Source organism: Schistocerca piceifrons, chromosome X (genome assembly GCF_021461385.2).
Source record: "Schistocerca piceifrons isolate TAMUIC-IGC-003096 chromosome X, iqSchPice1.1, whole genome shotgun sequence".
In the NCBI taxonomy this organism is placed as follows: domain Eukaryota; kingdom Metazoa; phylum Arthropoda; class Insecta; order Orthoptera; family Acrididae; genus Schistocerca; species Schistocerca piceifrons.
The window spans coordinates 989,482,180-989,626,358 of NC_060149.1; positions in this window are offsets into that span (position 1 = coordinate 989,482,180).

Sequence of the window (144,179 nt, forward strand, 5' to 3'; positions counted from 1 at the left end):
ATAGACAGTAAGAAGAGCCAGTCTTCTTGTACTTGAGTCGGCATTGTGCCTTTTGTATTTAATTCCGATGAATTTTCTGTGTTTGATCGTCAATAAGAAGGTCAGGGGGATACAGTAAACTTGAAGTGAAGTATCGGAATCTATAACTAGTGTAACAGGAATGGATCAAACCATTGACAGTAAGATGAGTTAGTGTTCTTGTACTGAAGTCGGCATTGTGCCTTTTGTACACAATTCCGATGCAATTTCTGTGTTTCATCGTCAATAAGGTCAGCTGGATACAGTTACCTGAAGTGAATCATCGGAATCTATAACTAATGTCACCGGAATGGTAGAAAACATTGACACTAAGAAGAGTCAGTCTTCTTGTTCTTATTTCGGCATTGTGCCTTTTGTATTTAATTAAGATGCAATTTCTGTGTTTCATCGTCAATAGGAAGGTGAAAGGGATATTGTAAACCTGAAGTGAAGCATCGGAATCTATAACTAGAGTTACAGGAATGGTTCAAAACATAGACAGTAAGAAGAGTCATTCTTCTTGTACTTAAGTCGGCATTGTGCCATTTGTATTTAATTCCGATGCAATTTCTGTGTTTCATCGTCAATACGAAGGTCAGAGGGATACAGTGAACCTGAAGTGAAACATCGGAATCAATAACTAGTGTCACAGGAATGGTTCAAAACAAAGACAGTAGGATGGGTCAGTCTTCTTGTTCTTAAGTCGGCATTTTGCCTTTTGTATTTAATTCCGATGCAATATCTGTGTTTCTTCGTCAATAAGAAGGTCAGAGGGATACACTAAACCTGAAGTGAAGAATCGGAATCTATAACTAGTGTCACAGAAATGGTTTAAATCATAGACAGTAAGAAGAGCCAGTCTTCTTGTACTTGAGTCGGCATTGTGCCTTTTATATTTAATTCCGATGCAATTTATGTGTATCTTTGTCTATAAGTAGGTCAGAGGGATTCAGTAAACCTAAAGTCAAGCATCGGAATCTATAACTAGTGTCACAGGAATGGTTCAAAACATAGACAGTAAGAAGAGTCAGTCTTTTTGTACTTAAGACGGCATTATGCCTTTTGTATTTAATTCCGATGCAATTTCTGTGTTTCATGGTCAATACGAAGGTCAGAGGGATACAGTAAACCTGAAGTGAAGCATCGGTATCTATAACTAGTGTCACAGGAATGGTTCAAAACATAGACAGTAAGAAGAGCCAGTCTTCTTGTACTTGAGTCGGCATTGTGCCTTTTGTATTAAATTCCGATGCAAATTCTGTGTTTCATCGTCAATAAGAAGGTCAGAGGGATACAGTAAACCTGAAGTGAGGCATCGGAATCTATAACTACTGTCACAGGAATGGTTCAAAGCATAGACAGTAAGAAGGGTCAGTCTTCTTGTACTTAAGTCGGCATTGTGCCTTTTGTATTTAATTTCGATGCAATATCTGTGTTTCTTCGTCATTAAGATGGTCAGAGGGATACAGTAAAACTGAAGTGAAACATCGGAATCTATAACTAGTGTCACAGAAATGGTTCAAAACATAGACAGTAAGAAGACCCATTCTTCTTGTACTTAAGTCGGCATTGTGCCTTTTGTATTTAATTCCGATCCAATTAACGTGTTTCATCGTCAATAAGAAGGTCAGAGGGATACAGTAAACCCGAAACGAAGCATCGGAATCTATAACAAGTGTCACAAGAATGGTTCAAAACATAGACAGTAAGAAGAGTCAGTTTTCTTGTACATAAGTCGGTATTGTGCCTTTTGTATTTAATTCCGATGCAATTTCTGTGTTTCATCGTCAATAAGAAGGTCACAGGGATACAGTAAACCTGAAGTGAAGTATCGGAATCTATAACTAGTGTCACAGGAATGGTTCACAACATAGACAGTAAGAAGAGTCAGTCTTCTTGTACTTAAGTCGGCATTGTGCCTTTTGTATTTAATTAAGATGCTATTTCTGTGTTTCATCGTCAATAAGAAGGTCAGAGGGATACAGTAAACCTGAAGTGAAGCATCGGAATCTATAACTAGTGTCACAGGAATGGTTCACAACATAGACAGTAAGAAGAGTCAGCCTTCTTGTACTTATGTCGGCATTGTGCCTTTTGTATATAATTACGATGCAATTTGTGTGTTTCATCGTCAATAAGAAGGGCAGCTGGATACAGTTACCTGAAGTGAATCATCGGAATCCATAACTAATGTCACCGGAATGGTAGAAAACATTGACAGTAAGATGAGTCAGTCTTCTTGTACTTAAGTCGGCACTGTGACTTTTGTATTCAATTAAGATGCAATTTCTGTGTTTCATAGTCAATAAAGAGGTCAGAGGGATACAGAAAACCTGAAGTGAAGCATCGGAATCTAAAACTAGTGTCACAGGATTGGTTCAAAACATAGACAGTAAGAAGAGTCAGTCTTCTTGTACTTAAGTCGGCATTTTGCCTTTTGTATTTAATTCCGATGCAATTTCTGTGCTTCATCGTCAATAAGAAGGTCAGCTGGATACAGTAAACCTGAAGTGAAGCATCGGAATCTATAACTAGTGTCACAGGAATGGTTCAAAACATAGACAGTAAGAAGAGCCAGTCTTCTTGTACTTGAGTCGGCATTGTGCCTTTTGTATTTAATTCCGATGAATTTTCTGTGTTTTATCGTCAATAAGAAGGTCAGAGGGATACAGTAAACCTGAAGTAAAGCATCGGAAACTATAACTAGTGTCACAGGAATGGTTCAAAACATTGACAGTAAGAAGAGTCAGTCTTCTTGTACTTAAGTCGGCATTGTGCCTTTTGTATTAAATTCCGATGCAATTTCTGTGTTTCATCGTCAATAAGAAGGTCACAGGGATACAGTAAACCTGAAGTGAAGTATCGGAATCTATAACTAGTGTAACAGGAATGGTTCAAACCATTGACAGTAAGATGAGTTAGTGTTCTTGTACTGAAGTCGGCATTGTGCCTTTTGTAGTTAATTAAGATGCTATTTCTGTGTTTCATCGTCAATAAGAAGGTCAGATGGATACAGTAAACCTGAAGTGAAGCATCGGAATCCATAACTAGTGTCACAGGAATGGTTCAAAGCATAGACAGTAAGAAGAGTCAGTCTTCTTGTACTTAAGTCGGCATTGTGCCTTTTGTATATAATTACGATGCAATTTCTGTGTTTCATCGTCAATAAGAAGGGCAGCTGGATACAGTTACCTGAAGTGAATCATCGGAATCTATAACTAATGTCACCGGAATGGTAGAAAACATTGACAGTAAGATGAGTCAGTCTTCTTGTACTTAAGTCGGCATTGTGCCTTTTGTATTTAATTAAGATGCAATTTCTGTGTTTCATCGTCAATAAAGAGGTCAGAGGGATACAGAAAACCTGAAGTGAAGCATCGGAATCTAAAACTAGTGTCACAGGATTGGTTCAAAACATAGACATTAGAAAGAGTCAGTCTTCTTGTACTTATGTCAGCATTGTGCCTTTTGTATTTAATTCCGATGCAATTTCTGTGTTTCATCGTCAATAAGAAGGTCAGAGGGATACAGTAAAACTGAAGTGAAGCATGGGAACCTATAACTAGTGTCACAGGAATGGTTCAAAACAAAGACACTAGGATGGGTCAGTCTTCTTGTACTTAAGTCGGCATTGTGCCTTTTGTATTTAATTCCGATGCAATATCTGTGTTTCTTCGTCAATAAAAAGGTCAGAGGGATACAGTAAACCTGAAGTGAAGCATCGGAATCTATAACTAGTGTCACAGAAATGGTTTAAATCATAGACAGTAAGAAGAGCCTGTCTTCTTGTACTTAAGTCGGCATTGTGCCTTTTGTATTTAATTCCGATGCAATATCTGTGTTACTTCGTCAATAAGAAGGTCAGAGGGATACAGTAATCATAAAGGCAAGCATCGGAATCTATAACTAGTGTCACAGAAATGGTTCAAAACATAGACAGTAAAAAGACCCAGTCTTCTTGTACTTGAGTCGGCATTGTGCCTTTTGTATTAAATTCCGATGCAACTTCTGTGTTTCATCGTCAATAAGAAGGTCAGAGCGATACAGTAAACCCAAAGTGAAGCATCGGAATCTATAACTAGTGTCACAGGAATGGTTCTAAACATGGACAGTAAGAAGAGTCAGTATTCTTGTACATAAGTCGGCATTGTGCCTTTTGTATTTAATTTCGATGCAATTTCTGTGTTTCATCGTCAATAAGAAGGTCACAGGGATACAGTAAACCTGAAGTGAAGTATCGGAATCTATAACTATTGTCAAAAGAATGGTTAAAAACATAGAGAGTAAGAAGAGTCAGTGTTCTTGTACTTAAGTCGGCATTGGGCCTTTTGAATATAATTACGATGCAATTTCTGTGTTTCTTCGTCAATAAGGTCTGAGAGATACACTTACCCTGAAGGGAAGCATCGGAATCTATAACTAGTGTCACAGGAATGGTTCAAAACATAGACAATAGGAAGAGTCATCCTTCTTGTACTTATTTCGGCATTGTGCCTTTTGTATTTAATCAAGATTTAATTTCTGTGTTTCATCGTCAGTAATAAGGTCAGAGGGATACAGTAAACCTGAAGTGAAGCATCGGAATCTATAACTAGTGTCACAGGAATGTTTCAAATCATAGACAGTAAGAAGAGTCAATCTTCTTGTACTTAAGTCGGCATTGTGCCTTTTGTTTTTAATTAAGATGCAATTTCTGTGTTTCATCGTCAATAGGAAGGTGAAAGGGATACAGGAAACCTGAAGTGAAGCATCGGAATCTATAACTAGTGTCACAGGAATGGTTCAAAACATAGACAGTAAGAAGAGTCAGTCTTCTTGTACTTAAATCGGCATTTTGCCTTTTGTATATTATTCCGATGCAATTTACGTGTTTCATCGTCAGTAAGAAGGTCAGAGGGATACAGTAAACCCGAAGTGAAGCATCGGAATAAATAACCAGTGTCACAGGAATGGTTCAAAACATAGACAGTAAGAAGAGTCAGTTTTCTTGTACATAAGTCGGCATTGTGCCTTTTGTATTTAATTCCGATGCAATTTCTGTTTTTCATCGTCACTAAGATGGTCACAGGGAACAGTAAACCTGAAGTGAAGTATCGGAATCTATACCTAGTGTCAAAGGAAAGGTTAAAAACATAGACAGTAACAAGAGTCAATTTTCTGGTACTTAAGTCGGCATTGGGCTTTTTGAATATAATTACGATGCAATTTCCGTGTTTCTTCGTCAATAAGAAGGTCTGAGGGATACAGTAAACCTGAAGGGAAGCATCGGAATCCATAACTAGTGTCACAGAAATGGTTTAAAACATAGTCAGTAAGAAGAGCCAGTCTTCTTGTACTTGTGTCGGCATTGTGCCTTTTGTATTTAATTAGGATGCAATTTCTGTGTTTCATCGTCAATAAGAAGGTCAGAGGGATACAGTAAACCTGAAGTGAAGCATCGGAATCTATAACTAGTGTCACAGAAATGGTTTAAAACACAGTCAGTAAGAAGAGCCAGTCTTCTTGTACTTGTGTCGGCATTGTGCATTTTGTATTTAATTCCGATGCAATTTATGTGTTTCTTCGTCAGTAAGAAAGTCAGAGGGACACAGTAAACCTGAAGTGAAGCATCGGAATCTATAACTAGTGTCACAGGAATGGTTAAAAACGTAGACAGTAGGAAGAGTCAGTCTTCTTGTACTTATTTCGGCATTGTGCCTTTTGTATTTATTTAAGATTTAATTTCTGTGTTTCATCGGCAATAGTAAGGTCAGTGGGATACAGTAAACCTGAAATGAAGCATCGGAATCTATAACTAGTATCACAGGAATGTTTCAAAACATAGACAGTAAGAAGAGTCAATCTTCTTGTACTTAAGTCGGCTTTGTGCCTTTTGTATTTAATTAAGATGCAATTTCTGTGTTTCATTGTCAACAGGAAGGTGAAAGGGATACAGTAAACCTGAAGTGAAGCATCGGAATCTATAACTAGTGTCACAGGAATGGTTCAAAGCATAGATAGTAAGAAGACCCATTCTTCTTGTACTTAAGTCGGCATTGTGCCTTTTGTATTTAATTCCGATGCAATTTACGTGTTTCATCGTCAATAAGAAGGTCTGAGCGATACAGTAAACCCGGAGTGAAGCATCGGAATCTATAACTAGTGTCACAGGAATGGTTCAAAACATTGACAGTAAGAAGAGTCAGTTTTCTTGTACATAAGTCGGCATTGTGCCTTTTGTATTTAATTCCGATGCAATTTCTGTGTTTCATCGTCAATAAGAAGGTCCTAGGGATCCAGTAAACCTGAAGTGAAGTATCGGAATCTATAACTAGTGTCAAAGGAATGGTTAAAAACATAGACGGTAAGAAGAGTCAATTTTCTTGTACTTAAGTCGGCATTGGGCCTTTTGAATATAATTACGATCCAATTTCTGTGTTTCTTCGTCAATAAGAAGGTCTGAGGGATACAGTAAACCTGAAGAGAAGCATCGGAAGCTATAACTAGTGACACAGAAATGGTTTAAAACATAGTTAGCAAGAAGAGCCGGCCTTCTTGTACTTGCGTCGGCATTGTGCCTTTTGTATTTAATTAGGATGCAATATTTGTGTTTCATCGTCAATAAAAAGGTCAGAGGGATACAGTAAACCTGAAGTGAAGCATCGGAATTTATAACTAGTGTCACAGGAATGGTTCAAGCATAGACAGTAAGAAGACCCATTCTTCTTGTACTTAAGTCGGCATTGTGCCTTTTGTATTTAATTCCGATGCAATTTACGTGTTTCATCGTCTATAAGAAGGTCAGAGGGATACAGTAAAACCTGAAGTGAAGCATCGAAATCTATAACTAGTGTCAAAGGAATGATTAAAAACCTAGACAGTAAGAAGAGTCAGTTTACTTGTACTTAAGTCGGCATTGGGCCTTTTGAATATAATTACGATGCAATTTCTGTGTTTCTTCGTCAATAAGAAGGTCTGAGGGATACAGTAAGACTGAAGGGAAGCATCGGAATCTATAACTAGTGTCACAGAAATGGTTTAAAACATAGTCAGTAAGAAGAGCCAGTCTTCTTGTACTTGTGTCGGCATTGTGCGTTTTGTATTTAATTCGGATGCTATTTATGTGTTTCTTCGTCAATAAGAAGGTCAGAGGGACACAGTAACCCTGAAGTGAAGCATCGGAATCTATAACTAGTGTCACAGGAATGGTTCAAAACATAGACAGTAAGAGGAGCCAGCCTTCTTGTACTTGGGACGACATTGTGCCTTTTGTATTTAATTCGGATGCAACTTCTGTGTTTCATCGTCAATTAGAGCGTCAGACGGATGCAGTAAACCTGAAGTAAAGCATCGGAATCCATAACTAGTATCACAGGAATGGTTCAAAACATAGACAGTAGGAAGAGTCAGTTTTTTTGTACATAAGTCACCAATGTGCCTTTTGTATTTAATTCCGATGCAATTTCTGTGTTTTATCGTCAATAAGAAGGTCACAGGGATACAGTAAACCTGAAGTGAGGTATCGGAATCTATAACTAGTGTCACAGGAATGGTTCAAACCATAGACAGTATGATGAGTTAGTGTTCTTGTACTGAAGACGGCATTGTGCCTTTTGTATTTAATTAAGATGCTATTTCTGTGTTTCATCGTCTATAGGAAGGTCAGAGGGATACAGTAAACCTGAAGTGAAGCATCGGAATCTAAAACTAGTGTCACAGGAATGGTTCAAACCATAGACAGTAAGAAGAGTCAGCGTTCCTGTACTGAAGTCGGCATTGTGCCTTTTGTATTTAATTATGATGCAAATTATGTGTTTCATCGTCAATAATAAGGTCAGAGGGATACAGTAAACCTGAAGTGAAGCATCGGAATCTATAACTAGTGTCACAGAAATGGTTTAAATCATAGACAGTAAGAAGAGCCAATCTTCTTGTACTTGAGTCGGCATTGTGCCTTTTGTATTTAATTCCGATGCAATTTATGTGTTTCTTTGTTAATAAGAAGGTCAGAGGGATTCAGTAAACCTAAAGTCAACCATCGGAATCTATAACTAGTGTAACAGGAATGGTTCAAACATAGACAGTAAGAAGAGTCAGTCTTTTTGTACTTAAGTCGGCATTGTGACATTTGTATTTAATTACGATGCAATATCTGTGTTTCTTCGTCATTACGAATGTCAGAGGGATACAGTAAAACTGAAGTGAAGCATCGGAATCTATAACTAGTGTCACAGGAATTGTTCAAAACATAGACAGTTAGAAGACCCATTCTTCTTGTATTTAAGTCGGCATTGTGCCTTTTTTATTTAAGTCCGATGCAATTTCTGTGTTTCATCGTCAATAAGGAGGTCACAGGAATACAATAAACCCGAAGTGAAGCATCGGAATCTATAACTAGTGTCACAGGAATGGTTCAAAAGATAGGCAGTAGGAAGAGTCAGTCTTCGTGTACTTAATTCGGCATTGTGCCTTTTGTATTTAATTAAGATGCAATTTCCTTGTTTCATCGTCAATAGGAAGGTGAAAGGCATACAGTAAACCTGAAGTTAAGCATCGGAATCCATAACTAGTGTCACAGGAATAGTTCAAAACATAGACAGTAAGAAGAGTCAGTCTTTTTGTACTGAAGTCGGCATTGTGCCTTTTGTATTTAATTAAGATGCAATTTATGTGTTTCATCGTCAATAATAAGGTCAGAGGGATACAGTAAACCTGAAGTGAAGCATCGGAATCTATAACTAGTGTCACAGAAATGGTTTAAATCATAGACAGTAAGAAGAGCCAGTCTTCTTGTACTTGAGTCGGCATTGTGCCTTTTGTATTTAATTCCGATGCAATTTATGTGTTTCTTTGTTAATACGAAGGTCAGAGGGATTCAGTTCCTAAAGTCAAGCATCGGAATCTATAACTAGTGTAACAGGAATGGTTCAAACATAGACAGTAAGAAGAGTCAGTCTTTTTGTACTTAAGTCGGCATTGTGACATTTGTATTTAATTCCGATGCAATTTCTGTGTTTCATCGTCAATACGCAGGTCAGAGGGATACAGTAAACCTGAAGTGAAGCATCGGAATCTATAACGTGTCACAGAAATGATTCAAAACATAGACAGTAAGAAGGGTCAGTCTTCTTGTACTTAAGTCGGCATTGTGCCTTTTGTATTTAATTACGATGCAATATCTGTGTTTCTTCGTCATTACGAATGTCAGAGGGATACAGTAAAACTGAAGTGAAGCATCGGAATCTATAACTAGTGTCACAGAAATGGTTCAAAACATAGACAGTAAGAAGAGCCAGTCTTCTTGTACTTGAGTCAGCATTGTGCCTTTTGTATTTAATTAGGATGCAATTTCTGTGTTTCATCGTCAATAGGAAGGTCAGAGGGATACAGTAAACCTGAAGTGAAGCATCGAAATCTATAACTAGTGTCACAGGAATGGTTCAAAACATAGACAGTAAGAAGACCCATTCTTCTTGTACTTAAGTCGGCATTGTGCCTTTTGTATTTAATTCCGATGCAATTTACGTGTTTCATCGTGAATAAGAAGGTCAGAGGGATACAGTAAACCTGAAGTGAAGCATCGGAATCCATAACTAGTGTCACAGGAATGGTTCAAAACATAGACAGTAAGAAGAGTCAGTTTTCTTGTACATAAGTCGGCATTGTGCCTTTTGTATTTAAGTCCCATGCAATTTCTGTGTTTCATCGTCAATAAGGAGGTCACAGGGATACAATAAACCCGAAGTGAAGCATCGGAATCTATAACTAGTGTCACAGGAATGGTTCAAATGATAGACAGTAGGAAGAGTCAGTCTTCGTGTACTTAATTCGGCATTGTGCCTTTTGTATTTAATTCCGATGCAATTTCTGTGTTTCATCGTCAATAGGAAGGTGAAAGGCATACAGTAAACCTGAAGTGAAGCATCGGAATCCATAACTAGTGTCACAGGAATGGTTCAAAACATAGACAGTAAGAAGAGTCAGTCTTTTTGTACTTAAGTCGGCATTGTGCCTTTTGTATATAATTCCGATGCAATTTCTGTGTTTCATCGTCAATAAGAAGCTCAAAGGGATACAGTAAACCTGAAGTGAAACATCGGAATCATTAGGTAGTGTCACAGGTATGGTTCAAATCATAGCCAGTTCGAAGAGTTAGTTTTCTTGTACCTAAGTCGGCATTGTGCCTTATGTATTTAATTCCGATGCAATTTCTGTGTGTCATCGTCAATAAGAAGGTCACAGGGATACAGTAAACCTGAAATGAAGCATCAGAATCTATAACTAGTGTCACAGGAATGGTTCAAAACATAAACAGTAAAACGAGTCAGCTTTCTTGTACTTAGGTCGGCATTGTGCCTTTTGTATTTAATTTCCATATAATTTACGTAATTCATCGTCAATAAGTAGGTCAGAGGGATACAGTAAACCTGAAGTGTGGCATCGGAATCTATAACTAGTGTCACAGGAATGGTTCAAACCATAGACAGTAAGATGAGTTAGTGTTCTTGTACTGAAGACGGCATTGTGCCTTTTGTATTTAATTCCGATGCAATTTCTGTGTTTCATCGTCAACAAGAAGGTCAGAGGGATACAGTAAACCTGAAGTGAAGCATCGGAATCTATAACCAGTGTCACAGGAATGGTTCAAAACATAGACAGTAAGAGAATCAGTCTTCTTGTACTTAAGTCGGCATTGTGCCTTTTGTATATATTTCCGATGCAATTTCTGTGTTTCATCGTCAATAAGAAGGTCAGCTGGACACAGTTACCTGAAGTGAATGATCAGAATCTATAACTAATGTCACCGGAATGGTAGAAAACATTGACAGTACGAAGAGTCAGTCTTCTTGTACTTAAGTCGGCATTGTGCCTTTTGTATTTAATTAAGATGCAATTTCTGTGTTTCATCGTCAATAAGGAGGTCAGAGGGATACAGTAAACCTGAAGTGAAGCATCGGAATCTATAACTAGTGTCACAGGAATGTTTCAAATCATAGACAGTAAGAAGAGTCAATCTTCTTGTACTTAAGTCGGCATTGTGCCTTTTGTTTTTAATTAAGATGCAATTTCTGTGTTTCATCATCAATAGGAAGGTGAAAGGGATACAGGAAACCTGAAGTGAAGCATCGGAATCTATAACTAGTGTCACAGGAATGGTTCAAAACATAGACAGTAAGAAGAGTCAGTCTCCTTGTACTTAAGTCGGCATTTTGCCTTTTGTATATAATTCCGATGCAATTTACGTGTTTCATCGTCAGTAAGAAGGTCAGAGGGATACAGTAAACCCGAAGGGAAGCATCGGAATAAATAACCAGTGTCACAGGAATGGTTCAAAACATAGACAGTAAGAAGAGTCAGTTTTCTTGTACATAAGTCGGCATTGTGCCTTTTGTATTTAATTCCGATGCAATTTCTGTTTTTCATCGTCACTAAGATGGTCACAGGGAACAGTAAACCTGAAGTGAAGTATCGGAATCTATACCTAGTGTCAAAGGAAAGGTTAAAAACATAGACAGTAACAAGAGTCAATTTTCTGGTACTTAAGTCGGCATTGGGCTTTTTGAATATAATTACGATGCAATTTCCGTGTTTCTTCGTACAGAAATGGTTTAAAACATAGTCAGTAAGAAGAGCCAGTCTTCTTGTACTTGTGTCGGCATTGTGCCTTTTGTATTTAATTAGGATGCAATTTCTGTGTTTCATCGTCAACAAGAAGGTCAGAGGGATACAGTAAACCTGAAGTGAAGCATCGGAATCTATAACTAGTGTCACAGAAATGGTTTAAAACACAGTCAGTAAGAAGAGCCAGTCTTCTTGTACTTGTGTCGGCATTGTGCCTTTTGTATTTAATTCCGATGCAATTTATGTGTTTCTTCGTCAGTAAGAAAGTCAGAGGGACACAGTAAACCTGAAGTGAAGCATCGGAATCTATAACTAGTGTCACAGGAATGGTTAAAAACGTAGACAGTAGGAAGAGTCAGTCTTCTTGTACTTATTTCGGCATTGTGCCTTTTGTATTTATTTAAGATTTAATTTCTGTGTTTCATCGGCAATAGTAAGGTCAGTGGGATACAGTAAACCTGAAATGAAGCATCGGAATCTATAACTAGTATCACAGGAATGTTTCAAAACATAGACAGTAAGAAGAGTCAATCTTCTTGTACTTAAGTCGGCTTTGTGCCTTTTGTATTTAATTAAGATGCAATTTCTGTGTTTCATTGTCAACAGGAAGGTGAAAGGGATACAGTAAACCTGAAGTGAAGCATCGGAATCTATAACTAGTGTCACAGGAATGGTTCAAAGCATAGATAGTAAGAAGACCCATTCTTCTTGTACTTAAGTCGGCATTGTGCCTTTTGTATTTAATACCGATGCAATTTACGTGTTTCATCGTCAATAAGAAGGTCTGAGCGATACAGTAAACCCGGAGTGAAGCATCGGAATCTATAACTAGTGTCACAGGAATGGTTCAAAACATTGACAGTAAGAAGAGTCAGTTTTCTTGTACATAAGTCGGCATTGTGCCTTTTGTATTTAATTCCGATGCAATTTCTGTGTTTCATCGTCAATAAGAAGGTCACAGGGATCCAGTAAACCTGAAGTGAAGTATCGGAATCTATAACTAGTGTCAAAGGAATGGTTAAAAACATAGACGGTAAGAAGAGTCAATTTTCTTGTACTTAAGTCGGCATTGGGTCTTTTGAATATAATTACGATCCAATTTCTGTGTTTCTTCGTCAATAAGAAGCTCTGAGGGATACAGTAAACCTGAAGAGAAGCATCGGAAGCTATAACTAGTGTCACAGAAATGGTTTAAAACATAGTTAGCAAGAAGAGCCAGCCTTCTTGTACTTGTGTCGGCATTGTGCCTTTTGTATTTAATTAGGATGCAATATTTGTGTTTCATCGTCAATAAAAAGGTCAGAGGGATACAGTAAACCTGAAGTGAAGCATCGGAATCTATAACTAGTGTCACAGGAATGGTTCAAACATAGACAGTAAGAAGACCCATTCTTCTTGTACTTAAGTCGGCATTGTGCCTTTTGTATTTAATTCCGATGCAATTTACGTGTTTCATCGTCTATAAGAAGGTCAGAGGGATACAGTAAAACCTGAAGTGAAGCATCGAAATCTATAACTAGTGTCAAAGGAATGATTAAAAACCTAGACAGTAAGAAGAGTCAGTTTACTTGTACTTAAGTCGGCATTGGGCCTTTTGAATATAATTACGATGCAATTTCTGTGTTTCTTCGTCAATAAGAAGGTCTGAGGGATACAGTAAGACTGAAGGGAAGCATCGGAATCTATAACTAGTGTCACAGAAATGGTTTAAAACATAGTCAGTAAGAAGAGCCAGTCTTCTTGTACTTGTGTCGGCATTGTGCCTTTTGTATTTAATTCCGGTGCTATTTATGTGTTTCTTCGTCAATAAGAAGGTCAGAGGGACACAGTAACCCTGAAGTGAAGCATCGGAATCTATAACTAGTGTCACAGGAATGGTTCAAAACATAGACAGTAAGAAGAGCCAGCCTTCTTGTACTTGGGTCGACATTGTGCCTTTTGTATTTAATTCGGATGCAACTTCTGTGTTTCATCGTCAATTAGAGCGTCAGACGGATGCAGTAAACCTGAAGTAAAGCATCGGAATCCATAACTAGTGTCACAGGAATGGTTCAAAACATAGACAGTAGGAAGAGTCAGTTTTTTTGTACATAAGTCACCAATGTGCCTTTTGTATTTAATTCCGATGCAATTTCTGTGTTTTATCGTCAATAAGAAGGTCACAGGGATACAGTAAACCTGAAGTGAGGTATCGGAATCTATAACTAGTGTCACAGGAATGGTTCAAACCATAGACAGTATGATGAGTTAGTGTTCTTGTACTGAAGACGGCATTGTGCCTTTTGTATTTAATTAAGATGCTATTTCTGTGTTTCATCGTCTATAGGAAGGTCAGAGGGATACAGTAAACCTGAAGTGAAGCATCGGAATCTATAACTAGTGTCACAGGAATGGTTCAAACCATAGACAGTAAGAAGAGTCAGTGTTCCTGTACTGAAGTCGGCATTGTGCCTTTTGTATTTAATTAGGATGCAATTTATGTGTTTCATCGTCAATAATAAGGTCAGAGGGATACAGTAAACCTGAAGTGAAGCATCGGAATCTATAACTAGGGTCACAGAAATGGTTTAAATCATAGACAGTAAGAAGAGCCAACCTTCTTGTACTTGAGTCGGCATTGTGCCTTTTGTATTTAATTCCGACGCAATTTATGTGTTTCTTTGTTAATAAGAAGGTCAGAGGGATTCAGTAAACCTAAAGCCAACCATCGGAATCTATAACTAGTGTAACAGGAATGGTTCAAACATAGACAGTAAGAAGAGTCAGTCTTTTTGTACTTAAGTCGGCATTGTGACATTTGTATTTAATTACGATGCAATATCTGTGTTTCTGCGTCATTACGAATGTCAGAGGGATACAGTAAAACTGAAGTGAAGCATCGGAATCTATAACTAGTGTCACAGGAATTGTTCAAAACATAGACAGTTAGAAGACCCATTCTTCTTGTACTTAAGTCGGCATTGTGCCTTTTTTATTTAAGTCCGATGCAATTTCTGTGTTTCATCGTCAATAAGGAGGTCACAGGAATACAATAAACCCGAAGTGAAGCATCGGAATCTATAACTAGTGTCACAGGAATGGTTCAAAAGATAGGCAGTAGGAAGAGTCAGTCTTCGTGTACTTAATTCGGCATTGTGCCTTTTGTATTTAATTAAGATGCAATTTCCTTGTTTCATCGTCAATAGGAAGGTGAAAGGCATACAGTAAACCTGAAGTGAAGCATCGGAATCCATAACTAGTGTCACAGGAATAGTTCAAAACATAGACAGTAAGAAGAGTCAGTCTTTTTGTACTTAAGTCGGCATTGTGCCTTTTGTATATAATTCCGATGCAATTTCTGTTTTTCATCGTCAATAAGAAGCTCAGAGGGATACAGTAAACCTGAAGTGAAACATCGGAATCATTAGGTAGTGTCACAGGTATGGTTCAAATCTTAGCCAGTTCGAAGAGTTAGTTTTCTTGTACTTAAGTCGGCATTGTGCCTTATGTATTTAATTCCGATGCAATTCCTATGTTTCATCGTCAATACGAAGGTCAGAGGGATACAGTAAACCTGAAGTGAAGCATCGGAATCTATAACTAGTGTCACAGGAATGGTTCAAACCATAGACAGTAAGATGAGTTAGTGTTCTTGTACTGAAGTCGGCATTGTGCCTTTTGTATTTAATTAAGATGCTATTTCTGTGTTTCATCGTCTATAGGAAGGTCAGAGGGATACAGTAAACCTGAAGTGAAGCATCGGAATCTATAACTAGTGTCACAGGAATGGTTCAAACCATAGACAGTAAGGAGAGTCAGTGTTCCTGTACTGAAGTCGGCATTGTGCCTTTTGTATTTAATTAAGATGCAATTTATGTGTATCATCGTCAATAATAAGGTCAGAGGGATACAGTAAACCTGAAGTGAAGCATCGGAATCTATAACTAGTGTCACAGAAATGGTTTAAATCATAGACAGTAAGAAGAGCCAGTCTTCTTGTACTTGAGTCGGCATTGTGCCTTTTGTATTTAATTCCGATGCAATTTATGTGTTTCTTTGTTAATACGAAGGTCAGAGGGATTCAGTAAACCTAAAGTCAAGCATCGGAATCTATAACTAGTGTAACAGGAATGGTTCAAACATAGACAGTAAGAAGAGTCAGTCTTTTTGTACTTAAGTCGGCATTGTGACATTTGTATTTAATTCCGATGCAATTTCTGTGTTTCATCGTCAATACGCAGGTCAGAGGGATACAGTAAACCTGAAGTGAAGCATCGGAATCTATAACGTGTCACAGAAATGATTCAAAACATAGACAGTAAGAAGGGTCAGTCTTCTTGTACTTAAGTCGGCATTGTGCCTTTTGTATTTAATTACGATGCAATATCTGTGTTTCTTCGTCATTACGAATGTCAGAGGGATACAGTAAAACTGAAGTGAAGCATCGGAATCTATAACTAGTGTCACAGAAATGGTTCAAAACATAGACAGTAAGAAGAGCCAGTCTTCTTGTACTTGAGTCAGCATTGTGCCTTTTGTATTTAATTAGGATGCAATTTCTGTGTTTCATCGTCAATAGGAAGGTCAGAGGGATACAGTAAACCTGAAGTGAAGCATCGAAATCTATAACTAGTGTCACAGGAATGGTTCAAAACATAGACAGTAAGAAGACCCATTCTTCTTGTACTTAAGTCGGCATTGTGCCTTTTGTATTTAATTCCGATGCAATTTACGAGTTTCATCGTGAATAAGAAGGTCAGAGGGATACAGTAAACCTGAAGTGAAGCATCGGAATCCATAACTAGTGTCACAGGAATGGTTCAATACATAGACAGTAAGAAGAGTCAGTTTTCTTGTACATAAGTCGGCATTGTGCCTTTTGTATTTAAGTCCCATGCAATTTCTGTGTTTCATCGTCAATAAGGAGGTCACAGGGATACAATAAACCCGAAGTGAAGCATCGGAATCTATAACTAGTGTCACAGGAATGGTTCAAAAGATAGACAGTAGGAAGAGTCAGTCTTCGTGTACTTAATTCGGCATTGTGCCTTTTGTATTTAATTCCGATGCAATTTCTGTGTTTCATCGTCAATAGGAAGGTGAAGGGCATACAGTAAACCTGAAGTGAAGCATCGGAATCCATAACTAGTGTCACAGGAATGGTTCAAAACATAGACAGTAAGAAGAGTCAGTCTTTTTGTACTTAAGTCGGCATTGTGCCTTTTGTATATAATTCCGATGCAATTTCTGTGTTTCATCGTCAATAAGAAGCTCAGAGGGATACAGTAAACCTGAAGTGAAACATCGGAATCAATAGGTAGTGTCACAGGTATGTTTCAAATCATAGCCAGTTCGAAGAGTTAGTTTTCTTGTACCTAAGTCGGCATTGTGCCTTATGTATTTAATTCCGATGCAATTTCTGTGTGTCATCGTCAATAAGAAGGTCACAGGGATACAGTAAACCTGAAATGAAGCATCAGAATTTATAACTAGTGTCACAGGAATGGTTCAAAACATAAACAGTAAAACGAGTCAGCTTTCTTGTACTTAGGTCGGCATTGTGCCTTTTGTATTTAATTTCCATATAATTTACGTAATTCATCGTCAATAAGTAGGTCAGAGGGATACAGTAAACCTGAAGTGTGGCATCGGAATCTCTAACTAGTGTCACAGGAATGGTTCAAACCATAGACAGTAAGATGAGTTAGTGTTCTTGTACTGAAGACGGCATTGTGCCTTTTGTATTTAATTCCGATGCAATTTCTGTGTTTCATCGTCAACAAGAAGGTCAGAGGGATACAGTAAACCTGAAGTGAAGCATCGGAATCTATAACCAGTGTCACAGGAATGGTTCAAAACATAGACAGTAAGAGAATCAGTCTTCTTGTATTTAAGTCGGCATTGTGCCTTTTGTATATAATTCCGATGCAATTTCTGTGTTTCATCGTCAATAAGAAGGTCAGCTGGACACAGTTACCTGAAGTGAATGATCAGAATCTATAACTAATGTCACCGGAATGGTAGAAAACATTGACAGTAAGAAGAGTCAGTCTTCTTGTACTTAAGTCGGCATTGTACCTTTTGTATTTAATTAAGATGCAATTTCTGTGTTTCATCGTCAATAAGGAGGTCAGAGGGATACAGAAAACCTGAAGTGAAGCATCGGAATCTAAAACTAGTGTCACAGGAATGGTTCAAAGCAAAGACATTTGGAAGAGTCAGTCTTCTTATTCTTATGTCGGCATTGTGCCTTTTGTATTTAATTCCGATGCAATTTCTGTGCTTCATCGTCAATAAGAAAGTCAGAGAGATACAGTGAAACTGAAGTGAAGCATGGGAGCCTATAACTAGTGTCACAGGAATGGTGCAAATCATAGACAGCAAGAAGAGTCAGTCTTCTTGTACTTAAGTCGGCATTGTACCTTTTGTATTTAATTAAGATTTAATTTCTGTGTTTCATCGTCAATAATAAGGTCAGAGGGATACAGTAAACCTGAAGTGAAGCATCGGAATCTATAACTAGTGTCACAGGAATTGTTCAAAAATATAGACAGTAAGAAGAGTCTATCTTCTTGTACTTAAGTCGGCATTGTGCATTTTGTATTTAATTAAGATGCAATTTCTGTGTTTCATCGTCAATAGGAAGGTGAAAGGGATACAGTAAACCTGAAGTGAAGCATCGGAATCTATAACTAGTGTCACAGGAATGGTTCAAAACATAGACAGTAAGAAGAGACACTCTTTTTGTACTTAAGTCGGCATTGTGCCTTTTGTATTTAATTCCGATGCAATTTCTGTGTTTCATCGTCAATACGAAGGTCAGAGGGATACAGTAAACCTGAAGTGAAGCATCGGAATCTATAACTAGTGTCACAGGAGTGGTTCAAAACATAGACTGTAAGAAGAGTCAGTGTTTTTGTACTGAAGTCAGCATTGCGCATTTTGTATTTAATTCCGATCCAATTTCTGTGTTTCATCGTCAATACGAAGGTCAGAGGGATACAGTAAAGCTGAAGTGAAGCTTCGGAATCTATAACAAGTGTCACAGGAGTGGTTCAAAACATAGACAGTAAGAAGAGGCATTCTTCTTGTACTTATGTCGCCATTGTGCCTTTTGTATTTAAATAAGATTTAACTTCTGTGTTTCTTCGTCAATAAGAAGCTCAGAGGGATACAGTAAACCAGAAGTGAAGCTTCGGAATCTATAACTAGTGTCACAGAAATGGTTCCCAACATAAGACAGTAAGAAGAGCCAGTCTTCTTGTACTTGAGTCGGCATTGTGCCTTTTGTATTTAATTCCGATGCAATTTCTGTGTTTTATCGTCAATAAGAAGCTCACAGGGATACAGTAAACCTGAAGTGAAGCGTCGGAATCTATAACTAGTGTCACAGGAATGGTTCAAAACATAGACAGTAAGAAGGGTCTGTCTTCTTGTACTTAAGTCGGCACTGTGCTATTTGTATTTAATTCCGTTGCAATATCAGTGTTTCATCGTCATTACGAAGGTCAGAGGGATACAGTAAAACTGAAGTGAAGCATCGGAATCTATAACTAGTGTCAAAGGAATGGTTCGAAACATAGACAGTAAGAAGAGTCAGTCTTCTTATACTTAAGTCGGCATTGTGCCTTTTCTATTTAATTCCGATGCAAATTTCTGTCCTTCATCGTCAATAAGAAGGTCAGAGGGATACAGTAAACCTGAAGTGAAGCATCGGTATCTATCACTAGTGTCACAGGAATGGTTCAAAACATAGACAGTAGGAAGAGTTAGTCTCCTTGTACTTAAGTCGGCATTGTGCCTTTTCTATTTAATTCCGATGCAATTTCTGTGTTTCATCGTCAATAAGAAATACGAGGGATACAGTAAACCAGAAGTGGGGCATCGGAATCTATAACTAGTGTCACAGGAATGGTTCAAAACATAGAAAGTAGGAAGAGTCAGTCTTCTTATACTTTACTCGGCATTGTGCATTTTCTATTTAATTCCGTTGCACTTTCTGTGTTTCATCGTCAATAAGAAGGTCCAAGGGATACAGTAATCCTGAAATGAAGCATCGCAATCTGTAACTAGTGTCACAGGAATGGTTCAAAACACAGACAATAAGAAGAGTCAGTCTTCTTGTACTGGAGTCGGCATTGTGCATTTTGTATTTAATTCCGATGCAATTTCTTTGTTTCATCGTCAATATAAGGGTCGGAGGGATACAGTAAACCTGAAGTGAAGCATCGGAATCTATAACTAGTGTCAAAGGAATGGTTCGAAACATAGACAGTAAGAAGAGTCAGTCTTATTGTACTTATGTCGGCATTGTGCTTTTCTATTTCATTCCGTTGCAATTTCTGTGTTTCATAGTCAATAAGAAGGTCAGAGAGATACAGTAAACCTGAGGTGAAACATCGGAATCTATAACTAGTGTCACAGGAATGGTTCAAAACATAGTCAGTAGGAAGAGTCAGTCTTCTTATTCTTAAGTCGGCATTGTGCCTTTTCTATTTAATTCCGATGCAAATTTCTGTCTTTCATCGTCAATAAGAACGTCAGAGGGATACAGTAAACCTGAAGTGAAGCATCGGAATCTATCACTAGTGTCACAGGAATGGTTCAAAACATAGACAGTAGGAAGAGTTAGTCTCCTTGTACTTAAGTCGGCATTGTGCCTTTTCTATTTAATTCCGATGCAATTTCTGTGTTTCATCGTCAATAAGAAATACGAGGGATACAGTAAACCTGAAGTGAGGCATCGGAATCTATAACTAGTGTCACGGGAATGGTTCAAAACATAGAAAGTAGGAAGAGGCAGTCTTCTTGTACTTTACTCGGCATTGTGCATTTTCTATTTAATTCCGTTGCACTTTCTGTGTTTCATCGTCAATAAGAAGGTCCTAGGGATACAGTAATCCTGAAATGAAGCATCGCAATCTGTAACTAGTGTCACAGGAATGGTTCAAAACACAGACAATAAGAAGAGTCAGTCTTCTTGTACTTAAGTCGGCATTGTGCCTTTTGTATTTAATTCCGATGCAATTTCAGTCTTTCATCGACATCAAGAAAGTCAGATCGATACAGTAAACCTGAAGTGAAGCATCGGAATCCATAACTAGTGTCACAGGAATGGTTCAAAGTATAGACAGTAGTAAGAGTCAGTCTTCTGGTACTTAAGTCGGCATTGTGCTTTTGTATTTAATTCCGATACAACTTCTGTGTTTCATCGTCAATAAGAAGGTCAGAGGGATACAGTAAACGTGAAGTGAAGAATTGGATTCTATAACTAGTGTCACAGGAATGGTTCAAAAGCATAGAAAGTAGGAACAGTGAGTCTTCTTGTACTTAAGTCGGCATTGTGCCTTTTCTATTTTATTCCGATGCAATTACTGTGTTTCATCGTCAATAAGAAAGTCAGAGGGATACAGTAAACCTGAAGTAAGGCATCGGAATCTATAACTAGTGTCACAGGAATGGTTCAAAACATAGACAGTAGGAGGAGTCAGTCTTCTTGTACTTAACTCGGCATTGTGCCTTTTCTATTTAATTCTGTTGCACTTTCTGTGTTTCATCGTCAATAAGAAGGTCCAAGGGATACAGTAATCCTGAAATGAAGCATCGGATTCCATAACTAGTGTCACAGGAATGGTTCAAAGCATACACAGTAGGAAGAATCAGTTTACATGTACTTAAGTCGGCATTGTGCCTTTTGTATTTAATTCCGATGCAATTTCTTTGGTTCATCGTCAATAAGAAGGTCAGAGGGATACAGTAAACCTTAAGTCAAGCATCGGAATCTATAACTATTGTCACAGGAATGGCTCAAAACATAGTCAGTAATAAGAGTCAGTCTTCTTGTACTTAAGTCGATATTGTGCCTTTTCTATTTAATTCCCATGCAATTTCTGTGTCTCACCGTCATTAAGATGGTTAGAGGGATACAGTAAAGCTGAAGGGAAGCATCGTAATTTGTAAATAGCGTCACAGGCATGGGTCAAAACATAGACAGTAAGAAGAGTCAGTCTTCTTGTACTTAAGTCGGCATTGTGCCTTTTGTATTTTATACCGATGCAATTTCTGTGTTTCATCGTCAATACGAAGGTCCAAGGGATACAGTTAACCTGAAAGGAAGCATCGGAATCTATAACTAAGGTCGCAGGAATGTTTCAAAACATAGACAGTAGGAAGAATCAGCCTACATGTACTTAAGTCGGCATTGTGCCTTTTGTATTTAATACCGATGCAATTTCTGTGTTTCATCGTCAATAAGAAGGTTAGAGGGATACCGTAAACCTGAAGTGAAGCATCGGAATCTGTAAATAGCGTCACAGGCATGGTTCAAAACATAGACAGTAGGAAGAGGCAGTCTTCTTGTACTTAAGTCTGCATTGTGCCTTTTGTACTTAATTCCGATGCAATTTCTGTGTTTCATCTTCAATAACAAAGTCCAAGGGATACAGTAAAACTTAAGTGAAGTATCGGAATCTATAACTAGTGTCACAGGAATGGTTCAAATCATAGACAGTAAGATGAGTCAGTCATCGAGTATTTAATTCCGATGCTATTTCTGTGTTTCATCGTCAAAAAGAAGGTCAGAGGGATACAGTAAACCTGACGTGAAGCATCGGAATCTATAACTAGTGTCACAGGAATGGTTCCAATCATAGTCGGTAAGAAGAGCCAGTCTTCTTGTACTTAAGTCGGCATTGTGCATTTTCTATTTAATTCCGATGAAATTTCTTAGTTTCATCGTCAATAAGAAGGTCCAAGGGATGCAGTAAACCTGAAGTGAAGCATCGGAATCTGTAACTAGCGTCACAGGAATGGTTCAAAACACAGACAATAAGAAGAGTCAGTCTTCTTGTCCTTAAGTCGGCTTTGTGCCTTTTGTATTTAATTCCGATGCAATTTCTGTCTTTTATCGACAACAAGACAGTCAGATCGATACAGTAAACCTGAAGAGAAGCATCAGAATCTATAACTAGTGTCACAGGAATGGTTCAAACCATAGTCAGTAAGAAGAGTCAGTCTACTTGTACTTAAGTCGGCATTGTGCCTTTTGTATTTAATTCCGATGCAATTTCTGTGTTTCATCTTCAATAACAAAGTCCAAGGGATACAGTACAACTGAAGTAAAGTTTCGGAATCTATAACTAGTGTCACAGGAATGGTTTAAATCATAGACAGTAAGATGAGTCAGTCTTCTAGTACTTAATTCAGCATTGTGCCTTTTCTATTTAATTCCGATGCAATTTCTGATTTCATCTTCAAAAAGAAGGTCAGAGGGATACAGTAAACCTGAAGTTAAGCAGCGGATTCTATAACTAATGTCACAGGATTGGTTCAAAACATAGACAGTAGGAAGAGTCAGTCTCCTTGTACTTGAGTCGGCGTTGTGCCTTTTGTATTTAATTACGATGCAATTTCTGTGTTTCATCGTCAATAAGAAGATCAGAGGGATACAGTAAACCTGAAGTTAAGCATCGGAATCTATAACTAGTTTCACAGGAATGGTTCAAAACATAGACAGGAGGAAGAGTCAGGCTTCTTGTACTTAAGTCGGCATTGTGCCTTTTCCATTTAATTCCGATGCAATTTCTGTGTTTAATCGTCAACAAGAAGGTCAGAGGGATACAGTAAACCTGAAGTGAGCCATCGGAATCTATAACTAGTCACAGGAATGTTTCAAAACATAGACAGTAAGTAGAGTCAGTCTTCTTGTATTTGAGTTGGCATTGTGCCTTTTGTATTTAATTCCGATGCAATTTCTGTGTTTCATCGTCAATAATAAGGTCAGAGGGATACAGTAAACCTGAAGTGAAGCATCGGATTCTATAACTAGTCTCACAGGAATGGTTCAAAAGCATAGAAAGTAGGAAGAGTTAGTCTCCTTGTACTTAAGTCCGCATTGTGCCTTTTCTATTTAATTCCGATGCAATTTCTGTGATTCATCGTCAATAAGAAATCAGAGGGATACAGTAAACCTTAAGTGAGGCATCGGAATCTATATCTAGTGTCACAGGAATGGTTCAAAACATAGAAAGTAGGAAGAGTCAGTCTTCTTGTACTTAAGTCGGCATTGTGCCTTTTGTATTTAATTCCGATGCAATTTCTGTGTTTCATCGTCAATAAGAAGGTCAGAGTGATGCAGTAAACCTGAAGTGAAGCATCGGAATCTGTAACTAGCGTCACAGGAATGGGTCAAAACACAGACAATAAGAAGAGACAGTCTTCTTGTACTTAAGTCAGCATTGTGCCTTTTGTATTTAATTCCGATGCAATTTCTGCCTTTCATTGACAACAGGAAGGTCAGAGGGATGCAGTAATCGTGAAATGAAGCATCGGAATCTGTAACTAGCGTCACAGGAGTGGTTCAAAACACAGTCAATAAGAAGAGTCAGTCTTCTTGTACTTAAGTCGATATTGTATCTTTTCTATTTAATTCCGATGCAATTTCTGTGTTTCATCGTCAATAGGAAGGTCAGAGGGTAGCAGTAAACCTGAAGTGAAGCATCGGAATCTGTAAGTAGCGTCACAGGAATGGTACAAAACACAGACAATAAGAAGAGTCAGTCTTCTTGTACTTAAGTCGGCATTGTGCATTTTGTATTTAATTCTGATGCAATTTCTGTCTTTCATCGACAACAAGATGGTCAAATCGATACAGTAAACCTGAAGTGAAGCATCGGAATCTATAACTAGTGTCACAGCAATGGTTCAAAGCATAGACAGTAGTAAGAGTCAGTCTTCTTGTACTTAAGTCGGCACTGTGCCTTTTCTATTTATTTCCGATGCAATTTCTGTGTTTCATCGTCATTAAGATGGTTAGAGGGATACAGTAAAGCTGAAGTGAAGCATCGGAATTTGTAAATAGCGTCACAGGCATTGGTCAAAACATAGACAGTAAGAAGAGTCAGTCTTCTTGTGCTTAAGTCGGCATTGTGCCTTTTGTATTTAATTCCGATGATATTTCTGTGTTTTATCGTCAATAAGAAGATCAGAGGGATACAGTAAACCTGAAGTCAAGCATCGGAATCTATAACTAGTGTCACAGGAATGGTTCAAAACATAGACAGTAAGACGGGTCAGTCTTCTTGTACTTAAGTCGGCATTGTGCCTTTTGTATTTTATACCGATGCAATTTCTGTGTTTCATCGTCAATAAGAAGGTCAGAGGGATACAGTAAACCTGAAGTGAAGCATCGGAATCTATAACTAGTGTCACAGGAATGGTTCAAAACATAGACAGTAAGGAGAGTCAGTCTTCTTGTACTTAATTCGGCATTGTGCCATTTGTATATAATTCCGATGCAATTTCTGTGTTTCATCGTCAATAAGAAGGTCAGAGGGATACAGTAAACCTGAAGTAAAGCATCGGAATCTATAACTAGTGTCACAGGAATGGTTCAAAACAGTTAGTAAGAAGAGTCAGTCTTCTTGTACTTAAGTCGGCATTGTGCCTTTTCTATTTAATTCAGATGCAATTTCTGTGATTCTTCGTAAATAAGAACGTCCGAGGGATACAGTAAACCTGCAGTGAAACGTCGGAATCTATAATTAGTGTCACAGGAATGATTCAAAACATAGGCAGTAGGAAGAGCCAGTCTTCTTGTACTTAAGTGGGCATTGTGTCATTTTTATTTAATTCCGATGCACTTTCTGTGTTTCATCGTCAATAAGAAGGTCCAAGGGATACAGTTAACCTGAAAGGAAGCATCGGAATCTATTACTAAGGTCACAGGAATGTTTCAAAACATAGACAGTCGGAAGAATCAGTCTACATGTACTTAAGTCGGCATTGTGCCTTTTGTATTAAGTTCCGATGCAATTTCTGTCTTTCATCGACAACAAGAAGGTCAGAGGGATGCAGTAATCCTGAAATGAAGCATCGGAATCTGTAACTAGCGTCACAGGAGTGGTTCAAAACACAGTCAATAAGAAGAGTAAGTCTTCTTGTACTTAAGTCGGCATTGTGCCTTTTGTATTTAATTCCGATGCAATATCTGTCTTTCATCGACAACAAGAAGGTCAGATCGATACAGTAAACCTGAAGTGAAACATCGGAATCTATAACTAGTGTCACAGGAATGGTTCAAAGCATAGACAGGAGGAGGAGTCAGGCTTCTTGTACTTAAGTGGGCATTGTGCCTTTTCTGTGCAATTTCTGTGTTTAATCGTCAATAAGAAGGTCAGAGGGATACAGTAAACCTGAAGTGAGGCATCGGAATCTATAACTAGTGTCACAGGTACGGTTCAAAACATAGACAGTAAGTAGAGTCAGTCTTCTTGTACTTAAGTCGGCACTGTGCCTTTTCTATTTATTTCCGATGCAATTTCTGTGTTTCATCGTCATTAAGATGGTTAGAGGGATACAGTAAAGCTGAAGTGAAGCATCGGAATTTGTAAATAGCGTCACAGGCATGGGTGAAAACATAGACAGTAAGAAGAGTCAGTCTTCTTGTACGTAAGTCGGCATTGTGCCTTTTCTACTTAATTCCGATGCAATTTCTGTGTTTCATCAATAAGAAGGTCCAAATCATACAGTAAACCTGAAGTGAAGCATCGGAATCTATAACTAGTGTCACTGGAATGTTTCAAACCATAGACAGTAAGAAGAGTCAGTCTTCTTGTACTTAAGTCGGCATTGTGCCTTTTGTATTTAATTCCGATGATATTTCTGTGTTATATCGTCAATAAGAAGATCAGAGGGATACAGTAAACCTGAAGTCAAGCATCGGAATCTATAACTAGTGTCACAGGAATGGTTCAAACATGGACAGTAAGACGGGTCAGTCTTCTTGTACTTAAATCGGCATTGTGCCTTTTGTATTTTATACCGATGCAATTTCTGTGTTTCATCGTCAATAAGAAGGTCAGAGGGATACAGTAAACCTGAAGTGAAGCATCGGAATCTATAACTAGTGTCACAGGAATGGTTCAAAACATAGACAGTAAGGAGAGTCAGTGTTCTTGTACTTAATTCGGCATTGTGCCATTTGTATATAATTCCGATGCAATTTCTGTGTTTCATCGTCAATAAGAAGGTCAGAGGGATACAGTAAACTTGAAGTAAAGCATCGGAATCTATAACTAGTGTCACAGGAATGGTTCAAAACATAGACAGAAGGAAGAGTCAGTCTTCTTGTACTTAAGTCGGCATTGTGCCTTTTCTATTTAATTCCGTTGCACTTTCTGTGTTTCATCGTCAATAAGAAGGTCCAAGGGATACAGTAATCCTGAAATGAAGCATCGTATTCTATAACTAGTGTCACAGGAGTGTTTCAAAGCATAGACAGTAGGAAGAGTCAGTCTACATGTACTTAAGTCGGCATTGTGCCTTTTGTATTTAATTCCGATGCAATTTCTGTGTTTCGTCGTCAATAAGAAGGTTTAAGGGATACAGTAAACCTGAAGTGAATCATCGGAATCAATAACTAGTGTCACAGGAAGGGTTCAAAACATAGTCAGTAATAAGAGTCAGTCTTCTTGTACTTAAGTCGAAATTGTGCCTTTTCTATTTAATTCCGATGCAATTTCTGTGTTTCATCGTCAATAAGAAGGTCAGAGGGATGCAGTAAACCTGAAGTGAAGCATCGGAATCTGTAACTAGCGTCACAGGAATCGTTCAAAACACAGACAATAAGAAGAATCAGTCTTCTTGTACTTAAGTCGGCATTGTGCCTTTTGTATTTAATTCCGATGCAATTTCTGTCTATCATCGACAACGAGAAGGTCAGATCGATACAGTAAACCTGAAGTGAAGCATCGGAATCTATAACTAGTGTCACAGGAATGGTTCAAAGCATAGACAGTAGTAAGAGTCAGTCTTCTTGTACTGATGTCGGCACTGTGCTTTTTCTATTTAATTCCGATACAATTTTAGTGTTTCATCGTCAATAAGAACGTCCAAGGGATACAGTAAACCTGAAGTGAGGCATCGGAATCTATAACTAGTGTCACAGAAATGGTTCAAAACATAGACAGTAAGTAGAGTCAGTCTTCTTGTACTTGAGTCAGCATTGTGCCTTTTGTATTTAATTGCGATGCAATTTCTGTGTTTCATCGTCAATAAGAAGCTTCGGAATCTATAAGTGGTGTCACAGGAATGGTTCAAATCATAGTCAGTAAGAAGAGTCAGTCATCTTGTACTTAAGTCGGCACTGTGCTTTTTCTATTTAATTCCGATACAATTTCAGTGTTCCATCGTCAATAAGAACGTCCAAGAGATACAGTAAACCTGAAGTGAAGCATTGGAATCTATAACTAGTGTCACAGGAATGGTTCAAAACATAGACAGGAGGAAGAGTCAGTCTTCTTGTACTTTAGTCCTCATCGTGCCATTTCTCTTTCATTCTGATGCAATTTCTGTGTTTCATCGTCATTAAGAAGGTCAGAGGGATACAGAAAACCTGAAGTGAAGCATGGGAATCTGTAACTAGCGTCACAGGAATGGTTCAAAACATAGACAGTAAGAAGAGTCACTTTACTTGTACTGTAGTCGGCATTGTGCTTCTTCTATTTAATTCCGATGCAATATCTGTGTTTCATCGTCTATGAGAAGGTCAGAGGGATACAGTGAACCTGAAGTGATGCATCGGAATCTATAACTAGCGTCACCGGAATGGTTCAAACATAGACAGTAAGGAGAGTCAGTCTTCTTGTACTTAAGTCGGCATTGTGCCTTTTGTATTTCATTCCTTCGCAATATCTGTGTTTCATCGTCAATAAGAAGGTCCGATGGATACAGTAAACCTGAAGTGAAGCATCGGAATCTATAACTAGTGTCACAGGAATGATTCAAAGCATAGACAGTCTTCTTGTACTTAAGTCGGCATTGTGCCTTTTCTATTTAATTCCGATGCACTTTCTGTGTTTCATCGTCAATAAGAATCTCCATGGGATACAGTAAACCTGAAGAGAAGCATCGGAATCTATAACTAGTGTCACAGGAATGGTTCAAAACATAGTAAGTAGGGTCAGTCTTCTTGTACTTAAGTCGGCATTTTGCCTTTTCTAATTAATTCCGATGCAATTTCTGTATTTCGTCGCCAATAAGGTGGTCCAAAGGATACAGTATACCTGAAGTGAAGCATCGGAATCCATAACTAAAGTCACAGGAATCGTTCAAAACATAGACAGTAGCAAGAGCCAGTCTTCTTGTACTTAAGTCGGCATTGTGCCTTTTGTATTTAGTTCCGTTGCAATATCTGTGTTTCATCGTCAATATGAAGGTCCTAGGGATAGAGTAAACCTGATGTGAAGCATCAGAATCTATAACTAGTGTCACAGGAATGGTTCAAAATGCAGTCAATAAGAAGAGTCAGCTTTCTTGTACTTAAGTCGGCATTGTGCCTTTTGTATATAATTCCGATGCAATTTCTGTGTTTCATCGTCAATACGAAGGTCCAAGGGAGACAGTAGACCTGAAATGAAGCATCGGAATCTATAACTAGTGTCATAGGAATGGTTCAAAACATAGTCAGTAAGAAGAGTCAGTCTTCTTGTACTTAAGTTGGCATTGTGCCCTTTGTATTTAACTCCGATGCAAATTCTGCGTTTCATCGTCAATACGTAGGTCAGAGGGATACAGTAAACCGGAAGTGAAGCATCGGAATCTATAACTAGTGTCACAGGACTGGTTCAATACAGTCAGTAAGAAGAGTCTGTCTTCTTGTACTTAAGTCGGCATTGTGCCTTTTCTATTTAATTCCGATGCAATTTCTGTGTTTCATCGTCAATAAGAAGGTCCAAAGGATACAGTAAACCTGAAGTGAAGCATCGGAATCTATAACTAGTGTCACAGGAATGGTTCAAAACATAGACAGTAAGAAGAGTCAGTCTTCTTGTACTTAAGGAAGCATCGTGCTTTTTGTATTTAGTTCCGATGCAATTTCTGTGATTCATCGTCAATAAGAAAGTCCTAGGCATAGGGTAAACCTGAAGCATCGGAATCTATAACTAGTGTCACAGGAATGGTTCAAAACATAGACAGTAGGAAGAGTCAGTCTTCTTGTACTTAAGTCGGCATTGTGCCTTTTGTATTTAATTCCGATGCAATTTCTGTGTTTCATCGTCAATACGAAGGTCCAAGGGATACAGTAAACCTGAAGTGAAGCATCGGAATCTATAACTAGTGTCACAGGAATGGTTCAAAACGTAGTCAGTAAGAAGAGTCACTTTTCTTGTACTTAAGTTGGCACTGTGCCTTTTGTATGTACTTCCGATGCAAATTCTGTGTTTCATCGTCAATAAGAAGGTCAGAGGGATACAGTAAACCGGAAGTGAAGCATCGGAATCTATAACTAGTGTCACAGGAATGTTTCAAAGCAGTCAGTAAGAAGCGTCAGTCTTCTTGTACTTAAGTCGGCATTGTGCCTTTTCTATTTAAATCCGATGCAATTTCTGTGTTTCATCTTCAATAACAAGGTCAAAGGGAAGCAGTAAACCTGAAGTGAAGCATCGGAATCTATAACTAGTGTCACAGGAATGGTTCAAACAATGACAGTAAGAAGAGTCAGTCTTCTTGTACTTAAGTCGGCATTGTGCCTTTTCTATTTAATTCCGATGCAATTTCTGTGTTTCATCGTCAATAAGAAGGGCAGATTAATACAGTAACCCTGATGTGAAGCATCGGAATCTGTAACTAGCGTCACAGGAATGGTTCAAAACATAGACAGTAACAAGAGTCGATCTTCTTGTACTTAAGTCGGCATTGTGCCTCTTCTATTTAATTCCGATGCAATTTCTGTGTTTCATCGTCAGCAAGAAGGTCCAAGGGATACAGTAAACCTGAAGTGAAGCATCGGAATCTATAACTAGTGTCACAGGAATGGTTCAAAACATAGACAGTAGTAAGGGTCAGTCTTCTTGTACTTAAGTCGTCATTGTGCCTTCTCTATTTAATTCCGATGCAATTTCTGTGTTTCATCGTCAATAAGAAGGTCAGAGGGATACAGTAAACCAGAAGTGAAGCATCGGAATATATAACTAGTGTCACAGGAATGGTACAAAACGTAGTCAGTAAAAGAGTCAGACTTCTTGTACTTAAGTCGGCATTGTGCAGTATCAATTTAATTCCAATGCAATTACTGTGTTTCATCGTCAATGAGAAGGTCAGAGAGATACAGAAAACCTGAAGTGAAGCATCGGAATCTGTAACTAGCGTCACAGGAATGGTTCAAAACATAGACAGTACGAAGAGTCAGTCTTCTTGTACTTAAGTCGGCATTGTGCTTCTTCTATTTAATTCCGATACAATTTTAGTGTTTCATCGTCAATAAGAACGTCCAACGGATACAGTAAACCTGAAGTGAGGCATCGGAATCTATAACTAGTGTCACAGGAATGGTTCAAAACATAGACAGTAAGAAGAGTCCGTCTTCTTGTACTTAAGTCGGCATTGTGCCTTTTGTATTTAATTCCAATGCAATATCTGTGTTTCATCGTCAATAAGAAGGTCAGAGGGATACAGTAAACCTGAAGTGAAGCATCGGAATCTATAACTAGTGTCACAGGAATGGTTCAAAACATAGACAGTAAGGAGAGTCAGTCTTCTTGTACTTAATTCGGCATTGTGCCATTTGTATATAATTCCGATGCAATTTCTGTGTTTCATCGTCAATAAGAAGGTCAGAGGGATACAGTAAACCTGAAGTAAAGCATCGGAATCTATAACTAGTGTCACAGGAATGGTTCAAAACAGTTAGTAAGAAGAGTCAGTCTTCTTGTACTTAAGTCGGCATTGTGCCTTTTCTATTTAATTCAGATGCAATTTCTGTGATTCTTCGTAAATAAGAACGTCCGAGGGATACAGTAAACCTGCAGTGAAACGTCGGAATCTATAATTAGTGTCACAGGAATGATTCAAAACATAGGCAGTAGGAAGAGCCAGTCTTCTTGTACTTAAGTGGGCATTGTGTCATTTTTATTTAATTCCGATGCACTTTCTGTGTTTCATCGTCAATAAGAAGGTCCAAGGGATACAGTTAACCTGAAAGGAAGCATCGGAATCTATTACTAAGGTCACAGGAATGTTTCAAAACATAGACAGTCGGAAGAATCAGTCTACATGTACTTAAGTCGGCATTGTGCCTTTTGTATTAAGTTCCGATGCAATTTCTGTCTTTCATCGACAACAAGAAGGTCAGAGGGATGCAGTAATCCTGAAATGAAGCATCGGAATCTGTAACTAGCGTCACAGGAGTGGTTCAAAACACAGTCAATAAGAAGAGTAAGTCTTCTTGTACTTAAGTCGGCATTGTGCCTTTTGTATTTAATTCCGATGCAATATCTGTCTTTCATCGACAACAAGAAGGTCAGATCGATACAGTAAACCTGAAGTGAAACATCGGAATCTATAACTAGTGTCACAGGAATGGTTCAAAGCATAGACAGGAGGAGGAGTCAGGCTTCTTGTACTTAAGTGGGCATTGTGCCTTTTCTGTGCAATTTCTGTGTTTAATCGTCAATAAGAAGGTCAGAGGGATACAGTAAACCTGAAGTGAGGCATCGGAATCTATAACTAGTGTCACAGGTACGGTTCAAAACATAGACAGTAAGTAGAGTCAGTCTTCTTGTACTTAAGTCGGCACTGTGCCTTTTCTATTTATTTCCGATGCAATTTCTGTGTTTCATCGTCATTAAGATGGTTAGAGGGATACAGTAAAGCTGAAGTGAAGCATCGGAATTTGTAAATAGCGTCACAGGCATGGGTGAAAACATAGACAGTAAGAAGAGTCAGTCTTCTTGTACGTAAGTCGGCATTGTGCCTTTTCTACTTAATTCCGATGCAATTTCTGTGTTTCATCAATAAGAAGGTCCAAATCATACAGTAAACCTGAAGTGAAGCATCGGAATCTATAACTAGTGTCACTGGAATGTTTCAAACCATAGACAGTAAGAAGAGTCAGTCTTCTTGTACTTAAGTCGGCATTGTGCCTTTTGTATTTAATTCCGATGATATTTCTGTGTTATATCGTCAATAAGAAGATCAGAGGGATACAGTAAACCTGAAGTCAAGCATCGGAATCTATAACTAGTGTCACAGGAATGGTTCAAACATGGACAGTAAGACGGGTCAGTCTTCTTGTACTTAAATCGGCATTGTGCCTTTTGTATTTTATACCGATGCAATTTCTGTGTTTCATCGTCAATAAGAAGGTCAGAGGGATACAGTAAACCTGAAGTGAAGCATCGGAATCTATAACTAGTGTCACAGGAATGGTTCAAAACATAGACAGTAAGGAGAGTCAGTGTTCTTGTACTTAATTCGGCATTGTGCCATTTGTATATAATTCCGATGCAATTTCTGTGTTTCATCGTCAATAAGAAGGTCAGAGGGATACAGTAAACTTGAAGTAAAGCATCGGAATCTATAACTAGTGTCACAGGAATGGTTCAAAACATAGACAGAAGGAAGAGTCAGTCTTCTTGTACTTAAGTCGGCATTGTGCCTTTTCTATTTAATTCCGTTGCACTTTCTGTGTTTCATCGTCAATAAGAAGGTCCAAGGGATACAGTAATCCTGAAATGAAGCATCGTATTCTATAACTAGTGTCACAGGAGTGTTTCAAAGCATAGACAGTAGGAAGAGTCAGTCTACATGTACTTAAGTCGGCATTGTGCCTTTTGTATTTAATTCCGATGCAATTTCTGTGTTTCGTCGTCAATAAGAAGGTTTAAGGGATACAGTAAACCTGAAGTGAATCATCGGAATCAATAACTAGTGTCACAGGAAGGGTTCAAAACATAGTCAGTAATAAGAGTCAGTCTTCTTGTACTTAAGTCGAAATTGTGCCTTTTCTATTTAATTCCGATGCAATTTCTGTGTTTCATCGTCAATAAGAAGGTCAGAGGGATGCAGTAAACCTGAAGTGAAGCATCGGAATCTGTAACTAGCGTCACAGGAATCGTTCAAAACACAGACAATAAGAAGAATCAGTCTTCTTGTACTTAAGTCGGCATTGTGCCTTTTGTATTTAATTCCGATGCAATTTCTGTCTATCATCGACAACGAGAAGGTCAGATCGATACAGTAAACCTGAAGTGAAGCATCGGAATCTATAACTAGTGTCACAGGAATGGTTCAAAGCATAGACAGTAGTAAGAGTCAGTCTTCTTGTACTGATGTCGGCACTGTGCTTTTTCTATTTAATTCCGATACAATTTTAGTGTTTCATCGTCAATAAGAACGTCCAAGGGATACAGTAAACCTGAAGTGAGGCATCGGAATCTATAACTAGTGTCACAGAAATGGTTCAAAACATAGACAGTAAGTAGAGTCAGTCTTCTTGTACTTGAGTCAGCATTGTGCCTTTTGTATTTAATTGCGATGCAATTTCTGTGTTTCATCGTCAATAAGAAGCTTCGGAATCTATAAGTGGTGTCACAGGAATGGTTCAAATCATAGTCAGTAAGAAGAGTCAGTCATCTTGTACTTAAGTCGGCACTGTGCTTTTTCTATTTAATTCCGATACAATTTCAGTGTTCCATCGTCAATAAGAACGTCCAAGAGATACAGTAAACCTGAAGTGAAGCATTGGAATCTATAACTAGTGTCACAGGAATGGTTCAAAACATAGACAGGAGGAAGAGTCAGTCTTCTTGTACTTTAGTCCTCATCGTGCCATTTCTCTTTCATTCTGATGCAATTTCTGTGTTTCATCGTCATTAAGAAGGTCAGAGGGATACAGAAAACCTGAAGTGAAGCATGGGAATCTGTAACTAGCGTCACAGGAATGGTTCAAAACATAGACAGTAAGAAGAGTCACTTTACTTGTACTGTAGTCGGCATTGTGCTTCTTCTATTTAATTCCGATGCAATATCTGTGTTTCATCGTCTATGAGAAGGTCAGAGGGATACAGTGAACCTGAAGTGATGCATCGGAATCTATAACTAGCGTCACCGGAATGGTTCAAACATAGACAGTAAGGAGAGTCAGTCTTCTTGTACTTAAGTCGGCATTGTGCCTTTTGTATTTCATTCCTTCGCAATATCTGTGTTTCATCGTCAATAAGAAGGTCCGATGGATACAGTAAACCTGAAGTGAAGCATCGGAATCTATAACTAGTGTCACAGGAATGATTCAAAGCATAGACAGTCTTCTTGTACTTAAGTCGGCATTGTGCCTTTTCTATTTAATTCCGATGCACTTTCTGTGTTTCATCGTCAATAAGAATCTCCATGGGATACAGTAAACCTGAAGAGAAGCATCGGAATCTATAACTAGTGTCACAGGAATGGTTCAAAACATAGTAAGTAGGGTCAGTCTTCTTGTACTTAAGTCGGCATTTTGCCTTTTCTAATTAATTCCGATGCAATTTCTGTATTTCGTCGCCAATAAGGTGGTCCAAAGGATACAGTATACCTGAAGTGAAGCATCGGAATCCATAACTAAAGTCACAGGAATCGTTCAAAACATAGACAGTAGCAAGAGCCAGTCTTCTTGTACTTAAGTCGGCATTGTGCCTTTTGTATTTAGTTCCGTTGCAATATCTGTGTTTCATCGTCAATATGAAGGTCCTAGGGATAGAGTAAACCTGATGTGAAGCATCAGAATCTATAACTAGTGTCACAGGAATGGTTCAAAATGCAGTCAATAAGAAGAGTCAGCTTTCTTGTACTTAAGTCGGCATTGTGCCTTTTGTATATAATTCCGATGCAATTTCTGTGTTTCATCGTCAATACGAAGGTCCAAGGGAGACAGTAGACCTGAAATGAAGCATCGGAATCTATAACTAGTGTCATAGGAATGGTTCAAAACATAGTCAGTAAGAAGAGTCAGTCTTCTTGTACTTAAGTTGGCATTGTGCCCTTTGTATTTAACTCCGATGCAAATTCTGCGTTTCATCGTCAATACGTAGGTCAGAGGGATACAGTAAACCGGAAGTGAAGCATCGGAATCTATAACTAGTGTCACAGGACTGGTTCAATACAGTCAGTAAGAAGAGTCTGTCTTCTTGTACTTAAGTCGGCATTGTGCCTTTTCTATTTAATTCCGATGCAATTTCTGTGTTTCATCGTCAATAAGAAGGTCCAAAGGATACAGTAAACCTGAAGTGAAGCATCGGAATCTATAACTAGTGTCACAGGAATGGTTCAAAACATAGACAGTAAGAAGAGTCAGTCTTCTTGTACTTAAGGAAGCATCGTGCTTTTTGTATTTAGTTCCGATGCAATTTCTGTGATTCATCGTCAATAAGAAAGTCCTAGGCATAGGGTAAACCTGAAGCATCGGAATCTATAACTAGTGTCACAGGAATGGTTCAAAACATAGACAGTAGGAAGAGTCAGTCTTCTTGTACTTAAGTCGGCATTGTGCCTTTTGTATTTAATTCCGATGCAATTTCTGTGTTTCATCGTCAATACGAAGGTCCAAGGGATACAGTAAACCTGAAGTGAAGCATCGGAATCTATAACTAGTGTCACAGGAATGGTTCAAAACGTAGTCAGTAAGAAGAGTCACTTTTCTTGTACTTAAGTTGGCACTGTGCCTTTTGTATGTACTTCCGATGCAAATTCTGTGTTTCATCGTCAATAAGAAGGTCAGAGGGATACAGTAAACCGGAAGTGAAGCATCGGAATCTATAACTAGTGTCACAGGAATGGTTCAAAGCAGTCAGTAAGAAGCGTCAGTCTTCTTGTACTTAAGTCGGCATTGTGCCTTTTCTATTTAAATCCGATGCAATTTCTGTGTTTCATCTTCAATAACAAGGTCAAAGGGAAGCAGTAAACCTGAAGTGAAGCATCGGAATCTATAACTAGTGTCACAGGAATGGTTCAAACAATGACAGTAAGAAGAGTCAGTCTTCTTGTACTTAAGTCGGCATTGTGCCTTTTCTATTTAATTCCGATGCAATTTCTGTGTTTCATCGTCAATAAGAAGGGCAGATTAATACAGTAACCCTGATGTGAAGCATCGGAATCTGTAACTAGCGTCACAGGAATGGTTCAAAACATAGACAGTAACAAGAGTCGATCTTCTTGTACTTAAGTCGGCATTGTGCCTCTTCTATTTAATTCCGATGCAATTTCTGTGTTTCATCGTCAGCAAGAAGGTCCAAGGGATACAGTAAACCTGAAGTGAAGCATCGGAATCTATAACTAGTGTCACAGGAATGGTTCAAAACATAGACAGTAGTAAGGGTCAGTCTTCTTGTACTTAAGTCGTCATTGTGCCTTCTCTATTTAATTCCGATGCAATTTCTGTGTTTCATCGTCAATAAGAAGGTCAGAGGGATACAGTAAACCAGAAGTGAAGCATCGGAATATATAACTAGTGTCACAGGAATGGTACAAAACGTAGTCAGTAAAAGAGTCAGACTTCTTGTACTTAAGTCGGCATTGTGCAGTATCAATTTAATTCCAATGCAATTACTGTGTTTCATCGTCAATGAGAAGGTCAGAGAGATACAGAAAACCTGAAGTGAAGCATCGGAATCTGTAACTAGCGTCACAGGAATGGTTCAAAACATAGACAGTACGAAGAGTCAGTCTTCTTGTACTTAAGTCGGCATTGTGCTTCTTCTATTTAATTCCGATACAATTTTAGTGTTTCATCGTCAATAAGAACGTCCAACGGATACAGTAAACCTGAAGTGAGGCATCGGAATCTATAACTAGTGTCACAGGAATGGTTCAAAACATAGACAGTAAGAAGAGTCCGTCTTCTTGTACTTAAGTCGGCATTGTGCCTTTTGTATTTAATTCCAATGCAATATCTGTGTTTCATCGTCAATAAGAAGGTCAGAGGGATACAGTAAACCTGAAGTGAAGCATCGGAATCTATAACTAGTGTCACAGGAATGGTTCAAAACATAGACAGTAAGGAGAGTCAGTCTTCTTGTACTTAATTCGGCATTGTGCCATTTGTATATAATTCCGATGCAATTTCTGTGTTTCATCGTCAATAAGAAGGTCAGAGGGATACAGTAAACCTGAAGTAAAGCATCGGAATCTATAACTAGTGTCACAGGAATGGTTCAAAACAGTTAGTAAGAAGAGTCAGTCTTCTTGTACTTAAGTCGGCATTGTGCCTTTTCTATTTAATTCAGATGCAATTTCTGTGATTCTTCGTAAATAAGAACGTCCGAGGGATACAGTAAACCTGCAGTGAAACGTCGGAATCTATAATTAGTGTCACAGGAATGATTCAAAACATAGGCAGTAGGAAGAGCCAGTCTTCTTGTACTTAAGTGGGCATTGTGTCATTTTTATTTAATTCCGATGCACTTTCTGTGTTTCATCGTCAATAAGAAGGTCCAAGGGATACAGTTAACCTGAAAGGAAGCATCGGAATCTATTACTAAGGTCACAGGAATGTTTCAAAACATAGACAGTCGGAAGAATCAGTCTACATGTACTTAAGTCGGCATTGTGCCTTTTGTATTAAGTTCCGATGCAATTTCTGTCTTTCATCGACAACAAGAAGGTCAGAGGGATGCAGTAATCCTGAAATGAAGCATCGGAATCTGTAACTAGCGTCACAGGAGTGGTTCAAAACACAGTCAATAAGAAGAGTAAGTCTTCTTGTACTTAAGTCGGCATTGTGCCTTTTGTATTTAATTCCGATGCAATATCTGTCTTTCATCGACAACAAGAAGGTCAGATCGATACAGTAAACCTGAAGTGAAACATCGGAATCTATAACTAGTGTCACAGGAATGGTTCAAAGCATAGACAGGAGGAGGAGTCAGGCTTCTTGTACTTAAGTGGGCATTGTGCCTTTTCTGTGCAATTTCTGTGTTTAATCGTCAATAAGAAGGTCAGAGGGATACAGTAAACCTGAAGTGAGGCATCGGAATCTATAACTAGTGTCACAGGTACGGTTCAAAACATAGACAGTAAGTAGAGTCAGTCTTCTTGTACTTAAGTCGGCACTGTGCCTTTTCTATTTATTTCCGATGCAATTTCTGTGTTTCATCGTCATTAAGATGGTTAGAGGGATACAGTAAAGCTGAAGTGAAGCATCGGAATTTGTAAATAGCGTCACAGGCATGGGTGAAAACATAGACAGTAAGAAGAGTCAGTCTTCTTGTACGTAAGTCGGCATTGTGCCTTTTCTACTTAATTCCGATGCAATTTCTGTGTTTCATCAATAAGAAGGTCCAAATCATACAGTAAACCTGAAGTGAAGCATCGGAATCTATAACTAGTGTCACTGGAATGTTTCAAACCATAGACAGTAAGAAGAGTCAGTCTTCTTGTACTTAAGTCGGCATTGTGCCTTTTGTATTTAATTCCGATGATATTTCTGTGTTATATCGTCAATAAGAAGATCAGAGGGATACAGTAAACCTGAAGTCAAGCATCGGAATCTATAACTAGTGTCACAGGAATGGTTCAAACATGGACAGTAAGACGGGTCAGTCTTCTTGTACTTAAATCGGCATTGTGCCTTTTGTATTTTATACCGATGCAATTTCTGTGTTTCATCGTCAATAAGAAGGTCAGAGGGATACAGTAAACCTGAAGTGAAGCATCGGAATCTATAACTAGTGTCACAGGAATGGTTCAAAACATAGACAGTAAGGAGAGTCAGTGTTCTTGTACTTAATTCGGCATTGTGCCATTTGTATATAATTCCGATGCAATTTCTGTGTTTCATCGTCAATAAGAAGGTCAGAGGGATACAGTAAACTTGAAGTAAAGCATCGGAATCTATAACTAGTGTCACAGGAATGGTTCAAAACATAGACAGAAGGAAGAGTCAGTCTTCTTGTACTTAAGTCGGCATTGTGCCTTTTCTATTTAATTCCGTTGCACTTTCTGTGTTTCATCGTCAATAAGAAGGTCCAAGGGATACAGTAATCCTGAAATGAAGCATCGTATTCTATAACTAGTGTCACAGGAGTGTTTCAAAGCATAGACAGTAGGAAGAGTCAGTCTACATGTACTTAAGTCGGCATTGTGCCTTTTGTATTTAATTCCGATGCAATTTCTGTGTTTCGTCGTCAATAAGAAGGTTTAAGGGATACAGTAAACCTGAAGTGAATCATCGGAATCAATAACTAGTGTCACAGGAAGGGTTCAAAACATAGTCAGTAATAAGAGTCAGTCTTCTTGTACTTAAGTCGAAATTGTGCCTTTTCTATTTAATTCCGATGCAATTTCTGTGTTTCATCGTCAATAAGAAGGTCAGAGGGATGCAGTAAACCTGAAGTGAAGCATCGGAATCTGTAACTAGCGTCACAGGAATCGTTCAAAACACAGACAATAAGAAGAATCAGTCTTCTTGTACTTAAGTCGGCATTGTGCCTTTTGTATTTAATTCCGATGCAATTTCTGTCTATCATCGACAACGAGAAGGTCAGATCGATACAGTAAACCTGAAGTGAAGCATCGGAATCTATAACTAGTGTCACAGGAATGGTTCAAAGCATAGACAGTAGTAAGAGTCAGTCTTCTTGTACTGATGTCGGCACTGTGCTTTTTCTATTTAATTCCGATACAATTTTAGTGTTTCATCGTCAATAAGAACGTCCAAGGGATACAGTAAACCTGAAGTGAGGCATCGGAATCTATAACTAGTGTCACAGAAATGGTTCAAAACATAGACAGTAAGTAGAGTCAGTCTTCTTGTACTTGAGTCAGCATTGTGCCTTTTGTATTTAATTGCGATGCAATTTCTGTGTTTCATCGTCAATAAGAAGCTTCGGAATCTATAAGTGGTGTCACAGGAATGGTTCAAATCATAGTCAGTAAGAAGAGTCAGTCATCTTGTACTTAAGTCGGCACTGTGCTTTTTCTATTTAATTCCGATACAATTTCAGTGTTCCATCGTCAATAAGAACGTCCAAGAGATACAGTAAACCTGAAGTGAAGCATTGGAATCTATAACTAGTGTCACAGGAATGGTTCAAAACATAGACAGGAGGAAGAGTCAGTCTTCTTGTACTTTAGTCCTCATCGTGCCATTTCTCTTTCATTCTGATGCAATTTCTGTGTTTCATCGTCATTAAGAAGGTCAGAGGGATACAGAAAACCTGAAGTGAAGCATGGGAATCTGTAACTAGCGTCACAGGAATGGTTCAAAACATAGACAGTAAGAAGAGTCACTTTACTTGTACTGTAGTCGGCATTGTGCTTCTTCTATTTAATTCCGATGCAATATCTGTGTTTCATCGTCTATGAGAAGGTCAGAGGGATACAGTGAACCTGAAGTGATGCATCGGAATCTATAACTAGCGTCACCGGAATGGTTCAAACATAGACAGTAAGGAGAGTCAGTCTTCTTGTACTTAAGTCGGCATTGTGCCTTTTGTATTTCATTCCTTCGCAATATCTGTGTTTCATCGTCAATAAGAAGGTCCGATGGATACAGTAAACCTGAAGTGAAGCATCGGAATCTATAACTAGTGTCACAGGAATGATTCAAAGCATAGACAGTCTTCTTGTACTTAAGTCGGCATTGTGCCTTTTCTATTTAATTCCGATGCACTTTCTGTGTTTCATCGTCAATAAGAATCTCCATGGGATACAGTAAACCTGAAGAGAAGCATCGGAATCTATAACTAGTGTCACAGGAATGGTTCAAAACATAGTAAGTAGGGTCAGTCTTCTTGTACTTAAGTCGGCATTTTGCCTTTTCTAATTAATTCCGATGCAATTTCTGTATTTCGTCGCCAATAAGGTGGTCCAAAGGATACAGTATACCTGAAGTGAAGCATCGGAATCCATAACTAAAGTCACAGGAATCGTTCAAAACATAGACAGTAGCAAGAGCCAGTCTTCTTGTACTTAAGTCGGCATTGTGCCTTTTGTATTTAGTTCCGTTGCAATATCTGTGTTTCATCGTCAATATGAAGGTCCTAGGGATAGAGTAAACCTGATGTGAAGCATCAGAATCTATAACTAGTGTCACAGGAATGGTTCAAAATGCAGTCAATAAGAAGAGTCAGCTTTCTTGTACTTAAGTCGGCATTGTGCCTTTTGTATATAATTCCGATGCAATTTCTGTGTTTCATCGTCAATACGAAGGTCCAAGGGAGACAGTAGACCTGAAATGAAGCATCGGAATCTATAACTAGTGTCATAGGAATGGTTCAAAACATAGTCAGTAAGAAGAGTCAGTCTTCTTGTACTTAAGTTGGCATTGTGCCCTTTGTATTTAACTCCGATGCAAATTCTGCGTTTCATCGTCAATACGTAGGTCAGAGGGATACAGTAAACCGGAAGTGAAGCATCGGAATCTATAACTAGTGTCACAGGACTGGTTCAATACAGTCAGTAAGAAGAGTCTGTCTTCTTGTACTTAAGTCGGCATTGTGCCTTTTCTATTTAATTCCGATGCAATTTCTGTGTTTCATCGTCAATAAGAAGGTCCAAAGGATACAGTAAACCTGAAGTGAAGCATCGGAATCTATAACTAGTGTCACAGGAATGGTTCAAAACATAGACAGTAAGAAGAGTCAGTCTTCTTGTACTTAAGGAAGCATCGTGCTTTTTGTATTTAGTTCCGATGCAATTTCTGTGATTCATCGTCAATAAGAAAGTCCTAGGCATAGGGTAAACCTGAAGCATCGGAATCTATAACTAGTGTCACAGGAATGGTTCAAAACATAGACAGTAGGAAGAGTCAGTCTTCTTGTACTTAAGTCGGCATTGTGCCTTTTGTATTTAATTCCGATGCAATTTCTGTGTTTCATCGTCAATACGAAGGTCCAAGGGATACAGTAAACCTGAAGTGAAGCATCGGAATCTATAACTAGTGTCACAGGAATGGTTCAAAACGTAGTCAGTAAGAAGAGTCACTTTTCTTGTACTTAAGTTGGCACTGTGCCTTTTGTATGTACTTCCGATGCAAATTCTGTGTTTCATCGTCAATAAGAAGGTCAGAGGGATACAGTAAACCGGAAGTGAAGCATCGGAATCTATAACTAGTGTCACAGGAATGGTTCAAAGCAGTCAGTAAGAAGCGTCAGTCTTCTTGTACTTAAGTCGGCATTGTGCCTTTTCTATTTAAATCCGATGCAATTTCTGTGTTTCATCTTCAATAACAAGGTCAAAGGGAAGCAGTAAACCTGAAGTGAAGCATCGGAATCTATAACTAGTGTCACAGGAATGGTTCAAACAATGACAGTAAGAAGAGTCAGTCTTCTTGTACTTAAGTCGGCATTGTGCCTTTTCTATTTAATTCCGATGCAATTTCTGTGTTTCATCGTCAATAAGAAGGGCAGATTAATACAGTAACCCTGATGTGAAGCATCGGAATCTGTAACTAGCGTCACAGGAATGGTTCAAAACATAGACAGTAACAAGAGTCGATCTTCTTGTACTTAAGTCGGCATTGTGCCTCTTCTATTTAATTCCGATGCAATTTCTGTGTTTCATCGTCAGCAAGAAGGTCCAAGGGATACAGTAAACCTGAAGTGAAGCATCGGAATCTATAACTAGTGTCACAGGAATGGTTCAAAACATAGACAGTAGTAAGGGTCAGTCTTCTTGTACTTAAGTCGTCATTGTGCCTTCTCTATTTAATTCCGATGCAATTTCTGTGTTTCATCGTCAATAAGAAGGTCAGAGGGATACAGTAAACCAGAAGTGAAGCATCGGAATATATAACTAGTGTCACAGGAATGGTACAAAACGTAGTCAGTAAAAGAGTCAGACTTCTTGTACTTAAGTCGGCATTGTGCAGTATCAATTTAATTCCAATGCAATTACTGTGTTTCATCGTCAATGAGAAGGTCAGAGAGATACAGAAAACCTGAAGTGAAGCATCGGAATCTGTAACTAGCGTCACAGGAATGGTTCAAAACATAGACAGTACGAAGAGTCAGTCTTCTTGTACTTAAGTCGGCATTGTGCTTCTTCTATTTAATTCCGATACAATTTTAGTGTTTCATCGTCAATAAGAACGTCCAACGGATACAGTAAACCTGAAGTGAGGCATCGGAATCTATAACTAGTGTCACAGGAATGGTTCAAAACATAGACAGTAAGAAGAGTCCGTCTTCTTGTACTTAAGTCGGCATTGTGCCTTTTGTATTTAATTCCAATGCAATATCTGTGTTTCATCGTCAATAAGATAGTCAGAGGGATACAGTAAACCAGAAGTGAAGCATCGGAATCTATAACTAGAGTCACAGGAACGGTTCAAAACAGTTAGTAAGAAGAGTCAGTCTTCTTGTATTTAAGTCGGCATTGTGCCTTTTGTATTTAATTCCAATGCATTTGCTGTGTTTCATCGTCAATGAGAAGGTCCAAGGGATAATGTAGACCTGAAGTGAAGCATCGGAATCTATAACTAGTGTCACAGGAATGGTTCAAAACATAGTAAGTAGGGTCAGTCTTCTTGTACTTAAGTCGGCATTTTGCCTTTTCTAATTAATTCCGATGCAATTTCTGTATTTCGTCGCCAATAAGGTGGTCCAAAGGATACAGTATACCTGAAGTGAAGCATCGGAATCCATAACTAAAGTCACAGGAATCGTTCAAAACATAGACAGTAGCAAGAGCCAGTCTTCTTGTACTTAAGTCGGCATTGTGCCTTTTGTATTTAGTTCCGTTGCAATATCTGTGTTTCATCGTCAATATGAAGGTCCTAGGGATAGAGTAAACCTGATGTGAAGCATCAGAATCTATAACTAGTGTCACAGGAATGGTTCAAAATGCAGTCAATAAGAAGAGTCAGCTTTCTTGTACTTAAGTCGGCATTGTGCCTTTTGTATATAATTCCGATGCAATTTCTGTGTTTCATCGTCAATACGAAGGTCCAAGGGAGACAGTAGACCTGAAATGAAGCATCGGAATCTATAACTAGTGTCATAGGAATGGTTCAAAACATAGTCAGTAAGAAGAGTCAGTCTTCTTGTACTTAAGTTGGCATTGTGCCCTTTGTATTTAACTCCGATGCAAATTCTGCGTTTCATCGTCAATAAGTAGGTCAGAGGGATACAGTAAACCGGAAGTGAAGCATCGGAATCTATAACTAGTGTCACAGGACTGGTTCAATACAGTCAGTAAGAAGAGTCAGTCTTCTTGTACTTAAGTCGGCATTGTGCCTTTTCTATTTAATTCCGATGCAATTTCTGTGTTTCATCGTCAATAAGAAGGTCCAAAGGATACAGTAAACCTGAAGTGAAGCATCGGAATCTATAACTAGTGTCACAGGAATGGTTCAAAACATAGACAGTAAGAAGAGTCAGTCTTCTTGTACTTAAGGAAGCATCGTGCTTTTTGTATTTAGTTCCGATGCAATTTCTGTGATTCATCGTCAATAAGAAAGTCCTAGGCATAGGGTAAACCTGAAGCATCGGAATCTGTAACTAGTGTCACAGGAATGGTTCAAAACATAGACAGTAGGAAGAGTCAGTCTTCTTGTACTTAAGTCGGCATTGTGCCTTTTGTATTTAATTCCGATGCAATTTCTGTGTTTCATCGTCAATACGAAGGTCCAAGGGATACAGTAAACCTGAAGTGAAGCATCGGAATCTATAACTAGTGTCACAGGAATGGTTCAAAACGTAGTCAGTAAGAAGAGTCACTTTTCTTGTACTTAAGTTGGCACTGTGCCTTTTGTATGTACTTCCGATGCAAATTCTGTGTTTCATCGTCAATAAGAAGGTCAGAGGGATACAGTAAACCGGAAGTGAAGCATCGGAATCTATAACTAGTGTCACAGGAATGGTTCAAAGCAGTCAGTAAGAAGCGTCAGTCTTCTTGTACTTAAGTCGGCATTGTGCCTTTTCTATTTAATTCCGTTGCAATTTCTGTGTTTCATCTTCAATAACAAGGTCAAAGGGAAGCAGTAAACCTGAAGTGAAGCATCGGAATCTATAACTAGTGTCACAGGAATGGTTCAAACAATGACAGTAAGAAGAGTCAGTCTTCTTTTACTTAAGTCGGCATTGTGCCTTTTGTATTTAGTTCCGTTGCAATTTCTGTGCTTCATCGTCAATAAGAAGGTCCTAGGGATATGGTAAACCTGAAGTGAAGCATCGGAATCTATAACTAGTGTCACAGGAATGGTTCAAAACATAGACAGTAGGAAGAGTCAGTCTTCTTGTACTTAAGTCGGCATTGTGCCTTTTCTATTTAATTCCGATGCAATTTCTGTGTTTCATCGTCAATAAGAAGGGCAGATTAATACAGTAACCCTGATGTGAAGCATCGGAATCTGTAACTAGCGTCACAGGAATGGTTCAAAACATAGACAGTAACAAGAGTCGATCTTCTTGTACTTAAGTCGGCATTGTGCCTCTTCTATTTAATTCCGATGCAATTTCTGTGTTTCATCGTCAGCAAGAAGGTCCAAGGGATACAGTAAACCTGAAGTGAAGCATCGGAATCTATAACTAGTGTCACAGGAATGGTTCAAAACATAGACAGTAGTAAGGGTCAGTCTTCTTGTACTTAAGTCGTCATTGTGCCTTCTCTATTTAATTCCGATGCAATTTCTGTGTTTCATCGTCAATAAGAAGGTCAGAGGGATACAGTAAACCAGAAGTGAAGCATCGGAATATATAACTAGTGTCACAGGAATGGTACAAAACGTAGTCAGTAAAAGAGTCAGACTTCTTGTACTTAAGCGGCATTGTGCCTTTTCAATTTACTTCCGATGCAATATCTGTGTTTCATCGTCATGAAGAAGGTCAGAGGGATACGGTAAACCTGAAGTGAAGCATCGGAATCTATAACTAGTGTCACAGGAATGGTTCAAAACATAGACAGTAGGAAGAGTCAGTCTTCTTGTACTTAAGTCGGCATTGTGCCTTTTCTATTTAATTCCGATGCAATTTCTGTGTTTCATCGTCAATAAGAAGGTCCAAGGGATACAGTAATCCTGAAATGAAGCATCGTATTCTATAACTAGTGTCACAGGAGTGTTTCAAAGCATAGACAGTAGGAAGAGTCAGTCTACATGTACTTAAGTCGGCATTGTGCCTTTTCTATTTAATTCCGATGCAATTTCTGTGTTTCGTCGTCAATAAGAAGGTTTAAGGGATACAGTAAACCTGAAGTGAGTCATCGGAATCAATAACTAGTGTCACAGGAAGAGTTCAAAACATAGTCAGTAATAAGAGTCAGTCTTCTTGTACTTAAGTCGATATTGTGCCTTTTCTATTTAATTCCGATGCAATTTCTGTGTTTCATCGTCAATAAGAAGGTCAGAGGGATGCAGTAAACCTGAAGTGAAGCATCGGAATCTGTAACTAGCGTCACAGGAATGGTTCAAAACACAGACAATAAGAAGAGTCAGTCTTCTTGTACTTAAGTCGGCATTGTGCCTTTTGTATTTAATTCCGATGCAATTTCAGTCTATCATCGACAACAAGAAGGTCAGATCGATACAGTAAACCTGAAGTGAAGCATCGGAATCTATAACTAGTGTCACAGGAATGGTTCAAAGCATAGACAGTAGTAAGAGTCAGTCTTCTTGTACTGATGTCGGCACTGTGCTTTTTCTATTTAATTCCGATACAATTTCAGTGTTCCATCGTCAATAAGAACGTCCAAGGGATACAGTAAACCTGAAGTGAAGCATCGGAATCTATAACTAGTGTTACAGGAATGATTCAAAACATAGACAGTCTTCTTGTACTTAAGTCGGCATTGTGCCTTTTCTATTTAATTCCGATGCACTTTCTGTGTTTCATCGTCAATAAGAATCTCCATGGGATACAGTAAACCTGAAGAGAAGCATCGGAATCTATAACTAGTGACACAGGAATGCTTCAAAACATAGACAGTAAGAAGAGTCAGTCTTCTTGTACTTAAGTCGGCATTGTGCAGTATCAATTTAATTCCAATGCAATTACTGTGTTTCATCGTCAATGAGAAGGTCAGAGAGATACAGTAAACCTGAAGTGAAGCATCGGAATCTGTAACTAGCGTCACAGGAATGGTTCAAAACATAGACAGTACGAAGAGTCAGTCTTCTTGTACTTAAGTCGGCATTGTGCTTCTTCTATTTAATTCCGATACAATTTTAGTGTTTCATCGTCAATAAGAACGTCCAACGGATACAGTAAACCTGAAGTGAGGCATCGGAATCTATAACTAGTGACACAGGAATGCTTCAAAACATAGACAGTAAGTAGAGTCAGTCTTCTTGTACTTGAGTCAGCATTGTGCCTTTTGTATTTAATTCCGATGCAATTTCAGTGCTTCATCGTCAATAAGAAGGTCAGCTGGATACAGTAAACCTGAAGTGAAGCATCGGAATCTATAACTAGAGTCACAGGAACGGTTCAAAACAGTTAGTAAGAAGAGTCAGTCTTCTTGTATTTAAGTCGGCATTGTGCCTTTTGTATTTAATTCCGATGCAATTTCTGTGTTTCATCGACAATAAGAAGGTCAGAGGGATACAGTAAAACTGAAGTGAAGCATGGGAACCTATAACTAGTGTCACAGGAATGGTTCAAATCATAGACAGTAAGAAGAGTCAGTCTTCTTGTACTTAAGTCTGCATTTTGCCTTTTGTATTTAATTCCGATGCAATTTCTGTGCTTCATCGTCAATAAGAAGGTCAGCTGGATACAGTAAACCTGAAGTGAAGCATCGGAATCTATAACTAGTGTCACAGGAATGGTTCTTCAAAACGTAGTCAGTAGGAAGAGTCAGTTATCTTGTACTAAAGTCGACATTGTGCCTTTTGTATTTAATTAAGATGCAATTTCTGTGTTTCTTCGTCAATAGAAAGGTGAAAGGGATACAGTAAACCTGAAGTGAAGCAATGGAATCTATAACTAGTGTCACAGGAATGGTTCAAATCATAGACAGTAGGAAGAGTCAGTCTTCTTCTACTTAAGTCGGCATCGTGCCTTTTGTATTTAATTCCGATGAATTTTCTGTGTTTGATCGTCAATAAGAAGGTCAGAGGGATATAGTAAACCTGAAGTAAACCATCGGAATCTATAACTAGTGTCACAGGAATGGTTCAAAACTTAGACAGTAAGAAGGGTCAGTCTTCTTGTAGTGAAGTCCTCATTGTGCCTTTTGTATTTAATTCCGATGCAATTTCTGTGTTTCATCGTCAATAAGAAGGTCAGAGGGATACAGTAAACCTGAAGTGAAGCATCGGAATCTATAACTAGTGTCACAGGAATGGTTGAAAACATAGACAGTACGAAGGGTCAGTCTTCTTGTAGTGAAGTCCTCATTGTGCCTTTTGTATTTAATTCCGATGCAATATCTGTTTTTCTTCGTCATTAAGAAGGTCAGAGTTATACAGTAAAACTGAAGTGAAGCATCGGTATCTATAACTAGTGTCACAGAAATGGTTCAAAACGTAGTCAGTAGGAAGAGTCAGTTATCTTGTACTTAAGTCGGCATTGTGCCTTTTGTATTTAATTAAAATGCAATTTCTGTGTTTCATCGTCAATAGGAAGGTCAGCTGGATACAGTAAACCTGAAGTGAAGCATCGGAATCTATAACTAGTGTCACAGGAATGGTTCAAATCATAGACAGTAGGAAGAGTCAGTCTTCTTCTACTTAAGTCGGCATTGTGCCTTTTGTATTTAATTCCGATGCAATTTCTGTGTTTCATCGTCAATAAGAAGGTCAGAGGGATACAGTAAAACTGAAGTGAAGCATGGGAACCTGTAACTAGTGTCACAGGAATGGTTCAAATCATAGACAGTAAGAAGAGTCAGTCTTCTTATACTTAAGTCGGCATTTTGCCTTTTGTATTTAATTCCGATGCAATTTCAGTGCTTCATCGTCAATAAGAAGGTCAGCTGGATACAGTAAACCTGAAGTGAAGCATCGGAATCTATAACTAGTGTCACAGGAATGGCTCAAAACATAGACAGTAAGAAGAGCCAGTCGTCTTGTACTTGAGTCGGCATTGTGCCTTTTGTATTTAATTCCGATCCAATTTCTGTGTTTCATCGTCAATAAGAAGCTCACAGGGATACAGTAAACCTGAAGTGAAGCATCGGAATCTATAACTAGTGTCACAGGAATGGTTCAAATCATAGACAGTAAGAAGAGTCACTCTTTTTGTACTTAAGTCGGCATTTTGCCATTTGTATTTAATTCCGATGCAATTTCTGTGTTTGATCGTCAATACGAAGGTCAGAGGGATACAGTGAACCTGAACTGAAGCATCGGAATCTATAACAAGTGTCACAGGAATGGTTCAAAACAAAGACAGTGGGATGGGTCAGTCTTCTTGTACTTAAGTCGTCATTGTGCCTTTTGTATTTAATTCCGATGCAATATCTGTGTTTCTACGTCAATAAGAAGGTCAGAGGCATACAGTAAACCTGAAGTGAAGCATCGGAATCTATAACTAGTGTCACAGAAATGGTTTAAATCATAGACAGTAAGAAGAGCCAGTCTTTTTGTACTTGAGTCGGCATTGTGCCTTTTGTATTTAATTCCGATGCAAGTTATGTGTTTCTTTGTCTATAAGACGGTCAGAGGGAATCAATAAACCTAAAGTCAAGCATCGGAATCTATAACTAGTGTCACAGGAAAGGTTCGAAACATAGACAGTAAGAAGAGTCAGTCTTTTTGTACTTAAGATGGCATTGTGCCTTTTGTATTTAATTCCGATGCAATTTCTGTGTTTCATCGTCAATACGAAGGTCAGAGGGATACAGTAAACCTGAAGTGAAGCATCGGTATCTATAAATAGTGTCACAGGAATGGTTCAAGACTTAGACAGTAAGAAGAGCCAGTCTTCTTGTACTTGAGTCGGCATTGTGCCTTTTGTATTAAATTCCGATGCAATTTCTGTGTTTCATCGTCAATAAGAAGGTCAGAGGGATACAGTAAACCTGAAGTGAAGCATCGGAATCTATAACTAGTGTCACAGGAATGGTTCAAATCATAGACAGTAAGAAGGGTCAGTCTTCTTGTACTGAAGTCGGCATTGTGCCTTTTGTATTTAATTCCGATGCAATATCTGTGTTTCTTCGTCATTAAGAAGGTCAGAGTTATACAGTAAAACTGATGTGAAGCATCGGAATCTATAACTAGTGTCACAGAAATGGTTCAAAACATAGACAGTAAGAAGAGCCAGTCTGCTTGTATTTGAGTCGGCATTGTGCCTTTTGTATTTAATTAGGATGCAATTTCTGTGTTTCATTGTCAATAAGAAGGTCAGAGGGATACAGTAAACCTGAAGTGAAGCATCGGAATCTATGACTAGTGTCACAGGAATGGTTCAAAACATAGACAGTAAGAAGACCCATTCTTTTTGTACTTAAGTCGGCATTGTGCATTTTGTATTTAATTCCGATGCAATTTACGTGTTTCATCGTCAATAAGAAGGTCAGCTGGATACAGTAAACCTGAAGTGAAGCATCGGAATCTATAACTAGTGTCACAGGAATGGTTCAAAACAAAGACAGTGGGATGGGTCAGTCTTCTTGTACTTCAGTCGTCATTGTGCCTTTTGTATTTAATTCCGATGCAATATCTGTGTCTCTACGTCAATACGAAGGTCAGAGGGATACAGTAAACCTGAAGTGAAGCAACGGAATCTATAACTAGTGTCACAGAAATGGTTTAAATCATAGACAGTAAGAAGAGCCAGTCTTCTTGTACTTTAGTCGGCATTGTGCCTTTTGTATTTAATTCCGATGCAATTTATGTGTTTCTTTGTCTATAAGAAGGTCAGAGGGAATCAGTAAACCTAAAGTCAAGCATCGGAATCTATAACTAGTGTCACAGGAAAGGTTCGAAACATAGACAGTAAGAAGAGTCAGTCTTTTTGTACTTAAGATGGCATTGTCCCTTTTGTATTTAATTCCGATGCAATTTCTGTGTTTCATCGTCAATACGAAGGTCAGAGGGATACAGTAAACCTGAAGTGAAGCATCGGTATCTATAACTAGTGTCACAGGAATGGTTCAAAACGTAGACAGTAAGAAGGGTCAGTCTTCTTGTATTTAAGTCGGCATTGTGCCTTTTGTATTTAATTCCGATGCAATATCTGTGTTTCTTCGTCATTAAGAAGGTCAGAGTTATACACTAAAAGTGAAGTGAAGCATCGGAATCTATAACTAGTGTCACAGAAATGGTTCAAAACATAGACAGTAAGAAGAGCCAGTCTTCTTGTACTTGAGTCGGCATTGTGCCTTTTGCATTTAATTAGGATGCAATTTCTGTGTTTCATTGTCAATAAGAAGGTCAGAGGGATACAGTAAACCTGAAGTGAAGCATCGGAATCTATAACTAGTGTCACAGGAATGGTTCAAATCATAGACAGTAAGAAGACCCATTCTTTTTGTACTTAAGTCGGCATTGTGCACTTTGTATTTAATTCCGATGCAATTTACGTGTTTCATCGTCAACAAGAAGGTCAGAGGGATACAGTAAACCCGAGGTGAAGCATCGGAATCTATAACTAGTGTAACAGGAATGGTTCAAACCATTGACTGTCAGATGAGTTAGTGTTCTTGTACTGAAGTCGGCATTGTGCCTTTTGTATTTAATTAAGATGCTATTTCTGTGTTTCATCGTCAATAAGAAGGTCAGAGGGATACTGTAAACCTGAAGTGAAGCATCGGAATCTATAACTAGTGTCACAGGAATGGTTCAAAACATATACACTAAGAAGAGTCAGTCTTCTTGTACTTAAGTCGGCATTGTGCCTTTTGTATATAATTACAATGCAATTTCTGTGTTTCGTCGTCAATAAAGAGGTCAGAGGGATAAATTAAAACTGAAGTGAAGCATGGGAACCTATAACTAGTGTCACAGGAATGGTTCACATCATAGACAGTAAGAAGAGTCAGTCTTCTTGTTCTTAAGTCGGCATTTTGCCTTTTGTATTTAATTCCGATGCAATTTCTGTGCTTCATCGTCAATAAGAAGGTCAGCTGGATACAATAAACCTGAAGTGAAGCATCGGAATCTATAACTAGTGTCACAGGACTGGTTCAAAACATAGTCATTAGGAAGAGGCAGTTATTTTGTACTTAAGTCGGCATTGTGCCATTTGTATTTAATTAAGATGCAATTTCTGTCTTTCATCGTCAATAGGAATGTGAGAGGGATAAAGTAAACCTGAAGTGAAGCATCGGAATCTATAACTAGTGTCATGGGAATGGTTCAAAACTTAGACAGTAAGAAGGGTCAGTCTTCTTGTAGTGAAGTCCTCATTGTGCCTTTTGTATTTAATTCCGATGCAATTTCTGTGTTTCATCGTCAATAAGAAGGTCAGCTGGATACAGTAAACCTGAAGTGAAGCATCGGAATCTATAACTAGTGTCACAGGAATGGTTCTTCAAAACGTAGTCAGTAGGAAGAGTCAGTTATCTTGTACTAAAGTCGACATTGTGCCTTTTGTATTTAATTAAGATGCAATTTCTGTGTTTCTTCGTCAATAGAAAGGTGAAAGGGATACAGTAAACCTGAAGTGAAGCAATGGAATCTATAACTAGTGTCACAGGAATGGTTCAAATCATAGACAGTAGGAAGAGTCATTCTTCTTCTACTTAAGTCGGCATTGTGCCTTTTGTATTTAATTCCGATGCAATTTCTGTGTTTCATCGTCAATAAGAAGGTCAGAGGGATACAGTAAAACTGAAGTGAAGCATGGGAACCTGTAACTAGTGTCACAGGAATGGTTCAAATCATAGACAGTAAGAAGAGTCAGTCTTCTTATACTTAAGTCGGCATTTTGCCTTTTGTATTTAATTCCGATGCAATTTCAGTGCTTCATCGTCAATAAGAAGGTCAGCTGGATACAGTAAACCTGAAGTGAAGCATCGGAATCTATAACTAGTGTCACAGGAATGGCTCAAAACATAGACAGTAAGAAGAGCCAGTCGTCTTGTACTTGAGTCGGCATTGTGCCTTTTGTATTTAATTCCGATCCAATTTCTGTGTTTCATCGTCAATAAGAAGCTCACAGGGATACAGTAAACCTGAAGTGAAGCATCGGAATCTATAACTAGTGTCACAGGAATGGTTCAAATCATAGACAGTAAGAAGAGTCACTCTTTTTGTACTTAAGTCGGCATTTTGCCATTTGTATTTAATTCCTATGCAATTTCTGTGTTTCATCGTCAATACGAAGGTCAGAGGGATACAGTGAACCTGAACTGAAGCATCGGAATCTATAACTAGTGTCACAGGAATGGTTCAAAACAAAGACAGTGGGATGGGTCAGTCTTCTTGTACTTAAGTCGTCATTGTGCCTTTTGTATTTAATTCCGATGCAATATCTGTGTTTCTACGTCAATAAGAAGGTCAGAGGGATACAGTAAACCTGAAGTGAAGCATCGGAATCTATAACTAGTGTCACAGAAATGGTTTAAATCATAGACAGTAAGAAGAGCCAGTCTTCTTGTACTTGAGTCGGCATTGTGCCTTTTGTATTTAATTCCGATGCAATTTATGTGTTTCTTTGTCTATAAGACGGTCAGAGGGAATCAATAAACCTAAAGTCAAGCATCGGAATCTATAACTAGTGTCACAGGAAAGGTTCGAAACATAGACAGTAAGAAGAGTCAGTCTTTTTGTACTTAAGATGGCATTGTGCCTTTTGTATTTAATTCCGATGCAATTTCTGTGTTTCATCGTCAATACGAAGGTCAGAGGGATACAGTAAACCTGAAGTGAAGCATCGGTATCTATAAATAGTGTCACAGGAATGGTTCAAGACTTAGACAGTAAGAAGGGTCAGTCTTCTTGTACTTAAGTCGGCATTGTGCCTTTTGTATTTAATTCCGATGCAATATCTGTGTTTCTTCGTCAATAAGAAGGTCAGAGGGATATAGTAATCCTGAAGGGATGCATCGGAATCTATAACTAGTGTCACAGAAATGGTTCAAAACATAGACAGTAAGAAGAGCCAGTCTTCTTGTACTTGAGTCGGCATTGTGCCTTTTGTATTAAATTCCGATGCAATTTCTGTGTTTCATCGTCAATAAGAAGGTCAGAGGGATACAGTAAACCTGAAGTGAAGCATCGGAATCTATAACTAGTGTCACAGGAATGGTTCAAAACATAGACAGTAAGAAGGGTCAGTCTTCTTGTACTGAAGTCGGCATTGTGCCTTTTGTATTTAATTCCGATGCAATATCTGTGTTTCTTCGTCATTAAGAAGGTCAGAGTTATACAGTAAAACTGAAGTGAAGCATCGGAATCTATAACTAGTGTCACAGAAATGGTTCAAAACATAGACAGTAAGAAGAGCCAGTCTGCTTGTATTTGAGTCGGCATTGTGCCTTTTGTATTTAATTAGGATGCAATTTCTGTGTTTCATTGTCAATAAGAAGGTCAGAGGGATACAGTAAAACTGAAGTGAAGCATGGGAACCTGTAACTAATGTCACAGGAATGGTTCAAATCATAGACAGTTAGAAGAGTCACTCTTTTTGTACTTAAGTCGGCATTTTGCCATTTGTATTTAATTCCGATGCAATTTCTGTGTTTCATCGTCAATACGAAGGTCAGAGGGATACAGTGAACCTGAAGTGAAGCATCGGTATCTATAACTAGTGTCACAGGAATGGTTCAAAACAAAGACAGTGGGATGGGTCAGTCTTCTTGTACTTCAGTCGTCATTGTGCCTTTTGTATTTAATTCCGATGCAATATCTGTGTCTCTACGTCAATAAGAAGGTCAGAGGGATACAGTAAACCTGAAGTGAAGCAACGGAATCTATAACTAGTGTCACAGAAATGGTTTAAATCATAGACAGTAAGAAGAGCCAGTCTTCTTGTACTTGAGTCGGCATTGTGCCTTTTGTATTTAATTCCGATGCAATTTATGTGTTTCTTTGTCTATAAGAAGGTCAGAGGGAATCAGTAAACCTAAAGTCAAGCATCGGAATCTATAACTAGTGTCACAGGAAATGTTCGAAACATAGACAGTAAGAAGAGTCAGTCTTTTTGTACTTAAGATGGCATTGTGCCTTTTGTATTTAATTCCGATGCAATTTCTGTGTTTCATCGTCAATACGAAGGTCAGAGGGATACAGTAAACCTGAAGTGAAGCATCGGTATCTATAACTAGTGTCACAGGAATGGTTCAAAACGTAGACAGTAAGAAGGGTCAGTCTTCTTGTATTTAAGTCGGCATTGTGCCTTTTGTATTTAATTCCGATGCAATATCTGTGTTTCTTCGTCATTAAGAAGGTCAGAGTTATACAGTAAAACTGAAGTGAAGCATCGGAATCTATAACTAGTGTCACAGAAATGGTTCAAAACTTAGACAGTAAGAAGAGCCAGTCTTCTTGTACTTGAGTCGGCATTGTGCCTTTTGCATTTAATTAGGATGCAATTTCTGTGTTTCATTGTCAATAAGAAGGTCAGAGGGATACAGTAAACCTGAAGTGAAGCATCGGAATCTATAACTAGTGTCACAGGAATGGTTCAAAACATAGACAGTAAGAAGACCCATTCTTTTTGTACTTAAGTCGGCATTGTGCACTTTGTATTTAATTCCGATGCAATTTACGTGTTTCATCGTCAACAAGAAGGTCAGAGGGATACAGTAAACCCGAGGTGAAGCATCGGAATCTATAACTAGTGTAACAGGAATGGTTCAAACCATTGACTGTCAGATGAGTTAGTGTTCTTGTACTGAAGTCGGCATTGTGCCTTTTGTATTTAATTAAGATGCTATTTCTGTGTTTCATCGTCAATAAGAAGGTCAGAGGGATACAGTAAACCTGAAGTGAAGCATCGGAATCTATAACTAGTGTCACAGGAATGGTTCAAAACATATACACTAAGAAGAGTCAGTCTTCTTGTACTTAAGTCGGCATTGTGCCTTTTGTATATGATTACAATGCAATTTCTGTGTTTCGTCGTCAATAAGAAGGTCAGCTGGATACAGTTACCTGAAGTGAATCATCGGAATCCATAACTAATGTCACCGGAATGGTAGAAAACATTGACAATAAGAAGAGTCAGTCTTCTTGTACTTAAGTCGGCATTGTGCCCTTTGTATTTAATTAAGATGCAATTTCTGTGTTTCATCGTCGATAAAGAGGTCAGAGGGATAAATTAAAACTGAAGTGAAGCATGGGAACCTATAACTAGTGTCACAGGAATGGTTCAAATCATAGACAGTAAGAAGAGTCAGTCTTCTTGTACTTAAGTCGGCATTTTGCCTTTTGTATTTAATTCCGATGCAATTTCTGTGCTTCATCGTCAATAAGAAGGTCAGCTGGATACAATAAACCTGAAGTGAAGCATCGGAATCTATAACTAGTGTCACAGGACTGGTTCAAAACATAGTCATTAAGAAGAGGCAGTTATTTTGTACTTAAGTCGGCATTGTGCCATTTGTATTTAATTAAGATGCAATTTCTGTCTTTCATCGTCAATAGGAATGTGAGAGGGATAAAGTAAACCTGAAGTGAAGCATCGGAATCTATAACTAGTGTCATGGATATGGTTCGAAACATAGACAGTAGGAAGAGTCAGTCTTCTTGTACTTAAGTAGGCATTGTGCCTTTTGTATTTAATTCCAATGCAATTTCTGTGTTTCATCGTCAATAAGAAGGTCAGAGGGATACAGTGAACCTGAAGTGAAGCATTGGAATCTATAACAAGTGTCACAGGAATGGTTCAAAACAAAGACAGTAGGATGGGTCAGTCTTCTTGTACTTAAGTCGGCATTGTGCCTTTTGTATTTAACTCCGATGCAATATGTGTGTTTCTTCGTCAATAAGAAGGTCAGAGGGATACAGTAAACCTGAAGTGAAGCATAGGAATCTATAACTAGTGTCACAGAAATGGTTTAAATCATAGACAGTAAGAAGAGCCAGTCTTCTTGTACTTGAGTCGGCATTGTGCCTTTTGTATTTAATTCCGATGAATTTTCTGTGTTTGATCGTCAATAAGAAGGTCGGAGGGATATAGTAAACCTGAAGTAAACCATCGGAATCTATAACTAGTGTCACAGGAATGGTTCAAAACATAGACAGTAGGAAGGGTCAGTCTTCTTGTACTTAAGTCGGCATTGTGCCTTTTGTATTTAATTCCAATGCAATTTCTGTGTTTCATCGTCAATAAGAAGGTCACAGGCATACAGTAAAACTGAAGTGAAGCATGGGAACCTATAACTAGTGTCACAGGAATGGTTCAAATCATAGACAGTAAGAAGAGTCAGTCTTCTTGTACTTAAGTCGGCATTTTGCCTTTTGTATTTAATTCCGATGCAATTTCTGTGCTTCATCGTCAATAAGAAGGTCAGCTGGATACAGTAAACCTGAAGTGAAGCATCGGAATCTATAACTAGTGTCACAGGAATGGCTCAATACATAGACAGTAAGAAGAGCCAGTCTTCTTGTACTTGAGTCGGCATTGTGCCTTTTGTATTTAATTCCGATGAATTTTCTGTGTTTCATCGTCAATAAGAAGCTCACAGGGATACAGTAAACCTGAAGTGAAGCATCGGAATCTATAACTAGTGTCATGGGAATGGTTCAAAACATAGACAGTAGGAAGAGTCAGTCTTCTTGTACTTAAGTCGGCATTGTGCCTTTTGTATTTAATTCCAATGCAATTTCTGTGTTTCATCGTCAATAAGAAGGTCAGAGGGATACAGTAAAACTGAAGTGAACCATGCGAACCTATAACTAGTGTCACAGGAATGGTTCAAATCATAGACAGTAAGAAGAGTCAGTCTTCTTGTACTCAAGTCGGCATTTTGCCTTTTGTATTTAATTCCGATGCAATTTCTGTGTTTCATCGTCAATACGAAGGTCAGAGGGATACAGTGAACCTGAAGTGAAGCATCGGAATCTATAACAAGTGTCACAGGAATGGTTCAAAACAAAGACAGTAGGATGTGTCAGTCTTCTTGTACTTAAGTCGGCATTGTGCCTTTTGTATTTAACTCCGATGCAATATCTGTGTAGCTTCGTCAATAAGAAGGTCAGAGGGATACAGTAAACCTGAAGTGAAGCATCGGAATCTATAACTAGTGTCACAGAAATGTTTTAAATCATAGACAGAAAGAAGAGCAAGTCTTCTTGTACTTGAGTCGGCATTGTGCCTTTTGTATTTAATTCAGATGCAATTTATGTGTTTCTTTGTCTATAAGAAGGTCAGAGGGATTCAGTAAACCTAAAGTCAAGCATCGGAATCTATAACTAGTGTCACAGGAATGGTTCAAAACATAGACTGTAAGAAGAGTCAGTGTTTTTGTACTTAAGACGGCATTGTACCTTTTGTATTTAATTCCGATGCAATTTCTGTGTTTCATCATCAATACGAAGGTCAGAGGGATACAGTAAACCAAAAGTGAAGCATCGGTATCTATAACTAGTGTCACAGGAATGGTTCAAAACTTAGACAGTAAGAAGGGTCAGTCTTCTTGTACATAAGTCGGCATTGTGCCTTTTGTATTTAATTCCGATGCAATAATTGTTTTTCTTCGTCATTAAGAAGTTCAGAGGGATAGAGTAAAACTGAAGTGAAGCATCGGAATCTATAACTAGTGTCACAGAAATGGTTCAAAACATAGACAGTAAGAAGAGCCAATCTTCTTGTACTTGAGTCGGCATTGTGCCTTTTGTATTTAATTAGGATGCAATTTCTGTGTTTCATTGTCAATAAGAAGGTCAGAGGGATACAGTAAACCTGAAGTGAAGCATCGGAATCTAAAACTACTGTCACAGGAATGGTTCAAAACATAGACAGTAAGAAGACCCATTCTTTTAGTACTTAAGTCGGCATTGTGCATTTTGTATTTAATTCCGATGCAATTTACGTGTTTCATCGTCAATAAGAAGGTCAGAGGGATACAGTAAACCCGAAGTGAAGCATCGGAATCTACAACTAGTGTCACAGGAATGGTTCAAAACATAGTCAGTAGGAAGATACAGTTATTTTGTTCTTAAGTCGGCTTTGTGCCATTTGTATTTAATTAAGATGCTATTTCTGTGCTTCATCGTCAATAGGAAGGTGAAAGGGATACAGTAAACCTGAAGTGAAGCATCGGAATCTATAACTAGTGTCACAGGAATGGTTCAAAACATAGACAGTAGGAAGAGTCAGTCTTCTTGTACTTAAGTCGGCATTGTGCCTTTTGCATTTAATTCCAATGCAATTTCTGTGTTTCATCGTCAATAAGAAGGTCACAGGGATACAGTAAAACTGAAGTGAAGCATGGGATCCTATAACTAGTGTCACAGGAATGGTTCAAATCATAGACAGTAAGAAGAGTCAGTCTTCTTGTACTTAAGTCGGCATTTTGCCTTTTGTATTTAATTCCGATGCAATTTCTGTGCTTCATCGTCAATAAGAAGGTCAGCTGGATACAGTAAACCTGAAGTGAAGCATCGGAATCTATAACTAGTGTCACAGGAATGGCTCAAAACATAGACAGTAAGAAGAGCCAGTCTTCTTGTACTTGAGTCGGCACTGTGCCTTTTGTATTTAATTCCGATGAATTTTCTGTGTTTCATCGTCAATAAGAAGCTCACAGGGATACAGTAAACCTGAAGTGAAGCATCGGAATCTATAACTAGTGTCACAGGAGTGGTTCAAAACATAGTCAGTAAGAAGAGTCACTCTTTTTGTTCTTAAGTCGGCATTGTGCCATTTGTATTTAATTCCGATGCAATTTCTGTGTTTCATCGTCAATACGAAGGTCAGAGGGATACAGTGAACCTGAAGTGAAGCATTGGAATCTATAACAAGTGTCACAGGAATGGTTCAAAACAAAGACAGTAGGATGGGTCAGTCTTCTTGTACTTCAGTCGGCATTGTGCCTTTTGTATTTAACTCCGATGCAATATGTGTGTTTCTTCGTCAATAAGAAGGTCAGAGGGATACAGTAAACCTGAAGTGAAGCATAGGAATCTATAACTAGTGTCACAGAAATGGTTTAAATCATAGACAGTAAGAAGAGCCAGTCTTCTTGTACTTGAGTCGGCATTGTGCCTTTTGTATTTAATTCCGATGAATTTTCTGTGTTTGATCGTCAATAAGAAGGTCGGAGGGATATAGTAAACCTGAAGTAAACCATCGGAATCTATAACTAGTGTCACAGGAATGGTTCAAAACATAGACAGTAGGAAGGGTCAGTCTTCTTGTACTTAAGTCGGCATTGTGCCTTTTGTATTTAATTTCAATGCAATTTCTGTGTTTCATCGTCAATAAGAAGGTCACAGGCATACAGTAAAACTGAAGTGAAGCATGGGAACCTATAACTAGTGTCACAGGAATGGTTCAAATCATAGACAGTAAGAAGAGTCAGTCTTCTTGTACTTAAGTCGGCATTTTGCCTTTTGTATTTAATTCCGATGCAATTTCTGTGCTTCATCGTCAATAAGAAGGTCAGCTGGATACAGTAAACCTGAAGTGAAGCATCGGAATCCATAACTAGTGTCACAGGAATGGCTCAATTCATAGACAGTAAGAAGAGCCAGTCTTCTTGTACTTGAGTCGGCATTGTGCCTTTTGTATTTAATTCCGATGAATTTTCTGTGTTTCATCGTCAATAAGAAGCTCACAGGGATACAGTAAACCTGAAGTGAAGCATCCGAATCTATAACTAGTGTCACAGGAATGGTTCAAATCATAGACAGTAAGAAGAGTCACTCTTTTTGTACTTAAGTCGGCATTTTGCCATTTGTATTTAATTCCGATGCAATTTCTGTGTTTCATCGTCAATACGAAGGTCAGAGGGATACAGTGAACCTGAAGTGAAGCATCGGAATCTATAACTAGTGTCACAGAAATGGTTTAAATCATAGACAGTAAGAAGAGCCAGTCTTCTTGTACTTGAGTCGGCATTGTGCCTTTTGTATTTATTTCCGATGCAATTTATGTGTTTCTTTGTCTATAAGAAGGTCAGAGGGAATCAGTAACCTTAAAGTCAAGCATCGGAATCTATAACTAGTGTCACAGGAAAGATTCGAAACATAGACAGTAACCAGAGTCAGTCTTTTTGTACTTAAGATGGCATTGTGCCTTTTGTATTTAATTCCGATGCAATTTCTGTGTTTCATCGTCAATACGAAGGTCAGAGGGATACAGTAAACCTGAAGTGAAGCATCGGTATCTATAACTAGTGTCACAGGAATGGTTCAAAACTTAGACAGTAAGAAGGGTCAGTCTTCTTGTACTTAAGTCGGCATTGTGCCTTTTGTATTTAATTCCGATGCAATATCTGTGTTTCTTCGTCAATAAGAAGGTCAGAGGGATATAGTAATCCTGAAGGGATGCATCGGAATCTATAACTAGTGTCACAGAAATGGTTCAAAACATAGACAGTAAGAAGAGCCAGTCTTCTTGTACTTGAGTCGGCATTGTGCCTTTTGTATTAAATTCCGATACAATTTCTGTGTTTCATCGTCAATAAGAAGGTCAGTGGGATACAGTAAACCTGAAGTGAAGCATCGGAATCTATAACTAGTGTCACAGGAATGGTTCAAAACATAGACAGTAAGAAGGGTCAGTCTTCTTGTACTGAAGTCGGCATTGTGCCTTTTGTATTTAATTAGGATGCAATTTCTGTGTTTCATTGTCAATAAGAAGGTCAGAGGGATACAGTAAACCTGAAGTGAAGCATCGGAATCTATAGCTAGTGTCACAGGAATGGCTCAAAACATAGACAGTAAGAAGAGCCAGTCGTCTTGTACTTGGGTCGGCATTGTGCCTTTTGTATTTAATTCCGATGAATTTTCTGTGTTTGATCGTCAATAAGAAGGTCAGAGGGATATAGTGAACCTGAAGTAAACCATCGGAATCTATAACTAGTGTCACAGGAATGGTTCAAAACATTGACAGTAAGAAGAGTCAGTCTTCTTGTAATTAAGTCGGCATTGTGCCTTTTGTATATAATTCCGATGCAATTTCTGTGTTTCATCGTCAATAAGAAGCTCTCAGGGATACAGTAAACCTGATGTGAAGCATCGGAATCTATAACTAGTGTCACAGGAATGGTTCAAATTATAGACACTAAGAAGAGTCACTCTTTTTGCACTTAAGTCGGCATTTTGCCTTTTGTATTTAATTCCGATGCAATTTCTGTGTTTCATCGTCAATACGAAGGTCAGAGGGATACAGTGAACCTGAAGTGAAGCATCGGAATCTATAACTAGTGTCACAGGAATGGTTCAAAACAAAGACAGGGGGATGGGTCAGTCGTCTTGTACTTAAGTCGTCATTGTGCCTTTTGTATTTAATTCTGATGCAATATCTGTGTTTCTACGTCAATAAGAAGGTCAGAGGGATACAGTAAACCTGAAGTGAAGCATCGGAATCTATAACTAGTGTCACAGAAATGGTTTAAATCATAGACAGTAAGAAGAGCCAGTCTTCTTGTACTTGAGTCGGCATTGTGCCTTTTGTATTTATTTCCGATGCAATTTATGTGTTTCTTTGTCTATAAGTAGGTCAGAGGGAATCAGTAAACCTAAAGTCAAGCATCGGAATCTATAACTAGTGTCACAGGAAAGGTTCGAAACATAGACAGTAACCAGAGTCAGTCTTTTTGTACTTAAGATGGCATTGTGCCTTTTGTATTTAATTCCGATGCAATTTCTGTGTTTCATCGTCAATAAGAAAGGTCAGAGGGATACAGTAAACCTGAAGTGAAGCATCGGTATCTATAACTAGTGTCACAGGAATGGTTCAAAACTTAGACAGTAAGAAGAGCCAGTCTTCTTGTACTTGAGTCGGCATTGTGCCTTTTGTATTAAATTCCGATGCAATTTCTGTGTTTCATCGTCAATAAGATGGTCAGTGGGATACAGTAAACCTGAAGTGAAGCATCGGAATCTATAACTAGTGTCACAGGAATGGTTCAAAACATAGACAGTAAGAAGGGTCAGTCTTCTTGTACTGAAGTCGGCATTGTGCCTTTTGTATTTAATTCCGATGCAATATCTGTGTTTCTTCGTCATTAAGAAGGTCAGAGTTATACAGTAAAACTGAAGTGAAGCAACGGAATCTATAACTAGTGTCACAGAAATGGTTGAAAACGTAGACAGTAAGAAGAGCCATCTTCTTGTATTTGAGTCGGCATTGTGCCTTTTGTATTTAATTAGGATGCAATTTACGTGTTTCATCGTCAATAAGAAGGTCAGCTGGATACAGTAAACCTGACCTGAAGCGTCGGAATCTATAACTAGTGTCACAGGAATGGTTCAAAACATAGACAGTAAGATGACCCATTCTTTTTGTACTTAAGTCGGCATTGTGCATTTTGTATTTAATTCCGATGCAATTTACGTGTTTCATCGTCAATAAGAAGGTCAGCTGGATACAGTAAACCTGAAGTGAAGCATCGGAATCTATAACGAGTGTCACAGGAATGGTTCAAATCATAGACAGTAGAAAGAGTCAGTCTTCTTCTACTTAAGTCGGCATTGTGCCTTTTGTATTTAATTCCGATGCAATTTCTGTGTTTCATCGTCAATAAGAAGGTCAGAGGGATACAGTAAAACTGAAGTGAAGCATGGGAACCTGTAACTAGTGTCACAGGAATGGTTCAAAACATAGACAGTAAGAAGAGCCAGTCGTCTTTTACTTGAGTCGGCATTTTGCCTTTTGTATTTAATTCCGATGAATTTTCTGTGTTTGATCGTCAATAAGAAGGTCAGAGGGATATAGTAAACCTGAAGTAAACCATCGGAATCTATAACTAGTGTCACAGGAATGGTTCAAAACATTGACAGTAAGAAGGGTCAGTCTTCTTTTACTTAAGTCGGCATTGTGCCTTTTGTATATAATTCCGATGCAATTTCTGTGTTTCATCGTCAATAAGAAGCTCACAGGGATACAGTAAACCTGAAGTGAAGCATCGGAATCTATAACTAGTGTCACAGGAATGGTTCAAATCATAGACAGTAAGAAGAGTTAGTGTTCTTGCACTGAAGTCGGCATTGTGCCTTTTGTATTTAATTAAGATGCTATTTCTGTGTTTCATCGTCAATAAGAAGGTCAGAGGGATACAGTAAACCTGAAGTGAAGCATCGGAATCTATAACTAGTGTCACAGGAATGGTTCAAAACATATACAGTAAGAAGAGTCAGTCTTCTTGTACTTAAGTCGGCATTGTGCCTTTTGTATTTAATTCCGATGCAATATCTGTGTTTCTTCGTCAATAAGAAGGTCAGAGGGATATAGTAATCCTGAAGGGATGCATCGGAATCTATAACTAGTGTCACAGGAATGGTTCAAAACATAGACAGTACGAAGGGTCAGTCTTCTTGTAGTGAAGTCCTCATTGTGCCTTTTGTATTTTATTCCGATGCAATATCTGTGTTTCTTCGTCAATAAGAAGGTCAGAGGGATATAGTAATCCTGAAGGGATGCATCGGAGTCTATAACTAGTGTCACAGAAATGGTTCAAAACATAGACAGTAAGAAGAGCCAGTCTTCTTGTACTTGAGTCGGCATTGTGCCTTTTGTATTAAATTCCGATGCAATTTCTGTGTTTCATCGTCAATAAGAAGGTCAGCTGGATACAGTAAACCTGAAGTGAAGCATCGGAATCTATAACTAGTGTCACAGGAATGGCTCAATACATAGACAGTAAGAAGAGCCAGTCTTCTTGTACTTGAGTCGGCATTGTGCCTTTTGTATTTACTTCCGATGAATTTTCTGTGTTTCATCGTCAATAAGAAGCTCACAGGGATACAGTAAACCTGAAGTGAAGCATCGGAATCTATAACTAGTGTCACAGGAATGGTTCAAATCATAGACAGTAAGAAGAGCCAGTCTTCTTGTACTTGAGTCGGCATTGTGCCTTTTGTATTTATTTCCGATGCAATTTATGTGTTTCTTTGTCTATAAGAAGGTCAGAGGGAATCAGTAACCTTAAAGTCAAGCATCGGAATCTATAACTAGTGTCACAGGAAAGATTCGAAACATAGACAGTAACCAGAGTCAGTCTTTTTGTACTTAAGATGGCATTGTGCCTTTTGTATTTAATTCCGATGCAATTTCTGTGTTTCATCGTCAATACGAAGGTCAGAGGGATACAGTAAACCTGAAGTGAAGCATCGGTATCTATAACTAGTGTCACAGGAATGGTTCAAAACTTAGACAGTAAGAAGGGTCAGTCTTCTTGTACTTAAGTCGGCATTGTGCCTTTTGTATTTAATTCCGATGCAATATCTGTGTTTCTTCGTCAATAAGAAGGTCAGAGGGATATAGTAATCCTGAAGGGATGCATCAGAATCTATAACTAGTGTCACAGAAATGGTTCAAAACATAGACAGTAAGAAGAGCCAGTCTTCTTGTACTTGAGTCGGCATTGTGCCTTTTGTATTAAATTCCGATACAATTTCTGTGTTTCATCGTCAATAAGAAGGTCAGTGGGATACAGTAAACCTGAAGTGAAGCATCGGAATCTATAACTAGTGTCACAGGAATGGTTCAAAACATAGACAGTAAGAAGGGTCAGTCTTCTTGTACTGAAGTCGGCATTGTGCCTTTTGTATTTAATTAGGATGCAATTTCTGTGTTTCATTGTCAATAAGAAGGTCAGAGGGATACAGTAAACCTGAAGTGAAGCATCGGAATCTATAGCTAGTGTCACAGGAATGGCTCAAAACATAGACAGTAAGAAGAGCCAGTCGTCTTGTACTTGAGTCGGCATTGTGCCTTTTGTATTTAATTCCGATGAATTTTCTGTGTTTCATCGTCAATAAGAAGCTCACAGGGATACAGTAAACCTGAAGTGAAGCATCCGAATCTATAACTAGTGTCACAGGAAAGGTTCAAATCATAGACAGTAAGAAGAGTCACTCTTTTTGTACTTAAGTCGGCATTTTGCCATTTGTATTTAATTCCGATGCAATTTCTGTGTTTCATCGTCAATACGAAGGTCAGAGGGATACAGTGAACCTGAAGTGAAGCATCGGAATCTATAACTAGTGTCACAGAAATGGTTTAAATCATAGACAGTAAGAAGAGCCAGTCTTCTTGTACTTGAGTCGGCATTGTGCCTTTTGTATTTATTTCCGATGCAATTTATGTGTTTCTTTGTCTATAAGAAGGTCAGAGGGAATCAGTAACCTTAAAGTCAAGCATCGGAATCTATAACTAGTGTCACAGGAAAGATTCGAAACATAGACAGTAACCAGAGTCAGTCTTTTTGTACTTAAGATGGCATTGTGCCTTTTGTATTTAATTCCGATGCAATATCTGTGTTTCTTCGTCAATAAGAAGGTCAGAGGGATATAGTAATCCTGAAGGGATGCATCGGAATCTATAACTAGTGTCACAGAAATGGTTCAAAACATAGACAGTAAGAAGAGCCAGTCTTCTTGTACTTGAGTCGGCATTGTGCCTTTTGTATTAAATTCCGATACAATTTCTGTGTTTCATCGTCAATAAGAAGGTCAGTGGGATACAGTAAACCTGAAGTGAAGCATCGGAATCTATAACTAGTGTCACAGGAATGGTTCAAAACATAGACAGTAAGAAGGGTCAGTCTTCTTGTACTGAAGTCGGCATTGTGCCTTTTGTATTTAATTCCGATGCAATATCTGTGTTTCTTCGTCATTAAGAAGGTCAGAGTTATACAGTAAAACTGAAGTGAAGCAACGGAATCTATAACTAGTGTCACAGAAATGGTTGAAAACGTAGACAGTAAGAAGAGCCATCTTCTTGTATTTGAGTCGGCATTGTGCCTTTTGTATTTAATTAGGATGCAATTTACGTGTTTCATCGTCAATAAGAAGGTCAGCTGGATACAGTAAACCTGACCTGAAGCGTCGGAATCTATAACTAGTGTCACAGGAATGGTTCAAAACATAGACAGTAAGATGACCCATTCTTTTTGTACTTAAGTCGGCATTGTGCATTTTGTATTTAATTCCGATGCAATTTACGTGTTTCATCGTCAATAAGAAGGTCAGCTGGATACAGTAAACCTGAAGTGAAGCATCGGAATCTATAACGAGTGTCACAGGAATGGTTCAAATCATAGACAGTAGAAAGAGTCAGTCTTCTTCTACTTAAGTCGGCATTGTGCCTTTTGTATTTAATTCCGATGCAATTTCTGTGTTTCATCGTCAATAAGAAGGTCAGAGGGATACAGTAAAACTGAAGTGAAGCATGGGAACCTGTAACTAGTGTCACAGGAATGGTTCAAAACATAGACAGTAAGAAGAGCCAGTCGTCTTTTACTTGAGTCGGCATTTTGCCTTTTGTATTTAATTCCGATGAATTTTCTGTGTTTGATCGTCAATAAGAAGGTCAGAGGGATATAGTAAACCTGAAGTAAACCATCGGAATCTATAACTAGTGTCACAGGAATGGTTCAAAACATTGACAGTAAGAAGAGTCAGTCTTCTTTTACTTAAGTCGGCATTGTGCCTTTTGTATATAATTCCGATGCAATTTCTGTGTTTCATCGTCAATAAGAAGCTCACAGGGATACAGTAAACCTGAAGTGAAGCATCGGAATCTATAACTAGTGTCACAGGAATGGTTCAAATCATAGACAGTAAGAAGAGTCATTCTTTTTGTACTTAAGTCGGCATTTTGCCATTTGTATTTAATTCCGATGCAATTTCTGTGTTTCATCGTCAATACGAAGGTCAGAGGGATACAGTGAACCTGAAGGGAAGCATTGGAATCTATAACAAGTGTCACAGGAATGTTTCAAAACAAAGACAGTGGGATGGGTCAGTCTTCTTGTACTTAAGTCGTCATTGTGCCTTTTGTATTTAATTCCGATGCAATATCTGTGTTTCTTCGTCATTAAGAAGGTCAGAGTTATACAGTAAAACTGAAGTGAAGCATCGGAATCTATAACTAGTGTCACAGAAATGGTTCAAAACATAGACAGTAAGAAGAGCCAGTCTTCTTGTACTTGAGTCGGCATTGTGCCTTTTGTATTTAATTAGGATGCAATTTCTGTGTTTCATTGTCAATAAGAAGGTCAGAGGGATACAGTAAACCTGAAGTAAAGCATCGGAATCTATAACTAGTGTAACAGGAATGGTTCAAACCATTGACTGTCAGATGAGTTAGTGTTCTTGCACTGAAGTCGGCATTGTGCCTTTTGTATTTAATTAAGATGCTATTTCTGTGTTTCATCGTCAATAAGAAGGTCAGAGGGATACAGTAAACCTGAAGTGAAGCATCGGAATCTATAACTAGTGTCACAGGAATGGTTCAAAACATATACAGTAAGAAGAGTCAGTCTTCTTGTACTTAAGTCGGCATTGTGCCTTTTGTATTTAATTCCGATGCAATATCTGTGTTTCTTCGTCAATAAGAAGGTCAGAGGGATATAGTAATCCTGAAGGGATGCATCGGAATCTATAACTAGTGTCACAGGAATGGTTCAAAACATAGACAGTACGAAGGGTCAGTCTTCTTGTAGTGAAGTCCTCATTGTGCCTTTTGTATTTTATTCCGATGCAATATCTGTGTTTCTTCGTCAATAAGAAGGTCAGAGGGATATAGTAATCCTGAAGGGATGCATCGGAGTCTATAACTAGTGTCACAGAAATGGTTCAAAACATAGACAGTAAGAAGAGCCAGTCTTCTTGTACTTGAGTCGGCATTGTGCCTTTTGTATTAAATTCCGATGCAATTTCTGTGTTTCATCGTCAATAAGAAGGTCAGCTGGATACAGTAAACCTGAAGTGAAGCATCGGAATCTATAACTAGTGTCACAGGAATGGCTCAATACATAGACAGTAAGAAGAGCCAGTCTTCTTGTACTTGAGTCGGCATTGTGCCTTTTGTATTTACTTCCGATGAATTTTCTGTGTTTCATCGTCAATAAGAAGCTCACAGGGATACAGTAAACCTGAAGTGAAGCATCGGAATCTATAACTAGTGTCACAGGAATGGTTCAAATCATAGACAGTAAGAAGAGCCAGTCTTCTTGTACTTGAGTCGGCATTGTGCCTTTTGTATTTATTTCCGATGCAATTTATGTGTTTCTTTGTCTATAAGAAGGTCAGAGGGAATCAGTAACCTTAAAGTCAAGCATCGGAATCTATAACTAGTGTGACAGGAAAGATTCGAAACATAGACAGTAACCAGAGTCAGTCTTTTTGTACTTAAGATGGCATTGTGCCTTTTGTATTTAATTCCGATGCAATTTCTGTGTTTCATCGTCAATACGAAGGTCAGAGGGATACAGTAAACCTGAAGTGAAGCATCGGTATCTATAACTAGTGTCACAGGAATGGTTCAAAACTTAGACAGTAAGAAGGGTCAGTCTTCTTGTACTTAAGTCGGCATTGTGCCTTTTGTATTTAATTCCGATGCAATATCTGTGTTTCTTCGTCAATAAGAAGGTCAGAGGGATATAGTAATCCTGAAGGGATGCATCAGAATCTATAACTAGTGTCACAGAAATGGTTCAAAACATAGACAGTAAGAAGAGCCAGTCTTCTTGTACTTGAGTCGGCATTGTGCCTTTTGTATTAAATTCCAATACAATTTCTGTGTTTCATCGTCAATAAGAAGGTCAGTGGGATACAGTAAACCTGAAGTGAAGCATCGGAATCTATAACTAGTGTCACAGGAATGGTTCAAAACATAGACAGTAAGAAGGGTCAGTCTTCTTGTACTGAAGTCGGCATTGTGCCTTTTGTATTTAATTAGGATGCAATTTCTGTGTTTCATTGTCAATAAGAAGGTCAGAGGGATACAGTAAACCTGAAGTGAAGCATCGGAATCTATAGCTAGTGTCACAGGAATGGCTCAAAACATAGACAGTAAGAAGAGCCAGTCGTCTTGTACTTGAGTCGGCATTGTGCCTTTTGTATTTAATTCCGATGAATTTTCTGTGTTTCATCGTCAATAAGAAGCTCACAGGGATACAGTAAACCTGAAGTGAAGCATCCGAATCTATAACTAGTGTCACAGGAATGGTTCAAATCATAGACAGTAAGAAGAGTCACTCTTTTTGTACTTAAGTCGGCATTTTGCCATTTGTATTTAATTCCGATGCAATTTCTGTGTTTCATCGTCAATACGAAGGTCAGAGGGATACAGTGAACCTGAAGTGAAACATCGGAATCTATAACTAGTGTCACAGAAATGGTTTAAATCATAGACAGTAAGAAGAGCCAGTCTTCTTGTACTTGAGTCGGCATTGTGCCTTTTGTATTTATTTCCGATGCAATTTATGTGTTTCTTTGTCTATAAGAAGGTCAGAGGGAATCAGTAACCTTAAAGTCAAGCATCGGAATCTATAACTAGTGTCACAGGAAAGATTCGAAACATAGACAGTAACCAGAGTCAGTCTTTTTGTACTTAAGATGGCATTGTGCCTTTTGTATTTAATTCCGATGCAATATCTGTGTTTCTTCGTCAATAAGAAGGTCAGAGGGATATAGTAATCCTGAAGGGATGCATCGGAATCTATAACTAGTGTCACAGAAATGGTTCAAAACATAGACAGTAAGAAGAGCCAGTCTTCTTGTACTTGAGTCGGCATTGTGCCTTTTGTATTAAATTCCGATACAATTTCTGTGTTTCATCGTCAATAAGAAGGTCAGTGGGATACAGTAAACCTGAAGTGAAGCATCGGAATCTATAACTAGTGTCACAGGAATGGTTCAAAACATAGACAGTAAGAAGGGTCAGTCTTCTTGTACTGAAGTCGGCATTGTGCCTTTTGTATTTAATTAGGATGCAATTTCTGTGTTTCATTGTCAATAAGAAGGTCAGAGGGATACAGTAAACCTGAAGTGAAGCATCGGAATCTATAGCTAGTGTCACAGGAATGGCTCAAAACATAGACAGTAAGAAGAGCCAGTCGTCTTGTACTTGGGTCGGCATTGTGCCTTTTGTATTTAATTCCGATGAATTTTCTGTGTTTGATCGTCAATAAGAAGGTCAGAGGGATATAGTGAACCTGAAGTAAACCATCGGAATCTATAACTAGTGTCACAGGAATGGTTCAAAACATTGACAGTAAGAAGAGTCAGTCTTCTTGTAATTAAGTCGGCATTGTGCCTTTTGTATATAATTCCGATGCAATTTCTGTGTTTCATCGTCAATAAGAAGCTCTCAGGGATACAGTAAACCTGATGTGAAGCATCGGAATCTATAACTAGTGTCACAGGAATGGTTCAAATTATAGACACTAAGAAGAGTCACTCTTTTTGCACTTAAGTCGGCATTTTGCCTTTTGTATTTAATTCCGATGCAATTTCTGTGTTTCATCGTCAATACGACGGTCAGAGGGATACAGTGAACCTGAAGTGAAGCATCGGAATCTATAACTAGTGTCACAGGAATGGTTCAAAACAAAGACAGGGGGATGGGTCAGTCGTCTTGTACTTAAGTCGTCATTGTGCCTTTTGTATTTAATTCTGATGCAATATCTGTGTTTCTACGTCAATAAGAAGGTCAGAGGGATACAGTAAACCTGAAGTGAAGCATCGGAATCTATAACTAGTGTCACAGAAATGGTTTAAATCATAGACAGTAAGAAGAGCCAGTCTTCTTGTACTTGAGTCGGCATTGTGCCTTTTGTATTTATTTCCGATGCAATTTATGTGTTTCTTTGTCTATAAGTAGGTCAGAGGGAATCAGTAAACCTAAAGTCAAGCATCGGAATCTATAACTAGTGTCACAGGAAAGGTTCGAAACATAGACAGTAACCAGAGTCAGTCTTTTTGTACTTAAGATGGCATTGTGCCTTTTGTATTTAATTCCGATGCAATTTCTGTGTTTCATCGTCAATAAGAATGGTCAGAGGGATACAGTAAACCTGAAGTGAAGCATCGGTATCTATAACTAGTGTCACAGGAATGGTTCAAAACTTAGACAGTAAGAAGAGCCAGTCTTCTTGTACTTGAGTCGGCATTGTGCCTTTTGTATTAAATTCCGATGCAATTTCTGTGTTTCATCGTCAATAAGATGGTCAGTGGGATACAGTAAACCTGAAGTGAAGCATCGGAATCTATAACTAGTGTCACAGGAATGGTTCAAAACATAGACAGTAAGAAGGGTCAGTCTTCTTGTACTGAAGTCGGCATTGTGCCTTTTGTATTTAATTCCGATGCAATATCTGTGTTTCTTCGTCATTAAGAAGGTCAGAGTTATACAGTAAAACTGAAGTGAAGCAACGGAATCTATAACTAGTGTCACAGAAATGGTTGAAAACGTAGACAGTAAGAAGAGCCATCTTCTTGTATTTGAGTCGGCATTGTGCCTTTTGTATTTAATTAGGATGCAATTTACGTGTTTCATCGTCAATAAGAAGGTCAGCTGGATACAGTAAACCTGACGTGAAGCGTCGGAATCTATAACTAGTGTCACAGGAATGGTTCAAAACATAGACAGTAAGATGACCCATTCTTTTTGTACTTAAGTCGGCATTGTGCATTTTGTATTTAATTCCGATGCAATTTACGTGTTTCATCGTCAATAAGAAGGTCAGCTGGATACAGTAAACCTGAAGTGAAGCATCGGAATCTATAACGAGTGTCACAGGAATGGTTCAAATCATAGACAGTAGAAAGAGTCAGTCTTCTTCTACTTAAGTCGGCATTGTGCCTTTTGTATTTAATTCCGATGCAATTTCTGTGTTTCATCGTCAATAAGAAGGTCAGAGGGATACAGTAAAACTGAAGTGAAGCATGGGAACCTGTAACTAGTGTCACAGGAATGGTTCAAAACATAGACAGTAAGAAGAGCCAGTCGTCTTTTACTTGAGTCGGCATTTTGCCTTTTGTATTTAATTCCGATGAATTTTCTGTGTTTGATCGTCAATAAGAAGGTCAGAGGGATATAGTAAACCTGAAGTAAACCATCGGAATCTATAACTAGTGTCACAGGAATGGTTCAAAACATTGACAGTAAGAAGAGTCAGTCTTCTTTTACTTAAGTCGGCATTGTGCCTTTTGTATATAATTCCGATGCAATTTCTGTGTTTCATCGTCAATAAGAAGCTCACAGGGATACAGTAAACCTGAAGTGAAGCATCGGAATCTATAACTAGTGTCACAGGAATGGTTCAAATCATAGACAGTAAGAAGAGTCATTCTTTTTGTACTTAAGTCGGCATTTTGCCATTTGTATTTAATTCAGATGCAATTTCTGTGTTTCATCGTCAATACGAAGGTCAGAGGGATACAGTGAACCTGAAGGGAAGCATTGGAATCTATAACAAGTGTCACAGGAATGTTTCAAAACAAAGACAGTGGGATGGGTCAGTCTTCTTGTACTTAAGTCGTCATTGTGCCTTTTGTATTTAATTCCGATGCAATATCTGTGTTTCTTCGTCATTAAGAAGGTCAGAGTTATACAGTAAAACTGAAGTGAAGCATCGGAATCTATAACTAGTGTCACAGAAATGGTTCAAAACATAGACAGTAAGAAGAGCCAGTCTTCTTGTACTTGAGTCGGCATTGTGCCTTTTGTATTTAATTAGGATGCAATTTCTGTGTTTCATTGTCAATAAGAAGGTCAGAGGGATACAGTAAACCTGAAGTGAAGCATCGGAATCTATAACTAGTGTAACAGGAATGGTTCAAACCATTGACTGTCAGATGAGTTAGTGTTCTTGCACTGAAGTCGGCATTGTGCCTTTTGTATTTAATTAAGATGCTATTTCTGTGTTTCATCGTCAAAAAGAAGGTCAGAGGGATACAGTAAACCTGAAGTGAAGCATCGGAATCTATAACTAGTGTCACAGGAATGGTTCAAAACATATAGAGTAAGAAGAGTCAGTCTTCTTGTACTTAAGTCGGCATTGTGCCTTTTGTATTTAATTCCGATGCAATATCTGTGTTTCTTCGTCAATAAGAAGGTCAGAGGGATATAGTAATCCTGAAGGGATGCATCGGAATCTATAACTAGTGTCACAGAAATGGTTCAAAACATAGACAGTAAGAAGAGCCAGTCTTCTTGTACTTGAGTCGGCATTGTGCCTTTTGTATTAAATTCCGATGCAATTTCTGTGTTTCATCGTCAATAAGAAGGTCAGAGGGATACAGTAAACCTGAAGTGAAGCATCGGAATCTATAACTAGTGTCACAGGAATGGTTCAAAACATAGACAGTACGAAGGGTCAGTCTTCTTGTAGTGAAGTCCTCATTGTGCCTTTTGTATTTAATTCCGATGCAATATCTGTGTTTCTTCGTCAATAAGAAGGTCAGAGGGATATAGTAATCCTGAAGGGATGCATCGGAATCTATAGCTAGTGTCACAGGAATGGCTCAAAACATAGACAGTAAGAAGAGCCAGTCGTCTTGTACTTGAGTCGGCATTGTGCCTTTTGTATTTAATTCCGATGAATTTTCTGTGTTTGATCGTCAATAAGAAGGTCAGAGGGATATAGTGAACCTGAAGTAAACCATCGGAATCTATAACTAGTGTCACAGGAATGGTTCAAAACATTGACAGTAAGAAGAGTCAGTCTTCTTGTAATTAAGTCGGCATTGTGCCTTTTGTATATAATTCCGATGCAATTTCTGTGTTTCATCGTCAATAAGAAGCTCTCAGGGATACAGTAAACCTGAAGTGAAGCATCGGAATCTATAACTAGTGTCACAGAAATGGTTTAAATCATAGACAGTAAGAAGAGCCAGTCTTCTTGTACTTGAGTCGGCATTGTGCCTTTTGTATTTATTTCCGATGCAATTTATGTGTTTCTTTGTCTATAAGTAGGTCAGAGGGAATCAGTAAACCTAAAGTCAAGCATCGGAATCTATAACTAGTGTCACAGGAAAGGTTCGAAACATAGACAGTAACCAGAGTCAGTCTTTTTGTACTTAAGATGGCATTGTGCCTTTTGTATTTAATTCCGATGCAATTTCTGTGTTTCATCGTCAATAAGAAAGGTCAGAGGGATACAGTAAACCTGAAGTGAGGCATCGGTATCTATAACTAGTGTCACAGGAATGGTTCAAAACTTAGACAGTAAGAAGAGCCAGTCTTCTTGTACTTGAGTCGGCATTGTGCCTTTTGTATTAAATTCCGATGCAATTTCTGTGTTTCATCGTCAATAAGATGGTCAGTGGGATACAGTAAACCTGAAGTGAAGCATCGGAATCTATAACTAGTGTCACAGGAATGGTTCAAAACATAGACAGTAAGAAGGGTCAGTCTTCTTGTACTGAAGTCGGCATTGTGCCTTTTGTATTTAATTCCGATGCAATATCTGTGTTTCTTCGTCATTAAGAAGGTCAGAGTTATACAGTAAAACTGAAGTGAAGCAACGGAATCTATAACTAGTGTCACAGAAATGGTTGAAAACGTAGACAGTAAGAAGAGCCATCTTCTTGTATTTGAGTCGGCATTGTGCCTTTTGTATTTAATTAAGATGCTATTTCTGTGTTTCATCGTCACTAAGAAGGTCAGAGGGATACAGTAAACCTGAAGTGAAGCATCGGAATCTATAACTAGTGTCACAGGAATGGTTCAAAACATATACAGTAAGAAGAGTCAGTCTTCTTGTACTTAAGTCGGCATTGTGCCTTTTGTATTAAATTCCGATGCAATTTCTGTGTTTCATCGTCAATAAGAAGGTCAGAGGGATACAGTAAACCTGAAGTGAAGCATCGGAATCTATAACTAGTGTCACAGGAATGGTTCAAAACATAGACAGTACGAAGGGTCAGTCTTCTTGTAGTGAAGTCCTCATTGTGCCTTTTGTATTTAATTCCGATGCAATATCTGTGTTTCTTCGTCAATAAGAAGGTCAGAGGGATATAGTAATCCTGAAGGGATGCATCGGAATCTATAACTAGTGTCACAGAAATGGTTCAAAACATAGACAGTAAGAAGAGCCAGTCTTCTTGTACTTGAGTCGGCATTGTGCCTTTTGTATTAAATTCCGATGCAATTTCTGTGTTTCATCGTCAATAAGAAGGTCAGCTGGATACAGTAAACCTGAAGTGAAGCATCGGAATCTATAACTAGTGTCACAGGAATGGCTCAATACATAGACAGTAAGAAGAGCCAGTCTTCTTGTACTTGAGTCGGCATTGTGCCTTTTGTATTTAATTCCGATGAATTTTCTGTGTTTCATCGTCAATAAGAAGCTCACAGGGATACAGTAAACCTGAAGTGAAGCATCGGAATCTATAACTAGTGTCACAGGAATGGTTCAAATCATAGACAGTAAGAAGAGTCACTCTTTTTGTACTTAAGTCGGCATTTTGCCATTTGTATTTAATTCCGATGCAATTTCTGTGTTTCATCGTCAATACGAAGGTCAGAGGGATACAGTGAACCTGAAGTGAAGCATCGGAATCTATAACTAGTGTCACAGAAATGGTTTAAATCATAGACAGTAAGAAAAACCAGTCTTCTTGTACTTGAGTCGGCATTGTGCCTTTTGTATTTATTTCCGATGCAATTTATGTGTTTCTTTGTCTATAAGAAGGTCAGAGGGAATCAGTAACCTTAAGGTCAAGCATCGGAATCTATAACTAGTGTCACAGGAAAGATTCGAAACATAGACAGTAACCAGAGTCAGTCTTTTTGTACTTAAGATGGCATTGTGCCTTTTGTATTTAATTCCGATGCAATTTCTGTGTTTCATCGTCAATACGAAGGTCAGAGGGATACAGTAAACCTGAAGTGAAGCATCGGTATCTATAACTAGTGTCACAGGAATGGTTCAAAACTTAGACAGTAAGAAGGGTCAGTCTTCTTGTACTTAAGTCGGCATTGTGCCTTTTGTATTTAATTCCGATGCAATATCTGTGTTTCTTCGTCAATAAGAAGGTCAGAGGGATATAGTAATCCTGAAGGGATGCATCGGAATCTATAACTAGTGTCACAGAAATGGTTCAAAACATAGACAGTAAGAAGAGCCAGTCTTCTTGTACTTGAGTCGGCATTGTGCCTTTTGTATTAAATTCCGATACAATTTCTGTGTTTCATCGTCAATAAGAAGGTCAGTGGGATACAGTAAACCTGAAGTGAAGCATCGGAATCTATAACTAGTGTCACAGGAATGGTTCAAAACATAGACAGTAAGAAGGGTCAGTCTTCTTGTACTGAAGTCGGCATTGTGCCTTTTGTATTTAATTAGGATGCAATTTCTGTGTTTCATTGTCAATAAGAAGGTCAGAGGGATACAGTAAACCTGAAGTGAAGCATCGGAATCTATAGCTAGTGTCACAGGAATGGCTCAAAACATAGGCAGTAAGAAGAGCCAGTCGTCTTGTACTTGAGTCGGCATTGTGCCTTTTGTATTTAATTCCGATGAATTTTCTGTGTTTGATCGTCAATAAGAAGGTCAGAGGGATATAGTGAACCTGAAGTAAACCATCGGAATCTATAACTAGTGTCACAGGAATGGTTCAAAACATTGACAGTAAGAAGAGTCAGTCTTCTTGTAATTAAGTCGGCATTGTGCCTTTTGTAAATAATTCCAATGCAATTTCTGTGTTTCATCGTCAATAAGAAGGTCAGAGGGATACAGTAAACCTGAAGTGAAGCATCGGAATCTATAACTAGTGTCACAGGAATGGTTCAAAACATAGACAGTACGAAGGGTCAGTCTTCCTGTAGTGAAGTCCTCATTGTGCCTTTTGTATTTAATTCCGATGCAATATCTGTGTTTCTTCGTCAATAAGAAGGTCAGAGGGATATAGTAATCCTGAAGGGATGCATCGGAATCTATAACTAGTGTCACAGAAATGGTTCAAAACATAGACAGTAAGAAGAGCCAGTCTTCTTGTACTTGAGTCGGCATTGTGCCTTTTGTATTAAATTCCGATGCAATTTCTGTGTTTCATCGTCAATAAGAAGGTCAGCTGGATACAGTAAACCTGAAGTGAAGCATCGAAATCTATAACTAGTGTCACAGGAATGGCTCAATACATAGACAGTAAGAAGAGCCAGTCTTCTTGTACTTGAGTCGGCATTGTGCCTTTTGTATTTAATTCCGATGAATTTTCTGTGTTTCATCGTCAATAAGAAGCTCACAGGGATACAGTAAACCTGAAGTGAAGCATCGGAATCTATAACTAGTGTCACAGGAATGGTTCAAATCATAGACGGTAAGAAAAGCCAGTCTTCTTGTACTTGAGTCGGCATTGTGCCTTTTGTATTTATTTCCGATGCAATTTATGTGTTTCTTTGTCTATAAGAAGGTCAGAGGGAATCAGTAACCTTAAGGTCAAGCATCGGAATCTATAACTAGTGTCACAGGAAAGATTCGAAACATAGACAGTAACCAGAGTCAGTCTTTTTGTACTTAAGATGGCATTGTGCCTTTTGTATTTAATTCCGATGCAATTTCTGTGTTTCATCGTCAATACGAAGGTCAGAGGGATACAGTAAACCTGAAGTGAAGCATCGGTATCTATAACTAGTGTCACAGGAATGGTTCAAAACTTAGACAGTAAGAAGGGTCAGTCTTCTTGTACTTAAGTCGGCATTGTGCCTTTTGTATTTAATTCCGATGCAATATCTGTGTTTCTTCGTCAATAAGAAGGTCAGAGGGATATAGTAATCCTGAAGGGATGCATCGGAATCTATAACTAGTGTCACAGAAATGGTTCAAAACATAGACAGTAAGAAGAGCCAGTCTTCTTGTACTTGAGTCGGCATTGTGCCTTTTGTATTAAATTCCGATACAATTTCTGTGTTTCATCGTCAATAAGAAGGTCAGTGGGATACAGTAAACCTGAAGTGAAGCATCGGAATCTATAACTAGTGTCACAGGAATGGTTCAAAACATAGACAGTAAGAAGGGTCAGTCTTCTTGTACTGAAGTCGGCATTGTGCCTTTTGTATTTAATTAGGATGCAATTTCTGTGTTTCATTGTCAATAAGAAGGTCAGAGGGATACAGTAAACCTGAAGTGAAGCATCGGAATCTATAGCTAGTGTCACAGGAATGGCTCAAAACATAGACAGTAAGAAGAGCCAGTCGTCTTGTACTTGAGTCGGCATTGTGCCTTTTGTATTTAATTCCGATGAATTTTCTGTGTTTGATCGTCAATAAGAAGGTCAGAGGGATATAGTGTACCTGAAGTAAACCATCGGAATCTATAACTAGTGTCACAGGAATGGTTCAAAACATTGACAGTAAGAAGAGTCAGTCTTCTTGTAATTAAGTCGGCATTGTGCCTTTTGTATATAATTCCGATGCAATTTCTGTGTTTCATCGTCAATAAGAAGCTCTCAGGGATACAGTAAACCTGATGTGAAGCATCGGAATCTATAACTAGTGTCACAGGAATGGTTCAAATCATAGACAGTAAGAAGAGTCACTCTTTTTGCACTTAAGTCGGCATTTTGCCTTTTGTATTTAATTCCGATGCAATTTCTGTGTTTCATCGTCAATACGAAGGTCAGAGGGATACAGTGAACCTGAAGTGAAGCATCGGAATCTATAACTAGTGTCACAGGAATGGTTCAAAACAAAGACAGGGGGATGGGTCAGTCGTCTTGTACTTAAGTCGTCATTGTGCCTTTTGTATTTAATTCTGATGCAATATCTGTGTTTCTACGTCAATAAGAAGGTCAGAGGGATACAGTAAACCTGAAGTGAAGCATCGGAATCTATAACTAGTGTCACAGAAATGGTTTAAATCATAGACAGTAAGAAGAGCCAGTCTTCTTGTACTTGAGTCGGCATTGTGCCTTTTGTATTTATTTCCGATGCAATTTATGTGTTTCTTTGTCTATAAGTAGGTCAGAGGGAATCAGTAAACCTAAAGTCAAGCATCGGAATCTATAACTAGTGTCACAGGAAAGGTTCGAAACATAGACAGTAACCAGAGTCAGTCTTTTTGTACTTAAGATGGCATTGTGCCTTTTGTATTTAATTCCGATGCAATTTCTGTGTTTCATCGTCAATAAGAAAGGTCAGAGGGATACAGTAAACCTGAAGTGAAGCATCGGTATCTATAACTAGTGTCACAGGAATGGTTCAAAACTTAGACAGTAAGAAGAGCCAGTCTTCTTGTACTTGAGTCGGCATTGTGCCTTTTGTATTAAATTCCGATGCAATTTCTGTGTTTCATCGTCAATAAGATGGTCAGTGGGATACAGTAAACCTGAAGTGAAGCATCGGAATCTATAACTAGTGTCACAGGAATGGTTCAAAACATAGACAGTAAGAAGGGTCAGTCTTCTTGTACTGAAGTCGGCATTGTGCCTTTTGTATTTAATTCCGATGCAATATCTGTGTTTCTTCGTCATTAAGAAGGTCAGAGTTATACAGTAAAACTGAAGTGAAGCAACGGAATCTATAACTAGTGTCACAGAAATGGTTGAAAACGTAGACAGTAAGAAGAGCCATCTTCTTGTATTTGAGTCGGCATTGTGCCTTTTGTATTTAATTAGGATGCAATTTCTGTGTTTCTTTGTCAATAAGAAGGTCAGAGGGATACAGTAAACCTGACGTGAAGCGTCGGAATCTATAACTAGTGTCACAGGAATGGTTCAAAACATAGACAGTAAGAAGACCCATTCTTTTTGTACTTAAGTCGGCATTGTGCATTTTGTATTTAATTCCGATGCAATTTACGTGTTTCATCGTCAATAAGAAGGTCAGCTAGATACAGTAAACCTGAAGTGAAGCATCGGAATCTATAACTAGTGTCACACGAATGGTTCAAAACGTAGTCAGTAGGAAGAGTCAGTTATCTTGTACTTAAGTCGGCATTGTGCCTTTTGTATTTATTTGAAATGCAATTTCTGTGTTTCATCGTCAATAGGAAGGTGAAAGAGATACAGTAAACCTGAAGTGAAGCATCGGAATCTATAACGAGTGTCACAGGAATGGTTCAAATCATAGACAGTAGGAAGAGTCAGTCTTCTTCTACTTAAGTCGGCATTGTGCCTTTTGTATTTAATTCCGATGCAATTTCTGTGTTTCATCGTCAATAAGAAGGTCAGAGGGATACAGTAAAACTGAAGTGAAGCATGGGAACCTGTAACTAGTGTCACAGGAATGGTTCAAAACATAGACAGTAAGAAGAGCCAGTCGTCTTTTACTTGAGTCGGCATTTTGCCTTTTGTATTTAATTCCGATGAATTTTCTGTGTTTGATCTTCAATAAGAAGGTCAGAGGGATACAGTAAACCTGAAGTGAAGCATCGGAATCTATAACTAGTGTCACAGGAATGGTTCAAATCATAGACAGTAAGAAGAGTCATTCTTTTTGTACTTAAGTCGGCATTTTGCCATTTGTATTTAATTCCGATGCAATTTCTGTGTTTCATCGTCAATACGAAGGTCAGAGGGATACAGTGAACCTGAAGGGAAGCATTGGAATCTATAACAAGTGTCACAGGAATGTTTCAAAACAAAGACAGTGGGATGGGTCAGTCTTCTTGTACTTAAGTCGTCATTGTGCCTTTTGTATTTAATTCCGATGCAATATCTGTGTTTCTTCGTCATTAAGAAGGTCAGAGTTATACAGTAAAACTGAAGTGAAGCATCGGAATCTATAACTAGTGTCACAGAAATGGTTCAAAACATAGACAGTAAGAAGAGCCAGTCTTCTTGTACTTGAGTCGGCATTGTGCCTTTTGTATTTAATTAGGATGCAATTTCTGTGTTTCATTGTCAATAAGAAGGTCAGAGGGATACAGTAAACCTGAAGTGAAGCATCGGAATCTATAACTAGTGTAACAGGAATGGTTCAAACCATTGACTGTCAGATGAGTTAGTGTTCTTGCACTGAAGTCGGCATTGTGCCTTTTGTATTTAATTAGGATGCAATTTCTGTGTTTCATTGTCAATAAGAAGGTCAGAGGGATAAAGTAAACCTGAAGTGAAGCAACGGAATCTATAACTAGTGTCACTGGAATGGTTCAAAACATAGACAGTAAGAAGACCCATTCTTTTTGTACTTAAGTCGGCATTGTGCATTTTGTATTTAATTCCGATGCAATTTACGTGTTTCATCGTCAATAAGAAGGTCAGAGGGATACAGTAAACCCGAAGTGAAGCATCGGAATCTATAACTAGTGTAACAGGAATGGTTCAAACTATTGACTGTCAGATGAGTTAGTGTTCTTGTACTTATGTCGGCATTGTGCCTTTTATATTTAATTCCGATGCAATTTCTGTGTTTCATCGTCAATAAGAAGGTCAGAGGGATACAGTAAACCTGAAGTGAAGCATCGGAATCTATAACTAGTGTCACAGGAATGGTTGAAAACATAGACAGTACGAAGGGTCAGTCTTCTTGTAGTGAAGTCCTCATTGTGCCTTTTGTATTTAATTCCGATGCAATATCTGTGTTTCTTCGTCATTAAGAAGGTCAGAGTTATACAGTAAAATTGAAGTGAAGCATCGGTATCTATAACTAGTGTCACAGATATGGTTCAAAACGTAGTCAGTAGGAAGAGTCAGTTATCTTGTACTTAAGTCGGCATTGTGCCTTTTGTATTTAATTAAAATGCAATTTCTGTGTTTCATCGTCAATAGGAAGGTCAGCTGGATACAGTAAACCTGAAGTGAAGCATCGGAATCTATAACTAGTGTCACAGGAATGGTTCAAATCATAGACAGTAGGAAGAGTCAGTCTTCTTCTACTTAAGTCGGCATTGTGCCTTTTGTATTTAATTCCGATGCAATTTCTGTGTTTCATCGTCAATAAGAAGGTCAGAGGGATACAGTAAAACTGAAGTGAAGCATGGGAAGCTGTAACTAGTGTCACAGGAATGGTTCAAATCATAGACAGTAAGAAGAGTCAGTCTTCTTATACTTAAGTCGGCATTTTGCCTTTTGTATTTAATTCCGATGCAATTTCAGTGCTTCATCGTCAATAAGAAGGTCAGCTGGATACAGTAAACCTGAAGTGAAGCATCGGAATCTATAACTAGTGTCACAGGAATGGCTCAAAACATAGACAGTAAGAAGAGCCAGTCGTCTTGTACTTGAGTCGGCATTGTGCCTTTTGTATATAATTCCGATCCAATTTCTGTGTTTCATCGTCAATAAGAGGCTCACAGGGATACAGTAAACCTGAAGTGAAGCATCGGAATCTATAACTAGTGTCACAGGAATGGTTCAAATCATAGACAGTAAGAAGAGTCACTCTTTTTCTACTTAAGTCGGCATTTTGCCATTTGTATTTAATTCCGATGCAATTTCTGTGTTTCATCGTCAATACGAAGGTCAGAGGGATACAGTGAACCTGAACTGAGGCATCGGAATCTATAACTAGTGTCACAGGAATGGTTCAAAACAAAGACAGTGGGATGGGTCAGTCTTCTTGTACTTAAGTCGTTATTGTGCCTTTTGTATTTAATTCCGATGCAATATCTGTGTTTCTACGTCAATAAGAAGGTCAGAGGGATACAGTAAACCTGAAGTGAAGCATCGGAATCTATAACTAGTGTCACAGAAATGGTTTAAATCATAGACAGTAAGAAGAGCCAGTCTTCTTGTACTTGAGTCGGCATTGTGCCTTTGTATTTAATTCCGATGCAATTTATGTGTTTCTTTGCCTATAAGACGGTCAGAGGGAATCAATAAACCTAAAGTCAAGCATCGGAATCTATAACTAGTGTCACAGGAAAGGTTCGAAACATAGACAGTAAGAAGAGTCAGTCTTTTTGTACTTAAGATGGCATTGTGCCTTTTGTATTTAATTCCGATGCAATTTCTGTGTTTCATCGTCAATACGAAGGTCAGAGGGATACAGTAAACCTGAAGTGAAGCATCGGTATCTATAAATAGTGTCACAGGAATGGTTCAAGACTTAGACAGTAAGAAGGGTCAGTCTTCTTGTACTTAAGTCGGCATTGTGCATTTTGTATTTAATTCCGATGCAATATCTGTGTTTCTTCGTCAATAAGAAGGTCAGAGGGATATAGAAATCCTGAAGGGATGCATCGGAATCTATAACTAGTGTCACAGAAATGGTTCAAAACATAGACAGTAAGAAGAGCCAGTCTTCTTGTACTTGAGTCGGCATTGTGCCTTTTTTATTAAATTCCGATGCAATTTCTGTGTTTCATCGTCAATAAGAATTTTAGAGGGATACAGTAAACCTGAAGTGAAGCATCGGAATCTATAACTAGTGTCACAGGAATGGTTCAAAACATAGACAGTAAGAAGGGTCAGTCTTCTTGTACTGAAGTCGGCATTGTGCCTTTTGTATTTAATTCCGATGCAATATCTGTGTTTCTTCGTCATTAAGAAGGTCAGAGTTATACAGTAAAACTGAAGTGAAGCATCGGAATCTATAACTAGTGTCACAGAAATGGTTCAAAACATAGACAGTAAGAAGAGCCAGTCTGCTTGTATTTAAGTCGGCATTGTGCCTTTTGTATTTAATTAGGATGCAATTTCTGTGTTTCATTGTCAATAAGAAAGTCAGAGGGATACAGTAAACCTGAAGTGAAGCATCGGAATCTATGACTAGTGTCACAGGAATGGTTCAAAACATAGACAGTAAGAAGACCCATTCTTTTTGTACTTAAGTCGGCATTGTGCATTTTGTATTTAATTCCGATGCAATTTACGTGTTTCATCGTCAATAAGAAGGTCAGCTGGATACAGTAAACCTGAAGTGAAGCATCGGAATCTATAACTAGTGTCACAGGAATGGTTCAAAACGTAGTCAGTAGGAAGAGTCAGTCTTCTTCTACTTAAGTCGGCATTGTGCCTTTTGTATTTAATTCCGATGCAATTTCTGTGTTTCATCGTCAATAAGAAGGTCAGAGGGATACAGTAAAACTGAAGTGAAGCATGGGAACCTGTAACTAATGTCACAGGAATGGTTCAAATCATAGACAGTTAGAAGAGTCACTCTTTTTGTACTTAAGTCGGCATTTTGCCATTTGTATTTAATTCCGATGCAATTTCTGTGTTTCATCGTCAATACGAAGGTCAGAGGGATACAGTGAACCTGAAGTGAAGCATCGGAATCTATAACTAGTGTCACAGGAATGGTTCAAAACAAAGACAGTGGGATGGGTCAGTCTTCTTGTACTTCAGTCGTCATTGTGCCTTTTGTATTTAATTCCGATGCAATATCTGTGTCTCTACGTCACTAAGAAGGTCAGAGGGATACAGTAAACCTGAAGTGAAGCATCGGAATCTATAACTAGTGTCACAGAAATGGTTTAAATCATAGACAGTAAGAAGAGCCAGTCTTCTTGTACTTGAGTCGGCATTGTGCCTTTTGTATTTAATTCCGATGCAATTTATGTGTTTCTTTGTCTATAAGAAGGTCAGAGGGAATCAGTAAACCTAAAGTCAAGCATCGGAATCTATAACTAGTGTCACAGGAAAGGTTCGAAACATAGACAGTAAGAAGAGTCAGTCTTTTTGTACTTAAGATGGCATTGTGCCTTTTGTATTTAATTCCGATGCAATTTCTGTGTTTCATCGTCAATACGAAGGTCAGAGGGATACAGTAAACCTGAAGTGAAGCATCGGTATCTATAACTAGTGTCACAGGAATGGTTCAAAACGTAGACAGTAAGAAGGGTCAGTCTTCTTGTACTTAAGTCGGCATTGTGCCTTTTGTATTTAATTCCGATGCAATATCTGTGTTTCTTCGTCATTAAGAAGGTCAGAGTTATACAGTAAAACTGAAGTGAAGCATCGGAATCTATAACTAGTGTCACAGAAATGGTTCAAAACATAGACAGTAAGAAGAGCCAGTCTTCTTGTACTTGAGTCGGCATTGTGCCTTTTGCATTTAATTAGGATGCAATTTCTGTGTTTCATTGTCAATAAGAAGGTCAGAGGGATACAGTAAACCTGAAGTGAAGCATCGGAATCTATAACTAGTGTCACAGGAATGGTTCAAAACATAGACAGTAAGAAGACCCATTCTTTTTGTACTTAAGTCGGCATTGTGCACTTTGTATTTAATTCCGATGCAATTTACGTGTTTCATCGTCAACAAGAAGGTCAGAGGGATACAGTAAACCCGAGGTGAAGCATCGGAATCTATAACTAGTGTCACAGGAATGGTTCAAAACATATACACTAAGAAGAGTCAGTCTTCTTATACTTAAGTCGGCATTGTGCCTTTTGTATATAATTACAATGCAATTTCTGTGTTTCGTCGTCGATAAGAAGGTCAGCTGGATACAGTTACCTGAAGTGAATCATCGGAATCTATAACTAATGTCACCGGAATGGTAGAAAACATTGACAATAAGAAGAGTCAGTCTTCTTGTACTTAAGTCGGCATTGTGCCCTTTGTATTTAATTAAGATGCAATTTCTGTGTTTCATCGTCGATAAAGAGGTCAGAGGGATAAATTAAAACTGAAGTGAAGCATGGGAACCTATAACTAGTGTCACAGGAATGGTTCAAATCATAGACAGTAAGAAGAGTCAGTCTTCTTGTACTTAAGTCGGCATTTTGCCTTTTGTATTTAATTCCGATGCAATTTCTGTGCTTCATCGTCAATAAGAAGGTCAGCTGGAAACAATAAACCTGAAGTGAAGCATCTGAATCTATAACAAGTGTCACAGGAATGGTTCAAAACAAAGACAGTAGGATGTGTCAGTCTTCTTGTACTTAAGTCGGCATTGTGCCTTTTGTATTTAACTCCGATGCAATATCTGTGTAGCTTCGTCAATAAGAAGGTCAGAGGGATACAGTAAACCTGAAGTGAAGCATCGGAATCTATAACTAGTGTCACAGAAATGGTTTAAATCATAGACAGAAAGAAGAGCAAGTCTTCTTGTACTTGAGTCGGCATTATGCCTTTTGTATTTAATTCAGATGCAATTTATGTGTTTCTTTGTCTATAAGAAGGTCAGAGGGATTCAGTAAACCTAAAGTCAAGCATCGGAATCTATAACTAGTGTCACAGGAATGGTTCAAAACATAGACAGTAAGAAGAGTCAGTCTTTTTGTACTTAAGACGGCATTGTACCTTTTGTATTTAATTCCGATGCAATTTCTGTGTTTCATCATCAATACGAAGGTCAGAGGGATACAGTAAACCAAAAGTGAAGCATCGGTATCTATAACTAGTGTCACAGGAATGGTTCAAAACTTAGACAGTAAGAAGGGTCAGTCTTCTTGTACTTAAGTCGGCATTGTGCCTTTTGTATTTAATTCCGATGCAATAATTGTTTTTCTTCGTCATTAAGAAGTTCAGAGGGATAGAGTAAAACTGAAGTGAAGCATCGGAATCTATAAATAGTGTCACAGAAATGGTTCAAAACATAGACAGTAAGAAGAGCCAATCTTCTTGTACTTGAGTCGGCATTGTGCCTTTTGTATTTAATTAGGATGCAATTTCTGTGTTTCATTGTCAATAAGAAGGTCAGAGGGATACAGTAAACCTGAAGTGAAGCATCGGAATCTAAAACTAGTGTCACAGGAATGGTTCAAAACATAGACAGTAAGAAGACCCATTCTTTTAGTACTTAAGTCGGCATTGTGCATTTTGTATTTAATTCCGATGCAATTTACGTGTTTCATCGTCAATAAGAAGGTCAGAGGGATACAGTAAACCCGAAGTGAAGCATCGGAATCTACAACTAGTGTCACAGGAATGGTTCAAAACATAGTCAGTAGGAAGATACAGTTATTTTGTACTTAAGTCGGCTTTGTGCCATTTGTATTTAATTAAGATGCTATTTCTGTGCTTCATCGTCAATAGGAAGGTGAAAGGGATACAGTAAACCTGAAGTGAAGCATCGGAATCTATAACTAGTGTCACAGGAATGGTTCAAAACATAGACAGTAGGAAGAGTCAGTCTTCTTGTACTTAAGTCGGCATTGTGCCTTTTGCATTTAATTCCAATGCAATTTCTGTGTTTCATCGTCAATAAGAAGGTCACAGGGATACAGTAAAACTGAAGTGAAGCATGGGATCCTATAACTAGTGTCACAGGAATGGTTCAAATCATAGACAGTAAGAAGAGTCAGTCTTCTTGTACTTAAGTCGGCATTTTGCCTTTTGTATTTAATTCCGATGCAATTTCTGTGCTTTATCGACAATAAGAAGGTCAGCTGGATACAGTAAACCTGAAGTGACGCATCGGAATCTATAACTAGTGTCACAGGAATGGCTCAAAACATAGACAGTAAGAAGAGCCAGTCTTCTTGTACTTGAGTCGGCACTGTGCCTTTTGTATTTAATTCCGATGAATTTTCTGTGTTTCATCGTCAATAAGAAGCTCACAGGGATACAGTAAACCTGAAGTGAAGCATCGGAATCTATAACTAGTGTCACAGGAGTGGTTCAAATCATAGACAGTAAGAAGAGTCACTCTTTTTGTTCTTAAGTCGGCATTGTGCAATTTGTATTTAATTTCGATGCAATTTCTGTGTTTCATCGTCAATACGAAGGTCAGAGGGATACAGTGAACCTGAAGTGAAGCATTGGAATCTATAACAAGTGTCACAGGAATGGTTCAAAACAAAGACAGTAGGATGGGTCAGTCTTCTTGTACTTAAGTCGGCATTGTGCCTTTTGTATTTAACTCCGATGCAATATGTGTGTTTCTTCGTCAATAAGAAGGTCAGAGGGATACAGTAAACCTGAAGTGAAGCATAGGAATCTATAACTAGTGTCACAGAAATGGTTTAAATCATAGACAGTAAGAAGAGCCAGTCTTCTTGTACTTGAGTCGGCATTGTGCCTTTTGTATTTAATTCCGATGAATTTTCTGTGTTTGATCGTCAATAAGAAGGTCGGAGGGATATAGTAAACCTGAAGTAAACCATCGGAATCTATAACTAGTGTCACAGGAATGGTTCAAAACATAGACAGTAGGAAGGGTCAGTCCTCTTGTACTTAAGTCGGCATTGTGCCTTTTGTATTTAATTCCAATGCAATTTCTGTGTTTCATCGTCAATAAGAAGGTCACAGGCATACAGTAAAACTGAAGTGAAGCATGGGAACCTATAACTAGTGTCACAGGAATGGTTCAAATCATAGACAGTAAGAAGAGTCAGTCTTCTTGTACTTAAGTCGGCATTTTGCCTTTTGTATTTAATTCCGATGCAATTTCTGTGCTTCATCGTCAATAAGAAGGTCAGCTGGATACAGTAAACCTGAAGTGAAGCATCGGAATCTATAACTAGTGTCACAGGAATGGCTCAATACATAGACAGTAAGAAGAGCCAGTCTTCTTGTACTTGAGTCGGCATTGTGCCTTTTGTATTTAATTCCGATGAATTTTCTGTGTTTCATCGTCAATAGGAAGCTCACAGGGATACAGTAAACCTGAAGTGAAGCATCGGAATCTATAACTAGTGTCACAGGAGTGGTTCAAAACATAGACAGTAAGAAGAGTCACTCTTTTTGTTCTTAAGTCGGCATTGTGCCATTTGTATTTAATTCCGATGCAATTTCTGTGTTTCATCGTCAATACGAAGGTCAGAGGGATACAGTGAACCTGAAGTGAAGCATCGGAATCTATAACAAGTGTCACAGGAATGGTTCAAAACAAAGACAGTAGGATGGGTCAGTCTTCTTGTACTTAAGTCGGCATTGTGCCTTTTGTATTTAACTCCGATGCAATATCTGTGTTTCTTCGTCAATAAGAGGGTCAGAGGGATACAGTAAACCTGAAGTGAAGCATCGGAATCTATAACTAGTGTCACAGAAATGGTTTAAATCATAGACAGTAAGAAGAGCCAGTCTTCTTGTACTTGAGTCGGCATAGTGCCTTTTGTATTTAATTCCGATGCAATTTATGTGTTTCGTTGTCTATAAGAAGGTCAGAGGGATTCAGTAAACCTAAAGTCAAGCATCGGAATCTATAACTAGTGTCACAGGAATGGTTCAAAACATAGACAGTAAGAAGAGTCAGTCTTTTTGTACTTAAGACGGCATTGTGCCTTTTGTATTTAATTCCGATGAATTTTCTGTGTTTGATCGTCAATAAGAAGGTCAGAGGGATATAGTAAACCTGAAGTAAACCATCGGAATCTATAACTAGTGTCACAGGAATGGTTCAAAACATAGACTGTAGGAAGGGTCAGTCTTCTTGTACTTAAGTCGGCATTGTGCCTTTTGTATTTAATTCCAATGCAATTTCTGTGTTTCATCGTCAATAAGAAGGTCACAGGGATACAGTAAAACTGAAGTGAAGCATGGGAACCTATAACTAGTGTCACAGGAATGGTTCAAATCATAGACAGTAAGAAGAGTCAGTCTTCTTGTACTTAAGTCGGCATTTTTCCTTTTGTATTTAATTCCGATGCAATTTCTGTGCTTCATCGTCAATAAGAAGGTCAGCTGGATACAGTAAACCTGAAGTGAAGCATCGGAATCTATAACTAGTGTCACAGGAATGGCTCAAAACATAGACAGTAAGAAGAGCCAGTCTTCTTGTACTTGAGCCGGCATTGTGCCTTTTGTATTTAATTCCGATGAATTTTCTGTGTTTCATCGTCAATAAGAAGCTCACAGGGATACAGTAAACCTGAAGTGAAGCATCGGAATCTATAACTAGTGTCACAGGAGTGGTTCAAAACATAGACAGTAAGAAGAGTCACTCTTTTTGTTCTTAAGTCGGCATTGTGCCATTTGTATTTAATTCCGATGCAATTTCTGTGTTTCATCGTCAATACGAAGGTCAGAGGGATACAGTGAACCTGAAGTGAAGCATCGGAATCTATAACAAGTGTCAAAGGAATGGTTCAAAGCAAAGACAGTAGGATGGGTCAGTCTTCTTGTACTTAAGTCGGCATTGTGCCTTTTGTATTTAATTCCGATGCAATTTATGTGTTTCTTTGTCAATAAGAAGGTCAGAGGGATTCAGTAAACTTAAAGTCAAGCATCGGAATCTATAACTAGTGTCACAGGAATGGTTCAAAACATAGACAGTAAGAAGAGTCAGTCTTTTTGTACTTAAGACGGCATTGTGCCTTTTGTATTTAATTCCGATGCAATTTCTGTGTTTCATCGTCAATACGAAGGTCAGAGGGATACAGTAAACCTAAAGTGAAGCATCGGTATCTATAACTAGTGTCACAGGAATGGTTCAAAACTTAGACAGTAAGAAGGGACAGTCTTCTTGTACTTAAGTCGGTGTTGTGCCAATTGTATTTAATTCCTATGCAATATCTGTGTTTCTTCGTCAATAAGAAGGTCAGAGGGATACAGTAATCCTGAAGGGAAGCATCGTAATCTATAACTAGTGTCACAGAAATGGTTCAAAACATAGACAGTAAGAAGAAGCATTCCTCTTGTACTTGAGTCGGCATTGTGCCTTTTGTATTAAATTCCGATGTAATTTCTGTGTTTCATCGTCAATAAAAAGGTCAGAGGGATACAGTAAACCCGAAGTGAAGCATCAGAATCTATAACTAGTGTCACAGGAATGGTTCAAAACATTGACAGTAAGAAGGGTCAGTCTTCTTGTACTTAAGTCGGCATTGTGCCTTTTGTATTTAATTAGGATGCAATATCTGTGTTTCTTCGTCATTAAGAAGTTCAGAGGGATAGAGTAAAACTGAAGTGAAGCATCGGAATCTATAACTAGTGTCACAGAAATGGTTCAAAACATAGACAGTAAGAAGACCCATTCTTTTAGTACTTAAGTCGGCATTGTGCATTTTGTATTTAATTCCGATGCAATTTACGTGTTTCATCGTCAATAAGAAGGTCAGAGGGATACAGTAAACCCGAAGTGAAGCATCGGAATCTACAACTACTGTCACAGGAATGGTTCAAAACATAGTCAGTAGGAAGATACAGTTATTTTGTACTTAAGTCGGCTTTGTGCCATTTGTATTTAATTAAGATGCTATTTCTGTGCTTCATCGTCAATAGGAAGGTGAAAGGGATACAGTAAACCTGAAGTGAAGCATCGGAATCTATAACTAGTGTCACAGGAATGGTTCAAAACATAGACAGTAGGAAGAGTCAGTCTTCTTGTACTTAAGTCGGCATTGTGCCTTTTGTATTTAATTCCAATGCAATTTCTGTGTTTCATCGTCAATACGAAGGTCAGAGGGATACAGTGAACCTGAAGTGAAGCATCGGAATCTATAACAAGTGTCACAGGAATGGTTCAAAACATAGACAGTAAGAAGAGTCAGTCTTCTTGTACTTAAGTCGGCATTTTGCCTTTTGTATTTAATTCCGATGCAATTTCTGTGCTTCATCGTCAATAAGAAGGTCAGCTGGATACAGTAAACCTGAAGTGACGCATCGGAATCTATAACTAGTGTCACAGGAATGGCTCAAAACATAGACAGTAAGAAGAGCCAGTCTTCTTGTACTTGAGTCGGCACTGTGCCTTTTGTATTTAATTCCGATGAATTTTCTGTGTTTCATCGTCAATAAGAAGCTCACAGGGATACAGTAAACCTGAAGTGACGCATCGGAATCTATAACTAGTGTCACAGGAGTGGTTCAAATCATAGACAGTAAGAAGAGTCACTCTTTTTGTTCTTAAGTCGGCATTGTGCCATTTGTATTTAATTTCGATGCAATTTCTGTGTTTCATCGTCAATACGAAGGTCAGAGGGATACAGTGAACCTGAAGTGAAGCATTGGAATCTATAACAAGTGTCACAGGAATGGTTCAAAACAAAGACAGTAGGATGGGTCAGTCTTCTTGTACTTAAGTCGGCATTGTGCCTTTTGTATTTAACTCCGATGCAATATGTGTGTTTCTTCGTCAATAAGAAGGTCAGAGGGATACAGTAAACCTGAAGTGAAGCATAGGAATCTATAACTAGTGTCACAGAAATGGTTTAAATCATAGACAGTAAGAAGAGCCAGTCTTCTTGTACTTGAGTCGGCATTGTGCCTTTTGTATTTAATTCCGATGAATTTTCTGTGTTTGATCGTCAATAAGAAGGTCAGAGGGATATAGTAAACCTGAAGTAAACCATCGGAATCTATAACTAGTGTCACAGGAATGGTTCAAAACATAGACTGTAGGAAGGGTCAGTCTTCTTGTACTTAAGTCGGCATTGTGCCTTTTGTATTTAATTCCAATGCAATTTCTGTGTTTCATCGTCAATAAGAAGGTCACAGGGATACAGTGAACCTGAAGTGAAGCATTGGAATCTATAACAAGTGTCACAGGAATGGTTCAAAACAAAGACAGTAGGATGGGTCAGTCTTCTTGTACTTAAGTCGGCATTGTGCCTTTTGTATTTAATTCCGATGCAATTTATGTGTTTCTTTGTCTATAAGAAGGTCAGAGGGATTCAGTAAACTTAAAGTCAAGCATCGGAATCTATAACTAGTGTCACAGGAATGGTTCAAAACATAGACAGTAAGAAGAGTCAGTCTTTTTGTACTTAAGACGGCATTGTGCCTTTTGTATTTAATTCCAATGCAATTTCTGTGTTTCATCGTCAATACGAAGGTCAGAGGGATACAGTAAACCTAAAGTGAAGCATCGGTATCTATAACTAGTGTCACAGGAATGGTTCAAAACTTAGACAGTAAGAAGGGACAGTCTTCTTGTACTTAAGTCGGTGTTGTGCCAATTGTATTTAATTCCTATGCAATATCTGTGTTTCTTCGTCAATAAGAAGGTCAGAGGGATACAGTAATCCTGAAGGGAAGCATCGTAATCTATAACTAGTGTCACAGAAATGGTTCAAAACATAGACAGTAAGAAGAAGCATTCCTCTTGTACTTGAGTCGGCATTGTGCCTTTTGTATTAAATTCCGATGTAATTTCTGTGTTTCATCGTCAATAAAAAGGTCAGAGGGATACAGTAAACCCGAAGTGAAGCATCAGAATCTATAACTAGTGTCACAGGAACGGTTCAAAACATTGACAGTAAGAAGGGTCAGTCTTCTTGTACTTAAGTCGGCATTGTGCCTTTTGTATTTAATTAGGATGCAATATCTGTGTTTCTTCGTCATTAAGAAGTTCAGAGGGATAGAGTAAAACTGAAGTGAAGCATCGGAATCTATAACTAGTGTCACAGAAATGGTTCAAAACATAGACAGTAAGAAGATCCATTCTTTTAGTACTTAAGTCGGCATTGTGCATTTTGTATTTAATTCCGATGCAATTTACGTGTTTCATCGTCAATAAGAAGGTCAGAGGGATACAGTAAACCCGAAGTGAAGCATCGGAATCTACAACTACTGTCACAGGAATGGTTCAAAACATAGTCAGTAGGAAGATACAGTTATTTTGTACTTAAGTCGGCTTTGTGCCATTTGTATTTAATTAAGATGCTATTTCTGTGCTTCATCGTCAATAGGAAGGTGAAAGAGTTACAGTAAACCTGAAGTGAAGCATCGGAATCTATAACTAGTGTCACAGGAATGGTTCAAAACATAGACAGTAGGAAGAGTCAGTCTTCTTGTACTTAAGTCGGCATTGTGCCTTTTGTATTTAATTCCAATGCAATTTCTGTGTTTCATCGTCAATAAGAAGGTCACAGGGATACAGTAAAACTGAAGTGAAGCATGGGATCCTATAACTAGTGTCACAGGAATGGTTCAAATCATAGACAGTAAGAAGAGTCAGTCTTCTTGTACTTAAGTCGGCATTTTGCCTTTTGTATTTAATTCCGATGCAATTTCTGTGCTTCATCGTCAATAAGAAGGTCAGCTGGATACAGTAAACCTGAAGTGAAGCATCGGAATCTATAACTAGTGTCACAGGAATGGCTCAAAACATAGACAGTAAGAAGAGCCAGTCTTCTTGTACTTGAGTCGGCACTGTGCCTTTTGTATTTAATTCCGATGAATTTTCTGTGTTTCATCGTCAATAAGAAGCTCACAGGGATACAGTAAACCTGAAGTGAAGCATCGGAATCTATAACTAGTGTCACAGGAGTGGTTCAAAACATAGACAGTAAGAAGAGTCACTCTTTTTGTTCTTAAGTCGGCATTGTGCCATTTGTATTTAATTCCGATGCAATTTCTGTGTTTCATCGTCAATACGAAGGTCAGAGGGATACAGTGAACCTGAAGTGAAGCATCGGAATCTATAACAAGTGTCACAGGAATGGTTCAAAACAAAGACAGTAGGATGGGTCAGTCTTCTTGTACTTAAGTCGGCATTGTGCCTTTTGTATTTAATTCCGATGCAATTTATGTGTTTCTTTGTCTATAAGTAGGTCAGAGGGATTCAGTAAACCTAAAGTCAAGCATCGGAATCTATAACTACTGTCACAGGAATGGTTCAAAACATAGACAGTAAGAAGAGTCAGTCTTTTTGTACTTAAGACGGCATTGTGCCTTTTGTATTTAATTCCGATGCAATTTCTGTGTTTCATCGTCAATACGAAGGTCAGAGGGATACAGTAAACCTAAAGTGAAGCATCGGTATCTATAACTAGTGTCACAGGAATGGTTCAAAACTTAGACAGTAAGAAGGGACAGTCTTCTTGTACTTAAGTCGGTATTGTGCCAATTGTATTTAATTCCTATGCAATATCAGTGTTTCTTCGTCAATAAGAAGGTCAGAGGGATACAGTAATCCTGAAGGGAAGCATCGTAATCTATAACTAGTGTCACAGAAATGGTTCAAAACATAGACAGTAAGAAGAAGCATTCCTCTTGTACTTGAGTCGGCATTGTGCCTTTTGTATTAAATTCCGATGTAATTTCTGTGTTTCATCGTCAATAAAAAGGTCAGAGGGATACAGTAAACCCGAAGTGAAGCATCAGAATCTATAACTAGTGTCACAGGAATGGTTCAAAACATAGACAGTAAGAAGGGTCAGTCTTCTTGTACTTAAGTCGACATTGTGCCATTTGTATTTAATTAGGATGCAATATCTGTGTTTCTTCGTCATTAAGAAGTTCAGAGGGATAGAGTAAAACTGAAGTGAAGCATCGGAATCTATAACTAGTGTAACAGGAATGGTTCAAACCATTGACAGTAAGATGAGTTAGTGTTCTTGTACTGAAGTCGGCATTGTGCCTTTTGTATTTAATTAAGATGCTATTTCTGTGTGTCATCGTCAATAAGAAGCTCACAGGGGTACATTAAACCTGAAGTGAAGCATCGGAATCTATAACTAATGTCACAGGAATGGTTCAAATCATAGACAGTGAGAAGAGTCACTCTTTTTGTACTTAAGTCGGCATTTTGCCATTTGTATTTATTTCCGATGCAATTTCTGTGTTTCATCGTCAATACGAAGGTCCGAGGGATACAGTGAACCTGAAGTGAAGCGTCGGAATCTATAACTAGTGTCACAGGAATGGTTCAAAACAAAGACAGTGGGATGGGTCAGTCTTCTTGTACTTCAGTCGGCATTGTGCCTTTTGTATTTAATTCCGATGCAATATCTGTGTTTCTACGTCAATAAGAAGGTCAGAGGGATACAGTAAACCTGAAGTGAGGCTTCGGAATCTATAACTAGTGTCACAGAAATGGTTTAAATCATAGACAGTAAGAAGAGCCAGTCTTCTTGTACTTGAGTCGGCATTGTGCCTTTTGTATTTAATTCCGATGCAATTTATGTGTTTCTTTGTCTGTAAGAAGGTCAGAGGGAATCAGTAAACCTAAAGTCAGGCATCGGTATCTATAACTAGTGTCAAGGGAATGGTTCAAAACTTAGACAGTAAGAAGGGTCAGTCTCTTGTACTTAAGTCGGCATTGTGCCATTTGTATTTAATTCCAATGCAATATCTGTGTTTCTTCGTCAATAAGAATGTCAGAGGGATATAGTAATCCTGAAGGGATGCATCAGAATCTATAACTAGTGTCACAGAAATGGTTCAAAACATAGACAGTAAGAAGAGTCAGTCCTTTTGTACTTAAGACGGCATTGTGCCTTTTGTATTTAATTCCGATGCAATTTCTGTGTTTCATCGTCAATACGAAGGTCAGAGGAATACAGTAAACCTGAAGTGAAGCATCGGAATCTATAACTAGTGTCACAGGAATGGCTCAAAACATATCAGTAAGAAGAGCCAGTCTTCTTGTACTTGAGTCGGCATTGTGCCTTTTGTATTTAATTCCGATGAATTTTCTGTGTTTCATCGTCAATAAGAAGCTCACAGGGATACAGTAAACCTGAAGTGAAGCATCGGAATCTATAACTAGTGTCACAGGAGTGGTTCAAAACATAGACAGTAAGAAGAGTCACTCTTTTTGTTCTTAAGTCGGCACTGTGCCTTTTGTATTTAATTCCGATGAATTTTCTGTGTTTCATCGTCAATAAGAAGCTCACAGGGATACAGTAAACCTGAAGTGAAGCATCGGAATCTATAACTAGTGTCACAGGAGTGGTTCAAAACATAGACAGTAAGAAGAGTCACTCTTTTTGTTCTTAAGTCGGCATTGTGCCATTTGTATTTAATTCCGATGCAATTTCTGTGTTTCATCGTCAATACGAAGGTCAGAGGGATACAGTGAACCTGAAGTGAAGCATCGGAATCTATAACAAGTGTCACAGGAATGGTTCAAAACAAAGACAGTAGGATGGGTCAGTCTTCTTGTACTTAAGTCGGCATTGTGCCTTTTGTATTTAATTCCGATGCAATTTATGTGTTTCTTTGTCTATAAGTAGGTCAGAGGGATTCAGTAAACCTAAAGTCAAGCATCGGAATCTATAACTACTGTCACAGGAATGGTTCAAAACATAGACAGTAAGAAGAGTCAGTCTTTTTGTACTTAAGACGGCATTGTGCCTTTTGTATTTAATTCCGATGCAATTTCTGTGTTTCATCGTCAATACGAAGGTCAGAGGGATACAGTAAACCTAAAGTGAAGCATCGGTATCTATAACTAGTGTCACAGGAATGGTTCAAAACTTAGACAGTAAGAAGGGACAGTCTTCTTGTACTTAAGTCGGTATTGTGCCAATTGTATTTAATTCCTATGCAATATCAGTGTTTCTTCGTCAATAAGAAGGTCAGAGGGATACAGTAATCCTGAAGGGAAGCATCGTAATCTATAACTAGTGTCACAGAAATGGTTCAAAACATAGACAGTAAGAAGAAGCATTCCTCTTGTACTTGAGTCGGCATTGTGCCTTTTGTATTAAATTCCGATGTAATTTCTGTGTTTCATCGTCAATAAAAAGGTCAGAGGGATACAGTAAACCCGAAGTGAAGCATCAGAATCTATAACTAGTGTCACAGGAATGGTTCAAAACATAGACAGTAAGAAGGGTCAGTCTTCTTGTACTTAAGTCGACATTGTGCCATTTGTATTTAATTAGGATGCAATATCTGTGTTTCTTCGTCATTAAGAAGTTCAGAGGGATAGAGTAAAACTGAAGTGAAGCATCGGAATCTATAACTAGTGTAACAGGAATGGTTCAAACCATTGACAGTAAGATGAGTTAGTGTTCTTGTACTGAAGTCGGCATTGTGCCTTTTGTATTTAATTAAGATGCTATTTCTGTGTGTCATCGTCAATAAGAAGCTCACAGGGGTACATTAAACCTGAAGTGAAGCATCGGAATCTATAACTAATGTCACAGGAATGGTTCAAATCATAGACAGTGAGAAGAGTCACTCTTTTTGTACTTAAGTCGGCATTTTGCCATTTGTATTTATTTCCGATGCAATTTCTGTGTTTCATCGTCAATACGAAGGTCCGAGGGATACAGTGAACCTGAAGTGAAGCGTCGGAATCTATAACTAGTGTCACAGGAATGGTTCAAAACAAAGACAGTGGGATGGGTCAGTCTTCTTGTACTTCAGTCGGCATTGTGCCTTTTGTATTTAATTCCGATGCAATTTCTGTGTTTCATCGTCAATACGAAGGTCAGAGGATTACAGTAAACCTGAAGTGAAGCATCGGAATCTATAACTAGTGTCACAGAAATGGTTCAAAACATAGACAGTAAGAAGAGTCAGTCCTTTTGTACTTAAGACGGCATTGTGCCTTTTGTATTTAATTCCGATGCAATTTCTGTGTTTCATCGTCAATACGAAGGTCAGAGGAATACAGTAAACCTGAAGTGAAGCATCGGAATCTATAACTAGTGTCACAGGAATGGCTCAAAACATATCAGTAAGAAGAGCCAGTCTTCTTGTACTTGAGTCGGCATTGTGCCTTTTGTATTTAATTCCGATGAATTTTCTGTGTTTCATCGTCAATAAGAAGCTCACAGGGATACAGTAAACCTGAAGTGAAGCATCGGAATCTATAACTAGTGTCACAGGAGTGGTTCAAAACATAGACAGTAAGAAGAGTCACTCTTTTTGTTCTTAAGTCGGCATTGTGCCATTTGTATTTAATTCCGATGCAATTTCTGTGTTTAATCGTCAATAAGAAGGTCAGAGGGATACAGTAAACCTGAAGTGAAGCATCGGAATCTATAACTAGTGTCACAGAAATGGTTTAAATCATAGACAGTAAGAAGAGCCAGTCTTCTTGTACTTGAGTCGGCATAGTGCCTTTTGTATTTAATTCCGATGCAATTTATGTGTTTCTTTGTCTATAAGAAGGTCAGAGGGATTCAGTAAACCTAAAGTCAAGCATCGGAATCTATAACTAGTGTCACAGGAATGGTTCAAAACATAGACAGTAAGAAGAGTCAGTCTTTTTGTACTTAAGACGGCATTGTGCCTTTTGTATTTAATTCCGATGCAATTTCTGTGTTTCATCGTCAATACGAAGGTCAGAGGGATACAGTAAACCTAAAGTGAAGCATCGGTATCTATAACTAGTGTCACAGGAATGGTTCAAAACTTAGACAGTAAGAAGGGACAGTCTTCTTGTACTTAAGTCGGTATTGTGCCAATTGTATTTAATTCCTATGCAATATCTGTGTTTCTTCGTCAATAAGAAGGTCAGAGGGATACAGTAATCCTGAAGGGAAGCATCAGAATCTATAACTAGTGTCACAGGAATGGTTCAAAACATAGACAGTAAGAAGGGTCAGTCTTCTTGTACTTAAGTCGGCATTGTGCCTTTTGTATTTAATTAGGATGCAATTTCTGTGTTTCATCGTCAATAAGAAGGTCAGAGGGATACAGTAAACCTGAAGTGAAACATCGGAATCTATAACTAGTGTCACACGAATGGTTCAAAACATAGACACTAAGAAGACCCATTCTTCTTGTACTTAAGTCGGCATTGTGCCTTTTGTATTTAATTCCGATGCAATTTACGTGTTTCATCGTCAATAAGAAATTCAGAGGGATACAGTAAACCCAAAGTGAAGCATCGGAATCTATAACTAGTGTCACAGGAATGGTTCAAAACATAGACAGTAAGAAGAGTCAGTTTTCTTGTACATTAGTCGGCATTGTGCCTTTTGTATTTAATTCCGATGCAATTTCTGTGTTTCATCGTCAATAAGAAGGTCACAGGGATACAGTAAACCAGAAGTGAAGTATCGGAATCTATAACTAGTGTAACAGGAATGGTTCAAACCATTGACAGTAAGAAGAGTTAGTGTTCTTGTACTGAGGTCGGCATTGTGCCTTTTGTATTTAATTAAGATGCTATTTCTGTGTTTCATCGTCAATAAGAAGGTCGGAGGGATACAGTAAACCTGAAGTGAAGCGTCGGAATCTATAACTAGTGTCACAGGAATGGTTCAAAGCATAGACAGTAAGAAGAGTTAGTCTTCTTGTACTTAAGTCGGCATAGTGCCTTTTGTATATAATTACGATGCAATTTCTGTGTTTCATCGTCAATAAGAAGGTCAGCTGGATACAGTTACCTGAAGTGAATCATCGGAATCTATAACTAATGTCACCGGATTGGTAGAAAACATTGACAGTAAGAAGAGTCAGTCTTCTTGAACTTAAGTCGGCATTGTGCCTTTTGTATTTAATTCCGATGCAATTTCTGTGTTTCATCGTCGATACGAAGGCCAGAGGGATACAGTAAACCTGAAGTGAAGCATCGGTATCTCTAACTAGTGTCACAGGAATGGTTCAAAACTTATACAGTAAGAAGGGTTAGTCTTCTTGTACTTAAGTCGGCATTGTGCCTTTTGTATTTAATTCCGATGCAATATCTGTGTTTCTTCGTCAATAAGAAGGTCAGAGGGATACAGTTATTTTGAAGGGAAGCATCGGAATCTATAACTAGTGTCACAGAAATTGTTGAAAAAAAAAGACAGTAAGAAGAGGCATTCTTCTTGTACTTGACTCGGCATTGTGCCTTTTGTATTAAATTCCGATGCAATTTCTGTGTTTCATCGTCAATAGGAAGGTGAAAGGGATACAGTAAACCTGAAGTGAAGCTTCGGAATCTATAACTAGTGTCACAGGAATGGTTCAAAACTTATACAGTAGGAAGAGTCAGTCTTCTTGTACTTAAGTCGGCATTGTGCCTTTTGTATTTAATTCCGATGCAATTTCTGTGTTTCATCGTCGATACGAAGGTCAGAGGGATACAGTAAACCTGAAGTGAAGCATCGGTATCTCTAACTAGTGTCACAGGAATGGTTCAAAACTTATACAGTAAGAAGGGTTAGTCTTCTTGTACTTAAGTCGGCATTGTGCCTTTTGTATTTAATTCCGATGCAATATCTGTGTTTCTTCGTCAATAAGAAGGTCAGAGGGATACAGTTATTTTGAAGGGAAGCATCGGAATCTATAACTAGTGTCACAGAAATTGTTGAAAAAAAAAGACAGTAAGAAGAGGCATTCTTCTTGTACTTGAGTCGGCATTGTGCCTTTTGTATTAAATTCCGATGCAATTTCTGTGTTTCATCGTCAATAGGAAGGTGAAAGGGATACAGTAAACCTGAAGTGAAGCTTCGGAATCTATAACTAGTGTCACAGGAATGGTTCAAAACTTATACAGTAAGAAGGGTTAGTCTTCTTGTAGTTAAGTCGGCATTGTGCCTTTTGTACATAATTCCGATGCAATTTCTGTGTTTCATCGTCAATAAGAAGCTCAGAGGGACACAGTAAACCTGATGTGAAGCATCGGAATCAATAACTAGTGTCAGAGGTATGGTTCAAAACATAGACAGTAAGAAGATTCAGTTTTCTTGTACTTAAGTCGGCATTGTGCCTTTTGTATTTAATTCCGATGCAATTTCTGTGTTTCATCGTCAGTAAGAAGGTCAGAGGGTTACAGTAAACCTGAAGTGAAGCATCGGAATCTATAACTAGTGTCACAGGAATGGTTCAAAACGTAGACAGTAAGAAGAGTTATGCTTCTTGTACTTAAGTCGGCATTGTGCCTTTTGTATATAATTACGATGCAATTTCTGTGTTTCATCGTCAATAAAGAGGTCAGAGGGATACAGAAAACCTGAAGTGAAGCATCGGAATCTAAAACTAGTGTCACAGGATTGGTTCAAAACATAGACATTACGAAGAGTCAGTCTTCTTGTACTTATGTCAGCATTGTGCCTTTTGTATTTAATTCCGATGCAATATCTGTGTTTCATCATCAATAAGAAGGTCAGAGGGATACAGTAAAACTGAAGTGAAGCACGGGAACCTATAACTAGTGTCACAGGAATGGTTCAAATCATAGACAGTAAGAAGAGTCAGTCTTCTTGTACTTAAGTCGCCATTTTGCTTTTTGTATTTAATTCCGAAGCAATTTCTGTGCTTCATCGTCAATTGGATGGTGAAAGGGATACTGTCAACCTGATGTGAAGCTTCGGAATCTATAACTAGTGTCACAGGAATGGTTCAAACATAGGCAGTAAGACGAGTCACTCTTCTTGTACTTAAGTCGGCATTGTGCCTTTTGTATATAATTACGATACAATTTCTGTTTTTCATCGTCAATAAGAAGGTCAGCTGGATACAGTTACCTGAAGTGAATCATCGGAATTTTTAACTAATGTCACCGGAATGGTAGAGAACATTGACAGTAAGAAGAGTCAGTCTTCTTGTACTTAAGTCGGCATTGTGCCTTTTGTATTTAATTAAGATGCAATTTCTGTGTGTCATCGTCAATAAGAAGGTCAGAGGGATACTGTAAAACTGAAGTGAAGCATGGGAACCTATAACTAGTGTCACAGGAATGGTTCAAAACATAGACAGTAAGAAGAGCCAGTCTTCTTGTACTTGAGTCGGCATTGTGCCTTTTGTATTTAATTCCGATGAATTTTCTGTGTTTGATCGTCAATAAGAAGGTCAGGGGGATACAGTAGACCTGAAGTGAAGTATCGGAATCTATAACTAGTGTAACAGGAATGGATCAAACCATTGACAGTAAGATGAGTTAGTGTTCTTGTACTGAAGTCGGCATTGTGCCTTTTGTACACAATTCCGATGCAATTTCTGTGTTTCATCGTCAATAAGGTCAGCTGGATACAGTTACCTGAAGTGAATCATCGGAATCTATAACTGATGTCACCGGAATGGTAGAAAACATTGACACTAAGAAGAGTCAGTCTTCTTGTTCTTATTTCGGCATTGTGCCTTTTGTATTTAATTAAGATGCAATTTCTGTGTTTCATCGTCAATAGGAAGGTGAAAGGGATACTGTAAACCAGAAGTGAAGCATCGGAATCTATAACTAGAGTCACAGGAATGGTTCAAAACATAGACAGTAAGAAGAGTCATTCTTCTTGTACTTAAGTCGGCATTGTGCCATTTCTATTTAATTCCGATGCAATTTCTGTGCTTCATCGTCAATACGAAGGTCAGAGGGATACAGTGAACCTGAAGTGAAACATCGGAATCGATAACTAGTGTCACAGGAATGGTTCAAAACAAAGACAGTAGGATGGGTCAGTCTTCTTGTACTTAAGTCGGCATTGTGCCTTTTGTATTTAATTTCGATGCAATATCTGTGTTTCTTCGTCATTAAGATGGTCAGAGGGATACAGTAAAACTGAAGTGAAGCATCGGAATCTATAACTAGTGTCACAGAAATGGTTCAAAACATAGACAGTAAGAAGACCCATTCTTCTTGTACTTAAGTCGGCATTGTGCCTTTTGTATTTAATTCCGATCCAATTTACGTGTTTCATCGTCAATAAGAAGGTCAGAGGGATACAGTAAACCCGAAGTGAAGCATCGGAATCTATAACAAGTGTCACAGGAATGGTTCAAAATATAGACAGTAAGAAGAGTCAGTTTTCTTGTACATAAGTCGGTATTGTGCCTTTTGTATTTAATTCCGATGCAATTTCTGTGTTTCATCGTCAATAAGAAGGTCACAGGGATACAGTAAACCTGAAGTGAAGTATCGGAATCTATAACTAGTGTCACAGGAATGGTTCACAACATAGACAGTAAGAAGAGTCAGTCTTCTTGTACTTAAGTCGGCATTGTGCCTTTTGTATTTAATTAAGATGCTATTTCTGTGTTTCATCGTCAATAAGAAGGTCAGAGGGATACAGTAAACCTGAAGTGAATCATCGGAATCCATAACTAATGTCACCGGAATGGTAGAAAACATTGACAGTAAGATGAGTCAGTCTTCTTGTACTTAAGTCGGCATTGTGAGTTTTGTATTCAATTAAGAAGCAATTTCTGTGTTTCATAGTCAATAAAGAGGTCAGAGGGATACAGATAACCTGAAGTGAAGCATCGGAATCTAAAACTAGTGTCACAGGATTGGTTCAAAACATAGACATTAGGAAGAGTCAGTCTTCTTGTGCTTATGTCGGCATTGTGCCTTTTGTATTTAATTCCGATGCTATTTCTGTGTTTCATCGTCAATAAGAAGGTCAGAGGGATGCAGTAAAACTGAAGTGAAGCATGGGAACCTATAACTAGTGTCACAGGAATGGTTCAAATCATAGACAGTAAGAAGAGTCAGTCTTCTTGTACTTAAGTCGGCATTTTGCCTTTTGTATTTAATTCCGATGCAATTTCTGTGCTTCATCGTCAATAAGAAGGTCAGCTGGATACAGTAAACCTGAAGTGAAGCATCGGAATCTATAACTAGTGTCACAGGAATGGTTCAAAACATAGACAGTAAGAAGGGCCAGTCTTCTTGTACTTGAGTCGGCATTGTGCCTTTTGTATTTAATTCCGATGAATTTTCTGTGTTTTATCGTCAAAAAGAAGGTCAGACGGATACAGTAAACCTGAAGTAAAGCATCGGAAACTATAACTAGTGTCACAGGAATGGTTCAAAACATTGACAGTAAGAAGAGTCAGTCTTCTTGTACTTAAGTCGGCATTGTGCCTTTTGTATTAAATTCCGATGCAATTTCTGTGTTTCATCGTCAACAAGAAGGTCACAGGGATACAGTAAACCTGAAGTGAAGTATCGGAATCTATAACTAGTGTAACAGGAATGGTTCAAACCATTGACAGTAAGATGAGTTAGTGTTCATGTACTGAAGTCGGCATTGTGCCTTTTGTAGTTAATTAAGATGCTATTTCTGTGTTTCATCGTCAATAAGAAGGTCAGAGGGATACAGTAAACCTGAAGTGAAGCATCGGAATCCATAACTAGTGTCACAGGAATGGTTCAAAGCATAGACAGTAAGAAGAGTCAGTCTTCTTGTACTTAAGTCGGCATTGTGCCTTTTGTATTTAATTAAGATGCAATTTTTTGTTTCATCGTCAATAGGAAGGCGAAAGGGATACAGTAAACCTGAAGTGGAGCTTCGGAATCTATAACTAGTGTCACACGAATGGTTCAAAACATAGACAGTAGGAAGAGGCAGTCTTCTTGTACTTAAGTCGGCATTGTGCCTTTTGTATTTAATTCCGATGCAATTTCTGTGTTTCATCGTCGATACGAAGGTCAGAGGGATACAGTAAACCTGAAGTGAAGCATCGGTATCTCTAACTAGTGTCACAGGAATGGTTCAAAACTTAGACAGTAAGAAGGGTTAGTCTTCTTGTACTTAAGTCGGCATTGTGCCTTTTGTATTTAATTCCGATGCAATATCTGTGTTTCTTCGTCAATAAGAAGGTCAGAGGGATACAGTTATTTTGAAGGGAAGCATCGGAATCTATAACTAGTGTCACAGAAATTGTTGAAAAAAAAGACAGTAAGAAGAGGCATTCTTCTTGTACTTGAGTCGGCATTGTGCCTTTTGTATTAAATTCCGATGCAATTTCTGTGTTTCATCGTCAATAGGAAGGTGAAAGGGATACAGTTAACCTGAAGTGAAGCTTCGGAATCTATAACTAGTGTCACAGGAATGGTTCAAAACATAGACAGTAGGAAGAGTCAGTCTTCTTGTACTTAAGTCGGCATTGTGCCTTTTGTACATAATTCCGATGCAATTTCTGTGTTTCATCGTCAATAAGAAGCTCAGAGGGACACACTAAACCTGATGTGAAGCATCGGAATCAATAACTAGTGTCAGAGGTATGGTTCAAAACACAGACAGTAAGAAGATTCAGTTTTCTTGTACTTAGGTCGGCATTGTGCCTTTTGTATTTAATTCCGATGCAATTTCTGTGTTTCATCGTCAGTAAGAAGGTCAGAGGGTTACAGTAAACCTGAAGTGAAGCATCGGAATCCATAACTAGTGTCACAGGAATGGTTCAAAACATAGACAGTAAGAAGAGTTATGCTTCTTGTACTTAAGTCGGCATTGTGCCTTTTGTATATAATTACGATGCAATTTCTGTGTTTCATCGTCAATAAAGAGGTCAGAGGGATACAGAAAACCTGAAGTGAAGCATCGGAATCTAAAACTAGTGCCACAGGATTGGTTCAAAACATAGACAGTAAGAAGAGTCAGTCGGCATTGTGACTCTTGTATTTAATTCCGATATAATTTACGTAATTCATCGTCAATAAGTAGGTCAGAGGGATAGAGTAGACCTGAAGTGAGGCATCGGAATCTATAACTAGTGTCACAGGAATGGTTCAAACCATAGACAGTAAGATGAGTTAGTGTTCTTGTACCGAAGTCGGCATTGTGCCTTTTGTATTTAATTAAGGTGCTATTTCTGTGTTTCATCGTCAATAAGAAGGTCAGAGGGATGCAGTAAAACTGAAGTGAAGCATGGGAACCTATAACTAGTGTCACAGGAATGGTTCAAATCATAGACAGTAAGAAGAGTCAGTCTTCTTGTACTTAAGTCGCCATTTTGCCTTTTGTATTTAATTCCGATGCAATTTCTGTGCTTCATCGTCAATTGGATGGTGAAAGGGATACTGTAAACCTGAAGTGAAGCTTCGGAATCTATAACTAGTGTCACAGGAATGGTTCAAAACATAGTCAGTAGGAAGAGTCAGTTATCTTGTACTTAAGTCGGCATTGTGCCTTTTGTATTTAATTAAGATGCAATTTCTGTGTTTCATCGTCAATAGGAAGGTGAAAGGGGTACTGTAAACCTGAAGTGAAGCTTCGGAATCTATAACTAGTGTCACAGGAATGGTTCAAAACATAGACAGTAAGAAGAGTCAGTCGGCATTGTGACTCTTGTATTTAATTCCGATATAATTTACGTAATTCATCGTCAATAAGTAGGTCAGAGGGATAGAGTAGACCTGAAGTGAGACATCGGAATCCATAACTAGTGTCACAGGAATGGTTCAAACCATAGACAGTAAGATGAGTTAGTGTTCTTGTACCGAAGTCGGCATTGTGCCTTTTGTATTTAATTAAGGTGCTATTTCTGTGTTTCATCGTCAATAAGAAGGTCAGAGGGATACAGTAAACCTGAAGTGAAGCATCGGAATCTATAACTAGTGTCACAGGAATGGTTCAAACATATGCAGTAAGACGAGTCACTCTTCTTGTACTTAAGTCGGCATTGTGCCTTTTGTATATAATTACGATACAATTTCTGTGTTTCATCGTCAATAAGAAGGTCAGCTGGATACAGTTACCTGAAGTGAATCATCGGAATTTTTAACTAATGTCACCGGAATGGTAGAAAACATTGACACTAAGAAGAGTCAGTCTTCTTGTTCTTATTTCGGCATTGTGCCTTTTGTATTTAATTAAGATGCAATTTCTGTGTTTCATCGTCAATAGGAAGGTGAAAGGGATACTGTAAACCTGAAGTGAAGCATCGGAATCTATAACTAGAGTCACAGGAATGGTTCAAAACATAGACAGTAAGAAGAGCCAGTCTTCTTGTACTTGAGTCGGCATTGTGCCTTTTGTATTTAATTCCGATGAATTTTCTGTGTTTGATCGTCAATAAGAAGGTCAGGGGGATACAGTAAACTTGAAGTGAAGTATCGGAATCTATAACTAGTGTAACAGGAATGGATCAAACCATTGACAGTAAGATGAGTTAGTGTTCTTGTACTGAAGTCGGCATTGTGCCTTTTGTACACAATTCCGATGCAATTTCTGTGTTTCATCGTCAATAAGGTCAGCTGGATACAGTTACCTGAAGTGAATCATCGGAATCTATAACTAATGTCACCGGAATGGTAGAAAACATTGACACTAAGAAGAGTCAGTCTTCTTGTTCTTATTTCGGCATTGTGCCTTTTGTATTTAATTAAGATGCAATTTCTGTGTTTCATCGTCAATAGGAAGGTGAAAGGGATATTGTAAACCTGAAGTGAAGCATCGGAATCTATAACTAGAGTCACAGGAATGGTTCAAAACATAGACAGTAAGAAGAGTCATTCTTCTTGTACTTAAGTCGGCATTGTGCCATTTGTATTTAATTCCGATGCAATTTCTGTGTTTCATCGTCAATACGAAGGTCAGAGGGATACAGTGAACCTGAAGTGAAACATCGGAATCAATAACTAGTGTCACAGGAATGGTTCAAAACAAAGACAGTAGGATGGGTCAGTCTTCTTGTTCTTAAGTCGGCATTTTGCCTTTTGTATTTAATTCCGATGCAATATCTGTGTTTCTTCGTCAATAAGAAGGTCAGAGGGATACACTAAACCTGAAGTGAAGAATCGGAATCTATAACTAGTGTCACAGAAATGGTTTAAATCATAGACAGTAAGAAGAGCCAGTCTTCTTGTACTTGAGTCGGCATTGTGCCTTTTATATTTAATTCCGATGCAATTTATGTGTATCTTTGTCTATAAGTAGGTCAGAGGGATTCAGTAAACCTAAAGTCAAGCATCGGAATCTATAACTAGTGTCACAGGAATGGTTCAAAACATAGACAGTAAGAAGGGTCAGTCTTTTTGTACTTAAGACGGCATTATGCCTTTTGTATTTAATTCCGATGCAATTTCTGTGTTTCATGGTCAATACGAAGGTCAGAGGGATACAGTAAACCTGAAGTGAAGCATCGGTATCTATAACTAGTGTCACAGGAATGGTTCAAAACATAGACAGTAAGAAGAGCCAGTCTTCTTGTACTTGAGTCGGCATTGTGCCTTTTGTATTAAATTCCGATGCAAATTCTGTGTTTCATCGTCAATAAGAAGGTCAGAGGGATACAGTAAACCTGAAGTGAGGCATCGGAATCTATAACTACTGTCACAGGAATGGTTCAAAGCATAGACAGTAAGAAGGGTCAGTCTTCTTGTACTTAAGTCGGCATTGTGCCTTTTGTATTTAATTTCGATGCAATATCTGTGTTTCTTCGTCATTAAGATGGTCAGAGGGATACAGTAAAACTGAAGTGAAACATCGGAATCTATAACTAGTGTCCCAGAAATGGTTCAAAACATAGACAGTAAGAAGACCCATTCTTCTTGTACTTAAGTCGGCATTGTGCCTTTTGTATTTAATTCCGATCCAATTAACGTGTTTCATCGTCAATAAGAAGGTCAGAGGGATACAGTAAACCCGAAACGAAGCATCGGAATCTATAACAAGTGTCACAAGAATGGTTCAAAACATAGACAGTAAGAAGAGTCAGTTTTCTTGTACATAAGTCGGTATTGTGCCTTTTGTATTTAATTCCGATGCAATTTCTGTGTTTCATCGTCAATAAGAAGGTCACAGGGATACAGTAAACCTGAAGTGAAGTATCGGAATCTATAACTAGTGTCACAGGAATGGTTCACAACATAGACAGTAAGAAGAGTCAGTCTTCTTGTACTTAAGTCGGCATTGTGCCTTTTGTATTTAATTAAGATGCTATTTCTGTGTTTCATCGTCAATAAGAAGGTCAGAGGGATACAGTAAACCTGAAGTGAAGCATCGGAATCTATAACGAGTGTCACAGGAATGGTTCACAACATAGACAGTAAGAAGAGTCAGCCTTCTTGTACTTATGTCGGCATTGTGCCTTTTGTATATAATTACGATGCAATTTGTGTGTTTCATCGTCAATAAGAAGGGCAGCTGGATACAGTTACCTGAAGTGAATCATCGGAATCCATAACTAATGTCACCGGAATGGTAGAAAACATTGACAGTAAGATGAGTCAGTCTTCTTGTACTTAAGTCGGCACTGTGACTTTTGTATTCAATTAAGATGCAATTTCTGTGTTTCATAGTCAATAAAGAGGTCAGAGGGATACAGAAAACCTGAAGTGAAGCATCGGAATCTAAAACTAGTGTCATAGGATTGGTTCAAAACATAGACATTAGGAAGAGTCAGTCTTCTTGTGCTTATGTCGGCATTGTGCCTTTTGTATTTAATTCCGATGCTATTTCTGTGTTTCATCGTCAATAAGAAGGTCAGATGGATGCAGTAAAACTGAAGTGAAGCATGGGAACCTATAACTAGTGTCACAGGAATGGTTCAAATCATAGACAGTAAGAAGAGTCAGTCTTCTTGTACTTAAGTCGGCATTTTGCCTTTTGTATTTAATTCCGATGCAATTTCTGTGCTTCATCGTCAATAAGAAGGTCAGCTGGATACAGTAAACCTGAAGTGAAGCATCGGAATCTATAACTAGTGTCACAGGAATGGTTCAAAACATAGACAGTAAGAAGAGCCAGTCTTCTTGTACTTGAGACGGCATTGTGCCTTTTGTATTTAATTCCGATGAATTTTCTGTGTTTTATCGTCAATAAGAAGGTCAGAGGGATACAGTAAACCTGAAGTAAAGCATCGGAAACTATAACTAGTGTCACAGGAATGGTTCAAAACATTGACAGTAAGAAGAGTCAGTCTTCTTGTACTTAAGTCGGCATTGTGCCTTTTGTATTAAATTCCGATGCAATTTCTGTGTTTCATCGTCAATAAGAAGGTCACAGGGATACAGTAAACCTGAAGTGAAGTATCGGAATCTATAACTAGTGTAACAGGAATGGTTCAAACCATTGACAGTAAGATGAGTTAGTGTTCTTGTACTGAAGTCGGCATTGTGCCTTTTGTAGTTAATTAAGATGCTATTTCTGTGTTTCATCGTCAATAAGAAGGTCAGAGGGATACAGTAAACCTGAAGTGAAGCATCGGAATCCATAACTAGTGTCACAGGAATGGTTCAAAGCATAGACAGTAAGAAGAGTCAGTCTTCTTGTACTTAAGTCGGCATTGTGCCTTTTGTATATAATTACGATGCAATTTCTGTGTTTCATCGTCAATAAGAAGGGCAGCTGGATACAGTTACCTGAAGTGAATCATCGGAATCTATAACTAATGTCACCGGAATGGTAGAAAACATTGACAGTAAGATGAGTCAGTCTTCTTGTACTTAAGTCGGCATTGTGCCTTTTGTATTTAATTAAGATGCAATTTCTGTGTTTCATCGTCAATAAAGAGGTCAGAGGGATACAGAAAACCTGAAGTGAAGCATCGGAATCTAAAACTAGTGTCACAGGATTGGTTCAAAACATAGACATTAGAAAGAGTCAGTCTTCTTGTACTTATGTCAGCATTGTGCCTTTTGTATTTAATTCCGATGCAATTTCTGTGTTTCATCGTCAATAAGAAGGTCAGAGGGATACAGTAAAACTGAAGTGAAGCATGGGAACCTATAACTAGTGTCACAGGAATGGTTCAAAACAAAGACACTAGGATGGGTCAGTCTTCTTGTACTTAAGTCGGCATTGTGCCTTTTGTATTTAATTCCGATGCAATATCTGTGTTTCTTCGTCAATAAAAAGGTCAGAGGGATACAGTAAACCTGAAGTGAAGCATCGGAATCTATAACTAGTGTCACAGAAATGGTTTAAATCATAGACAGTAAGAAGAGCCTGTCTTCTTGTACTTAAGTCGGCATTGTGCCTTTTGTATTTAATTCCGATGCAATATCTGTGTTACTTCGTCAATAAGAAGGTCAGAGGGATACAGTAATCATAAAGGCAAGCATCGGAATCTATAACTAGTGTCACAGAAATGGTTCAAAACATAGACAGTAAAAAGACCCAGTCTTCTTGTACTTGAGTCGGCATTGTGCCTTTTGTATTAAATTCCGATGCAACTTCTGTGTTTCATCGTCAATAAGAAGGTCAGAGGGATACAGTAAAACTGAAGTGAAGCATGGGAACCTATAACTAGTGTCACAGGAATGGTTCAAAACAAAGACACTAGGATGGGTCAGTCTTCTTGTACTTAAGTCGGCATTGTGCCTTTTGTATTTAATTCCGATGCAATATCTGTGTTTCTTCGTCAATAAAAAGGTCAGAGGGATACAGTAAACCTGAAGTGAAGCATCGGAATCTATAACTAGTGTCACAGAAATGGTTTAAATCATAGACAGTAAGAAGAGCCTGTCTTCTTGTACTTAAGTCGGCATTGTGCCTTTTGTATTTAATTCCGATGCAATATCTGTGTTACTTCGTCAATAAGAAGGTCAGAGGGATACAGTAATCATAAAGGCAAGCATCGGAATCTATAACTAGTGTCACAGAAATGGTTCAAAACATAGACAGTAAAAAGACCCAGTCTTCTTGTACTTGAGTCGGCATTGTGCCTTTTGTATTAAATTCCGATGCAACTTCTGTGTTTCATCGTCAATAAGAAGGTCAGAGGGATACAGTAAACCCAAAGTGAAGCATCGGAATCTATAACTAGTGTCACAGGAATGGTTCTAAACATGGACAGTAAGAAGAGTCAGTATTCTTGTACATAAGTCGGCATTGTGCCTTTTGTATTTAATTCCGATGCAATTTCTGTGTTTCATCGTCAATAAGAAGGTCACAGGGATACAGTAAACCTGAAGTGAAGTATCGGAATCTATAACTATTGTCAAAAGAATGGTTAAAAACATAGAGAGTAAGAAGAGTCAGTGTTCTTGTACTTAAGTCGGCATTGGGCCTTTTGAATATAATTACGATGCAATTTCTGTGTTTCTTCGTCAATAAGGTCTGAGAGATACACTTACCCTGAAGGGAAGCATCGGAATCTATAACTAGTGTCACAGGAATGGTTCAAAACATAGACAATAGGAAGAGTCATCCTTCTTGTACTTATTTCGGCATTGTGCCTTTTGTATTTAATCAAGATTTAATTTCTGTGTTTCATCGTCAGTAATAAGGTCAGAGGGATACAGTAAACCTGAAGTGAAGCATCGGAATCTATAACTAGTGTCACAGGAATGTTTCAAATCATAGACAGTAAGAAGAGTCAATCTTCTTGTACTTAAGTCGGCATTGTGCCTTTTGTTTTTAATTAAGATGCAATTTCTGTGTTTCATCGTCAATAGGAAGGTGAAAGGGATACAGGAAACCTGAAGTGAAGCATCGGAATCTATAACTAGTGTCACAGGAATGGTTCAAAACATAGACAGTAAGAAGAGTCAGTCTTCTTGTACTTAAATCGGCATTTTGCCTTTTGTATATTATTCCGATGCAATTTACGTGTTTCATCGTCAGTAAGAAGGTCAGAGGGATACAGTAAACCCGAAGTGAAGCATCGGAATAAATAACCAGTGTCACAGGAATGGTTCAAAACATAGACAGTAAGAAGAGTCAGTTTTCTTGTACATAAGTCGGCATTGTGCCTTTTGTATTTAATTCCGATGCAATTTCTGTTTTTCATCGTCACTAAGATGGTCACAGGGAACAGTAAACCTGAAGTGAAGTATCGGAATCTATACCTAGTGTCAAAGGAAAGGTTAAAAACATAGACAGTAACAAGAGTCAATTTTCTGGTACTTAAGTCGGCATTGGGCTTTTTGAATATAATTACGATGCAATTTCCGTGTTTCTTCGTCAATAAGAAGGTCTGAGGGATACAGTAAACCTGAAGGGAAGCATCGGAATCCATAACTAGTGTCACAGAAATGGTTTAAAACATAGTCAGTAAGAAGAGCCAGTCTTCTTGTACTTGTGTCGGCATTGTGCCTTTTGTATTTAATTAGGATGCAATTTCTGTGTTTCATCGTCAATAAGAAGGTCAGAGGGATACAGTAAACCTGAAGTGAAGCATCGGAATCTATAACTAGTGTCACAGAAATGGTTTAAAACACAGTCAGTAAGAAGAGCCAGTCTTCTTGTACTTGTGTCGGCATTGTGCATTTTGTATTTAATTCCGATGCAATTTATGTGTTTCTTCGTCAGTAAGAAAGTCAGAGGGACACAGTAAACCTGAAGTGAAGCATCGGAATCTATAACTAGTGTCACAGGAATGGTTAAAAACGTAGACAGTAGGAAGAGTCAGTCTTCTTGTACTTATTTCGGCATTGTGCCTTTTGTATTTATTTAAGATTTAATTTCTGTGTTTCATCGGCAATAGTAAGGTCAGTGGGATACAGTAAACCTGAAATGAAGCATCGGAATCTATAACTAGTATCACAGGAATGTTTCAAAACATAGACAGTAAGAAGAGTCAATCTTCTTGTACTTAAGTCGGCTTTGTGCCTTTTGTATTTAATTAAGATGCAATTTCTGTGTTTCATTGTCAACAGGAAGGTGAAAGGGATACAGTAAACCTGAAGTGAAGCATCGGAATCTATAACTAGTGTCACAGGAATGGTTCAAAGCATAGATAGTAAGAAGACCCATTCTTCTTGTACTTAAGTCGGCATTGTGCCTTTTGTATTTAATTCCGATGCAATTTACGTGTTTCATCGTCAATAAGAAGGTCTGAGCGATACAGTAAACCCGGAGTGAAGCATCGGAATCTATAACTAGTGTCACAGGAATGGTTCAAAACATTGACAGTAAGAAGAGTCAGTTTTCTTGTACATAAGTCGGCATTGTGCCTTTTGTATTTAATTCCGATGCAATTTCTGTGTTTCATCGTCAATAAGAAGGTCCTAGGGATCCAGTAAACCTGAAGTGAAGTATCGGAATCTATAACTAGTGTCAAAGGAATGGTTAAAAACATAGACGGTAAGAAGAGTCAATTTTCTTGTACTTAAGTCGGCATTGGGCCTTTTGAATATAATTACGATCCAATGTCTGTGTTTCTTCGTCAATAAGAAGGTCTGAGGGATACAGTAAACCTGAAGAGAAGCATCGGAAGCTATAACTAGTGACACAGAAATGGTTTAAAACATAGTTAGCAAGAAGAGCCGGCCTTCTTGTACTTGCGTCGGCATTGTGCCTTTTGTATTTAATTAGGATGCAATATTTGTGTTTCATCGTCAATAAAAAGGTCAGAGGGATACAGTAAACCTGAAGTGAAGCATCGGAATTTATAACTAGTGTCACAGGAATGGTTCAAGCATAGACAGTAAGAAGACCCATTCTTCTTGTACTTAAGTCGGCATTGTGCCTTTTGTATTTAATTCCGATGCAATTTACGTGTTTCATCGTCTATAAGAAGGTCAGAGGGATACAGTAAAACCTGAAGTGAAGCATCGAAATCTATAACTAGTGTCAAAGGAATGATTAAAAACCTAGACAGTAAGAAGAGTCAGTTTACTTGTACTTAAGTCGGCATTGGGCCTTTTGAATATAATTACGATGCAATTTCTGTGTTTCTTCGTCAATAAGAAGGTCTGAGGGATACAGTAAGACTGAAGGGAAGCATCGGAATCTATAACTAGTGTCACAGAAATGGTTTAAAACATAGTCAGTAAGAAGAGCCAGTCTTCTTGTACTTGTGTCGGCATTGTGCGTTTTGTATTTAATTCGGATGCTATTTATGTGTTTCTTCGTCAATAAGAAGGTCAGAGGGACACAGTAACCCTGAAGTGAAGCATCGGAATCTATAACTAGTGTCACAGGAATGGTTCAAAACATAGACAGTAAGAAGAGCCAGCCTTCTTGTACTTGGGTCGACATTGTGCCTTTTGTATTTAATTCGGATGCAACTTCTGTGTTTCATCGTCAATTAGAGCGTCAGACGGATGCAGTAAACCTGAAGTAAAGCATCGGAATCCATAACTAGTGTCACAGGAATGGTTCAAAACATAGACAGTAGGAAGAGTCAGTTTTTTTGCACATAAGTCACCAATGTGCCTTTTGTATTTAATTCCGATGCAATTTCTGTGTTTTATCGTCAATAAGAAGGTCACAGGGATACAGTAAACCTGAAGTGAGGTATCGGAATCTATAACTAGTGTCACAGGAATGGTTTAAATCATAGACAGTAAGAAGAGCCAATCTTCTTGTACTTGAGTCGGCATTGTGCCTTTTGTATTTAATTCCGATGCAATTTATGTGTTTCTTTGTTAATAAGAAGGTCAGAGGGATTCAGTAAACCTAAAGTCAACCATCGGAATCTATAACTAGTGTAACAGGAATGGTTCAAACATAGACAGTAAGAAGAGTCTGTCTTTTTGTACTTAAGTCGGCATTGTGACATTTGTATTTAATTACGATGCAATATCTGTGTTTCTTCGTCATTACGAATGTCAGAGGGATACAGTAAAACTGAAGTGAAGCATCGGAATCTATAACTAGTGTCACAGGAATTGTTCAAAACATAGACAGTTAGAAGACCCATTCTTCTTGTATTTAAGTCGGCATTGTGCCTTTTTTATTTAAGTCCGATGCAATTTCTGTGTTTCATCGTCAATAAGGAGGTCACAGGAATACAATAAACCCGAAGTGAAGCATCGGAATCTATAACTAGTGTCACAGGAATGGTTCAAAAGATAGGCAGTAGGAAGAGTCAGTCTTCGTGTACTTAATTCGGCATTGTGCCTTTTGTATTTAATTAAGATGCAATTTCCTTGTTTCATCGTCAATAGGAAGGTGAAAGGCATACAGTAAACCTGAAGTTAAGCATCGGAATCCATAACTAGTGTCACAGGAATAGTTCAAAACATAGACAGTAAGAAGAGTCAGTCTTTTTGTACTTAAGTCGGCATTGTGCCTTTTGTATATAATTCCGATGCAATTTCTGTGTTTCATCGTCAATAAGAAGCTCATAGGGATACAGTAAACCAGAAGTGAAACATCGGAATCATTAGGTAGTGTCACAGGTATGGTTCAAATCTTAGCCAGTTCGAAGAGTTAGTTTTCTTGTACTTAAGTCGGCATTGTGCCTTATGTATTTAATTCCGATGCAATTCCTATGTTTCATCGTCAATACGAAGGTCAGAGGGATACAGTAAACCTGAAGTGAAGCATCGGAATCTATAACTAGTGTCACAGGAATGGTTCAAACCATAGACAGTAAGATGAGTTAGTGTTCTTGTACTGAAGTCGGCATTGTGCCTTTTGTATTTAATTAAGATGCTATTTCTGTGTTTCATCGTCAATAATAAGGTCAGAGGGATACAGTAAACCTGAAGTGAGGCATCGGAATCTATAACTAGTGTCACAGGATTGGTTCAAACCATAGACAGTAAGGAGAGCCAGTGTTCCTGTACTGAAGTCGGCATTGTGCCTTTTGTATTTAATTAAGATGCAATTTATGTGTTTCATCGTCAATAATAAGGTCAGAGGGATACAGTAAACCTGAAGTGAAGCATCGGAATCTATAACTAGTGTCACAGAAATGGTTTAAATCATAGACAGTAAGAAGAGCCAGTCTTCTTGTACTTGAGTCGGCATTGTGCCTTTTGTATTTAATTCCGATGCAATTTATGTGTTTCTTTGTTAATACGAAGGTCAGAGGGATTCAGTAAACCTAAAGTCAAGCATCGGAATCTATAACTAGTGTAACAGGAATGGTTCAAACATAGACAGTAAGAAGAGTCAGTCTTTTTGTACTTAAGTCGGCATTGTGACATTTGTATTTAATTCCGATGCAATTTCTGTGTTTCATCGTCAATACGCAGGTCAGAGGGATACAGTAAACCTGAAGTGAAGCATCGGAATCTATAACGTGTCACAGAAATGATTCAAAACATAGACAGTAAGAAGGGTCAGTCTTCTTGTACTTAAGTCGGCATTGTGCCTTTTGTATTTAATTACGATGCAATATCTGTGTTTCTTAGTCATTACGAATGTCAGAGGGATACAGTAAAACTGAAGTGAAGCATCGGAATCTATAACTAGTGTCACAGAAATGGTTCAAAACATAGACAGTAAGAAGAGCCAGTCTTCTTGTACTTGAGTCAGCATTGTGCCTTTTGTATTTAATTAGGATGCAATTTCTGTGTTTCATCGTCAATAGGAAGGTCAGAGGGATACAGTAAACCTGAAGTGAAGCATCGAAATCTATAACTAGTGTCACAGGAATGGTTCAAAACATAGACAGTAAGAAGACCCATTCTTCTTGTACTTAAGTCGGCATTGTGCCTTTTGTATTTAATTCCGATGCAATTTACGTGTTTCATCGTGAATAAGAAGGTCAGAGGGATACAGTAAACCTGAAGTGAAGCATCGGAATCCATAACTAGTGTCACAGGAATGGTTCAAAACATAGACAATAAGAAGAGTCAGTTTTCTTGTACATAAGTCGGCATTGTGCCTTTTGTATTTAAGTCCCATGCAATTTCTGTGTTTCATCGTCAATAAGGAGGTCACAGGGATACAATAAACCCGAAGTGAAGCATCGGAATCTATAACTAGTGTCACAGGAATGGTTCAAATGATAGACAGTAGGAAGAGTCAGTCTTCGTGTACTTAATTCGGCATTGTGCCTTTTGTATTTAATTCCGATGCAATTTCTGTGTTTCATCGTCAATAGGAAGGTGAAAGGCATACAGTAAACCTGAAGTGAAGCATCGGAATCCATAACTAGTGTCACAGGAATGGTTCAAAACATAGACAGTAAGAAGAGTCAGTCTTTTTGTACTTAAGTCGGCATTGTGCCTTTTGTATATAATTCCGATGCAATTTCTGTGTTTCATTGTCAATAAGAAGGTCTGAGCGATACAGTAAACCCGGAGTGAAGCATCGGAATCTATAACTAGTGTCACAGGAATGGTTCAAAGCATAGATAGTAAGAAGACCCATTCTTCTTGTACTTAAGTCGGCATTGTGCCTTTTGTATTTAATTCCGATGCAATTTACGTGTTTCATCGTCAATAAGAAGGTCTGAGCGATACAGTAAACCCGGAGTGAAGCATCGGAATCTATAACTAGTGTCACAGGAATGGTTCAAAACATTGACAGTAAGAAGAGTCAGTTTTCTTGTACATAAGTCGGCATTGTGCCTTTTGTATTTAATTCCGATGCAATTTCTGTGTTTCATCGTCAATAAGAAGGTCCTAGGGATCCAGTAAACCTGAAGTGAAGTATCGGAATCTATAACTAGTGTCAAAGGAATGGTTAAAAACATAGACGGTAAGAAGAGTCAATTTTCTTGTACTTAAGTCGGCATTGGGCCTTTTGAATATAATTACGATCCAATTTCTGTGTTTCTTCGTCAATAAGAAGGTCTGAGGGATACAGTAAACCTGAAGAGAAGCATCGGAAGCTATAACTAGTGACACAGAAATGGTTTAAAACATAGTTAGCAAGAAGAGCCGGCCTTCTTGTACTTGCGTCGGCATTGTGCCTTTTGTATTTAATTAGGATGCAATATTTGTGTTTCATCGTCAATAAAAAGGTCAGAGGGATACAGTAAACCTGAAGTGAAGCATCGGAATTTATAACTAGTGTCACAGGAATGGTTCAAGCATAGACAGTAAGAAGACCCATTCTTCTTGTACTTAAGTCGGCATTGTGCCTTTTGTATTTAATTCCGATGCAATTTACGTGTTTCATCGTCTATAAGAAGGTCAGAGGGATACAGTAAAACCTGAAGTGAAGCATCGAAATCTATAACTAGTGTCAAAGGAATGATTAAAAACCTAGACAGTAAGAAGAGTCAGTTTACTTGTACTTAAGTCGGCATTGGGCCTTTTGAATATAATTACGATGCAATTTCTGTGTTTCTTCGTCAATAAGAAGGTCTGAGGGATACAGTAAGACTGAAGGGAAGCATCGGAATCTATAACTAGTGTCACAGAAATGGTTTAAAACATAGTCAGTAAGAAGAGCCAGTCTTCTTGTACTTGTGTCGGCATTGTGCGTTTTGTATTTAATTCGGATGCTATTTATGTGTTTCTTCGTCAATAAGAAGGTCAGAGGGACACAGTAACCCTGAAGTGAAGCATCGGAATCTATAACTAGTGTCACAGGAATGGTTCAAAACATAGACAGTAAGAAGAGCCAGCCTTCTTGTACTTGGGTCGACATTGTGCCTTTTGTATTTAATTCGGATGCAACTTCTGTGTTTCATCGTCAATTAGAGCGTCAGACGGATGCAGTAAACCTGAAGTAAAGCATCGGAATCCATAACTAGTGTCACAGGAATGGTTCAAAACATAGACAGTAGGAAGAGTCAGTTTTTTTGCACATAAGTCACCAATGTGCCTTTTGTATTTAATTCCGATGCAATTTCTGTGTTTTATCGTCAATAAGAAGGTCACAGGGATACAGTAAACCTGAAGTGAGGTATCGGAATCTATAACTAGTGTCACAGGAATGGTTTAAATCATAGACAGTAAGAAGAGCCAATCTTCTTGTACTTGAGTCGGCATTGTGCCTTTTGTATTTAATTCCGATGCAATTTATGTGTTTCTTTGTTAATAAGAAGGTCAGAGGGATTCAGTAAACCTAAAGTCAACCATCGGAATCTATAACTAGTGTAACAGGAATGGTTCAAACATAGACAGTAAGAAGAGTCTGTCTTTTTGTACTTAAGTCGGCATTGTGACATTTGTATTTAATTACGATGCAATATCTGTGTTTCTTCGTCATTACGAATGTCAGAGGGATACAGTAAAACTGAAGTGAAGCATCGGAATCTATAACTAGTGTCACAGGAATTGTTCAAAACATAGACAGTTAGAAGACCCATTCTTCTTGTATTTAAGTCGGCATTGTGCCTTTTTTATTTAAGTCCGATGCAATTTCTGTGTTTCATCGTCAATAAGGAGGTCACAGGAATACAATAAACCCGAAGTGAAGCATCGGAATCTATAACTAGTGTCACAGGAATGGTTCAAAAGATAGGCAGTAGGAAGAGTCAGTCTTCGTGTACTTAATTCGGCATTGTGCCTTTTGTATTTAATTAAGATGCAATTTCCTTGTTTCATCGTCAATAGGAAGGTGAAAGGCATACAGTAAACCTGAAGTTAAGCATCGGAATCCATAACTAGTGTCACAGGAATAGTTCAAAACATAGACAGTAAGAAGAGTCAGTCTTTTTGTACTTAAGTCGGCATTGTGCCTTTTGTATATAATTCCGATGCAATTTCTGTGTTTCATCGTCAATAAGAAGCTCATAGGGATACAGTAAACCAGAAGTGAAACATCGGAATCATTAGGTAGTGTCACAGGTATGGTTCAAATCTTAGCCAGTTCGAAGAGTTAGTTTTCTTGTACTTAAGTCGGCATTGTGCCTTATGTATTTAATTCCGATGCAATTCCTATGTTTCATCGTCAATACGAAGGTCAGAGGGATACAGTAAACCTGAAGTGAAGCATCGGAATCTATAACTAGTGTCACAGGAATGGTTCAAACCATAGACAGTAAGATGAGTTAGTGTTCTTGTACTGAAGTCGGCATTGTGCCTTTTGTATTTAATTAAGATGCTATTTCTGTGTTTCATCGTCAATAATAAGGTCAGAGGGATACAGTAAACCTGAAGTGAGGCATCGGAATCTATAACTAGTGTCACAGGATTGGTTCAAACCATAGACAGTAAGGAGAGCCAGTGTTCCTGTACTGAAGTCGGCATTGTGCCTTTTGTATTTAATTAAGATGCAATTTATGTGTTTCATCGTCAATAATAAGGTCAGAGGGATACAGTAAACCTGAAGTGAAGCATCGGAATCTATAACTAGTGTCACAGAAATGGTTTAAATCATAGACAGTAAGAAGAGCCAGTCTTCTTGTACTTGAGTCGGCATTGTGCCTTTTGTATTTAATTCCGATGCAATTTATGTGTTTCTTTGTTAATACGAAGGTCAGAGGGATTCAGTAAACCTAAAGTCAAGCATCGGAATCTATAACTAGTGTAACAGGAATGGTTCAAACATAGACAGTAAGAAGAGTCAGTCTTTTTGTACTTAAGTCGGCATTGTGACATTTGTATTTAATTCCGATGCAATTTCTGTGTTTCATCGTCAATACGCAGGTCAGAGGGATACAGTAAACCTGAAGTGAAGCATCGGAATCTATAACGTGTCACAGAAATGATTCAAAACATAGACAGTAAGAAGGGTCAGTCTTCTTGTACTTAAGTCGGCATTGTGCCTTTTGTATTTAATTACGATGCAATATCTGTGTTTCTTCGTCATTACGAATGTCAGAGGGATACAGTAAAACTGAAGTGAAGCATCGGAATCTATAACTAGTGTCACAGAAATGGTTCAAAACATAGACAGTAAGAAGAGCCAGTCTTCTTGTACTTGAGTCAGCATTGTGCCTTTTGTATTTAATTAGGATGCAATTTCTGTGTTTCATCGTCAATAGGAAGGTCAGAGGGATACAGTAAACCTGAAGTGAAGCATCGAAATCTATAACTAGTGTCACAGGAATGGTTCAAAACATAGACAGTAAGAAGACCCATTCTTCTTGTACTTAAGTCGGCATTGTGCCTTTTGTATTTAATTCCGATGCAATTTACGTGTTTCATCGTGAATAAGAAGGTCAGAGGGATACAGTAAACCTGAAGTGAAGCATCGGAATCCATAACTAGTGTCACAGGAATGGTTCAAAACATAGACAGTAAGAAGAGTCAGTTTTCTTGTACATAAGTCGGCATTGTGCCTTTTGTATTTAAGTCCCATGCAATTTCTGTGTTTCATCGTCAATAAGGAGGTCACAGGGATACAATAAACCCGAAGTGAAGCATCGGAATCTATAACTAGTGTCACAGGAATGGTTCAAATGATAGACAGTAGGAAGAGTCAGTCTTCGTGTACTTAATTCGGCATTGTGCCTTTTGTATTTAATTCCGATGCAATTTCTGTGTTTCATCGTCAATAGGAAGGTGAAAGGCATACAGTAAACCTGAAGTGAAGCATCGGAATCCATAACTAGTGTCACAGGAATGGTTCAAAACATAGACAGTAAGAAGAGTCAGTCTTTTTGTACTTAAGTCGGCATTGTGCCTTTTGTATATAATTCCGATGCAATTTCTGTGTTTCATTGTCAATAAGAAGCTCAAAGGGATACAGTAAACCTGAAGTGAAACATCGGAATCAATAGGTAGTGTCACAGGTATGGTTCAAATCATAGCCAGTTCGAAGAGTTAGTTTTCTTGTACCTAAGTCGGCATTGTGCCTTATGTATTTAATTCCGATGCAATTTCTGTGTGTCATCGTCAATAAGAAGGTCACAGGGATACAGTAAACCTGAAATGAAGCATCAGAATCTATAACTAGTGTCACAGGAATGGTTCAAAACATAAACAGTAAAACGAGTCAGCTTTCTTGTACTTAGGTCGGCATTGTGCCTTTTGTATTTAATTTCCATATAATTTACGTAATTCATCGTGAATAAGTAGGTCAGAGGGATACAGTAAACCTGAAGTGTGGCATCGGAATCTATAACTAGTGTCACAGGAATGGTTCAAACCATAGACAGTAAGATGAGTTAGTGTTCTTGTACTGAAGACGGCATTGTGCCTTTTGTATTTAATTCCGATGCAATTTCTGTGTTTCATCGTCAACAAGAAGGTCAGAGGGATACAGTAAACCTGAAGTGAAGCATCGGAATCTATAACCAGTGTCACAGGAATGGTTCAAAACATAGACAGTAAGAGAATCAGTCTTCTTGTACTTAAGTCGGCATTGTGCCTTTTGTATATATTTCCGATGCAATTTCTGTGTTTCATCGTCAATAAGAAGGTCAGCTGGACACAGTTACCTGAAGTGAATGATCAGAATCTATAACTAATGTCACCGGAATGGTAGAAAACATTGACAGTACGAAGAGTCAGTCTTCTTGTACTTAAGTCGGCATTGTGCCTTTTGTATTTAATTAAGATGCAATTTCTGTGTTTCATCGTCAATAAGGAGGTCAGAGGGATACAGTAAACCTGAAGTGAAGCATCGGAATCTATAACTAGTGTCACAGGAATGTTTCAAATCATAGACAGTAAGAAGAGTCAATCTTCTTGTACTTAAGTCGGCATTGTGCCTTTTGTTTTTAATTAAGATGCAATTTCTGTGTTTCATCATCAATAGGAAGGTGAAAGGGATACAGGAAACCTGAAGTGAAGCATCGGAATCTATAACTAGTGTCACAGGAATGGTTCAAAACATAGACAGTAAGAAGAGTCAGTCTTCTTGTACTTAAGTCGGCATTTTGCCTTTTGTATATAATTCCGATGCAATTTACGTGTTTCATCGTCAGTAAGAAGGTCAGAGGGATACAGTAAACCCGAAGGGAAGCATCGGAATAAATAACCAGTGTCACAGGAATGGTTCAAAACATAGACAGTAAGAAGAGTCAGTTTTCTTGTACATAAGTCGGCATTGTGCCTTTTGTATTTAATTCCGATGCAATTTCTGTTTTTCATCGTCACTAAGATGGTCACAGGGAACAGTAAACCTGAAGTGAAGTATCGGAATCTATACCTAGTGTCAAAGGAAAGGTTAAAAACATAGACAGTAACAAGAGTCAATTTTCTGGTACTTAAGTCGGCATTGGGCTTTTTGAATATAATTACGATGCAATTTCCGTGTTTCTTCGTACAGAAATGGTTTAAAACATAGTCAGTAAGAAGAGCCAGTCTTCTTGTACTTGTGTCGGCATTGTGCCTTTTGTATTTAATTAGGATGCAATTTCTGTGTTTCATCGTCAATAAGAAGGTCAGAGGGATACAGTAAACCTGAAGTGAAGCATCGGAATCTATAACTAGTGTCACAGAAATGGTTTAAAACACAGTCAGTAAGAAGAGCCAGTCTTCTTGTACTTGTGTCGGCATTGTGCCTTTTGTATTTAATTCCGATGCAATTTATGTGTTTCTTCGTCAGTAAGAAAGTCAGAGGGCCACAGTAAACCTGAAGTGAAGCATCGGAATCTATAACTAGTGTCACAGGAATGGTTAAAAACGTAGACAGTAGGAAGAGTCAGTCTTCTTGTACTTATTTCGGCATTGTGCCTTTTGTATTTATTTAAGATTTAATTTCTGTGTTTCATCGGCAATAGTAAGGTCAGTGGGATACAGTAAACCTGAAATGAAGCATCGGAATCTATAACTAGTATCACAGGAATGTTTCAAAACATAGACAGTAAGAAGAGTCAATCTTCTTGTACTTAAGTCGGCTTTGTGCCTTTTGTATTTAATTAAGATGCAATTTCTGTGTTTCATTGTCAACAGGAAGGTGAAAGGGATACAGTAAACCTGAAGTGAAGCATCGGAATCTATAACTAGTGTCACAGGAATGGTTCAAAGCATAGATAGTAAGAAGACCCATTCTTCTTGTACTTAAGTCGGCATTGTGCCTTTTGTATTTAATTCCGATGCAATTTACGTGTTTCATCGTCAATAAGAAGGTCTGAGCGATACAGTAAACCCGGAGTGAAGCATCGGAATCTATAACTAGTGTCACAGGAATGGTTCAAAACATTGACAGTAAGAAGAGTCAGTTTTCTTGTACATAAGTCGGCATTGTGCCTTTTGTATTTAATTCCGATGCAATTTCTGTGTTTCATCGTCAATAAGAAGGTCACAGGGATCCAGTAAACCTGAAGTGAAGTATCGGAATCTATAACTAGTGTCAAAGGAATGGTTAAAAACATAGACGGTAAGAAGAGTCAATTTTCTTGTACTTAAGTCGGCATTGGGCCTTTTGAATATAATTACGATCCAATTTCTGTGTTTCTTCGTCAATAAGAAGCTCTGAGGGATACAGTAAACCTGAAGAGAAGCATCGGAAGCTATAACTAGTGTCACAGAAATGGTTTAAAACATAGTTAGCAAGAAGAGCCAGCCTTCTTGTACTTGTGTCGGCATTGTGCCTTTTGTATTTAATTAGGATGCAATATTTGTGTTTCATCGTCAATAAAAAGGTCAGAGGGATACAGTAAACCTGAAGTGAAGCATCGGAATCTATAACTAGTGTCACAGGAATGGTTCAAACATAGACAGTAAGAAGACCCATTCTTCTTGTACTTAAGTCGGCATTGTGCCTTTTGTATTTAATTCCGATGCAATTTACGTGTTTCATCGTCTATAAGAAGGTCAGAGGGATACAGTAAAACCTGAAGTGAAGCATCGAAATCTATAACTAGTGTCAAAGGAATGATTAAAAACCTAGACAGTAAGAAGAGTCAGTTTACTTGTACTTAAGTCGGCATTGGGCCTTTTGAATATAATTACGATGCAATTTCTGTGTTTCTTCGTCAATAAGAAGGTCTGAGGGATACAGTAAGACTGAAGGGAAGCATCGGAATCTATAACTAGTGTCACAGAAATGGTTTAAAACATAGTCAGTAAGAAGAGCCAGTCTTCTTGTACTTGTGTCGGCATTGTGCCTTTTGTATTTAATTCCGGTGCTATTTATGTGTTTCTTCGTCAATAAGAAGGTCAGAGGGACACAGTAACCCTGAAGTGAAGCATCGGAATCTATAACTAGTGTCACAGGAATGGTTCAAAACATAGACAGTAAGAAGAGCCAGCCTTCTTGTACTTGGGTCGACATTGTGCCTTTTGTATTTAATTCGGATGCAACTTCTGTGTTTCATCGTCAATTAGAGCGTCAGACGGATGCAGTAAACCTGAAGTAAAGCATCGGAACCCATAACTAGTGTCACAGGAATGGTTCAAAACATAGACAGTAGGAAGAGTCAGTTTTTTTGTACATAAGTCACCAATGTGCCTTTTGTATTTAATTCCGATGCAATTTCTGTGTTTTATCGTCAATAAGAAGGTCACAGGGATACAGTAAACCTGAAGTGAGGTATCGGAATCTATAACTAGTGTCACAGGAATGGTTCAAACCATAGACAGTATGATGAGTTAGTGTTCTTGTACTGAAGACGGCATTGTGCCTTTTGTATATAATTCCGATGCAATTTCTGTTTTTCATCGTCAATAAGAAGCTCAGAGGGATACAGTAAACCTGAAGTGAAACATCGGAATCATTAGGTAGTGTCACAGGTATGGTTCAAATCTTAGCCAGTTCGAAGAGTTAGTTTTCTTGTACTTAAGTCGGCATTGTGCCTTATGTATTTAATTCCGATGCAATTCCTATGTTTCATCGTCAATACGAAGGTCAGAGGGATACAGTAAACCTGAAGTGAAGCATCGGAATCTATAACTAGTGTCACAGGAATGGTTCAAACCATAGACAGTAAGATGAGTTAGTGTTCTTGTACTGAAGTCGGCATTGTGCCTTTTGTATTTAATTAAGATGCTATTTCTGTGTTTCATCGTCTATAGGAAGGTCAGAGGGATACAGTAAACCTGAAGTGAAGCATCGGAATCTATAACTAGTGTCACAGGAATGGTTCAAACCATAGACAGTAAGGAGAGTCAGTGTTCCTGTACTGAAGTCGGCATTGTGCCTTTTGTATTTAATTAAGATGCAATTTATGTGTATCATCGTCAATAATAAGGTCAGAGGGATACAGTAAACCTGAAGTGAAGCATCGGAATCTATAACTAGTGTCACAGAAATGGTTTAAATCATAGACAGTAAGAAGAGCCAGTCTTCTTGTACTTGAGTCGGCATTGTGCCTTTTGTATTTAATTCCGATGCAATTTATGTGTTTCTTTGTTAATACGAAGGTCAGAGGGATTCAGTAAACCTAAAGTCAAGCATCGGAATCTATAACTAGTGTAACAGGAATGGTTCAAACATAGACATTAAGAAGAGTCAGTCTTTTTGTACTTAAGTCGGCATTGTGACATTTGTATTTAATTCCGATGCAATTTCTGTGTTTCATCGTCAATACGCAGGTCAGAGGGATACAGTAAACCTGAAGTGAAGCATCGGAATCTATAACGTGTCACAGAAATGATTCAAAACATAGACAGTAAGAAGGGTCAGTCTTCTTGTACTTAAGTTGGCATTGTGCCTTTTGTATTTAATTACGATGCAATATCTGTGTTTCTTCGTCATTACGAATGTCAGAGGGATACAGTAAAACTGAAGTGAAGCATCGGAATCTATAACTAGTGTCACAGAAATGGTTCAAAACATAGACAGTAAGAAGAGCCAGTCTTCTTGTACTTGAGTCAGCATTGTGCCTTTTGTATTTAATTAGGATGCAATTTCTGTGTTTCATCGTCAATAGGAAGGTCAGAGGGATACAGTAAACCTGAAGTGAAGCATCGAAATCTATAACTAGTGTCACAGGAATGGTTCAAAACATAGACAGTAAGAAGACCCATTCTTCTTGTACTTAAGTCGGCATTGTGCCTTTTGTATTTAATTCCGATGCAATTTACGTGTTTCATCGTGAATAAGAAGGTCAGAGGGATACAGTAAACCTGAAGTGAAGCATCGGAATCCATAACTAGTGTCACAGGAATGGTTCAAAACATAGACAGTAAGAAGAGTCAGTTTTCTTGTACATAAGTCGGCATTGTGCCTTTTGTATTTAAGTCCCATGCAATTTCTGTGTTTCATCGTCAATAAGGAGGTCACAGGGATACAATAAACCCGAAGTGAAGCATCGGAATCTATAACTAGTGTCACAGGAATGGTTCAAAAGATAGACAGTAGGAAGAGTCAGTCTTCGTGTACTTAATTCGGCATTGTGCCTTTTGTATTTAATTCCGATGCAATTTCTGTGTTTCATCGTCAATAGGAAGGTGAAGGGCATACAGTAAACCTGAAGTGAAGCATCGGAATCCATAACTAGTGTCACAGGAATGGTTCAAAACATAGACAGTAAGAAGAGTCAGTCTTTTTGTACTTAAGTCGGCATTGTGCCTTTTGTATATAATTCCGATGCAATTTCTGTGTTTCATCGTCAATAAGAAGCTCAGAGGGATACAGTAAACCTGAAGTGAAACATCGGAATCAATAGGTAGTGTCACAGGTATGGTTCAAATCATAGCCAGTTCGAAGAGTTAGTTTTCTTGTACCTAAGTCGGCATTGTGCCTTATGTATTTAATTCCGATGCAATTTCTGTGTTTTATCGTCAATAAGAAGCTCACAGGGATACAGTAAACCTGAAGTGAAGCGTCGGAATCTATAACTAGTGTCACAGGAATGGTTCAAAACATAGACAGTAAGAAGGGTCTGTCTTCTTGTACTTAAGTCGGCACTGTGCTATTTGTATTTAATTCCGTTGCAATATCTGTGTTTCATCGTCATTACGAAGGTCAGAGGGATACAGTTAACCTGAAGTGAAGCATCGGTATCTATCACTAGTGTCACAGGAATGGTTCAAAACATAGACAGTAGGAAGAGTTAGTCTCCTTGTACTTAAGTCGGCATTGTGCCTTTTCTATTTCATTCCGTTGCAATTTCTGTGTTTCATAGTCAATAAGAAGGTCAGAGAGATACAGTAAACCTGAGGTGAAACATCGGAATCTATAACTAGTGTCACAGGAATGGTTCAAAACATAGTCAGTAGGAAGAGTCAGTCTTCTTATTCTTAAGTCGGCATTGTGCCTTTTCTATTTAATTCCGATGCAAATTTCTGTCTTTCATCGTCAATAAGAACGTCAGAGGGATACAGTAAACCTGAAGTGAAGCATCGGAATCTATCACTAGTGTCACAGGAATGGTTCAAAACATAGACAGTAGGAAGAGTTAGTCTCCTTGTACTTAAGTCGGCATTGTGCCTTTTCTATTTAATTCCGATGCAATTTCTGTGTTTCATCGTCAATAAGAAATACGAGGGATACAGTAAACCTGAAGTGAGGCATCGGAATCTATAACTAGTGTCACGGGAATGGTTCAAAACATAGAAAGTAGGAAGAGGCAGTCTTCTTGTACTTTACTCGGCATTGTGCATTTTCTATTTAATTCCGTTGCACTTTCTGTGTTTCATCGTCAATAAGAAGGTCCTAGGGATACAGTAATCCTGAAATGAAGCATCGCAATCTGTAACTAGTGTCACAGGAATGGTTCAAAACACAGACAATAAGAAGAGTCAGTCTTCTTGTACTTAAGTCGGCATTGTGCCTTTTGTATTTAATTCCGATGCAATTTCAGTCTTTCATCGACATCAAGAAAGTCAGATCGATACAGTAAACCTGAAGTGAAGCATCGGAATCCATAACTAGTGTCACAGGAATGGTTCAAAGTATAGACAGTAGTAAGAGTCAGTCTTCTGGTACTTAAGTCGGCATTGTGCTTTTGTATTTAATTCCGATGCAACTTCTGTGTTTCATCGTCAATAAGAAGGTCAGAGGGATACAGTAAACGTGAAGTGAAGAATTGGATTCTATAACTAGTGTCACAGGAATGGTTCAAAAGCATAGAAAGTAGGAACAGTGAGTCTTCTTGTACTTAAGTCGGCATTGTGCCTTTTCTATTTTATTCCGATGCAATTACTGTGTTTCATCGTCAATAAGAAAGTCAGAGGGATACAGTAAACCTGAAGTAAGGCATCGGAATCTATAACTAGTGTCACAGGAATGGTTCAAAACATAGACAGTAGGAGGAGTCAGTCTTCTTGTACTTAACTCGGCATTGTGCCTTTTCTATTTAATTCTGTTGCACTTTCTGTGTTTCATCGTCAATAAGAAGGTCCAAGGGATACAGTAATCCTAAAATGAAGCATCGGATTCCATAACTAGTGTCACAGGAATGGTTCAAAGCATACACAGTAGGAAGAATCAGTTTACATGTACTTAAGTCGGCATTGTGCCTTTTGTATTTAATTCCGATGCAATTTCTTTGGTTCATCGTCAATAAGAAGGTCAGAGGGATACAGTAAACCTTAAGTCAAGCATCGGAATCTATAACTATTGTCACAGGAATGGCTCAAAACATAGTCAGTAATAAGAGTCAGTCTTCTTGTACTTAAGTCGATATTGTGCCTTTTCTATTTAATTCCCATGCAATTTCTGTGTCTCACCGTCATTAAGATGGTTAGAGGGATACAGTAAAGCTGAAGGGAAGCATCGTAATTTGTAAATAGCGTCACAGGCATGGGTCAAAACATAGACAGTAAGAAGAGTCAGTCTTCTTGTACTTAAGTCGGCATTGTGCCTTTTGTATTTTATACCGATGCAATTTCTGTGTTTCATCGTCAATACGAAGGTCCAAGGGATACAGTTAACCTGAAAGGAAGCATCGGAATCTATAACTAAGGTCGCAGGAATGTTTCAAAACATAGACAGTAGGAAGAATCAGCCTACATGTACTTAAGTCGGCATTGTGCCTTTTGTATTTAATACCGATGCAATTTCTGTGTTTCATCGTCAATAAGAAGGTTAGAGGGATACCGTAAACCTGAAGTGAAGCATCGGAATCTGTAAATAGCGTCACAGGCATGGTTCAAAACATAGACAGTAGGAAGAGGCAGTCTTCTTGTACTTAAGTCTGCATTGTGCCTTTTGTACTTAATTCCGATGCAATTTCTGTGTTTCATCTTCAATAACAAAGTCCAAGGGATACAGTAATACTTAAGTGAAGTATCGGAATCTATAACTAGTGTCACAGGAATGGTTCAAATCATAGACAGTAAGATGAGTCAGTCATCGAGTATTTAATTCCGATGCTATTTCTGTGTTTCATCGTCAAAAAGAAGGTCAGAGGGATACAGTAAACCTGACGTGAAGCATCGGAATCTATAACTAGTGTCACAGGAATGGTTCCAATCATAGTCGGTAAGAAGAGCCAGTCTTCTTGTACTTAAGTCGGCATTGTGCATTTTCTATTTAATTCCGATGAAATTTCTTAGTTTCATCGTCAATAAGAAGGTCCAAGGGATGCAGTAAACCTGAAGTGAAGCATCGGAATCTGTAACTAGCGTCACAGGAATGGTTCAAAACACAGACAATAAGAAGAGTCAGTCTTCTTGTCCTTAAGTCGGCTTTGTGCCTTTTGTATTTAATTCCGATGCAATTTCTGTCTTTTATCGACAACAAGACGGTCAGATCGATACAGTAAACCTGAAGAGAAGCATCAGAATCTATAACTAGTGTCACAGGAATGGTTCAAACCATAGTCAGTAAGAAGAGTCAGTCTACTTGTACTTAAGTCGGCATTGTGCCTTTTGTATTTAATTCCGATGCAATTTCTGTGTTTCATCTTCAATAACAAAGTCCAAGGGATACAGTACAACTGAAGTAAAGTTTCGGAATCTATAACTAGTGTCACAGGAATGGTTTAAATCATAGACAGTAAGATGAGTCAGTCTTCTAGTACTTAATTCAGCATTGTGCCTTTTCTATTTAATTCCGATGCAATTTCTGTGTTTCATCTTCAAAATGAAGGTCAGAGGGATACAGTAAACCTGAAGTTAAGCAGCGGATTCTATGACTAATGTCACAGGATTGGTTCAAAACATAGACAGTAGGAAGAGTCAGTCTCCTTGTACTTGAGTCGGCGTTGTGCCTTTTGTATTTAATTACGATGCAATTTCTGTGTTTCATCGTCAATAAGAAGATCAGAGGGATACAGTAAACCTGAAGTTAAGCATCGGAATCTATAACTAGTTTCACAGGAATGGTTCAAAACATAGACAGGAGGAAGAGTCAGGCTTCTTGTACTTAAGTCGGCATTGTGCCTTTTCCATTTAATTCCGATGCAATTTCTGTGTTTAATCGTCAACAAGAAGGTCAGAGGGATACAGTAAACCTGAAGTGAGCCATCGGAATCTATAACTAGTCACAGGAATGTTTCAAAACATAGACAGTAAGTAGAGTCAGTCTTCTTGTATTTGAGTTGGCATTGTGCCTTTTGTATTTAATTCCGATGCAATTTCTGTGTTTCATCGTCAATAATAAGGTCAGAGGGATACAGTAAACCTGAAGTGAAGCATCGGATTCTATAACTAGTCTCACAGGAATGGTTCAAAAGCATAGAAAGTAGGAAGAGTTAGTCTCCTTGTACTTAAGTCCGCATTGTGCCTTTTCTATTTAATTCCGATGCAATTTCTGTGATTCATCGTCAATAAGAAATCAGAGGGATACAGTAAACCTGAAGTGAGGCATCGGAATCTATATCTAGTGTCACAGGAATGGTTCAAAACATAGAAAGTAGGAAGAGTCAGTCTTCTTGTACTTAAGTCGGCATTGTGCCTTTTGTATTTAATTCCGATGCAATTTCTGTGTTTCATCGTCAATAAGAAGGTCAGAGTGATGCAGTAAACCTGAAGTGAAGCATCGGAATCTGTAACTAGCGTCACAGGAATGGGTCAAAACACAGACAATAAGAAGAGACAGTCTTCTTGTACTTAAGTCAGCATTGTGCCTTTTGTATTTAATTCCGATGCAATTTCTGTCTTTCATTGACAACAGGAAGGTCAGAGGGATGCAGTAATCCTGAAATGAAGCATCGGAATCTGTAACTAGCGTCACAGGAGTGGTTCAAAACACAGTCAATAAGAAGAGTCAGTCTTCTTGTACTTAAGTCGATATTGTATCTTTTCTATTTAATTCCAATGCAATTTCTGTGTTTCATCGTCAATAGGAAGGTCAGAGGGTAGCAGTAAACCTGAAGTGAAGCATCGGAATCTGTAACTAGCGTCACAGGAATGGTACAAAACACAGACAATAAGAAGAGTCAGTCTTCTTGTACTTAAGTCGGCATTGTGCATTTTGTATTTAATTCTGATGCAATTTCTGTCTTTCATCGACAACAAGATGGTCAAATCGATACAGTAAACCTGAAGTGAAGCATCGGAATCTATAACTAGTGTCACAGCAATGGTTCAAAGCATAGACAGTAGTAAGAGTCAGTCTTCTTGTACTTAAGTCGGCACTGTGCCTTTTCTATTTATTTCCGATGCAATTTCTGTGTTTCATCGTCATTAAGATGGTTAGAGGGATACAGTAAAGCTGAAGTGAAGCATCGGAATTTGTAAATAGCGTCACAGGCATTGGTCAAAACATAGACAGTAAGAAGAGTCAGTCTTCTTGTACGTAAGTCGGCATTGTGCCTTTTCTACTTAATTCCGATGCAATTTCTGTGTTTCATCATCAATAAGTAGGTCCAAATCATACAGTAAACCTGAAGTCAAGCATCGGAATCTATAACTAGTGTCACTGGAATGGTTCAAACCATAGACAGTAAGAAGAGTCAGTCTTCTTGTGCTTAAGTCGGCATTGTGCCTTTTGTATTTAATTCCGATGATATTTCTGTGTTTTATCGTCAATAAGAAGATCAGAGGGATACAGTAAACCTGAAGTGAAGCATCGGAATCTATAACTAGTGTCACAGGAATGGTTCAAAACATAGACAGTAAGGAGAGTCAGTCTTCTTGTACTTAATTCGGCATTGTGCCATTTGTATATAATTCCGATGCAATTTCTGTGTTTCATCGTCAATAAGAAGGTCAGAGGGATACAGTTAACCTGAAGTAAAGCATCGGAATCTATAACTAGTGTCACAGGAATGGTTCAAAACAGTTAGTAAGAAGAGTCAGTCTTCTTGTACTTTAGTCGGCATTGTGCCTTTTCTATTTAATTCCGATGCAATTTCTGTGATTCATCGTAAATAAGAACGTCCGAGGGATACAGTAAACCTGCAGTGAAACGTCGGAATCTATAATTAGTGTCACAGGAAAGATTCAAAACATAGGCAGTAGGAAGAGTCAGTCTTCTTGTACTTAAGTGGGCTTTGTGTCATTTTTATTTAATTCCGATGCACTTTCTGTGTTTCATCGTCAATAAGAAGGTCCAAGGGATACAGTTAACCTGAAAGGAAGCATCGGAATCTATTACTAAGGTCACAGGAATGTTTCAAAACATAGACAGTAGGAAGAATCAGTCTACATGTACTTAAGTCGGCATTGTGCCTTTTGTATTTAGTTCCGATGCAATTTCTGTCTTTCATCGACAACAAGATGGTCAGAGGGATGCAGTAATCCTGAAATGAAGCATCGGAATCTGTAACTAGCGTCACAGGAGCGATTCAAAACACAGTCAATAAGAAGAGTCAGTCTTCTTGTACTTAAGTCGGCATTGTGCCTTTTGTATTTAATTCCGATGCAATTTCTGTCTTTCATCGACAACAAGATGGTCAGATCGATACAGTAAACCTGAAGTGAAGCATCGGAATCTATAACTAGTGTCACAGGAATGGTTCAAAGCATAGACAGGAGGAGGAGTCAGGCTTCTTGTACTTAAGTGGGCATTGTGCCTTTTCTGTGCAATTTCTGTGTTTAATCGTCAATAAGAAGGTCAGAGGGATACAGTAAACCTGAAGTGAGGCATCGGAATCTATAACTAGTGTCACAGGAACGGTTCAAAGCATAGACAGTAAGTAGAGTCAGTCTTCTTGTACTTGAGTCAGCATTGTGCCTTTTGTATTTAATTCCGATGCAATTTCTGTGTTTCATCCTCAATAAGAAGGTCAGAGGGATACAGTAAACCTGAAGTGAAGAATTGGATTCTATAACTAGGGTCACAGGAATGGTTCAAAAGCATAGAACGTAGGAAGAATGAATCTTCTTGTACTTTGTGCCTTTTCTATTTTATTCCGATGCAATTTCTGTGTTTCATCGACAATAAGAAAGTCAGAGGGATACAGTAAACCTGATGTAAGGCATCGGAATCTATAACTAGTGTCACAGGAATGGTTCAAAACATAGACAGTAGAAGAGTCAGTCTTCTTGTACTTAACTCGGCATTGTGCCTTTTCTATTTAATTCCGTTGCACTTTCTGTGTTTCATTGTCAATAAGAAGGTCCAAGGGATACAGTAATCCTGAAATTAAGTATCGGATTCTATAACTAGAGTCACAGGAATGGTTCAAAACATAGACCGTAGGAAGAGTCAGTCTACATGTACTTAGGTCGGCTTTGTGCCTTTTGTATTTAATTCAGATGCAATTTCTGTGTTTGATCGTCAATATGAAGGTTTAAGGGATACAGTAAACCTGAAGTCAAGCATCGGAATCTATAACTAGTGTCACAGGAATGCTTCAAAACATAGACAGTAAGACGGGTCAGTCTTCTTGTACTTAAGTCGGCATTGTGCCTTTTGTATTTTATACCGATGCAATTTCTGTGTATCATCGTCAATAAGAAGGTCAGAGGGATACAGTAAACCTGAAGTGAAGCATCGGAATCTATAACTAGTGTCACAGGAATGGTTCAAAACATAGACAGTAAGGAGAGTCAGTCTTCTTGTACTTAATTCGGCATTGTGCCATTTGTATATAATTCCGATGCAATTTCTGTGTTTCATCGTCAATAAGAAGGTCAGAGGGATACAGTAAACCTGAAGTAAAGCATCGGAATCTATAACTAGTGTCACAGGAATGGTTCAAAACAGTTAGTAAGAAGAGTCAGTCTTCTTGTACTTAAGTCGGCATTGTGCCTTTTCTATTTAATTCAGATGCAATTTCTGTGATTCTTCGTAAATAAGAACGTCCGAGGGATACAGTAAACCTGCAGTGAAACGTCGGAATCTATAATTAGTGTCACAGGAATGATTCAAAACGTAGGCAGTAGGAAGAGCCAGTCTTCTTGTACTTAAGTGGGCATTGTGTCATTTTTATTTAATTCCGATGCACTTTCTGTGTTTCATCGTCAATAAGAAGGTCCAAGGGATACAGTTAACCTGAAAGGAAGCATCGGAATCTATTACTAAGGTCACAGGAATGTTTCAAAACATAGACAGTCGGAAGAATCAGTCTACATGTACTTAAGTCGGCATTGTGCCTTTTGTATTTAGTTCCGATGCAATTTCTGTCTTTCATCGACAACAAGAAGGTCAGAGGGATGCAGTAATCCTGAAATGAAGCATCGGAATCTGTAACTAGCGTCACAGGAGTGGTTCAAAACACAGTCAATAAGAAGAGTAAGTCTTCTTGTACTTAAGTCGGCATTGTGCCTTTTGTATTTAATTCCGATGCAATTTCTGTCTTTCATCGACAACAAGAAGGTCAGATCGATACAGTAAACCTGAAGTGAAGCATCGGAATCTATAACTAGTGTCACAGGAATGGTTCAAAGCATAGACAGGAGGAGGAGTCAGGCTTCTTGTACTTAAGTGGGCATTGTGCCTTTTCTGTGCAATTTCTGTGTTTAATCGTCAATAAGAAGGTCAGAGGGATACAGTAAACCTGAAGTGAGGCATCGGAATCTATAACTAGTGTCACAGGTACGGTTCAAAACATAGACAGTAAGTAGAGTCAGTCTTCTTGTACTTAAGTCGGCACTGTGCCTTTTCTATTTATTTCCGATGCAATTTCTGTGTTTCATCGTCATTAAGATGGTTAGAGGGATACAGTAAAGCTGAAGTGAAGCATCGGAATTTGTAAATAGCGTCACAGGCATGGGTGAAAACATAGGCAGTAAGAAGAGTCAGTCTTCTTGTACGTAAGTCGGCATTGTGCCTTTTCTACTTAATTCCGATGCAATTTCTGTGTTTCATCAATAAGAAGGTCCAAATCATACAGTAAACCTGAAGTGAAGCATCGGAATCTATAACTAGTGTCACTGGAATGTTTCAAACCATAGACAGTAAGAAGAGTCAGTCTTCTTGTACTTAAGTCGGCATTGTGCCTTTTGTATTTAATTCCGATGATATTTCTGTGTTATATCGTCAATAAGAAGATCAGAGGGATACAGTAAACCTGAAGTCAAGCATCGGAATCTATAACTAGTGTCACAGGAATGGTTCAAAACATGGACAGTAAGACGGGTCAGTCTTCTTGTACTTAAGTCGGCATTGTGCCTTTTGTATTTTATACCGATGCAATTTCTGTGTTTCATCGTCAATAAGAAGGTCAGAGGGATACAGTAAACCTGAAGTGAAGCATCGGAATCTATAACTAGTGTCACAGGAATGGTTCAAAACATAGACAGTAAGGAGAGTCAGTGTTCTTGTACTTAATTCGGCATTGTGCCATTTGTATATAATTCCGATGCAATTTCTGTGTTTCATCGTCAATAAGAAGGTCAGAGGGATACAGTAAACTTGAAGTAAAGCATCGGAATCTATAACTAGTGTCACAGGAATGGTTCAAAACATAGACAGTAGGAAGAGTCAGTCTTCTTGTACTTAAGTCGGCATTGTGCCTTTTCTATTTAATTCCGTTGCACTTTCTGTGTTTCATCGTCAATAAGAAGGTCCAAGGGATACAGTAATCCTGAAATGAAGCATCGTATTCTATAACTAGTGTCACAGGAGTGTTTCAAAGCATAGACAGTAGGAAGAGTCAGTCTACATGTACTTAAGTCGGCATTGTGCCTTTTGTATTTAATTCCGATGCAATTTCTGTGTTTCGTCGTCAATAAGAAGGTTTAAGGGATACAGTAAACCTGAAGTGAATCATCGGAATCAATAACTAGTGTCACAGGAAGGGTTCAAAACATAGTCAGTAATAAGAGTCAGTCTTCTTGTACTTAAGTCGAAATTGTGCCTTTTCTATTTAATTCCGATGCAATTTCTGTGTTTCATCGTCAATAAGAAGGTCAGAGGGATGCAGTAAACCTGAAGTGAAGCATCGGAATCTGTAACTAGCGTCACAGGAATCGTTCAAAACACAGACAATAAGAAGAATCAGTCTTCTTGTACTTAAGTCGGCATTGTGCCTTTTGTATTTAATTCCGATGCAATTTCTGTCTATCATCGACAACGAGAAGGTCAGATCGATACAGTAAACCTGAAGTGAAGCATCGGAATCTATAACTAGTGTCACAGGAATGGTTCAAAGCATAGACAGTAGTAAGAGTCAGTCTTCTTGTACTGATGTCGGCACTGTGCTTTTTCTATTTAATTCCGATACAATTTTAGTGTTTCATCGTCAATAAGAACGTCCAAGGGATACAGTAAACCTGAAGTGAGGCATCGGAATCTATAACTAGTGTCACAGAAATGGTTCAAAACATAGACAGTAAGTAGAGTCAGTCTTCTTGTACTTGAGTCAGCATTGTGCCTTTTGTATTTAATTGCGATGCAATTTCTGTGTTTCATCGTCAATAAGAAGCTTCGGAATCTATAAGTGGTGTCACAGGAATGGTTCAAATCATAGTCAGTAAGAAGAGTCAGTCATCTTGTACTTAAGTCGGCACTGTGCTTTTTCTATTTAATTCCGATACAATTTCAGTGTTCCATCGTCAATAAGAACCTCCAAGAGATACAGTAAACCTGAAGTGAAGCATTGGAATCTATAACTAGTGTCACAGGAATGGTTCAAAACATAGACAGGAGGAAGAGTCAGTCTTCTTGTACTTTAGTCCTCATCGTGCCATTTCTCTTTCATTCTGATGCAATTTCTGTGTTTCATCGTCATTAAGAAGGTCAGAGGGATACAGAAAACCTGAAGTGAAGCATGGGAATCTGTAACTAGCGTCACAGGAATGGTTCAAAACATAGACAGTAAGAAGAGTCACTTTACTTGTACTGTAGTCGGCATTGTGCTTCTTCTATTTAATTCCGATGCAATATCTGTGTTTCATCGTCTATGAGAAGGTCAGAGGGATACATTGAACCTGAAGTGATGCATCGGAATCTATAACTAGCGTCACCGGAATGGTTCAAACATAGACAGTAAGGAGAGTCAGTCTTCTTGTACTTAAGTCGGCATTGTGCCATTTCTATATAATTCCGATGCAATTTCTGTGTTTCATCGTCAATAAGAAGGTCAGAGGGATACAGTAAACCTGAAGTGAAGCATCGGAAACTATAACTAGTGTCACAGGAATGCTTCAAAGCATAGACACTAAGAAAGGTCAGTCTTCTTGTACTTAAGTCGGCATTGTGCCTTTTGTATTTCATTCCTTCGCAATATCTGTGTTTCATCGTCAATAAGAAGGTCCGATGGATACAGTAAACCTGAAGTGAAGCATCGGAATCTATAACTAGTGTCACAGGAATGATTCAAAGCATAGACAGTCTTCTTGTACTTAAGTCGGCATTGTGCCTTTTCTATTTAATTCCGATGCACTTTCTGTGTTTCATCGTCAATAAGAATCTCCATGGGATACAGTAAACCTGAAGAGAAGCATCGGAATCTATAACTAGTGTCACAGGAATGCTTCAAAACATAGACAGTAAGAAGAGTCAGTCTTCTTGTACTTAAGTCGGCATTGTGCAGTATCAATTTAATTCCAATGCAATTACTGTGTTTCCATGTCAATGAGAAGGTCAGAGAGATACAGAAAACCTGAAGTGAAGCATCGGAATCTGTAACTAGCGTCACAGGAATGGTTCAAAACATAGACAGTACGAAGAGTCAGTCTTCTTGTACTTAAGTCGGCATTGTGCTTCTTCTATTTAATTCCGATACAATTTTAGTGTTTCATCGTCAATAAGAACGTCCAACGGATACAGTAAACCTGAAGTGAGGCATCGGAATCTATAACTAGAGTCACAGGAACGGTTCAAAACAGTTAGTAAGAAGAGTCAGTCTTCTTGTATTTAAGTCGGCATTGTGCCTTTTGTATTTAATTCCAATGCATTTGCTGTGTTTCATCGTCAATGAGAAGGTCCAAGGGATAATGTAGACCTGAAGTGAAGCATCGGAATCTATAACTAGTGTCACAGGAATGGTTCAAAACATAGTAAGTAGGGTCAGTCTTCTTGTACTTAAGTCGGCATTTTGCCTTTTCTAATTAATTCCGATGCAATTTCTGTATTTCGTCGCCAATAAGGTGGTCCAAAGGATACAGTATACCTGAAGTGAAGCATCGGAATCCATAACTAAAGTCACAGGAATCGTTCAAAACATAGACAGTAGCAAGAGCCAGTCTTCTTGTACTTAAGTCGGCATTGTGCCTTTTGTATTTAGTTCCGTTGCAATATCTGTGTTTCATCGTCAATATGAAGGTCCTAGGGATAGAGTAAACCTGATGTGAAGCATCAGAATCTATAACTAGTGTCACAGGAATGGTTCAAAATGCAGTCAATAAGAAGAGTCAGCTTTCTTGTACTTAAGTCGGCATTGTGCCTTTTGTATATAATTCCGATGCAATTTCTGTGTTTCATCGTCAATACGAAGGTCCAAGGGAGACAGTAGACCTGAAATGAAGCATCGGAATCTATAACTAGTGTCATAGGAATGGTTCAAAACATAGTCAGTAAGAAGAGTCAGTCTTCTTGTACTTAAGTTGGCATTGTGCCCTTTGTATTTAACTCCGATGCAAATTCTGCGTTTCATCGTCAATAAGTAGGTCAGAGGGATACAGTAAACCGGAAGTGAAGCATCGGAATCTATAACTAGTGTCACAGGACTGGTTCAATACAGTCAGTAAGAAGAGTCTGTCTTCTTGTACTTAAGTCGGCATTGTGCCTTTTCTATTTAATTCCGATGCAATTTCTGTGTTTCATCGTCAATAAGAAGGTCCAAAGGATACAGTAAACCTGAAGTGAAGCATCGGAATCTATAACTAGTGTCACAGGAATGGTTCAAAACATAGACAGTAAGAAGAGTCAGTCTTCTTGTACTTAAGGAAGCATCGTGCTTTTTGTATTTAGTTCCGATGCAATTTCTGTGATTCATCGTCAATAAGAAAGTCCTAGGCATAGGGTAAACCTGAAGCATCGGAATCTATAACTAGTGTCACAGGAATGGTTCAAAACATAGACAGTAGGAAGAGTCAGTCTTCTTGTACTTAAGTCGGCATTGTGCCTTTTGTATTTAATTCCGATGCAATTTCTGTGTTTCATCGTCAATACGAAGGTCCAAGGGATACAGTAAACCTGAAGTGAAGCATCGGAATCTATAACTAGTGTCACAGAAATGGTTCAAAACATAGTAAGTAGAGTCAGTCTTCTTGTACTTAAGTCGGCATTTTGCCTTTTCTAATCAATTCCGATGCAATTTCTGTATTTCGTCGCCAATAAGGTGGTCCAAAGGATACAGTATACCTGAAGTGAAGCATCGGAATCTATGACTAAAGTCACAGGAATCGTTCAAAACATAGACAGTAGGAAGAGCCAGTCTTCTTGTACTTAAGTCGGCATTGTGCCTTTTGTATTTAGTTCCGTTGCAATATCTGTGTTTCATCGTCAATATGAAGGTCCTAGGGATAGAGTAAACCTGAAGTGAAGCATCAGAATCTATAACTAGTGTCACAGAAATGGTTCAAAACGCAGTCAATAAGAAGAGTCAGCCTTCTTGTACTTAAGTCGGCATTGTGCCTTTTGTATTTAATTCCGATCCAATTTCTGTGTTTCATCGTCAATACGAAGGTCCAAGGGAGACAGTAGACCTGAAATGATGCATCGGAATCTATAACTAGTGTCATAGGAATGGTTCAAAACATAGTCAGTAAGAAGAGTCAGTCTTCTTGTACTTAAGTTGGCATTGTGCCCTTTGTATTTAATTCCGATGCAAATTCTGTGTTTCATCGTCAATAAGTAGGTCAGAGGGATACAGTAAACAGGAAGTGAAGCATCGGAATCTATAACTAGTGTCACAGGAATGGTTCAATACAGTCAGTAAGAAGAGTCAGTCTTCTTGTACTTAAGTCGGCATTGTGCCTTTTCTATTTAATTCCGATGCAATTTCTGTGTTTCATCGTCAATAAGAAGGTCCAAAGGATACAGTAGACCTGAAGTGAAGCATCGGAATCTATAACTAGTGTCACAGGAATGGTTCAAAACATAGACAGTAAGAAGAGTCAGTCTTCTTGTACTTAAGTCGGCATTTTGCCTTTTGTATTCATTTCCGATGCAATTTCTGTGTTTCATCGTAAATAAGAAGGTCAGAACGATACAGTAAACCTTAAGTGAAGCATCGGAATCTATAACTAGTGTCACAGAAATGGTTCAATACAGTCAGTAAGAAGATTCAGTCTTCTTGTACTTAAGTCGGCATTGTGCCTTTTCTATTTAATTCCGATGCAATTTCTGTGTTTCATCGTCAGTAAGAAGGTCCAAGGGATACAGTAAACCTGAAGTGAATCATCGTAATCTATAACTAGTGTCACAGGAATGGTGCAACTCATAGTCAGTACGAAGAGTCAGTCTTCTTGTACTTAAGTCGACATTTTGCCTTTTGTATTCATTTCCGATGCAATTTCTGTGTTTCATCGTAAATAAGAAGGTCAGAACGATACAGTAAACTTTAAGTGAAGCATCGGAATCTATAACTAGTGTCACAGGAATCGTTCAAAACATTGTCAGTAAGAAGAGTCGGACTTCTTGTACTTAAGTCGGCATTGTGCCTTTTCTATTTAATTCCAATGCAATATCTGTGTTTCATCGTCAATAAGTAGGTCAGAGGGATACAGTAAACCAGAAGTGAAGCATCGGAATCTATAACTAGTGTCACAGGAATGGTTCACAACTTAGTCAGTAAGAAGGGTCAGTCTTCTTGTACTTAAGTCGGCATTGTGACTTTTGTATTTAATTCCAATGCAATATCTGTGTTTCATCGTCAATAAGATAGTCAGAGGGATACAGTAAACCAGAAGTGAAGCATCTTGAATCTATAACTAGAGTCACAGGAACGGTTCAAAACAGTCAGCAAGAAGAGACAGTCTTCTTGTACTTAAGACGGCATTGTGCCTTTTGTATTTAATTCCAATGCATTTGCTGTGCTTCATCGTCAATGAGAAGGTCCAAGGGATACTGTAGACCTGAAGTGAAGCATTGGAATCTATAACTAGTGTCACAGGAATGGTTCAAAACATAGACAGTAAGAAGAGTCAGTCTTCTTGTACTTAAGTTGGCATTGTGCACTTTGTATTTAATTCCGATGCAAATTCTGTGTTTCATCATCAATAAGTAGGTCAGAGGGATACAGTAAACCGGAAGTGAAGCATCGGAATCCATAACTAGTGTCACAGGAATGGTTCAAAACAGTCAGTAAGAAGAGTAAGTCTTCTTGTACTTAAGTCGGCATTGTGCCTTTGCTATTTAATTCCGATGCAATTTCTGCTTTCCATCGTCAAAAAGAAGGTCAGGGGGATATAGTAAACCTGAAGTGAAGCATCGGAATCCATAACTAATGTCACAGGAATCACTCAAAACA